This window comes from Lynx rufus, unplaced genomic scaffold (assembly GCF_022079265.1).
Source record: "Lynx rufus isolate CCGP_SWC_20201006 ecotype Redwood Valley unplaced genomic scaffold, mLynRuf1.p SCAF_9, whole genome shotgun sequence".
NCBI lineage: Eukaryota > Metazoa > Chordata > Mammalia > Carnivora > Felidae > Lynx > Lynx rufus.
Genome location: NW_025814897.1, coordinates 77,748,868 through 77,878,356, shown reverse-complemented (window position 1 = coordinate 77,878,356; position 129,489 = coordinate 77,748,868). Strand labels below are relative to the sequence as shown.

General features: G+C 37.9%; 2 protein-coding genes across 2 annotated transcripts in view; both read right to left on the bottom strand.

The window, feature by feature from the left end:
* Nucleotides 1-21,820: 21,820 nt before the first annotated feature.
* On the bottom strand, nt 21,821-106,266 carry ANO5 (anoctamin 5). Its single transcript, XM_047072417.1, is given in 23 exon segments — nt 21,821-22,042; nt 25,008-25,113; nt 26,542-26,720; nt 29,093-29,298; nt 31,539-31,669; nt 35,142-35,239; nt 35,903-36,072; nt 37,772-37,994; nt 39,876-39,950; nt 42,145-42,296; nt 54,862-54,922; nt 55,019-55,124; nt 55,474-55,608; nt 70,261-70,376; nt 73,200-73,313; nt 77,495-77,779; nt 79,072-79,140; nt 82,097-82,210; nt 85,173-85,214; nt 93,163-93,213; nt 96,729-96,775; nt 106,178-106,244; nt 106,246-106,266. Coding segments are annotated over 23 exon segments (2,790 nt in total).
* A 22,620-nt stretch (nt 106,267-128,886) lies between these two features.
* LOC124505996 (proline-rich protein 2-like) overlaps nt 128,887-129,489 on the bottom strand; it is a 42,739-nt gene continuing 42,136 nt past the window's right edge. Inside the window, exon 3 of the mRNA XM_047072026.1 lies at nt 128,887-129,489. This exon is cut by the window's right edge and continues 45 nt beyond it. Coding sequence (XP_046927982.1) covers nt 128,887-129,489 — 603 coding nt within the window.

Genomic DNA, 129,489 nt, shown 5'->3' with positions numbered 1-129,489 from the left:
CGACACGGGGCTCGAACTCACGGACCGTGAGATCATGACCTGAGCCGAAGTCGAACGCTTAACCAACTGAGCCACCCAGGCGCCCCTGTAAGTTTTAAATAAAACAACTTGTAATCTTAAATATAGATTTTAACTACCAAAAATGTATGTGTATAATCATTGATGCAATGTGTTCTTCTTTTTATGTGCATTTTACCCTGTATAATCTACCATTAGAAAGATTTATACATCTTTTCCAGTCCTTTCTTTCTGTACTCAGAGAAAACAATTCTTATTCACTACACATCATTATGTCTTAGGGAAATCCAAGCTTAAAGTAATTGGAGACCAAGTACTGTTAGTCTAATGCCCCAAAAGTATTTCTAATTTTGAATCCCATACTCTAGATCTAGAGTAATGTGATAAATTATAGAAGGGCTTTTAACTCTCTTTAAACTCTCAAAAATATTTTCTTAAAGTAAAAGTGTGATTGTATAAAGGAATATTGGGAGAAATTAGGACAGAAAAGAAATGCAACTTGTAAAGAGAATAAAGGAAATAAGCACTTCAATATAAAGAAGACCAAGGCAGAGATCACCATGACTCAAGATATTTTACAGATAAATAAAGAGATTAAGAGATGAGTGATATGTAACATTCTTAGAGTCTGATGAAATCTTACCTAATTGAAATGTCTTTCTCTCTCTTTGGATCCTATAGGGATCATCAGCTTAGGTTACTGATTCCCTCCCTTTGAATACCATATGTTTGTCATTCTAGATTGTGGAATATTATCTTCCTTCAAGGAAAGCATCTAACATTATTGATATCTTCCACGTGGCTTCAAACATCTAGATATTTTGTTTTTAAATTATTCATGTTTTCTAAGTGACTTAAGCTAGCAGAGGCAGAAGGTAGGGGAATTTCACTCCTAGAATATGTAGAGTGACATTTTCCAAAATAAGGATATGAGTACATAGTTTTTAATAGGACAGAATATTTAAAATACAGAATATTTCAGTGTTGTAAGCATACCCTATCACAAGTTTGGAGAAGTAAAACCAACAGCAATAACAATAGCAACAGAAATACATTGGGGGCTATTTTTCTAAGCTCTGCCCTCTAGTGGTGAAAAAGAAAAAGATTTCTTTGAGTTAAAAAGGCTAACCTAAAGCATGCTGATTTAAATTATTTTAAAATCAGCCGGTAAACATGTCTTAAATAACATTAATAGTATTTGTGTGGGGGTTTTCCCTAGTACAAAGAGTAAAATGGCACCTATTAGCTAGCACTGAAAAATTGTGTCACAACTTAAACAACATTTTTATGTCAGCCTATGGAAATATGGTAATGGTAAAGATACCATTATGCTGTGGTGAGGACGGTGGTGAGTAGATCTTATTGTGTAAAAAGAAGAGGCTACGGTCATTTGCTGACACTTTGGATATCGAGTGCCGATCCCTTTGCTCATTCATTGTGGAGAAACAGAGTCAGAGATCTGATCAAACCACACCTGAAGCCTACTCTCTATGTAGACCAACTTTCCAAAATTTGGAGCCACTGAGTTCCTTTTAATTAATATTTAAGCCAGTTTGAATTGGGGTTTCCATTACTTGTAACTGAGAGAATACAGTTTAAGATTTATCACCTTAAAAGTACTTCATAGATAAATAGATGAATAGGAAAAAAAAAGGATGAATAGATAGATTTGAGGTCTAGAATATAAATTAAAAACACTGGAATGAGAAAGGGGTCATATAAAACTAATTATAGAACAACATATTAGAAAGGCAGAAGAGGGTCGGCTTTAGCTCAAGCGGTTACTTCGCGTGTGGTTACTAGAAAGGCAGAATAGGATAAGACAAAAAAGTCTCGCGTTTCAAGTTAATTCCATTACATTTTTATTCAATATTTCTAAGTTATGATTATGTGCTAGGTCTTTTGCTGGATACCAGGGAAGTGGAAAAGTAATACACAGATCTTGCTCTCAGAGAACTCAGATTTTAATTTAAAAATTTGTGGTTTTTTTCTTATAAATAACCAGGGTAACATTCTTAGAAGTTTAATCAGGCAATGATGTGGTAAGCTGTGGAGGGAAGATGCAGGTAGCATTCTCAGTTCAGAAAACAATATTGCAATAGTGTATCTGGTGAAATATTCTAAAAATTAGTCTTTTTTTTTCCATAGCATGATCCAGCTGTTACTAAAAATAATAGCAGCCGATATTAATACTTTCAGAAGGCTGTTACTATTTTTAGTTTTCTCTTTGTCCTTGTTTTTCTGTTAATTTCCTCTTTTTCACTCTGTTTTAGACTCTTTTAGACTCTTTCCTTAAACAGCTAAGGGCCACCAGTGGTCCACTTGTATCCAAAAGTAAGGCACTGTGGGTATGGGGCTTACCAACTGAGTTCACACAAAAACTCCCCCCTTCAGTTGTGGGTTCTGGATAGCAACAATATGCCTTTTTTCTTGCTTCCATGAGCTTCTCTATATAGGAGTCTTCCAATATTTTTCCTAAAGAAGATTACACATCTGGCAACCAGTATTCTAGAAGCTGAGTAGACAAAGGAGACAGATATAGAGTCTTGTTATTCAGTATGCAAACTTTCATCTTCCTCCTGATTTTTGTAAGACATTTCACCTCAGATCTCAGCTGTGCCTGCCTTCACTGAGGCACAATCCATACTGCAGAGATAAATTTCCATATTCTGAACAGGTGAGGTATATTTGCCTATCTGTACAGGCTGCAGTAGGTCTAAATCCTCTTTATATGGAATTGCAGCAAACCATCTATTTTTAACCCTAGGCCCAAAATCCTGCTTTCAGAGTTACCTGGTCACTCCAATTCCCAAGTTTTTTCCAGGGTTTGCCTCCTGTTGGCTTCCCAGGGAAAGGCGTTTAAACTTCATCTTTCCCCACTATCTGGACCACTTTCCAATTGTCCATCAGCTTTCCATCTTCTAAAATCTTGTTAATATCCCCTAACTATCAGAATTTCATGTTTCCTTCTCCTTCTCCTTGGACACCTTTAAAAAAATGCTTTACTATCATTTCAGAGAAATCCTAGGAAAAAGTGGACATAAGCTATATGTTCAACCATCTAGACTTAAATGGAAATCAGTGTCTATTTTATAGTTTTTAAAAACTCAATTGGAAACTTATGTCTACACAAAAACCTACACATGGATGTTTATTGCAGCGCAATTTATAATTGCCCAAACTTGGATGCAACTGAGATGCCTATAGTGGGTGAATGGATCACCAAACTGTGATACATTCAGACAACAGAGTATTATTCAGAACTTACAAAAGAAATGAACTATCAAGCCGTGAAAAGACATGGGGGCACTTTAAGTGCATATTACTAAGTGAAAGAAGCCAGTCTGGAAAAACCACATGCTGTATGATTCCAATTATATGACATTCTGGAAAAGGCCAAATTATGAAGAGAGTGAAAAGATCAGTGGTTGCCAGGGGTTGTGGGGGGTGCAGGGCAGGGAGGGGAGGGATGAATAGGTGGGTCGTGGAAGATTTTTCAGGCAGTGGAAATATGATACCACACTGATGGATACATGTCATTATACATTTGTCTAAACGTACAGAATGTGCAAGGGCAAGAGTCAACTCTAACATCAACTATAGACTTTGGGTGATTATGAGGTGTCCACGTAGGTCAGTTATAACAAATGCACTCCTCTAGTTGGGGTTGTTGGTATCCGCTGTGGGGAATGGGGGCATACACAAGATCTCTGTATTTTTCCTCAATTTTGCTATGAACCTTAAACTTCTCTTAAAAAAAATAGGTCTTAATTTTTTTTAAAGAGACTATAGTGTAAACCTTGAAGCAGGTCTCATGTTTCTCTTGTTCAGGAATAGAAAAAACATAGCATAGTTATCATGGAAAAAACTCTAATATTTCAACTTATACCATTCTGATAAAGATTAGCTGAATCTTCCCCAGTGAAGCCTGTCTCTCAACCTTCATCTTAACTAATCTCATTCTTGTTCTATATGCACCATGAACACAGTGTAACACAAGTTACATAAGTGCGTTTTTGTCTTAGGGACTATTCACTGGCTTACTATCATATCTTTTTTTAAAATTCTCTTCATTCCTGATCATATCACTACCAAAAGCTATCTTACTTAATTTTCTGCTTACTCTCTGTGTTTTTTTTAGTTCCCTATTACCACTGTAACAAGTGACCATAAGCTTAGTGGCTTACAACAGCACACATTTATTATCTTAGAGATCTGTAGCTGGAAGTCTGACACAGGTTTCACTAAGCCAAACTCAAGGTGTTAGGAGAGCGGCATTCTTCTGGACACTATAGGGGAGAAGGCATTCCTTGTCTTCTCTAGCTTCTGAAAGAAAACATATTAACAAGTTCTGTGGATTTTGACAAGAACATCTTTCAATTGGCCTGTCATAGTATCCACTGGTTCTTTGTTTTGTGTTTTGTTGTACCTTTCTAAGCCAGCTAGAGAAAACTCCTAAATGGCAGAAACTGTGCTTATTTTATTTTCAATTCTATTCCTGGCAACCAAAATACTCCTGCCACAAAGAAGGTCCTCAATAGGTTTTTTTGTTGTTCTTGTTATCCATTGTTTTTAAAAAAAACATGTTTAGTTGGCGAGGATGCGGAGAAAGAGGATCTCTTTTGCATTGTTGGTGGGAATGCAAGCTGGTGCAGCCACTCTGGAAAACAGTATGGAGGTTCCTCAAAAAACTAAAAACAGAACCACCCTACGACCCAGCAATTGCACTACAGGCATTTATTCAAGGGATACAGGAATGCTGTTTCGAAAGGGCACATGCACACCAATGTTTATAGCAGCACTGTCAACAATAGCCAAAGTATGGAAAGACCCCACATGTCCATCGATGGATGGAATGGATAAAGATGTAGTATATATATGAGTAATACACACATATATATATATATATATATATATGAGTAATACTCCATTGTGTATTATGTGTATATATATGTGTATAATATAATATATATATGTGTATATGTGTATATATGTGTGTATAATATATGTGTATAATATAATGTGCATAATATAATAATATATATATTATGTGTATACACACACACACACACACAACGGAGTAATACTCGGCAATCAAAAAGAATGAAATCTTGCCATGTGCAGCTACGTGGATGGAACTAGAGGGTATTATGCTAAATGAAATTAGTCAGAGAAAGACAAATATCATATGACTTCACTCATCTGAGGACTTTAAGATACAAAACAGATGAACACAAGGGAAGGGAAACAAAAATAACACAAAAACAGGGAGGGGGGACAGAATATAAGAGACTCTTAAATATGGAGAACAAACAGAGGGTTACTGGAGGGGTTGGGGAGGGGAGATGGGCTAAATGGGTAAAGGGCATTAAGGAATCTATTCCTGAAACCATTGTTGCACTATATGCTAACTAACTTGGATGTAAATTTAAAACAATAAATAAATAAAGAGAAAGGAAAAAAACAACAGTATTTATATTCAGTCAACCACATTTTTTATTTTTCTGCATTAGAGCCTATGGAAGAACAGCTTAAGACCACACAGTGCTGTCCATATCCATTCAGTGGCCTACAGACCAGTCTCCAATGGCAGGCTGAACACTCCAGTCCTCACCAGGGAACTGCTTGATAGGCACAGAGGGCACCTGGATGCCTTTAGACCTTGGGTTGAATAGCAGTAAACTCAGGAGCTGGAGAAGCACACTCACCCTGAACTTCCTCCTTGGGCATAGCCTTTTTAGCAACAACTTGATCTTCCTTTTCAATCTCTTCAGGATACATGTAGAAGTAGGGATCAGGCATGACCTCCCATGGGTTCTCACAGGGCACTACATGTACTTGGAATTTCCTGGGTCAGCATTCACCACATCAGAACTTCTGTTGTTGCACAGAATGGCATGTCCACATAGTGCAGAGGGTCGTCTATGTTGCATAGAGTGATGTAGACAGGTTGGCATACACATGTCTTTGAGAAGGTGGTGGTCATCCCTGGGATCAGTAACCATCAAGACGACTTATCTCCTGAGAGGCTGCCTAGATCTGGTTTGTGAGGTTCCAGAAGCCAAGCAGCCAACAGTAGAGTGGTGGCGGTAGCAGCAGCAAACTTCAGCCCATCCCCCTGGCCAGTATTCCTGGAGGATGTGACACCAACATCAGCCGGATTTTCAATGGCAACAATGGCATGAGCCATCAGCAGACCTGTTTCCAGGTCCTCTTCAGATTTATGATATAGATACCATCACATCACATCATGAATTTCTTTCCATAGATGTATGGTTATTGGAAGTCAACATTGGTGCCACTGGAGTGGGCTCCTGCTGCAAGAAATTTGAGGACATCTTTCTTCACTCATAAGCTATCTGGGCTCCACACATTGTGAACATTTCCCTTTAAGTGGGGACGGAAACCCAGGACATTGCCATATAGACAGAGTGCTGTTTGGATAGCACAGAAAGATTCAGCCAGTATTTTTGAATAAGTGAGTAAATGGTGTTTGAACTTAGAGTTGTTTTCTGAGGAATGTGAATGGATTCTGCCCTCTCTTATAACATGGCTCCTAAATGGATCCTTGGTCACTATTCTTTCTCGGTCTCCACTCCATTTTTCACACTCCTATGGGACTTACCTGCCTGAAGCAACACTCAGAGCTTTCCACCTGTTTTAGCAAAATCTTTCAGAACTTTAATTTCTTTTAAAAATCATTTCATAGTTCCTCCTGAAATTTGCTCATTAGTCAATAGCTGGTCTGAATCTGCCTTTCCAAACTGATTTCCCACTTTTCCTTTTTAGTGTTCTACACACTCCAACAAATTGAAGCCCGCTATTACCCACAAGAGCCCCACTGCCTGCTCTCCTGGCTATATGCTCACTCCCACTCATTCATAATGCCATTTCCCTTGTCTCCATTCACCAGTTGCCCAGCATGGTTCATCATTCCACACCCAGATCAAATGCATGCTTTTTAATGAAGTTCTTCCTTTCTCCCCTAACTGGAAAGTGAGATCCAGCCCTGTCATTGGAAGAAATGAACAACCTCGGAGAAGGCAATTAAAACTCATCAAGCCTTGGGGTGCCTGGGTGACTCAGTCAGTTAAGCATCCGACTTTGGCTTAGGTCATGATCTCTAACTCTGTGAGATCGAGCCCCACATTGGGCGATCTCGCAGTCTGTGAGTTTGAGCCCCACATCGGGCTCTGTGCTGACAGCTAGGAGCCTGGAACCTGCTTCAGATTTTGTGTCTTCCTCTCTCTCTGCCCCTCCCCCGCTTGCACTCTGTCTCTGTCTCTCAAAAATAAATAAATACTAAAAAAATAAAAAAAAACTCATCAAGCCTCGGTTTCGTTATCTTTCAAATGGAATGAGCTATACCTGCCTTTTGTAAGTGAAATTAAATAATTCATGTAAGCCATCTCTCACAGCACCTGGCACATGAAAGTATTTATTAATATGGTGATGATGATATTGTTGATGATGATGATTTATCGAAAACTCTTATATGAAATGTCATTTTCAACCCTGCAGTCTTTTGAAAATGGAGCTCATATTTGCATTATATGCATTTTCCATAACTCTCACCACACAGGCAAACAGTAGACAAGGTTGAATAAACATATACTCCTAAACTTTATTACTAGGTTCTGCTTGTGGCAAAGGTACTATATTAGTTTCTTAGGGCTGTCATAACAAAGTACCACATACTGAGGGGCTTAAAATTACAGAAATTTATTCTCTTACAGTTTAGGAAGATAGAAGTCCAAATTCAAGGTGTCAACAGGATTGGATCCTTCTGTGAGGGAGAAATCATCTCGTGTCTGTCTCCTAGCTTCTAGTCATTGGTGGCAATCCTTGAACTTTCTTAGCCTGTGGATGGGTCACTCCAATCTCTGCCTCTGTCTTCACAGTGCTTTCTTCTCTATGTCTCTGTGTCCTCTCTTCTCACGAGGACTTTGGTCACTGGATTTAGGGCCTACCCTGAAGTCAGAATGATTCATCTTAAGTCCCAAATAAGGTCACAGTCTGAGGTTCAGGTAGACTTGAATTCAGAGGAGACACTATTCAATCCATGACAAGTATGTTCAAGTCTCATTCTTTTTTATAACAAATTTTAGAACCATGCTGCATTGGCACAGGCCCTGTCCTTTATGGGATATGTGGCTTTGGTTACATTACTTAGCTATGCCAAGTCTCATTTTCTATATAAGTGAAGTGAGGATAATAATAATATCTATATTAAAGAGTTTCTGTGTGAAATAAAATAAAGAATCCTTACAAAGGGCTTAATATAGTCTGGTTGTCATTAATCAATCAATAAATGTTTGCTTCTTATTTTACTGATCTATTCTTTTAGTTTTATAGGGCATGTCTCTGCCTGGAAGGCTCAACCACCTTGCCACTTTCTACCTAACTTCTAAACACTCGTGTCTCAGCTTAAGGTTTACTTCCATGGGGAGGCAACCTCTAACATCCTCAATGGAATTCAATAGCCCTCCTTTTCTCAGACCTTATTACAATCTTATAATGATTGACTATTACAAACAATAGTTGAATGCACTTTAGGGAATTAACATTTGATAGCTGGCTCCCCTTGGAGGTATATGCTCCACAGAGACAAGAACTCTGTCTAGTTTGATAGGGCCTCAGATTGCCTGAGATAAAGATCTGGCCCCTTCACTCTTCCTTCTTGGCCAAGCTCTTCCATCTGCCCAAGTGTTTCCTCACATGAAATGACTTTAACAACATGAATCACCTCAAATAATTGTTGTTGTGAGGTTTCAATGAGATGCTGTATGTAAAACACATAGTTTATATGCTAGGTGCTTAAAAATTGCTAATCAGTATTTTGTTTTTTCAGCTTCTGGCATTTAGTTAAATGAAAGAATGAGCCATGAGCCAAGTTATTCATCAAATCTAGGAATACAATCTGTGCCACAGAATAGTGTGGCAATTCAATAGTTTCCAGTGACCTTGTCTTCGTTAGAGATTTTCTCTAACCAAAGGAGCTAGAAAGCCCAAGGGAAGGGCTGCCTAACATCACTGCCCTCAAATAATTTCCTCTCTTGTAGCCTTCACAATCCCATTTAGAACCAGAATTAAAAAAAAATGTTCAGAGAATCCAATTTCTTTCTAGCCCTAGGGTGGTCTTTTGGAGGTGAAGCAAGGCCTCTGGAAGGGCAGTGAAAACTCAGGGTAAAGCAAGCCTAAAGCCTAGTTCCTTATCAGGTGAAGGGAGGCTGGAGGCAGCAATGCTTTAGAGTAAGGAGGAACAGAAACCCATCAGGACCTTGCAGCTTTTAATGTGCTTCTCTATAGTCTAGGAAAACAACAATGCTGTGTGAACGTAAAAAGGCAGCTTTAAAGTTTTAAATAAGAGTAGTCACTACCCTAAGAAGAAATTAGCCTTTCTCAATGGATATGCCCATTGAAGAGTATGCAGTATTATTTTTGCCTTGCCTTTACAGCAGTGGAGACAATTTAGTGGTACAGCTTTGCCATCAGACTGGCCTGGTTTAAAACTCTGATGGAGGGGCGCCTGGGTGGCGCAGTCGGTTAAGCGTCCGACTTCAGCCAGGTCACGATCTCGCGGTCCGTGAGTTCGAGCCCCGCGTCGGGCTCTGGGCTGATGGCTCAGAGCCTGGAGCCTGTTTCCGATTCTGTGTCTCCCTCTCTCTCTGCCCCTCGCCCGTTCATGCTCTGTCTCTCTCTGTCCCAAAAATAAATAAACGTTGAAAAAAAATTTAAAAAAAAAAAACAAACAAAAAAAAAAAAAAACTCTGATGGAAATGTCACTTTTTTTTTTAAAGTGAGTCATGAATCACACAGGTTTTAAATCTACTTTTTAGGGGCTGACAGTTTGATGGCTGAAGTCATTTATATTTCCTTAAATAGAGGGAGCTGAAACAATGACAATTCTTTTTGTTGAGAAATGTAATTTTAGAACTTGAAGATTGTTTAGTCATTTTCCAACCATTCATTAAAATGTATTTTTATGTTCTGGCTTTAAATGCTATGACCTTTGCTAAATTCAAGTATTAATTTGTTGGCTTTTTTGCATATTCATTAAGTTGTTCTACATACACAATCATGCCACTGACAAATAAATACAGTTTTATTATTTACTTTCCAATCTCTATTTTCTTTATTTCTTTTTGATTGCCTTATACACTGATTAGGATCTTCAGCACAACACTGAATAGAAGTAGATTAAAGCAAAACCCTGGTTTTGTTCCCAAAATTTTTCCCAAGTTTGATGTTAGTGTAGTTTTTTTGTTGATTCCCTTTATCAAGTTGTAAAAATTCTCTTTTGTTACCAGTGTGCCGAGTGTTTTTGTCATGAATACATATTGAATTGTCACTTTTTTCCCCTCCAAAATTTTAAATAACATGATTGCCTGATTTTTCTCCTTTATTATTTAAATGTGACCCATTATTTTAATTAAGTATCGAATATGAAACCAAATTTGCTTTGCCTCTTTGGGATAAACCCCATTTGGTCTAACATCAATTTAAAGATTTTTGTGTTTAGCTTCATGAAGAATATATGCTTGTGCTTTTACTTTCTTGTAATATTGCCTTTTGATTTTGGTATCAGAGTAACGTTGGCCTCATAATGAGTTGGAAGCACACTCTCGTTTAAGTCCTCGGATGGATGGATGGATGGATAGATAGATAGATTAATGATAGATGGATAGATATAGATAGATAGATAGAGAGATGGATGGATAGATACTAGAGATATTAGCCATTATAAAGTCAATAACCAATAATTTAATCATCTGCATCATTTCTGCATCTGTTTCTGTTGACTAGGTTGACTTTTGTTATGGATCATAGTTTCCCACTTCATTACATGTCTGATCATTTTTTATTACATGCTGAGCTTTGTAAATGTTACACTGTTGAATGTCTAGATTCTTCTTTCTTCCTTTATAAAGTGTCTTTGAGATGCAGTTATTATAAATCCATGTGATTCTTTCATGACTTATTTTTAAGCATTGTTAAGTTGGCTTAAGAGTAGCCTATAATCTAGGGCTAATTTAAATCTGTCTCACATGAGACAGCTCTAAGGCATCCTAGGATCTCTACTGATTGCCACAGGTGTTCACAAATTCTTTCCACGCTACACAGAACTCTGCTATCTCTCATGCCAACATGAGCTTTGAGAACTGTTCAGTTTGCAGTTGTCTGGTAATTATTTGCCTGATCTCACACACAATTTTGAAGTTGGCAACAGAATCAGGCGAGTTTCAGTACAGATTTCTGAATCTCTTTCTCCTACATAAATCCTTCATTTCCAGTATTACATCCTACAAATATCAGCCTCCCAAGCTCCCTGGCCCCATCTGTTGCCTCCACTCAATAAGCCAGGCCCTGCTTGGGCTTCCTTTTCCTATTTTTCAGCTGTGTAAGTGCCTCTGGGTGGACAGCCCAAGTGATAGGAGGGTTGTCTCTATTCCTTTCCCTTCTCTCAAGAAGCCCAAGCCAGTGAAGTCTAGTTGTTTACTGTTTGCAGACAAGTCAAGGACCAGTTACTCTGATCTGCCAGAAGCAGAAGTGCACCTCATAGGGTCTTAATTATATGTGAGTATTACACTGGAATTTAATACTCACATGTGTGAGTCTTCTAGCATAAAGTCATGAATGGTGGTGTTGATAATTACTGTTCTCCCTCACCTGCCCACCTTTCAGTTTGCCGTGGCAATAATTCAACGTTTAGCAAATTATTCAGTCATCATATATCCGTGAATGTACTAAAAAGCACCGAACTGTACACTTAAACGAGTTGTATACTATATATTTATGTTTCAATAAAACTGTTTTTTAAAAAAAAACATTTGTCTTCATCGGCAAACCAAGAGCTAAGCTTAGAGGTGTCACCCATAGAGTTCTTCTAGTGCAAAGAAAAAAGTCTCTGTTTGCTATTTTTAAAAATCTTCGACAAGAATGGATTTAGAACTGGGGAAAGGCAAGGTATGACAAGTGGGAAATCTCACTGCTTTGGAGGATCGTGACAAAAGGACGAAATCAGAAGGAGGAAAGCATATAAATCAGACATGAATTTCAATTACCTCTTCCTAGGCTTCGGTCCAGAGAGGAAAATGTATCCTAATAAAGTGAAGGGATGCAAGCAGATGCCGCTGGTACCCCACCCACTGTTCCTCACTCACCTAGAGTTTACCTGCAGCTTCAGTGGACAATTTCCATATTGTTGGCATCGCACCCCCAATGCCTGCATCTCTTTACTTTTTGCGGAATGATTTTCCTAGCTGCGGGAGTGTTCTCGGCTTGCAGAGGCAGGTAGAACTTCATAAGAGTTATTTCTAGAAGTAACCTTTAATCAACGAGCGATGGGAGTTGGTAGAGAAAGACCCCATCTCGTCCCTCCCTCAGTGTAACAATTCTGAGCTTTGTTTTCAACAGTCCCTCTGAGGATTCTCAGTGAGTCTGAACTCTGGTTTCTCATAATGGTAGCCCACTGATAAACATAGGCTTTATCCCCAGTCTTATCATCTCACTCCCTCGAATCACATCCTAAAGACAGTACGTCACCCAAATCCTTATTGCATTCTCTGCAATAAGCAGGGGAACACTGAAAGCAGGAAGTGCTTGCCCTGATAGCCAGTTAGAGTCTCCAGGAGGAAACTAGGAAGTTATATAGTGGACTCTGCCCTAATGTGGACCAGCCCAACATAATAACCAAGAGTGGATGAGCGTGATCAGACAGCTGTCCTCCTCAAGCCTCCCTCATTTGTTACGTATAGTGGATCCTAAGCTGAGAATCTGTGAAGCTGCCATGTAGTGCACCTGGAAGACTGAGGGCACTGTCCAGCAGAGGTTAGTGGGCCCCTGGGCCAGGATCTAGAGGGCACTATGACAGAAACTGAGAGGCAGTTAGCCAGCAAAACCTGAGAGCAAACAGAGCTGGCAAGTGTAAGATAGTTGCTCCTCCTGAGGTGTATTATACAAGCCAATATCACAGGTTTACTTGCCATAGGATGCCACCAGTGCTCCCAGGGGCCAGACCTATGAGGTTTATTTGCCAAAAGACAGTAGAGAGCAGCACACACACTCCAAAATCAGTGTGAGACCAGAGACACTTCTCCCATGCCACATTTCCTTCCAAGAACAAACTGGGACACCATCTTTGCTGTAGAAATAAGAGGGGAAGACAGGCTCCCTGAGAGGCTGAGCATTTTTATCCAGGAATTACTGAGACTCACCTAAAGGTACTGTTTACTTTTTTGGATCCAACTAACTTGGAAACTGGATACTGGTTAAAAATTATATTTCTCCTTGCTACCAGCAGGTGGCGATCAAGCTAAGAGTAATTACGGACAAAAACCATATTCTTGTTGCTTACCTCAGCTTCTAATGTGACTCAAATTGTGAACTCAACTGTATAAAATGAAAATACTGTTTTGTAGAATCTCCATATTAGTTTTAATATAAATACTGTGCTATATCCCATAATGTTAACTCATTTAATCTTTACTAACTACTTTCAGGTTATTTCTAATTTTTGCCTCTCATAAACAGTGAATTATATTATCACATTATATTTCCCAGTGAAAAGAATATACTTGAACTATCAACTTTCGAAAAAATTTCTCTCTCTGCAGTTTACAATTTTTTTGTTTTGTTATTTCTGTACATAAATTTCTAGAGTTAAGTTGCTGGCTGGACAGTTTGTAGTTTGCTGTTTTTGACTGTTAATTGTGAAAATTTTTCAGATATATACCAAAGCAGAAAGAAGAGCTCTCAAAACATGTATGTTCTCACACCTGGCAATCTTGTTTTACTTATATCTCCTCCCATTCAACTTCCCCTCCCCCATCAAGGATTATTTTGAAGGATATAATCATTATGTCATTTCACCCACAAATATTTAGGATATTTCTCTAAAGAATATATATTCTCAAAATTATAGAAATAATATCATTATCATGCCATATCATCCATTTTGAGATGAAAAAGGTTTTCTGAAACTTTTTATTATGAATGGGTATTGGATTTCATCAAATGCTTTTTCTGCATCTATTGATATGATTATGTCATTTTTCTTCATTAGCCTGTTGATCTGAAGTGATGGATTAACTAATTGTTTGTGAAGATTGAACCAGTCTGGCATTCCTGGGACGGGTCCCACTTGGTTGTGGTGTACACAATTTGCATCCTAATTTTCCTACATAATAATGAAGTTGAGCACTTTGCCACGTGTTTATTGGCCACTTGAAGATTCTTTTTATATTGTGTGTGCAAGCCTCTTCACCATTTTCAATAACAGGTTGTCTGTCTTTCTCTTATAAATTTGTAGCAGTTTCCCAAAATATTGTGGATATGTCTTTGTCAGAAATGTATGTTGTAAATATCTTTTCCCATTCCATGGTTACAATTTCAATTTTTTTTATTGATGTATAATATTCATAGAATACAGTGAACAAGTATATACAGCTTAATGAATTCACAGTTATGTATCACCTGTGTAACCACAACTGCAACCACAATTACAACCACAGGTGTACTCTGTATGTACCTGTGTAACCACAACTCGAATGAAAATAGAACACATTTTCAGTAGCACCGGAAGTTTCTTCATGCATCTTCCCAAATGACACCTCCCCCCAAAAGTAACCATTATTCTGAACTTTCTATCACAGGTTCATTTTACCATATTTTTAAACTTTATATACATCAAAAACATGTCCATTAGACATGCAAGTGTGCTCCTTTCGGTTAAGCTTCTTTTAAGCTCTGTGAAATCTAATCAATGATACTGCATTATTTCATTGTTGTTAGTATTCTATTTAATTAATATAGCATAGCTTAATTCTCCATTGCATTGTAGATTTTCAGATTATAGCTAGTTTGGAATACAATGAATAAGGCTGCTGTTGGCATTCTTTACATGTGCTTTGATAGACAGAATTGTTTAAAAATTGTTCAGTCATAGGGTAAGTCATAGCGTAATGCTTATAAGGTTTAATCGCTCATGCTGAACAATTTTCAAAGTGTTGGTAATAATTTTCAGTCCCATCAGCAATAGATGAGAATTCCACTTGCTTGTCTCCTTTCTAACACTTGTATTATCAGTCATTTCATATTTGCCATCAGGTGTGGGTGTACTAGCGTTTCTGGAATTTCTCTTATGACCAACAATGCTGTTCACCTTTCTATAGTTTATTGGTAATTTGGATTTCTTTTGTAAAATGTCTGTTTACAGTGCTTTGCCCACTTTTAAAATAGGGCTGTGTTTTAATTTCATTTACAGAACTTATTTATATATTCTGGGTATGAGTCATTTTGGAACTACTTTCTCTTTATCTGTGGCATATGTTTTCACACTCTTAATGTTGTCTTTTATTGAATAGAATTTCCTAATTTTGAAGAAGTTAATGTGTCTATCATTTCTTTAATGGTTATTGTTTTGCCTAGCCCGAGTCATGAAGATACTCTCCTGAGTTTGGTAATTTGTGATTTCTTTTTTTCTTTATCATTTTTTGCAAGGTAGTTATCAATTTTGTTAGCTTTTTCAAAGAACAGACTTTTGTCTTTGTTAGTTTTCTCTATTGTATGGTTGCTTTCTATTTAACTTTTGTTATTTTCTCTTTCCTCCATTCTTTGGGTTTATGTTGCTTATTTTCTTCCTATATATTTGAGATAGAAACTTAATTGATTTTTATAATTTTGTCTAATGTATGCATTACAATCCATATATTTTTTCTTAAAGCAGTGGTTTAGCTGCCTCCCACAATCATGAAATGTCAATATTTTCATTTAAAAATGTTATCTAATATCCATTGAGTTTTTTTCCCCTCATCCATATGGCATTGAGAACTATGTTGTTTAATTTCCAGATATTTTTAAAATTTCCTCAAGGAGAAAAATCACCACAAAAGCAGGCTTATGTCTCCTAAATACTGATTCTAGAAGGCTGCAAGTCCCCCTCTGCTTTGCAATTTTCTGATATATTCAATTTTTTTTTTAAATATTTTTTTTTTCAACGTTTATTTATTTTTTGGGACAGAGAGAGACAGAGCATGAACGGGGGAGGGGCAGAGAGAGAGGGAGACACAGAATCGGAAACAGGCTCCAGGCTCTGAGCCATCAGCCCAGAGCCCGACGCGGGGCTCGAACTCACGGACCGCGAGATCGTGACCTGGCTGAAGTCGGACGCTTAACCGACTGCGCCACCCAGGCGCCCCTGATATATTCAATTTTTTAAACATCTTACCCAATTTTTCTGGTTGTTCTCAGAGTTTCAATGACTTGAACAAAACCCAGGCTATTATTACTGGAAGTGTAATTTCTTGTTGCTGAATATAAAAGGGGTGAGTCTAACATGTTCCCATTAATAAATGTTTTCTGTTAAGCTTTTCATTAATTTCTCCACTTAAATTCCTTTTCCTTTCTTTTTTGTTTATATTGCCATTCTCTAACTTCTTTGGATGCTTAGCTTATATTCCTTTGTTCTTTTTGAATAGCCAAATGAAGACTATACATTTCCCCTAAAAGCAACCGACAAAACGGGAGCCTGGGTGGCTCAATCCATTAAGCTCATGATTCCTGGATTGGAGGCCTGCTTTGGGTTCTGTGCTGACAGTGCTGAGCCTGCTTTGGATTCTCTTTCTCTCCACCTCTCTGCCCCTCCCCCACTCCCCTGGTGCTCTCTCTCCCTCTCAGAACTAAACTTAAAAAAAAAAAAAAAAAGAATTGGGGCACTTGGGTGGCTCAGTGGGTTAAGTGTCCAACTCTTGATCTTGACTCAAGTCATGATCTCACAGTTCATGAGTTCAAGCCCTGCATCAGGCTCTGTGCTGATGGCTGGAAGCCTGCTTGGGATTCTCTCCTTCTCCCTGGCCCTCCCCTGCTTGTGCATGCTTTTTCACTCTCTCTCAAAATAAATAAATAAACTTAAAAAAAAAAAAAAGAACCCACAAGAAGTATTTAGTGTACTCACAAAATGTGAGCTGCACAGTACTTTTGGTTCCATGTAATTAGAATTGTCTTCTAAAATCAACTTTGATAAATTTTTGGATCCATAGTTATTTGAAAATTTCTTATTTTAATGTCCTTGCATTTGGTCAGATTTTGTAAGAGTTTAGAATGTTCCTGAGAAAAGACTCCTATTCTTAGTTATTGAATACAACATTTTATGAAGGCAAATTGGCTCTATTCTTTAACCACATTGTTCAAATGATCAATAGTTTCATTAATTTTGTAAAATTTTGTTTATATGGTAGTTTTGGTTAAGCTGGAGCTGTATTTCCCAGAAATTTTCTTTTTTTCCTTATGGGGTGTCAGGTTCTATTTGCAAAAGAGGCAAACATAAGTGAAGCAGCAGCTAATTCTCTGTGGAGGTCTTTGCAGCCAGATATAGGAAGGACACACAGACGGGGCTCCAGTTGGGCTTGTCCTCACTCTGTTCCACTTCATTTCCAGATCTTCCTGACCAGCGGTGAAACTTGGTTGCAAACTCACAGAAGTAGCTACACAGAAGCAATGGCCTTCTATAGACTTCTTCATGAGTCTTCCTGCCTAGTCTCATTTCCGCCCTTGAATATCCATATGTGCTCCAGTTTTCCACCTATGGCAGTGTTTCAGGAGAGGTGAATAGTGCCTTTCTCTGACCCTTCAGCCCTTCCAGACCACGACTTCCCAGTTTCTTCCAGTTTCAAAGGCCTATTTTCTATAACAAACCCTTTATTGTACAATATTCATAGTTTTGCTGTCCTGATTAACCCCTGAAAATCTGTTTATTCTTTCAACCTCGAATGTGTCTTTCACATACAGAATGTGATGTATTCATCTCAATCTCTGGCCAGCATGCACTTTTGTTTTCTTGAATATGTTAGTAAAAGCAAATATATCTCTCTCACTCTCTCTTTTTTAAAATTAAATAGAAACTATAAGTCTAGGGCTCTTAGGGTATAAGATTTCAGTTACCTCTGCACACTGCAGAATTAGGACAGTTCTACACATTTGGAAATCCTGAGTTCACATGCCCTGACATACTTCCCTCATGGGTTGAAATGATAAGTTTGAGAGTTAGTATGAAAATGCTTTAGGCTAGGAATTTGGCATTCTTAGGAAATTGTCAATTCTTATACCCACCAAAACATTACTTGGGAGATTTCACCTTTATCACCTCCCAAAGGAGAAAAAAAATAAAGAGACAAAACAAAAAAAGTACCACCTTCTCCAAATTTTCTGGACCATAACAGCCTCTTAGTTTAAGGAATTTGCATCTCTAAATGTGACAAACATGGAATTTTGTGAAGTAATCACTTTATATGTAATGCATCTTAAGGTTTCTAAACAAAAACAAGACTTAAAAATCTCTTAGGGTACTCAAATTCAGAGGAATCATATCAATGTTTTACTGGAAGAATAAATTGAGTTCATGTCAAAGTATTTATTCACTGCATGAGTTTGAATCTCTTGAGATTGATGTACAGGTTACTTAAGAGCAACTTTCCCTGTATACCTCCATTCCCACCTCCTCGGGGGAGGGAAAACAACAGACAAAAGAAAAGAAAAAGGAGTACCCATTTTCTTGGTTAACACCATGGCACAGAATCACTCACAGGAAAGATATGCTAGTCAAATATGGGGGTGGGGGAGCTGAAGCTGGAATCTCATATACTTTGAACTATGCTATTCTTTTTAATATTCTCATGAATTTTTGCTATTCTTTTTAATATTCCCATGAATTTTTACATAATGCTGGAATAGCTGACATACCTGAATTATCATACATAAAGCAGAAGAGTAAAAATCTGTCCAGAAAAAGAATAACATAATAGTTATAGTCAATGACGGTGGCAGACTTCAAAGTCTAGTCAATGGTACTCTGGCAATGCTCTGTTCCCTATTAACATTCTTTGATAACATAATAACTATTGCTAATTAAAAACAACTATTATAGAGAGGTTCTTTCAAAACAAACAGACTCCCCTGTTGAATGAGTGATACAAACTCCTCACCCTCAACTGGAGTCCATCAACAGAGATCCAGGGCTACCCATAGCAGCTGATGCTACACAGGCACTTTGGAATCCCAAGTTTTACTCTTGACACCTAGTAGTTTTCAGCTTGAAACTTCTTTGGCTTTTTTCTCATCCTCACTGAGATGGCTTAGGAGAGACATTCCTCTCACTACCCACAGCTGCACCATGCTGCCTCACTGCGCCTCTCCCCATGGAAGCATGCACAGCTTCATAAGGAGAGAACACTATTTTATCTCCTTCTTCCTCTGTCCCTCCTCTTCATTATCATCTTCTTTGCATCTTCTCCTTGATAAGCTGCTTAATGGCTTAGCTGAGAGAAGAATGTTAAAGCCAAGAGAAATCATGAGATGCAACAAAGATAAGACAGCAGCCCATTTAATTAAGATACTCCCTTCTTGATGGATTCCTCTAAAATAAATGTTTTGAGGTGGATTTTGCTTCTTGTGTGCAAAGACAAAACTGATGAAGGCAAGGATTAGAGATGACATTTGAAAAGAGTTATGTAATTTTTTTGGCTTTTGCACTTAAAATTATTTCAAATAAAATCTCAAGTGTTTCCTGGAACATTTCTGGAAAAAAAGAAAGTTTGGGTTTGACTGGATGATAAAAACATCAGCCATGCTGATAAATCTCAACCTACACTTGGTAGTCTCTAAATTCAGCCCTCCATTAATAACACAATGATTCTACCAATGATTGGAACTATTCACTTGTCTTCAAATGATTTCCTCTCTTGCTAGTTTCTCCATACATTCTAGAAACCTGACACTTGAGTTGATTTTGTTTTAAGATTGCAGTGTACAGATAATTTTACGAGTTTGATTTGTCTTTATTTAACACTCTAGATCTATAAATACTGTTAAGCCATACAAACTAAAACTTATATCCAAGAAACCAATTTCCACACTCTTCCTTATTTTTATTAGCACCTGGAAGAAAGCAATATGTATGAGCTGTGCACAAGGGACAACACTGTAGTAACAAAGAGTTTGATTTCACAAGCCAAAGATACTGCATCTGTGGCTTATTTCATAGTAACATTGACTGGTGTTCTCAAGCAAAAAATAGGTCTCCTCTTCATATGAAATCATTTTTTCAATAATGAGATCATTTTAAATTACACAAAAATGTTTTTTATAAAATATACCCAGTGGATGCCAAATCATTACTGCCAATATTGGGGTAACTGTCTCATGGTTTTATAAAATTCATAATCCTCATTTCTAAATGCTTAGTACTGAACACCAGTTAATACCACCTGCCATATAGTATATTGGCAATTCTACAAAAATGTATTAGGATCAAATAATGAAATACTACCTAAAAAAATCTTGTGATAAAGTTTCTCCTTTTGTATACAATTTAAAAAAACACCATTTTTTTGGAACTGAAGTGTAATTTGAAGCTACGGGCGCAAATAGTATATAACTGAACTGTATCTCTCACTCTATAATGTTAAAAATATGGATGAAGTATTTTTAAGAGAAAGAAGAACAGGTGTACATGTGCCATAGGCCTACATATGAGAGAAATCATTCAATTAATTTTTTCTCACTTAGCTATCAAATCCATCACCCCCTTCTTCCTTGGTTGATCTACTTTTGGTGTTAAACTCCGTGACTAATGTTAAATTGACAATTTCTCTAAAAGAAGCTAACATTTGAGATGTTACATCACATCAGATGAACACCACAACCACTTCTTGTGTGTCAAAGGCATAGGGACAAGGCACTGAGCACTGTATGGAGCAATGAATGCATCAATAGAAAACAGTGTAAACCCATTAAAAGACTTGAGATCGCTTTAAACAGAGAGATCAAATTTCATAAACAACTTGTACCTAACTTATACAAAGAGCTAATGCTCAAACAGGTTTCATGATGCAAAATACACATTGTAGAAGAAAAATGATTTTTGAAAATTCAACGATTTTTTTTAGATCAAGCTCAACAAATTAATCAATATTGTCTTGTGTTTGTTAACTAGTAAGAAGACACATTTACTTCTCTACAATATCTTTCATTTACTTGAAGAACTGAAGCAACCTAACAACTTAATGCTGTTTTCCAGATAACAATCCACATTTGAAATTGCCGTTACCAAAATGTCATCTTTAAAGAACTGAGATGTTAGACTTTTGTTGAAACCCAAATGTCCAGTCTCTTGAAAAATCAATTCTGCATTGACCTGGAAGGGCTATCTGGGATTCTGATGGAAGTTTACCTTATTCAGGATGATTTCAAGAACAAATCCCTGCCATGATATTTACTCAACGCATTTAATAAGTGAGTTTTCTTAAGTTGTTTAATTTGGGGGTTTCATTCACATAGTCGAAGATGGCAGGATATAGATGGCTCAGTAGGCCTCTTCACTTCTTTTCTCCATGTCCCAACATTTTTCTTGATGGGAAGAAGTTATAAAACAACCCAATAGGAGACCATGAAAATGTGCAGATGCACTGGAACATGATGGGATAGCCCAAGTCCAGTGTTTAATTCTAAACTGCAACATCCCATGATTTTCCACTATTCTGATTTGATATGCACTCTTAACAATCATTTCTAGAACTCCAGAAAACAATATCTGCAGAGGGCTCAGTCAATGAAGCAGACAAGTGGTATTCTTCCAACCTCACAAAGTTGGCCTCTGTAAAAGGGTACAGAAAACTCTCAGTTAAAAAAGAAGAAGGAGGAGGAGGAGGCAGGGTGAAAATGACATGTGGCTTCTGGCCTCTGGCCTGAAAACCCACGGAAAATTGTGAAGCCTAACAGGCAACCAGTGGCTTGTTCATTATGTTGATTAGACTGTTGATTTAGCCAGTTGTGTTTTATTTTCCTGAATCAGGACTTCTTTGGCAAGTTCACTTGAATTAGCTCTCAAGTTCTCTTTTAATTTGTTAAGCTCAAAGTCATGGAGAATCTTGATAGTCATTAACTTCTCTCTCTTGATTCTCTCCAGAACATCTTTTGGAACATCAGGAATCATCCAGGCCAACAGAAATTTAACTAAAAACACAACGTGCTGGAGGAAAAATAAAAGAAAATCAAGGACATTAGAATTGTCAAATGTTCAGCAGGAAGTTCTTACAAACCACTTTAATCATTCAATAAACTGTGCTCAACACAGAAGTATGAGGAAAAGGCAAAAGATACGGTCGTTGTCCCAGAACTTTCCCAGAAAGACAAACCTTAAGCAAATGAATATATACTAAAATGTGTAATTATAGACATTTAAGTTGATCATGGTTATTGAATATATTTTTTTCTATGTTCACTCCTGAAAACGCAATACATATTTGTAAAGGAATTTTGAAAAATGGTATAACTCACAAAGACCAAAGGGGGGGGAAAAAAGGAGGAAACAGTAGGAACAGATTCCAGAGATGGAAGAAAGCTGGTGCTTAAACTTGCAATTGGTGATATGGTGATGGTAAAAAGCAAGAAGACAAAAGCCAACTTTATTTTAGATCTTCAATAAATATCAGGAAAGATGGTCTTATGGACTTGGAAAGCATGCATGTGGGTGGAGTTGAAAACAAGAGGATTAGCCAAAATTTGGTATAAGGAGGAGCAGGTGAATTTTCAGGACCTCTCTCCCGCCTTCATCCAGGTACTACTTCTCTCCAACCTCACCCTGGCAGCAGTTGAGTAATTTACTTTCTGTAGAAATCAAAACAGAAAGCTGTGAACTCAGGAGCACCAGAGACACCAGAGAATGGAGAAGTGGCAGCATTCTGAAAACAGGGCAACTAAGTGAAATTCAGTGAATCCTAAGATCCCTAGTCTTCTTCTGTCTTGCTCCGCTCTCAGAATACAGGTAGCCATAAAATAGCTCAACAGAAAAGAGTTCAGAGGATTTTTCTTTGGGGAGGGTAACCAGTCTGTGAAATTAGAATGGTAGATATCAAAATTTTGTAGGCTTCAAATGAAAAGGTCCCCCTCCCTAACTCGTCACCCTATAGTGAAACCCACCAAGTGACATTCTTCTTGTATGCACACAAAGCTTATAATCAGCTTTCATTTATTCACTCTTAAGTATGAGCAGGTTGGCAAGAATCACCCATTATGTAAGAAAGTCTCTAATGTAAAAGAAAAAGTTTGAAACAGACAAATGGGAACTAAGAGGCAACAGAAATAATGAAGGAACAAAAAGAACAGAACAAAAAGACAAAAAATAGGAGACCAACTACTTATAGGAGAGAAATAATAAGAATTTCAAAACAGAAAGCATAACACCTGAGTAACAGAAGTTCCAGAAAGACAGAACAGAGAAAAGAAAGAAAGAATAAAAAATAATAATAATACATACAAGCAAATTTTCTCACCCTGAAGGGTAAGTATGTTTTCAGATTTATAGAGTCCAGCAAAGTGTCCAAAAAAATGAATACTGTCCAGTAACAAGAAGCTGTCTTGTAATGTTTCATAGAAGAGGACTAGTGGGAGAATCCTTAAAGCTTATTGATTTAATAAAAGATCAGAAACAAAGACTGGGGAATTGGAATGCTGACATTGAAGCTGACAGAAAATGGTGCAATGTCTCCAAAAATGTCAGGAATACCCGGGGTGCCTGGGCGGCTCAGTTGGTTAAGCAGCCACCTCTTGGTTTCGGCTCAGTCACAATCATGGTCATGAGATACAGCCCCACGTCAGGCTTCGTGTTGTGAGAGCACAGCCTGCTTGGGATTCTCTCTCTCCCTCTTTCTCTGCACCTCCCATATGTGCGTGCTCTCTCTTTCTCTTTCTCAAATAATCAATAAATTTTTTTTAAAAAGTGTCAGGAATACCTAAATAGAGTTGGTTGAAAATTTTTCAGGGAATTAACTTTCAGTCTTGAATTCTATACCACTTAGTCATCTGTGTGGAAAGAAAAGAAATTTTCAATATTCAAGGTCTCAAAAATTGACCACCCATAATTTTCCTCAGAAAATTACAGAAAAATGTACTTCACCTAAATAAGCTAGTAAACCAAGAATGGGAGAAACATAGACTGCAGATAATGTAGCATATAGCATTCAATACAAGAGAAGGTGAAAAGAAGTCCCAGGATGATGGTGAGTCAGAGATCACCAGATTAAAAACTGGTCATCAGAGCTGGATGATTAAAAACATTAATAAGAATAATAAATAAACAAAACTCAAAAACGAAAAAAAAATACTGGTGCAAGTGACCAGACTGAATGGTGAGCTAAACTGATGATGTAAAATATGGGAATGAAACAGTCATAAAGTCATAAAGAACTGAGAGAAAGAGAAGAAAAACATGGGGAGGGATACACATAAGACTGCTCTCTTTTTTATCATGTAGAATCTGTGTCTGCTTGCATTAGACTTGTGTATTATTAGATTTCACAGCAGAGTGAAAAAGTGCCTCACCTTTATTTCTCTCCCTTATTGGCCTTCACATCTTATGATGTAGAACACTCAATATGTAACTTGCCCAAATCCCCCCTCTGTATTTGTTCTCTTTGAACACACGCCTTATATCCATAACAAGAATGGATAATCCACAAAGGGGGAAACATAATACAGTGGACAGAGCACATGCTTGGGAGTGATATAGCTGGCAATGAAACTCAGCTCCAATATTAGCTGATTATCTTTAAAACCACTGCTAATTCTGCTGAGTCTCAGATTTATTTCTCAAGAGTCACTAATAAAGTCTAACTTACAGGGTTATTATTATAGTGTCTGGAATCACTATATAATAGATACTCAGTAACATCAATGAGTTCTCTGTCCTTTTATCGACCTTGAAAGAAGAGGCCACATTTTTTCTTTTTTTCTTTTATGTCACCTTGATATCTTCAACAATAGTAGGTGAATAATAGGGCAACCCATTGTACTGAAAATATCCCTAAGTTGCTTTTTAGGACAACAAATACTTCCTTCAAAATAATTTCCTGAGATAATTTTTTGCTGAGCAGACACCTTTAGAAACCTGAAGGCAGAAGACAGACTAGCTGGAATGCAAGTTAAGAAAGGCTTACTTCCATAACAATGATGAAAGTCATCTTGGCAGCAAGGACGTGCCAGTACTGCATATTATGAAAATATTTCTGGTCATGATCAGGTGGATATCTGTAATCCCTGTACCTGAAAAACAGAAGTAAATGCCAAAAAAATTAGGTATGATTTCCAATAGAGACCTAGCATAAATTCTTACTATTTCTCTTAAGAGACATTTTTAATTGACTACAAAAGTCAAGTCATAGGAAGATAACTCCTGTTATGAAATGTTTCTTTTTAGCACAGATAAAAATCATGGCCATATGTTACTTGTATCTAGTTTGGTGTAGCAGAAGACACAAGTGAAGCTTCTCACCTGACTTTCAAAGTCAAATTTCTCAAAAGAGTTACCAAAATGATGCTGTCTCTGTTCCCCCTCTTCCTGCTCTTTAATGCAGTTCTATGCACCACTTCCCTGAAATGCATTGTCTCCTATCCTTAAACTGAAGAAACACGCTAATCCTCATCTTTTTTGATCTTTAGACGGTAGGACTTGACATTGTTGACCATTTCTATTTTTTGAAACTCTATTTTCTTTTGGCTTATTTGACACTGCATTGTTTTTGTTTTTCTTACTATTCTTCTGGACTTTTCTTAGTGCTCAACCTTGGGGGCTCATTGTTTTCTACAAAGTTGCTAGAGATTGATGTTCTTCAAAGATTTAGTCCAACTAGGAAGTGGTGAAATCAAGAAAACTGACCCACATCTATGCTCTTAAACAGTATACTATGATTCCTCTATATGCAAATCTAAAATATAACAATGGTTTTGTCTACTGTCCTATCAACATTTTGCTGTTTCTTTGTTGGAATCCCAGATGAAGTAGCTGGCTTAAGGTTTAAGTTAAGTGGGGTGTGTGTGTGTGTGCATGCATGTGTGTATGTATACGTATATATGTATGTATTATATGTATATATTATATACATATATATGTATATGTTATATATATGTATATATATATACATTTATGTCATATATATTTATTATATATAATCTTTAATTCATAGGGTAAAAAGACCCTCACAGTACATGAGACACTGAATGTGGAAATACATTCACAAATCTAATTTCATGCTTCCTACACGGAAGAAACCCTTAAAGTGGGATGGATGGTGAACTTATCATATTATTTCTCCCTTTCTCACTCTCTTTTTAAGGACACATAGTTAAATTCAAGTAGGTTAAATGCATATATAATATGATCATGCTGTATGATCTATAGATACTACATTTTGGGACCAAGATATATTTGTTGGTCAGAAGTCTTTCCAATAAATTTAAAAAATAAGAAACAATTCAGAATTGATATCTTTACCCATGATATTCTTTTACTTTTGGACATTCTACTTTTCCAAACCAGATTCATATGATGAGTGAATTCCAAAATTGACACACTTTACCCAGGATTTTTATTGCCCCAAATAAATCCTTCACATTGTAAGACAGGAAGAAAATGGAGAATTTAAAAAATACATTTAAAAAGCAAAATTAAAAGCTAAGAACGTAAGAAGGAACCTGCAAGTGGTGAAGTCTCGTTTCTCCCAAGGTGCAGTGTGGTTTGGAAAATCAGCTATCAGGAATGTTGACAGGCTGTCATTGACATATCCTTTCATGGGTGCAGTGGCATCCTTTGAGTAGGCATAGTAGTAAACTAAACGGGGAATGATGTCCGAGGTAAATGCAACAATAAAAGCCTAAAGAACAAAGTAAGAGGGAGATTTTGAGCTAGCAATTTCGTTTTAAGAATATCTGATTTGCATATGTCTCAGTTCTATATGGATACAAATGATTAAAATGCCATTACAAATCATGTTAATAAATGAGTCTTTGGCCTAAAACATGAAATAGGCCTTTTAAAGCATATGATTAGTATTCCAAGATTTCACAGCTAGAAAGTGGCTAAGGTGAAAAGTGAACCTAAATGCATCTAGCTTCAAAAACCATGCTCTTTCCACAATGCCTTGTTATTTCTTCCATTTATTTCACAGCATAGTTCTACTGTCCCTAACCAAATTCATTTGGCTGAATCAACTCTGTAAGCTAGGACAGTGTGTGTGCCTGCATCGGTGTGAGTTTGCACACATGTGTGCACTATTGGTGGCTGGTGGGAAGCAAAGGAGAGATAGAAGACCATGTGATGGTAAATTGCCCAAAGTTCAGTGTAATTAATCTTAGTATTTAATTCTATAGGAATGGTATTTTCCCATTCTTACCTAAGCTCTGGAACTCCTGTTTCTTTTAGGTTAGGTAAGCCCATTTAAAACCATCTGGCTCTGCCATCTACATTGTTAGTGTAGATGCTTAAAAAAACTTTAGTTAGTTAGTTAGCTAGTTAGCTAGTTACTTATGTTTATTTATTTTTCAGAGAGAGAGAGAGAGAGAGAGAGAGAGAGAGAGAGAGACAAAGCATAAGTGGAGGGCAAAGAGAGAGGAGACACAGAATCTGAAGCAGGCTCCAGGCTCTGAGCTGTCAGCACAGAGCCTGATGTGGGGCTCGAATTCATGAACCAAGAGATCATGACCTGAGCCCAAGTCTGTCAACTGAGCCACCCAGGTGCCCCTAAAACTTTTAATATTACTTCTATAGCTACTGGTCCATTCAGGTTTCCTACCACTTACTGAATAAACTTTGGCAGTTTTTATTTTCTAAAAAGGTGACAATTTCAAATAGATTTTATAATTTATTTGAATAAAGGCACATATATAATCATTTCACAATTTTCTTACCTGTATCTTATAACTTTTTTCTTGTTTGAGATTGTCAGAGTTTTATATGTCTTTTCAATGAAGCAGCTCTTGATTCACATAGGAATTATATTGCTTTTTTAATTTATTTTCTATTTTGATTATTTCTGATTGCATCTCTATAAACTCTTTCCTATTACTTTTTGTTGATTAGTTTTATGTTTTTCTTTAGTTTCTGAAATTATGTGCTCAGCTTATGCTTTCAAGTCTTCTTTTTTAATAATAAAAGCATTCAGGGGTACCTGGGTGGCTCAGGCAGTTAAGTGTCTGACTCTTGACTTTGGCTCAGGTCATGGTCTCGTGGTTCAAGAGATTGAGCCTGACATTGGGCTGCACACTGACAGCACAGAGTCTGCTTGGGATTCTCTCTTTCTTCCAATCTCTCTCTGCCCCTCCCCTGCTCACACACATATTTTTTCAATCTCTCTCTCTCAAAATAAACTTAAAAAAATAACAAAAGCATTTATTGCTATGAATTTTTCTGTAACTATAGTTTTAGCTAATTCCTATAGGGTTTCATTTTAATTAAGCTCTCTATAATTTTAATTTTGCTTTCATTTTATACAATAAAGCTTACTTGGGAGTGTGAACGTTAGGTAGTTAGATTTTTTTTAAATTATCTTTATTATCGACTTCAATTTTTATAACATTATTATATACAAATAAGTGTTATAAAATTTCTGCTTTGGAGAATTTAGTTTCATTATCATTAAAAAAATGTTTTTAATGTTTATTTATTTTTGAGAGACAGAATACGAATGGGGGAAGGGCAGAGAGAGAAGGAAACAGAATATGAAGCAGGCTCCAGGCTCTGAGCTGTCAGCACAGAGCCCCATGCAGGGCTTGAACTTGCGAACCGTGAGATCATGACCTGAGCTGAAGTTGGAAACAACCGACTGGGCCACACAGGAGCCCCTCATTATCATTTTTTAATAAGTGCTCCATAAGCAAAACACATTAATGTTTTATATTCTCTATTTGTAGTATACAACTCCTCGTATAATTAAGCTTTAATTGTGTTATTCAAATCTTTTATACCATTACATATTTTCTGTCTACTCTGTCACATGCTATGAAACTATATCATGGTATTTTAAGGACAGTGGTTTTAGAATTTTCTTTGTATTTCTAAGAGTTTGCATGTCATAAATTTCTCTATGTTGTTCAGTGCATAAAAGTGTAGGGATGGTTTATCATTATGGACTGTCACCATGATGAAAGCAACATAAATAAATATTGAGTTAAGCATCATTCACATCTCCCCAACCCCAAGAAAACGAAATAAAATACGAAGCCGTCCAACCAAAATGGGTCCACTTACATTAGTTGCAACAGAAAGGACAGCCATTCCATAAAGAATGTCTTGCCAAACACCTATGCTATGAGCTTTAGCAGCTACCGGTCTCCTGTACTGAGTTGTAAGTTTCCAGGCATCTACTCGGATCTCTATAATATTATTCAAGAGAGCAAGAAGAGGAGCCAAAGGAAAAGAGGCCACAAATAATGTGACAAATCCAAACTGGATAACTGTAGGGAAAAAAAAAAAATAGTGAAGTCATTATTATGAAAGAGAAAAAGGGGAACATTCTGCCCAATACCTCTAACTCCCTCCTTTTAGAGGGATCTACACCAGCAAAACCCTCCAGGCCTCTTTCCATCTGCCCACTCCTTCCTCCTCATTGGAAGCCTAGTGACTTGTTTGCTTACTAGAATAGAAAGGAGAAACTGAGCATGTACAACTCAGTTCTGTCCTGGCTGTTTCTTTTGACATCTGCTTCTCTGAAGAAAGCATTTCTTCTTGTCAGATAAGAGATTCTCTTTATTCTTTTTAAACATAGCCTTTTATTTTGGGCTATGTTTATGCCTATGCTGGCCCAGCCTTTACACTGGTATTGGCACATTAGTGGGGTAATCAAGTTTTTCTATCTTGCTAAATCTGTGAGATCAGGGATAAGGACTGATTCATTTATACGCTTCCAAGAGCCAGCATGTGTTGGGTATATAAACATACTCAACTATAATAAGCCTTATGAATGAATACATTATTTAAGGTTGGTTATGGTCCTGATCCTCTATACTATCTTGACATCTTTCTAAATAAATTTTATTCTCTTTTCGCATTAAGACTTAGCATCTATGTAAGTTAGCTTCTCTTCCTATTTTTGTTTGCTTCCAACAACGATTAAGGTACAAGAATCCATTCAACTGGCAGTTTGGGCTTCCCGTGAGTGAAAAATGTAATAAGAGAACAGGAATGGCTTTCCACTAAAGGGAAAAAAAAAAGTCTCTTCCACGAGTCCTCTATTTTTAGATGAATCCCAAGTGTTTCTGAATTTCAACTTTTCTCACAAAAAATTCTCAAAATAATCAGTCTTGCCATTTACTAAATCTACTGAACACCTCTACTGAACTAAGAGACAGAAAATTCAGAGGAAGTGTTATGTAGAAACAGCTTGAATTTTCTGGGTTCAAATCCCAGGTTTTTACCTAAAATCTTTCAGCCCATAACACAAATTAACCTATCCAAATTTCAGTATCCTCTAAAACAAAATGCAGTGAATAATGACTCCTCTGCAGAACGTTTCAAGATTAGGGATAATGTTCATTAAACAACCAGAATAAACTAACTCTTAGCTGTGTCTCAATAAATGGTAGTTAATTTTCTTATGACACCTTGATTTCATTTTTTTAAAATTGCAGTGATAATCCCTAACGCATCTATGCACAAATGCATTTGATACTTACAAATTTAATTAAAAATTACAGCCTCATCACCCCTAAAGCAAGGACTGCCCAATTTTACAGTCAGCTATATGAAACAGACTTCTCTCAATTTGTCTTAAATTTACCTATTTCAATCCAGGTACCATGTGTATGTATCACAGTAGAGAATCAATAACAATTTCAGGTCATTTTTTTCATTCTATCATTATGGGATTAGAGAGTAAGTGAAGAATATTATTCCACCAGAGAAGCAGAGAGGGTAACTTGAGAGGAAACACTCAGAGGTTAGAGTGGGAGAGAGCCAAAGCATAAGAGACTCTTAAAAACTGAGAACAAACCGAGGGCTGATGGGAGGTGGAAGGGACGGGAGGGTGGGTGATGGGTATTGAGGAGGGCACCTGTTGGGATGAACACTGGGTGTTGTAATGGAAACCAATTTGACAATAAACTTCATATATTTAAAAAAAAGAGGGGAAACACTCAAGTAGACTTTATAAGTAGTCCTCAGCAATCATCCTTCCTAAAATTTCACCTCAAAATCTCTTCTCCGTTCAATCCTTAGCATTTTTATGCATTCTTGTATTCAATGTGAGCTTCCCTTGCACAACTCTTTTTAGCCTGCTTCTTTTCAGCCTGAAATAAAGAACTTACCTAAATGTATGTCAGACTCTGGAAACATCTTTCAACTTATTCTCTCTCTGGGCTGTCGGTGTGGCAAACAGGACAGCCATGCAAGCTAATCTGAGATAGGAATTTAAAAGTAATCGATACTTTATGTGGTTCAACAATCTTAATGTTCAGTCGATAGGAAAAACATCTCTACCATTGGTGTTTTGAAATTAAACTTCATTCTGCATTCTATTTGGTAAGGATATAAATACCAAACCAATCTTTTCCATATCCATCCATGTGTCTTTTAACCTACCATTCAATAATTTTTTGGACACCTACCATGTGCAAGGCAGGAAGAAATATAAAGAGCTGGAAAAACACTTACTCTACTCAACCTGACTCTATGTTTCAAGACAGTGGTTAAAAATTACCTGTTTCTAAGTACTCATAGAACAGCCCAAGAGATCCAAAAGTTTCAAGGTCATGATCCTGCTCCCATCGACTGTATAGCTTTTCAGAATTGGTCCGAGCTTTTCGACGTCTCCACCAATTCAGAACCATACTGTTGGAAGTGATAAAAGTAAATACATGATTAGAATTTAAAAGTAAGGGGTCAGAGAATAAGGGGGTTAGATCTAGAAATTGGCAGTAAGACAGGGTAGGTAACTTAAGATCACAGAGCAAGGAGAGATGACTATAGCTAAAGTTGAAATAAAAATCTAGAGTTCTTTTCATAACACATGCTGCGGTCAAAGTTCTTTATTGGGGTGATAAAGAAAATAAGACAACCCTGACTCTCCCCTATGAAAATATATTTACTCAGAGACAGTTCTGTTAAAGAGCATGTAGACAACAGGGTCACCATGGCACCTTTTTTTTTCTATTTAATTTATTAACCTTTATGTTGTCGTGAAGAATGCTCAAGGAAATGAGAAATTGGCTACAAGAGAAAATATATGACAAAGGAAACAAAGAGGCTTATCTAATATGTGAAAATAAATGCAATAATCCCAAACAAAATATTGCCTAACTAAATTCCATATTATTTACAAAATAATGTATTATGATGTTAGATTACTTTAAGGAACAAAAGGGCTTTTTATTAGAAAATCAATCAATGTAATAAGTCACATTAGCAGATTTAAGTAGAAAAAGATGAAATCACATTGACAAATGCAGAAAAATTCATTTGATACATTTCAAGCACCTATTAAAACCTCTATATGACAGAAAAGTAGGAAAAGAAGGAAATTACTTCAATTGGATCAAAAGCATCTACCAAAATCCTGGGGTGAACATCATCCTGAATAAGGGAAAGTCACAGCAAAGGAAACAACTAACAAACCAAAAGACAACCTACTGAATAGGAGAGGATATGCATATGGCTTATCTGATAAAGATATGACAATATCTTTTTTATTTTTAAAAGAGGTGTGAGGTCTACATTGTTTAGCAGCTTCTTCAATGAACTGCTTTTGCACCTTTGTCAAAAATTAAATGGCTACATTTGCATGGATTTATTTCTGCAATCTCTACTCAGTTCCACTGATCCATACATGCATTCCTTCACCAATCTCACCATCTTGATTAATACAGTTTCATAATAAGCCTTAAAATCGAGTGGTGCAATTCTTCCAACTGTATTTTTTATCAGAATTGTTTGGCCTGTTTTAGTTCCTTTGCCCTCTATATCAATTTTAGAATCTGCTTGTCTATAACTATAGAAATTCTGCTGATATTTTGATTGGAATTACAAATCTATATATCAATTTGGGGATAACTGGCGTCATTACTAATTTGAGTCTTCCAATCTGTGAGCACATTTCTCCCCAAATAATTTTTTTTCCACCAGGATCTGTAGTTTTCGGCATATAAATCCCATATATTTTAAAAATTTGTACCAGTTGTTTCATTTTATTTTGGTGCTTACTCTTTCTGTACTGATCGATGATTCTTGCTTCCCATACTTTGATTTTGTGCTCTTTTCTTGCTCAACTACACCTTTCAGTAGTTCTTCCATTGAGGGTCTATAAATGTAAATTCTTGTTTTTACGTCTAAAAGTGTCTTTATTTCACCTGCACTTCATAAAACAGTTAAACTGGTTCTAGAAATCTAAGGTGTGCATTAATTTTACTCCAAATCTTGAAACGACTCTACCGTCCTCTGTATCCAGTGCTATGAGTAAAAAAATCTGTTGTCAGTGTAGATGATACTCTTTTTTCTTCTGGAAGATTTTAAGATTGTTTACCTCTCATGTTCTGGAGTTTCACCATAGCATATCTGGGTGTGAATTTAATTTTATTTATCTTACTTCATACTCCGAATTTGTTTTCATTTCTGAAACTCATGTTTTCCTTCAGTTTTGGAAAATTTTCAGCAATTACCTAGTCAAAGAATTTTTCCCTCCCACCATTTACCCATTCTCTTTTTTCTGGAACTGCTACTAAGTTGATGTGGAAGCCTCCTAATATAGTTTCCTGTCACTTCATTTTTTTAATTTCATTGCCACTCTATTGCCATTTGTATAACGTGGGAGTGTCTCAGTACTATTTTCCAATTCATTAATTCACTCTTCAATTGTGTCCATTCTGCAATTGATGTCACCTATTGTACTCTTTATTTAAAGTACAATTTTTTTTTCATTTATGTATAATTGATTCTTTTTACTGTCAATTTATTCTTGTTTCATTTATATGTTTTTATTTAAATTCTTTCCTGATCCTTCTAAATGACAGTATCACTTCCTTTTATGCTTTTAGGCTTTGCCAGAAGCTTCTAGCTAGAGTAAGTTCACTTTCTAAAACTTGATTTTGTTAGCAGTCTCTGTAGCATTAAATTTTATCATAAGTTATGGAATTTTGGTTTCTGTAGGTTTAATTTTACTTTTTTCTTTTTTCTTTTACTTCCTTGTGTGTCTGTCTCCTTTCCTCTCTGTATTTATTCTCCTCTTGTGTTTGGTTTAGGGGTTATCCCCATTCTGCCCTCCAGATCTCAGTTTACAGCTAGGACTTAAAAGAGCAGCTTAGAGTTATTTCCCTGGGCAATTGGGATGCAGTGCATCAAATACTGTTTGAAAAGATAAGTCTATGTTCTCCCTTTGTCAGCACATGAAATAGAACCCCAGGAGTGCTACAGAACTGTAGGGAGAAGTAGGAGCAGAAGGGGAGGGTGTTTTCAACTTTTTCATAAAGAAGTGAGAATAAACCCAATCCCTAACATCAAGTACAGTTACACTGGCCAAGCCCTAGTCCTAAGTGGGGCACTTTAGTCCACTTGACACTATAGGTGTTAACCTTGGCACTGTCATTTCCTAACTGGGAGACCTGCAAGATTACAGGCTTATGATTCTTTCTCTTTTTATCCATGGAAATTTTCAACTTATATTTGAGATCAACTGTCATTCTGGTTTTCTCTTTTGATAATGTATTCATTATTGCTATGCTTTTGGACTAGGGAGCAATTCCTTCATATACTAAAACTTCATTCATGACCAATTTTTGTGCCTAAGTGTGTCCATGTCACAAAGTTTATTTATTTATTTTGTGGGGGAGGGAGGGAAAAGAGAGAGGGAAAGAGAGAGAGCCCGACATAAGGCTTGAACTCATGAACCATGAAATCATGACCCCAGCAAAAATCAAGAGTGGGACACTTAACTGACTGAGCCACTCAGGTGCCCCTCACATGGATATTTTTAACAGAGTTCAACATTTAGTAATCTTGAGAAATAATATGTGACATACAGAATAATATACAGAGGATACAATATTTAGATTTCCCAATGGAATCTCCACAGGAGAGAGGGATAATACATTTCCCTCAACTTCACTCAAGCAATAAAAATTCATATTTAAAAGCCTGTGTTACCTAAACGCATTACTATTGATTAAAAGTGAGTTTTTGTTGTTGTTGTTGTTGTTGTTGTTGTTGACTTAAGCATTTGCTAACAAAGATACCATGATAATCAAAGAATTCCATCTTCTTCCAGAAGAAAGCTCTTATGGTTATTTAGGAAAAACTTGTAAGTCATACATACGGATAAATGGCTTCTTTAATGTTTCCAAAGATCTGTTTCCCAGTCATTATGATGGTCAACTGGGTCGTCAATTCTATTAGACAGCCTCCAGGATCACACTAGTCAGAGGCAAGAAGAAAAAAGAGTGAATGATGAAAGATAGACTTTTTCAAAAAAAAAAATCTCAAACCAAAAGACTACAATCTAAAGATTTTAATGGGAATGGATATTAAAGGGGTATAAAGAGATATTTAGCTCAACAGTTTCAAGCATGTTCATTAACCAGTTATGAGATAGCTGCATTAGATTCAGATTTCTGGTCTTACTCTTAGAAGATTCTTTATATATTTATATCTGAATCTTTATATTTGGATTGGGGCTGGAAGTTGCTATTTTCTCCATGTGATTTAGATACACAACCACATATGGAAACCACCTACTGGTCTAACTCTGTAACCCATGGTGGAGCCATTTCTGCTATACTTGTGGAACACTATCATTCATTCCTTTGCAGGAAATCTTCAGGAATATAAAACGTACTTATCCCATTTTATAGCTCATATTTACTACTAAACAATAGGTACAATATCACTTCTTGCCCAAAAGGAATTGGAAAGTCTACCAGATAACAGGATTGTGAGACCAATACTCTCTGTGGAGAGAGTTGGTATCTTAGACTTCTCTTAAATCCTGATAAAATCTGAGTTAGTGCTGGACACACAAAAAGTATGTAGTTAATTATTGAGTTACTAAAGCCACAAACCTCTCAAGAGAATTCCTACCTCTTCACTTCTCCACACATTAAACAAATACGTGTATTTTCCGGGATAGCCCACGAACTTCCCTTTAAAGAAAGCTACGTAGAAGCAGGACGAGTAAAAATTTACAAACTGAAACAGGAACATTTTCAAGGTAAGACTGCTCTCATATTCCTGGTAAGTTCGAGGAATTTCTGTTAAGTAATAAAACACCAAGGTTAAATTATGTGCCTTCCTGTTTCTCTTTTAATTCTGTATTCCCTGGTTCAAGTCATATTATTAGTCACATTATTCAGATAACCTGTTGAAATGTGACCCACTCTTCATTCTAACAGACCAATATCAAGATTTATGGTCGGCTTTCTTTTTTTTTTTTTAATTTTTTTTTAACGTTTATTTATTTTTGAGACCGAGAGAGACAGAGCATGAACGGGGAAGGGTCAGAGAGAGAGGGAGACACAGAATCTGAAGCAGGCTCCAGGCTCTGAGCTGTCAACACAGAGCCCAACACAGGGCTCGAACTCACGGACCGTGAGATCATGACCTGGGCCGAAGTCAGACACTTAACCGACTGAGCCACCCAGGCACCCCTTGTGTTCAGCTTTCTATCAGAGACTTTGTATTAATCTAATCACTGGAGAAGCCTAGGAAGCTGTCATTACTTTATTTAGATGGGTAAAATACTTGCCTGGAATCACACAGTCAGAATATGGCATTTAAACCCTTATCAGAATGGCGAGCATAAGCCCCCTTATATATCATATATCCTGAATTCCAAACATAAATATATATATATATAATTCCCTTCACACCACAGAGAAGCATCAGTAGGTGTAAAAGAGTCAGGGAGCATGTTTTTCTGAGCTGATTATCTCCCAACAGGATGAGCTGTTCCAGCCAAATTGATGACAGCTTCAATAATACTGAAATAGTAACACATATTATTCTAAAGACACAGATAATTCCTCTGCATTGCTAAAAAGTCTCTAATATGAACACAAGTAATTTTTCTCACTGAAAACTGATTTTTTAGATGCTTTTTTTTTAAGTGCTATCTGCTAGATATTTTGTTGTTGGTATTAGCAGAAAAAAAAGCAGTAAAATTGAAAAAGAACTACAAATTTGAGGATAGCATTTAATTAAAGTTGCTTCCTAGTGCGTACTCCGGTGCTCGGTGAATACTGTGCTCTTTCTGGTTACTGTTGCACACAGTGATGGTGTCCTGACTTAGAGGAGGGAGCTGAGTGCACAGGGGAAAAGCTGAGGTCTGGAGAGGGGCCTCCGATCTCATTTCTAACTTGCTGGGGGGCAAGACCAGAAAAAACTGTGCTCTGCACTCCTCTTCTGAACTAAATCTCCATTTCACCTATGACGCCTTTAGCATCCCTCATGGTTGTGGGAGAACTTTTAATCATTTAAAAGGAGAATAATCCAGGATCTAAGACACGGCAACTGAAAAGAAAAGCACTACATGTAAGATTTACTCAGGAAAAGCCGACTGTTCTGTTTTTCCTACAATGGTTTTCAAAATCAAATACCTTCTAAAAACCATACACAGGAAATAAAAATAACCTGTGTCTTGAGGAAAGTGAGGATTTTACTTAAAATTCAACTAGCCCCCTCAAGGGAGGATTAAGACAAAAATACTCAAAAAAGATCTACAGAGTCCTAATTCTTCTGTCTAGTTCTTTTTCTTGCTTTCACTACGATGGGCCTAAATATGACTGTTGGGGGATCTGAGTACCAGCCTATGCATCTACCTGTAGAACAAAATTGCTTTAGAACTTTAAGAACTGCCTTAAATATGAACACCCCAGGGCATGATCCACAGTGGATATATACCACTGGCGGGAATACTTTTTCAGTGTTACACAGATGATCTGGCCAGCTTACCCATTTTTGTAATCCACGCAGATATCTTTTCATAAAAGAAATTCAAGATCAAGATGACGATAAAGTTTAAGCAGGATCCACTGAGTGATGTAGTTATCTGGGGAGTGAGGAAACTTTTGACGTGCTTAAAGGATGCTTCGCTTTCCATAAAGCTAGCAAATGTAGCAAAGACTGACAGGCGGTACACAATCACAGCTACCATACAGGCAATGACAAGAGCCATCTGGAAATGGGAAAGAAGGAATTGGTCACTGGGTCTCTGCATCTCTGCAATGTGTACACATCTGAAACATAACTAGTCTCTTCATCTCGTCATGTTAAGGTTAGTGCCTCTGACATGGAAAGCAGACCAAGCCAGGCTCTCTCACAACAGGTGGCAGTAAAAGAACACTGCCAAGGAGAAAGGGCTGGAGATATGACAGTACCTACAGTAGCAGCAGTTGGGGGAGCCTAAAACAGAAAAGTAGCCATTGCTCATCTTTCAGGCTCATCCTCTACCAAGCACTAGAAAACTATCCGGAAGACCAAATCCTGCCCACGGCCTTACTTATTCTTAAATGATTCTTGAGTTAAAAATGTCTTGTTTTGTTTTGTTTTTGCTTTTTTTTTTTAAAGATTATAAGAAAAAACAAAGATGCCAGGGACTATTTGTACAAGGCTCACAAAGCCTAAAATACATCTGGCCCCTTGACAGAAAACATTTGCCAACCTCTGCTCCAAACAGGTGGTGTGAAAACCATGTGCTTTCCCAAGAAGAACACAGTTACAGATTCTATTTCATTACCCCTCAGAGTGTTGCCATCAGTGGTCTGATATGCCTGGTCATTGAGATATTTGTATAGATTCTGCATAAATTTTAAACACTTCCCATATTGGAAAAACAGAAAGATGTAGGGATGCCTTTACCTCAGTGATCGGAAAATTTGATTCTGAAAATTGAGGGACTGAATCAAGTTGAATGAGTACTAGAAATAAAGGTTAGAACAATCTTTCTGAGACCATATTCTATATTATTTCTTTTTTTTTTTTTAACATTTATTTATTTTTGAGACAGAGAGAGACAGAGCATGAACGGGGGAGGGGCAGAGAGAGAGGGAGACACAGAATTGGAAGCAGGCTCCAGGCTCTGAGCCATCAACCCAGAGCCCGACACGGGGCTCGAACCCACGGACCGCGAGATTGTGACCTGAGCTGAAGTTGGACGCTTAACCGACTGAGCCACCCAGGCGCCCCTATATTATTTCTTAAGTAGTGCCCTGAATTGATTATTGCCCCCTCCATTTACTCTATCATTTCTCCTCAGTGACTGTTATATCATCTAAGAAAACATACATTTAAAACAGAAAAATCAATTCCTTTAACTAGAAATGTTAAAATATTATGGGATAATATGCACTGGTAAGGTTAAACTATAGTCTACAGCTGCTAATTATTTATATTTCAACAATGCTAGACTCTCAGGGGGTAACATTTCTTCTTTTCCTAAAGTTAAAGGGCAACTGTAAGAGGGCACAGATTTGGAGAGTGGAGGGCAGGAAATAAATTGTGGTGATGGAGGAATGAATCTATTAGTTCAAAAGCATGGAGAAAACCTGACTCCCTCACAATGGGATATGCTAATTAAATTTTTCAAACAGAAGTAATACTTTCTTCTATTTATTTCAGCAAGAAAATAAATTTCAATAGTATATGCTTTTTGTTTGCATTTTGTGTAGCTATTTTAAGTGCAGACAAAGATAAATTAATGATTAAAACCAAAACACTAACCAAAGAGTCTGCAGATTATAAGTTTGTTATACTGTTGAGGTTTCAAGTTATCACCTAATTAATGAAGTGCTAGGAGAGGGGGAAGGACAGTTTCTGAGATGAAGCCTCGCTGTCTCCCCCCGGCTCTTTTCCCAAGGTTCAATTATTCCCAAGGTTCAATTATGGCACCTCCACATAGATCACACTTTATTTTATATAGAAGCTGTATTCGAGATAAAAGGACTGGGGACGGGGAGGAAGGAGAGAGACTCAAGAGTCACTGCAGATGAAACTGCTAGGATAATCTTCCTACGACTGCACGTCAATGACATGAGAGCAGTTGTAAAAGAATGCTCACCCATAACGTCACCGTAGCTCCTGATAAAAAGTACCATGGAAGGCGACTATATAGAGGCATATAAGGTTCCATCTCCTGTAATTTAGAAGAAATCACAACAATATCAAAATCTACCCACAAAGTTGGGACTCCAAAAAGCAGTCAAAACCACAAAACCCAGTGAAAGTAGAAACCTCCCCCAGAGAATCCGCTACAGCTCATGGGAAGCTACATTCTAGCATTGGTTCCTTCCCTTTAAGTAGAAGCCTTCTACTACTCTTAGTTGACAGATTTTATACATAATATGAGCCACAATGGATACACACTATTTCCTCAGTGTTGAAATGGAGTGATATTCAGGCCTGACAAGTCTGAGGGCTGCTGTTTAATTTGAAATGCTTTAATGATATTACAGTTTTATTCTAACTGAATTCAATCAAACTGCATCGCTCCATAATTGCTATGTATGATATTAAACAGGGTGCCTTCTTTACCCTTAACAGGATTCTGTTTTTCCACACAGTTCATGGGCCCAGTCTTTTCTACCTTCATATTTTTAAGTTATTAATGGAAGATATTAATTATATCAGCTGAAAATTCTCTCCTATATCAAGAGGTAGTTAGATCTTATCCAAAAAAAATACTGCCATGTAGTAAAAGAATAGCTGTCAGCAGAAATCTAAATTTTGTAATCCTATCTAAAGGATAGGATTTTTAGGGAGGATTTTTACATCTTGAGGATTTTTAGGGAAGACTGAATGCAAACAGAACTCAACAGGCAAAATAGCCCTCCAAGTGCTCGACTGAAACCCCGGATGTGTGTGCATGTGTGCATGTAGGTGACTATGTATATGTGTGTGCATGTGTGTCCGATACGTTTGCGTCTGTGTATGCATATTTGTTTGTGCCCATGTGTGTGTCCATGCATACAAATATGTGTTCCCAGTACAGACTCAAATGTGAGGGTTCTGGTTGTACTTAACCGCTGAAGCACTGCAAGTGAGTAAAAAATCCCTTGATTTCAAAACCATTAAAGTGGGTGATTCACAGTGGATCAATCCACACTATTTTTCAGCTGGTTTCAAATGTAAATAAACATTCAGTACATATTGTTTTTATGTCAGTAATTTTAGGCCTGCTTTTAGTTTTTTTACACCATGAAATAGGAACAGATACACTTCATGTCATCAGGACAATGTCTCTTTTAATATATTTTCTTAATGTCATACAGCCATCCAAGTTGTTAATGTATTTTCTGAGGTGTTTTTCCCCTTTGTTCATTTACCCAATTTTTTGCAATGTCTCAATAAAAGTTAATAAGTGTTTTGTGAATGCCTAAACTGTGAAAATAATTTTGAGTATTATACCACAAGAATAGTGTCCTGAACAAAGTAGGAAAATCTACTTTTCTGGTTGTGTTAGAGACATATTGTGTTTTGGGATTGTGTTAGAGACATATTCTATTCACCTTTAACAGCATCAAGCAACGCAGTGATTATAGATTATGGAAAGGTAGGGACGCTAAGAATATGCACCCAGGAGTCTGGTCTTTGAAGGCAAAATACCTTCTATTTTCCCATTAAAAAAAAAAAAAAAAGAATTACCAAGAAGTCAAATTACTCAGTCAGCAACATACAGGTGATTTGCCAGTTAAGGATCCCCAAATCTAGACTTTACTGCCCAAACACTACTGCAATGATCTTCCCATTATGATAAATTGAAAAGGACTAGATGAATAAAATGTGGTCTAATAAAACACTCATAAGTCCACTATCTTATTACAATACTATTTAAATTTTTGCATATTAACTTAGTATCATATCCATGTGTATATATATACCATACATACACACATATACATATATACATGTATATGTACACATATATATATACACATATACATATATATATATATATATGCCCACACAGCAGACACATTATTTTCCATTTTCCTTTTACATCATTTATTACAAACCCATGCTATTTCATGACATGATGCCTTGTATTTGCTGCAAAATAATCTAGTTGCAGGGAGGAACAAGTGTAAATGAATCAAGATTGTCCGCGAATTAATATGAATTGAAGCTGGGTGATGGGTCCATCCTGGGGTTCATTACGCTTGTCTATCTACTTTTTTTTTGTATATATTTGAAATACATATTAGAAACAACTAAAGAAGTTTATAAGATTTATATGTTGGAGAATATTTTAAAGGCAAATTAAAATATGTGTAATTATTTGGGAGGTATGTCCATTGAGATACGCTGCCCATTTCAGTTTCCTAATCTACCTTAGTTACTGCATTTATTTTCCTGTGTTTACACATAGCTTCAAATTCAGGTCTCAGCTGAAGCTGCTGCTGTTCCTCTTCAAAGTCCACCAGGTCCCACTCATATTCCATTCTGGCTTGTCGCTGTTTCCAAAACTCCAAAAACAATGTGACTGTAGGCAAAGAAATGTATATGAACAAATATAATCAAGAGATGGGGAAATCAAGTGAATAAAAAAAAGAACCCGGTGCTTTTCTCTACTTTGAAAAACCATTTTGGTTGAATGATGGCTCTCTGTCACTACTCTAATGACAAAATTATAGAATTACAAATGTTGTCTTAATACTATGTAGAAACACTGAAACAACTCCTATATAAAAATTCAAGTTAATTTCTTAGCAATCCCTGCAAGGAAGAAAAAAATTCAGGCACATTACTCTCTCTTCATTCAGATAATCTGAAAGAATGTTTAAACTTAAACTTTTATTAACACCTAGATTTTGTTTGCATGCTTTTTACTGAAATCATTCAATGTACATATGTATGTATAATTTTAATAAACTTTCAATTGAAGCATAACATATTTACAGAAAAGTACATAAAACACAACTGTACAATTTAAAGAATTTTCACGAAATAAACACTCTCGTGGAATCAGCAACTGTATCAAAAAGTAGAACATGACCAGCACCCCAGAAACACTCCCTTATGACTCTTCTAAGACGTAAGTGTAATATCCTGGCTTCTAATATTATAGGATAGTCTGGCCTGTCTTTGAACTTCACATAAATCGTGTCATACACCATACACAGGTAGTTTTTGTGTTAGGTTTTGTTTTGGTTCAACTTTGCGTGTAAACTCAACCTATATTGCTGTGTGCAGCAAAAGTTCACTTATTTTCATTGCTACATAGTATTGCATTATGTGATAAATCACAATTTTGTTTATTATTGGGTTCATGGACATTTGTGCTACCACCAGGTTTTTTTGCCATTATAGCATTGCTGTGAATATTCTTGCACGTGTCTTTTGGTGGGCATATATCTAAGAATGGAATACTAACACAATATTAACTTATAATTTTATCAACTGTGAAAAATTCAAATTTTAATGTTTTATCTGACTCATTCTCTACCTTTTAAATAATTACAAGGAATTATGAATTCTATCTGTACATTTTTACAGTCTTAATTATATCCTCCCTTAAGTATCCTTATAGTCATCTAACTGATCTCTCTGCTTCCGATATCCCTTTTTTTCAATATAAATATATCCCTGACTACTAAAGAGTTTTATTTGTTTATTTGCTCATGTATACATTCGTTTATGTATTTTTTCCTCATTTAAAAAAAATTATTTTATCGTAAGAACACTTAACCTGATTAACAAATTTTAAGTCCACAATACCTTTATGTTGACTATAGGCACAATGTCATACAGCAGATTTCTAGGGCTTTTTTATCTTACTTAACAGAGACTATATGTCCACTGATTAGTTACTCCCCTTTTCCCTCACCTCCCTTAACTCCCAACAACCTCCATTCCACTCTCTAATTCCATAAATTTGACTATTTTAGATATTTAATGTAAATGGGATCATTAAGGATTTCTCTCTCTGTGACTGGCATGTTACACTGACCATAATGTCTTCAAGGTTCATCCATGTTGTCACATATTGCAGAATTCCCTCCTTTTCAAGGGTGAATTGTATATCATATGTATATATCAACAGTGTGTGTGTGTGTGTGTGTCTGTGTGTGTGTGTGTGTGTGTGTGTGTGTGTGTGTATGGTGTACATATATACCACAGTTTCTTTGTCTATCCATCAATGGACAATTAGGTAGTTTCTACATCTTGCTTATTATGGCTAGTGCTGCAATAAACATAGGAGTGCCAACATCTCAAGATCCTGATTTCAATGATGTGGAATAAATACTCATAAAGTGATATTGCTGGATCATATAGTAGTTCTATTTTTAGTTTTTTTTTGAGGAATTTCCATACTGTTTTCCAGCTGCACCATTTAGCATTCCCACTAACAATGTACAAAAATTCATTAGAATTCTCCACATCCTCACCAGCTCTTGTCTTTTGTTGTTTTGGTATTAGCCATCCTGACAGGTGCAAGATGATATCTTATTGTGGTTTTGATTTACATTTCCCTGGTAACTAGTTACACTAAGAATGTTTTTCATATACCTGTTGGCCATTTATATATATTATTTGGAGAATGTCTATTTGAGTCCTTTGTCCATTTTTAATAAGGTTATTAGGGTTTTCTTTTTGTTTTGTTTTTTGTTTTTTGTTTTTTTGTTTTTTTTTTTTTTTGCTATTGAGTTGCAGGAGTTCCTTATGTATTTTGGACATTAACCACTTAGCAGATAAATGATTTGCAAATATTTTCTGCCATTCCATGGGTTGTCTTTTCACTCTGCTGTTTTCTGTGCTGCAAGAAACTTTTTAGCTGATGTAGTCAAACTTGTTTTTTGTTTTTGTTCTCTGAGCTTTGATGTTATGCCCAGGAAATCAATGCCAAGACCAATGTAATGAAGTTTTCCCTTATATTTTCTTCTAGGAGTTTTATATAGTTTCAGGTTCTACATTTAAGATTTTACACAATGCTGAGGTGATTGAATATAGGATAAAGACTCAATTTCACTCTTTTGCATGTGGATGTCCAGATTTCTCAGCACCATTTGTTGAAGAGATTATTCCTTCCCCATTGTGTATTCTTGGAACTCTTGTTGAAGATTAGTTAACGATACATGTTGATTTCTGAACTTTATTCTGTTCCACTGGTCTGTATATCTGTCTTTATGCCAGTGCCATACTGATTTGATTATTGTTGCTTTGCAATATATTTTGAAATCAAGAAGTCTGATGTCTCCAGCTTTGTTCTTTCTCAAGATTTACCTGGCTATTTCAAGACTTTTGTGATCCCAGGGGCACCTGGGTGGCTCAGTCAGGCAAGCATCTGACTCTTTAATTTCAGCAGGTCGGCCAAGCATCTGACTCTTAATTTTTGCTCAGGTCATGATCTCACAGTTCATGGGATCCATGGGATCCAGCGCCATCCTGCATGCTAACAATACAGAGCCCAACTGTGATTGTCTCTCTCCCTCTCTCTCTGCCCCTCCTCTGTTCTCCCCCTCTTTCCTTCAAAATAAATAGAAACATCTTTAAAAATTAAAAAAGGGGGGTCTCCTGGGTGGCTCAGTTGGATAAGTGTCTGACTTTGGCTTAGGTCATGATCTCGCGGTTCATGAGTTCAAGCCCCACGTCAGGCTCTGTGCTGACAGCTAAGAGCCTGGACCCTGCTTTGGATTCTGTGTCTCCTCCATCTCTGTTCCTCCCCCACTTGCTCTCTCTCTCTCTCTCAAAAATAAATACAGATTAAAAAAATTTAAAAAAAGACTTTTGTCATTTCATGTGAATTTTTTCAGTTGTTTTTCCTATTTCTGGTAAAAAAAAATGCCACTGGGACTTTGATAGAGATCATATTGAATATTTAGGTCACTTTGGGTAGTATAGAAAAATTAATAATATTAAGTCTTCCAATCCATTAGTATGGGATGGCTTAATATATTATTCCTCCAGGGGCACCTGGGTGGCTCAGTCAGTTAGGCATCTGACTTTGGCTCAGGTCATGATATCATGGTTTATGGGTTCAAGCCCCATGTTGGCCTCTGTGCTGACAGCTCAAAGCCTGGAGCCTGCTTCGGATTCTGTGTCTCCCTCTCTCTCTGCTCCTCCCCCACTCACACTCTGTCTCTCTCTCTCTTTCTCTCGAAAATAAACATTAAAAAAATTTATATTATTCTTCCAAATATTTAGAAGTATACTATTGCTTGCTTTGCATTGATTTCAGTTTCCATGGGTTAGTTACATAACTCCAGTCCCCCCAACATGACTCAAATTTCAGGTACCACAGTATATTAACTATGAACTGTTGCATAAAGTACAAATTTTGCTGTTAGTTCCTCAAACCACAAATCACTATATAAATAGCAGACGTGTATCATGATTAGTGACCAATCACATCACTTTAAATGCCGCTGGTGTTTGAACACTGCATATTTGTTAGTCAATTAATGCGCAGACAGCAAAGCATGTCTTTGTGTTTCCTCCTTGCCTTCCACGTGGCATTTTACAAAAATGGGTATTAAAAAATTGAACTGATGAACAAAGATGTAAGTACATCAAACAAATGGAAAATGAAAACAAAACATAAATGGAGTTATGGAAGAATAGAAGACTGAGAATATTGATATTGTTGCCATTTGAGAGACTCTGTACATATACAACCAGAGGAACTTAGCAAAGGCAAATCTGCTGACATAAATGAAGAAAGCAGTTGTGAGGAAGAGGGATGTCCCATAGGAAACGGTGTTGGCAAAAACTTCAGCTTAAAGGAACTCTCGGTGATAGTTCATTACAATGAAAACACAGAGGGTAAGTTAATGCTTACACCAGAATGTTCTATCCTTGGGATACCTTTGCCACCTGTTTTCCCTTTCAAATTCCTATTTTAAAAAATCCAAATCAAATTGCAGGTCTTCTGTAAAAGCTATCTCAATTCCTCTAGTCAAGAAGTAATTCCGTCCTCCTCTGTACTTCTTCAGCACTTAAAATTTAATGACAGTATGTATTAGATTCTGGCCCAATTAGATTGTGACCTTCTTAAAAACATGTTATATTTCACTCATTTATTTATTCATTTTTAAATTTAATATTAACTGAATTTCATGAGGCAGAAAATTTTATTCATTTATTCATTTCTTTACTCATGTATTTGGTAGATACACTGCTACTAGGAGAAAAAAGTTTTAAGAGCACAGTATAATTAAGCAGTCTTTTAATATTCCAATGCTTTCCTGAAGGGGATCTACTTGTATATTTAAAAGCTGCTTCCTGAAGGTCTGGCTTCCAATTAGCCTGAACCAGGTGCTAACTCAGATCCTCCCCTTTGGGATACTGACAGGTCTTAGCATACTCCCAAATACTGGGAGCCACCAAGAACATAGAAGGCGGTGGGGACAATCACAGAGGTTTGAGAAACAACCAACAGTTCACAATGGATTCATCAAAAAGATTCATCTCCTATGCCAGATCACACAGTCATTACTGGAAGAGGTAGCTAATTTATCTAATGTACAGAAATCAATACAGAGAGACAAAGTAAATGAAGAAACACAGGAATATGTTCCAAATAACAGCAACAAAACAAAAAACAAATACATAAATAAGCCTCAGTAACTGACCTTAACGAAAATAAGATAAATGATTTACCTCATAAAAAGTTCAAAATCAGGGCACCTGGGTGGTTCAGTAAGTTAAGCGTCTGACTTCAGCTCAGGTCATGATCTCACAGCTCGTGGGTTCGAGCCCTGCGTTGGGCTCTGTGCCAACAGCTCAGAGCCTGGAGTCTGCTTCAGATTCTGTGTCTCCCTGTCTCTCTCTGCCCCTACCCCTCTTGTGCTCTCTCTCTCTCAAAAATAAAACATTAAAAAAAATTTTTTAGGGGTGCCTGGGTGGCTCAGTTGGTTAAACATCTGACTTTGGCTCAGGTCATGATCTCACAGTTTGTGGGTTCTGGCCCCACGTCAGGCTCTGTGCTGACAGCTCAGAGCCTGGAGCCTGTTTCAGATTTTGTGTTTCCCTCTCTCTCTGCCCCTCCGCTGTTCACGCTCTGTTTCTGTCTCAAGAATAAATAAACATTAAATTTTTTTTTTCTCATTCTCTCTCTCTCTCAAATAAATTAAAACATTAAATAACATTTTTTAAGTTCAAAATAATAGTCATAAAGACATTTACCAAGGGCAGAAGAATGTTGCATGACCAAGGTGAGAATGTACTAGGAGACAGAAAACATACAAAAGTAATAAACACAAATCAGAGAGCTGAAGAATACAATACTGCACTAAAAATTTCAATGGAGATATTCCACAGCAGATTAGATCAAGTGAAGAAAGATAAGCAAAATTGAAGACACAGTATTATACTTCATTTAGAGGAGCAAAAAGATGAGTGAGGTTAGCTTAAGGGACTATGAGACAATATGAAGCTGACCAACATTCACATTAATAGGCTCGCCAAAGAAGAAAACAGTAAGAAAGGGGCAGAAAACTTACGCAAAGATATAGTGGTTGAAAACTTCCCTTACATGGGGAGAAAAATATATCAAATCTGAGAAGCCCAAAGTGTCCCAAAGGAGTCCTAAAAGACTCACACTAAGACACATTATAATTAAATTCTCAAAAGTTATATACAAAAAGAGAATCTTACATGCAGCAACAGAAAAACAACTTGTTACGTACAAGGGACAGCCTCATAAGACTATCAGCAGATTTTCACAGCAGAAACTTTTCCAGGCCAGGGGGACTGGCATGGTACAGTCAAAGTACTGAAGGACAAAAACTGCCAACCAAGAATATTCTACCTGACAAGCTGTCTTTCAGAACTGAAGAACAGATAGTTTTCCAGAATACAAAAGTTAAAGGAGTTCATCACCACTAGGATGGTCTGTCTGGCCTTATAAGAAGTATTAAAGAGACTTCTTTGATATAAAATAAAAGGATGCTAGTTAGCAACATGCAAACATGTGAAAATATAGATGTCACTAGTTAAGGTAAATATACAGTTAAATTCAGAATACTCTAATGTTGTAATGGTAATGGCTAAATCATTATAAAATTAGTATAAAGGTTAAAAGACAAAAGGAGTAAAAATAACTACACAATAACTGGTTAATAGATAAACAAGATAAAAAGATGTAAATTGTGACATCAGAAGCATAAAGCATGGAGGGGAGAGTAAAAATATAGAACCTTAGTATGTATCTGAAGTTAACTCGTCTTAGCTTACCAGAGACTATAAGATGTTTTATAGAAGCCTCATTGTACTCACAAAGCAAAACTTAAAATAGATACACAGACGATAAAAAGAAAGTAATATAAACATATGTTAGAAAAAATTATCAGGAGGACAAGACAGGAAGAAAGAAACAAAGAAATTATAAAATAGCCAGAAAAAAAATTAACAAAATGACAAAAGGAAGTCTACACCTAACAATTATTACTTTAATGTAAATAAGCTAAGTTCTCTAATCAAAAATCTTGGAGTGGCTGAATGAATAAAAAACAAGACCCAACTGTCTGTGAATTGCAGGAGCCTCACTACAGCTTTAAGGACACACATACTGAAAATGAAAGGATGAAAAAATATATGGAAACCAAAAGAAAGCAAGGTTAGTTACATCAGAAAAAAACAGACTTTAGACAAAGGCTGTAATAAGGGGCAAAGAAAATCATTACATAATGATAAAGAGGTCAATCAAGCAACAGGATATAATACTTGTAAATATTTCTGCATCTAACAGCAGAACACATAAAGAAATAATATGAATATTAATAGATTTGAAGACAGAAACAGACAGCAATATAATAATAGTAGGGAGGGGTGCCTCGGTGGCTCAGTCGGTTAAGTGTCTGACTTCAGCTCAGGCCATGACTCAATGGTTCATGGGTTCAAGCCCTGCATCAGGCTCCATGGTGACAGCTCAGAGCTTGGAGCCTGCTTTGAATTCTGTGTCTCCGTCTCTCTCTGCCCCTTTCTCGCTCATGCTCTGTCTCCATCTCTGTCTCTATCTCTCAAAGATAAATAATCATGAAAAAAAATTAAAAAATAATAGCGGGGAAATTCAATAGCCCCACTTTCAACAACGAATAGATTATTCAGACAAAAATCAATAAGGAATCATTCAACTTAAATTACATGTTAGATAAGATAGATTTAACAGAGGCCTACAGCACTTTCCACCCAACAGTGGCAGAATACACATTATTCTCAAGTGTGCATGGAATGCTCCCTAGGAAAGATCAAATGTTAGATCAATGCTTCTGAACAAGCAATGTCTCAAAACGAAATCAAAAGAGAAACAAAAATATCTGGAAAGAAATGAAAATAGAAATATGACATATAAAAACTTATGGGCTGCAGCAACAGAAGTTCTAGGAGGCAAGTTCATAGTAATAAATGCATGTATTAAGTAAGACATAAGAGAAACCTTAAATAAACAACTGAACTTTAGACTACCTGGAATGAGAAAAAAAAAGAACAAAGTAAGCACAAAGCTAGTAGAAAGAAGGAAGTAACAAAGATCAGAGTGCAAATAAATAAAATAGAGACTAACAAGACAATACAAAAGGTCAATGAAACTAAGAGCTGTTTTTCTTCTTCAAAAGATAAACAAATTACATAAGCCTTTAGCTAGACTTACCAAGAAAAAAGAGAGAGGACCCAAATAAATAAAATTAGAAATGAAAGAGAACACATGACAACTGATACCACAGAAATACAAATAATCATAAAAGACTACTATTAACAAGTATACGCCAACAAATTGGGAAAGTAGAAGAAAAAATAAATTCCTATAAACACACAACGTACTGAGGCTGAATCATGAAGAAACAGAAATTCTGAACAAATGACTAGTAAAGATCTTGAATCAGTAATCAAACACCTCCCGACAAAGAAAAATCCAGGAGAAGATGACTTCACTCATGCATTCTACTAAACATTTAAATAATTAATGTCAACCTTTCTCAACTCTTGCCAAAATTATAAGAGAAGGGAAGATTTTCAAAATCATCTTAGGAAGCAGCATTTCTGTGATACCAAAGCCAGGCAAGAAAATTACAAGAAAAGAAATCACAGGCAAATGTCCGTGATGAACACAGATGCAAAAAACCTGAGTAAAATAGCAGCAAATAAAATTCAACAATCCATTAAAAGGTTCATACACCATGACAAAGTAAAATTCATTCCAGGGATACAAGGATGGTCTATATGCACAATCAATGCAGTATATTACATTAATAACAAAAATGATAAAAAAAAACCTTATGATCATCTCACCTGATACAGCAAAAGCACTTGACAGAGTTCTTGATAAAAATTCTCAACAACATGAGTATGGAGGGAATGTACCTCAATATAATAAGAGTCATATGGGACAAGCCCACAGCTAATATCATTCTCAGTGGTGAAAAGCTAAAAGCTTTTCCTGTATGATTAGTAACAAGACAAGGATGCCCATTCTTGCCACTTTTTTTCAAAGATTACTGAAAGTCCTAGCCAGAGCAATCAGCCAAGAAAAAGAAATAAGTGGCATACAATTTGGAAAGAAAAAAATAAAACTGTCTCTATTTGCAGATGGTATTAAATTATGTATAGAAAGTCCTAAAGATTCCACCAAAAACAGAATAAAGGAATTCAGTAAAGTTTGAGGATAAAACTTAATATACAAAAAGTAGTTGTTTCTATACACTAACCACATACTATCAGAAAGAAAAATAAAGAAAACAATCCCATTTCTAATGGAATCAAAAGGAATAAAATATCTAGTAATAAATAGAACTCAGGAAGTGAAAGATATGTACACTGAATACTACAAGATATTGATAAACTCAAGATGACACAAATAAATGGAAAGATATTCCATGCTTACGGACTACAAGAATCATATTGTAAAAATGTCCATACTACCCAAGCAATCTTCAGATTCAATGCAATCCCTATCAAAATTCCAATGACATTTTTCAGGGAAATAGAACAAACAATCCTAAAATTTGTATGGAACCACAAAAGACCTGGAATAGGCAAAGCAGTCTTCAGAAAGAAGAACAAAGCAGTAGGCATCACACTTCCTGATTTCAAAGCTATCATAATTACACTTTATAAACTACATTACAAAGCTATAGTAATCAAAACAAGATGATAGTGGCATAAAAACAGACACATAGACCTACAGATCATAATCAAGAGCTCAGATATAAATCCATGCATGTATGATAAACGAGTATTTCACAGAGGAGCCAAGAATATTCAATGTGGGAAGGATTGTTTCTTCAATAAATGGTTTCGTGAAAACTAGATATTCATTTGCCAAGGAACAAAGCCAAATCCCTGTCTTAGACCATATACCAAAATCAACTCAAAATAGATTACAGACTGATTGAGCCTAAGATCTGAAACCATAAAACTCCCAGAAGAAAACATAGTGGGTAAGTTCCTTGACATTGGTCAAAGCAATGATTTGTTGGATTTAACATAAAGGCTAAGGCAACAAAAGCAAAAATAAACAAGTAGGACTTTGAACAAACTAGACAGCACAGGAAAGGAAACCATTAACAAAATAAAAAGGCAACTTACAGAATGCGAGAAAATATTTGCAAATTATGTATTTGATAAGGGGCTAATATCATTTTTTATATATCTGAAGAAATCATACAACTCAACAGCAAAAAAACAAAAAAACAAAAACAAAACTAATCCGATTAGAAAATGGACACAGTGGGGCACCTGGGTCAGTTAAGCCTCTGACTTCTGCTCAGGTCATGATTGTGGGTTCAAGCCCCATGTGGGGCTCTGTGCTGACAGCTCAGAGCCTGGAACCTGCTTTGGATTCTGTGTCTCCCTCTCTCTCTGCTCCTCCCTTGCTCTCTCTCTCTCTCTCTCAATAATAAATAAACATTAAAAAAATTTTTTTAAGGCAATTCCATTCAGTCATAAATACACACACACACACATATACACACACATTCACATATCTGTTACCCTGGAAGGAGTCTCGTCACTCAGTTTTAAATAAAAATATAGATTTAGGGGCGCCTGGGTGGCGCAGTCGGTTAAGCGTCCGACTTCAGCCAGGTCACGATCTCGCGGTCCGTGAGTTCGAGCCCCGCGTCGGGCTCTGGGCTGATGGCTCAGAGCCTGGAGCCTGTTTCCGATTCTGTGTCTCCCTCTCTCTCTGCCCCTCGCCCGTTCATGCTCTGTCTCTCTCTGTCCCAAAAATAAATAAACGTTGAAAAAAAAATTAAAAAAAAAAATTTAAAAATATAGATTTAAAACTATGTATATCAGTTATGTAAAATTATATTTACACACATGCCCACACACATGGAAGAAAAGATTCTGAAAAACTATGGCCATGATAATGTTTCCATTTCTAGTAACTTTAACATTATTTTCTCCCTGCTTTTATATACTACTTGAGTTTCCTATGATGTGTGTATTTTCATTATGAACAAAAAGTTTAAAAAAATAAAAAGCATTTCTTATCTGCCACTACAAAGCATAGGAAGCATTATTTTCACGTCTCAACCTCTTGAACTAGTGTTATTCCTTTAACCAAGTATGTTTTTTTCTTCACATCTATTCTGCCAACGCATCCTTTGATTCGGCTTAATGATTTATTAGTGGCTGTACTAAAACAAATATCTCTAAAGTTCTGCTTTCCTAGAATTCGGCCATGAGCCTCAAAAACCAAAGGTAAACCAATTCACTACTAACATAAACTTTTCTGAAAGAACCGATGGTAACACCTCCTCAAAATACTTCAAGTGTCTGGGTGTTCCGCATATGGCTGTTTCTCTGTTTGTGATGAAGTATGAGGTTGGTGTTGGTACACCATCTCTCTATGTGCAAACAACCGAAAACCACTATGTTTGCTGTAATTTGTGTACCTCTCATTCACTGCTGATTCCAAGTAATGATCGAGGAAAAATTTGGCAGCTACGTGATAAAGATGTATTTGTACTTAACAACGTCGGGGTTATTAGAGAACTGCTGGTAAGATTTGACTATTCTCTGTTCTTTGAATCGAGGCCACTGTCTTCAGAGCAGAGCAGGCAAGCACAAGTGGTGGAAACCCATAAATCTTCACGCACATCCACAAATTTTGGTGTCTTTTTCCCTGGATTGAGCTACCCTTGCTCCCTTGCCCAGTTTTTAAATACACATATTTGTGATTACTAAATAATTTTTTTAATTGGAAAGAAAAAATCTATTTCTTCCCAGAGTCCCCTGAAATTTGGGACATGTTTTGGAAGTCTTTAGGTTTCCTCCTGCTGAGTTAGTCTTTACGTAAAATATTTTCCTCACTGACAGCAGGAACAAGATGAAAAAAAAAGAAGAAAAAAGATGAAACACTGGGACATTTCCAAAATTAAGGGGAATTCTACTTTATATGGAAGATTTCTAACAAATATAACTGGAAGCTGGAACCAGAATTATACACAGGGAATTTGGACTCAAACATTGATTTAACAGCCCTCAACAGTTGTTGATTCTTGTTCAACTTTGTATCTATGATTCAGTATTTTCCAGCCAGCAAATATTTATGTGTACTCTCTCCTGAATTACATACTTATTGAACTGTTTTTTTTATCATAGCACTGGGAGATGGTGTGAGCTGAATATATATAAAGTTTCAAAAATTATATTATCTCTCAGAGAAATAAACAGATGATGAATAAAGACCTTTTTTGGACCAAAGACCAAGGAATACAGACCACTGATGTAGTGTACTGATGTTAGTTAGCAAACACACAAAGATCCCATGTCACCTTTGGTATATAAGATATGCCATCAGTATATGTTATATGACCATATAACACATAACATGGAGAGAGTTGTTTTGGTTTTTTTTTTTTTTTTCAACGTTTTATTTTATTTTTGGGACAGAGAGAGACAGAGCATGAACGGGGGAGGGGCAGAGAGAGAGGGAGACACAGAATCGGAAACAGGCTCCAGGCTCTGAGCCATCAGCCCAGAGCCTGACGCGGGGCTCGAACTCACGGACCGCGAGATCGTGACCTGGCTGAAGTCGGACGCTTAACCGACTGCGCCACCCAGGCGCCCCGAGAGAATTGTTTTTTATGTGGCCGTTTACTCACCCCAAATTCCCATGAATATTGCAAAGAACACTGTGGACTCGTTATCAAACAAATGCGAGATCTGCAAAAACAATAACATCACAAAGACTATTTAGTATCAAACGCAATACAAAAAGAGAAATCCCAAGTCTTTTCCCATACCACAATACATACATACCTTTGAAGCCAAACACGTAGTATTTAGTCTCCAATAATCACACACTAGATCACAGAGCGGGCACATGATAATCTGCCCTCCAATCTTAGGGTCACAGATTTCAGTGCTGCAGAGGGGACAGCAAAGTGATTTTAAAAGTGATGTGCTTTTAGGTGATAGAACAACAGTTTACACAGCTTCTCAAATATGGCAGAAGGGACAATAAAGCAGCAATCTCTGTAGTAGGTCAAGTCATGCTTTGAGAAACAGAATCTTTAGAGCTGATCATTTATAGATTTTCTGTAAAGCACTAGGTGAGGGCAGCCATTATATTTGGGTTTTTATCAGAAATATCAATTATCTGCTGCCACCAGGAGACACTCTGAAACAAATGCCAGGGAAATAATAAGAGCAGTTGTTTCAGTTAGTATGACATCAAGATGTTTTCTCTGTTTGGGCAATTCAGTTGCACGTACCTGCTTGAGTTATTATCCATTGATAATAAGCCGTAAATGAAACAAGCTAAGCCAACGACAGCCGCAAAGGACAGCATTTCCGTGTAAAATCCAAGAAAGACAAAATACATGCCAATCTTTTCTCCATAATAATCCCTATGAAAGAAGGTAAAAAAATAGTATCAAAGTTTAAGAGAAAGATACAATCCAGAGACCCTTGGTTTTGTATTCAGAAGAGACATGTATTCCTGGCTCCACTGCTTTCTAGCCCTGTCATTTTGGTAGAGTTACTAAACTTTCTGAACTCTGGTTTCCACGTCCTAAAATATAAGACGATGCTTATCCAAAGAAGTGGTGCAAGGACCAAAAGAGTTAACACATATAAATAGGAAGCCAACTGAATGTAAGTTAACTTTTAATTTTGAAATAATAAGTATAAATTTGAAAAGCTTCCAATGTTTCAGGAGACTTTAATGTACTAAAATGTAGAACATTCTGCGATGTAACTTCTAGCAATTAACAAATCAAAATCACATTCCTAATCTGCATGGAGTTTCGCTTTATTTCTCTTTCTAATATAGAAGAAGGTACTCTCACCACATTCATCAAGAGTGGTTATATGTATAAAGCTGCATCTCCCTCTAATTTTGGATCTCTGATAGATGTTTATAGAATTGTGATAGAGGTAGCAAACTAAGGAATTAAAAAGGGCTGCTTAAGAAAAATTCCATAAAGGGGACCCTGGGTGGTTCAGTCGGTTAAGCATCCGACTTTGAGGTCATGATCTCTCAATTCATCAGGTAAAGCCCTGGGTCGGGCTCTGCGCTGAGAGCCTACTTTGGATTCTGTGTCTCCCTCTCTCTCTTTCTCAAAAATAAATAAACATTTAAAAAAAGGTCCATAAAATATGCAATTCAGCTCTTGCTTTACAAAGAGTTGAAAAATTATAGCATTACTTGTCACAAATGTTCAAGTCTTAAACCAAGTTTTGTTCTGTTTTAATTTTAACTTTGCATTTTTTTCCTTCCAAGATTTTACTTAAATTCAAGTTAGTTAAGATATGGTGGAATATTGGTTTCAGGAGTAGAATCCAGTGATGAATCACTTACAGATGATACTCAGTCCCTGTCCCACCAAGTGCCCTTCTTAATGTCCATCATCCACTTAGTCCATCCCTCAACCACCTCCCCTCCAGCAGTCCTGTTTGTTGTCTACATTTAAGAGTCTCTTATGGTTTGCCTCCCTCTCAGTTTTTATCTTACTTTCCCTTCTCTTCCCCTATGTTCATCTGTTCTGTTTCCTAAATAGTATATGAGTGAAATCATATGATATTTATCTTTCTCTGACTGACTTATTTTAAAGTCCCCCTTACAGGAATCTCTTAAGGAAGCAAAGAAGATAGTTTTCTCTGTCTCAGAAAATCACATTAAAAACAAAACAAAACAAAACTGGAGGGCCTGAGTGGCTCAGTTGGTTACGCGTCCAACTTTGGTTCAGGTCATGACCTCACAGTCCGTGAGTTCAAGCCCTACATCAGGCTCAGTGCTGACAGCTCAGAGCCTGGAGCCTGCTTCGGATTCTGTGTCTCCCTCTCTCTCTGCCCCTCCCCTGCTCATGCTATGCCTCTCTGTCTCTCAAAAATGAATAAATGTTAAAAAAAAAAAACAGATTAATCTTCGTAATTCATATAGAGCTCAGGTTACTAAATCTGTGAAGCCTTTCTGCAGTTTCCAAGGTAGGTAGATATGATCCTTTTGGCTTCTAATAGCATGCTGTATATAAATCTATTACATCACTTAATATTAAATTACAACTTCCATGCATGCTCAGAAAAAAGGCAACTAGGAACATAAAGGTACAAACTTAATTTCCTAATATTTAAATATTTTCTCATATTCAATACTAATTTTATTGAACCTCATATTCTTCAGTTTTCAAAATTCCTAATCTCTTCTAATTAAATAGGCATCTTTATGCTTATACCATTTTTCATTATTTTCACTGATTATAAACATTTTGCACTGTTGTTTTCTCTTGTTCTGCTCCTCAAATCACTACAAACTTGAAGTTAAATTATAATCCCATCTTCTTCTCTTGTTAATTTGCCACTCACAACTTCCTTAGCTTCACTTACACTTAGGATACATGAACTCGTTTTTTCTTTTTTCTTTTTGTTTACTGAAAAATATAGCAATTACTGCAATACTGCATAACATCAAACTCTTTTAATAAAGGATAAAAATATTTTATTTTGTGGAATTTACTATTTACCATATCTATTTCCACTTGATGTTTTAAAAATTACAAAACCAATAATTTTTTGAAGTTAAGACATCAATATTACTGCTACAGATTTAACCTAAAATTGTTTGGAAATTCATAAAGAAACTAGTTCAACAACCTATTTTTTTTTTATTTTTTGTTTTTAAAGTTTATTTATTTTTGAGACAGAGAGAGACAGAGCATGAACGGGGGAGGGGCAGAGAGAGAGGGAGACACAGAATCGAAGCAGCCTCCAGACTCTGAGCCATCAGCCCAGAGCCCGACGCGAGACTTGAACTCACGGACCACGAGATCGTGACCTGAGCTGAAGTCGGAGCTTAACCGACTGAGCCACCCAGGCGCCCCACAACAACCTATTTTTAAAGAACTACATTTTTCTTACTTTCAAATATCAAATATCTTACTATCAAATATTTTTTCAAATATTGAAAAAAAAAGGCCTCAAGAACTCTAGACCTTTATTTGTATTAAAAAATTCTTTAAAATTTATAGAAATTTTCAGATGAGGATTTATTATATATGGAGTCATAGAAATTATTTTACTAAACCATGGATTTGGTAAGCTTAACAATCAGATTAACAACTAAACCATCTCCTAAGAGTGTAAAAAAGCAAAAGACATATCTTAGATGTATATTATGGTAAAAATGTACACAGTATTGAAATAACATTTAAGGGGCGCCTGGGTGGCTCAGTCGGTTAAGCATCCGACTTCAGCTCAGGTCATGACCTCACAGTCTGTGAGCTTGAGCCCCGCATCGGGCTCCGCGCTGACAGCTCAGAGCCTGGAGCCTGTTTCCGATTCTGTGTCTCCCTCTCTCTCCGTCCCTCCCCTGCTCACACTCTGTCTCTGTCTCTCTCTCCCAAAAATAAATAAACATTAAAAAAAAATTTGAGGGGCGCCTGGGTGGCACAGTCGGTTAAGCGTCCGACTTCAGCCAGGTCACGATCTCGCGGTCTGTGAGTTCGAGCCCCGTGTCGGGCTCTGGGCTGATGGCTCAGAGCCTGGAGCCTGTTTCCGATTCTTTGTCTCCCTCTCTCTCTGCCCCTCGCCCATTCATGCTCTGTCTCTCTCTGTCCCAAAAATAAAATAAACGTTGAAAAAAAAAATTAAAAAAAAAAATTTGAAATAACATTTAAGATGTTAAATTATCTCACTATTCATAACAAATGAGAGAAATCTAATAACATGAGACACTCTATAAAGACTCAAATATAAAGAGAACTCTTTTTTTAAGTACTTATTTTTAGAAAAATGTGCCTTATATTCACACTTAGGGCATTTCTTAACCTGTTTTACTTAGTAGACTTTGAACACATCTGTGGCCCCATATCATCTAAATAGCACATGACAGGTAGAAGACATTCATTGTGAGATTTTGTGAGAAAGCATTGGTCTAATATTGGATTCCCAAGACTTAGTCTGAGACACAGCAAATAATCAAAAGAATGATGATAAAATTTAACTGAATATAGGCTTGAAGAATGAACAAACAAATGCAAACATTTGATCTAAAGTGATTCATTAAAAAAAAATAAAAATACAGTGATTCATTTTATAGTGAGTTAATGAACATCTGAGACACTTAGCTGTTACATTTAATAGCATTTTAATAGCACCATTGTATTTACTGTAAATATACTTATATTCTAAGCTATTTACTATATAGCTACATATCAAGTATTAAGCCACTCAAAACAGGGGTTATCGAAAGAAAAAATATAGAGAGCTCTTAAATTGGCAAGATAAAATAGGATTGGAGGGCATATAAAAATGAAGACTGGGGGTGCCTCGGTGGCTCTAGTCAGTAAAGCGTATGACCTCAGCTCAGGTCATGATCTCATGGTTTGTGAGTTCAAGCCCCACATCAGGCTCTGTGCTGACAGCTCAGAGCCTGGAGCCCGCTTTGGATCCTGTCTCTCTCCCTCTCTCTACCCCTCCCATGCTCATGTTCTGTCTCTGTCTCTCAATAACAAATAAATGTTACCAAAAAATTAAAATTGAAGACTGATAATCCAATGATAGCAACCTTGGTATTCCCATTTTTTTCTTTGAAAATATAATCTAATATGACAAAATGGTAAGTCCCCAAAAGACAGCAAACCTATTTACAAATATTTCAATATGGAACTTAAGTTTCGTGTAGAGGTAACACGGAATATGTGAAATCCAGAAAATCGGACGCCTAAATTCTAAATCTCTCCCTAGAGGCACCTGGGTGGCTCAGTTGGTTAAGCGTCTGACTCTTGATTTCAGCTCAGGTCATGATCAAGCCTTGCTTTGGGCTCTTCACGGACAGCATGGAGCCTGCTACCCTGCTTGGGATTCTCTCTCTCTCTCTCTCTCCCCCTCCCTCCTTCCTTCTCTTCCCCTCCCCCACTTAAGTGCATGTGCAAGCACTCTCTCAAACTTTTAAATAAATAAATAAATAAATAAATAAGTAAGTAAACAAATAAATAAATAGACAATCTCTTTCTAGCCATCCGAAGTCATTATGCCTTTTTTTTCCCAATCTTCCACATCCAGCCATCTACAAAGTGCAATAAATTTTGCCACAAAAATCTTTTGTTAATCCATAGTCTCCCCTATTTTCTATTAGCAATACCTTGGATATGATTGTCAGTACCTATCACTGAAAATTTGTAATAGCCTCCTTACTTCCCTGACTTCAGTCTTGCATCCCTCTCAACTGTCTCCTTATTTCCAATGCAGTGATGGTTTTAGAGCAAAAAACTGAACCTGCCCTCTTCTTCCTTCAACAGTTTTATCCCTTCTTTTAGCAGTGTCCTGCATGACGTTGCTGATAAACATTCAGTTTCACCTGCTTCTACTCCTACACGAAGAACTAAATGTGCAATATTCCTTCTTAGCCCAGCACTCTGTACTTCTCTCTGTCTGAGACATTCTTACCCCCACTTGCTTACTTAGCAACTTGCTACTTACCTTTCAAGAGGCAGCTCAAGAATCAGTGCTGTGAAATTTTCCCTGAGCTTGTCATAAAAGTGGGTGCTTTTTCCTCTATGCTGTTCTTCCATGAGTATCATTCTGTTATAATTATACGTTTCTGTGTCTTCCTGGGAATATATTCATATTAGGAAACGATGTTCTGATTATCTTTGTAGCCCTACTCTCTTGCTTGATATCCAGTGATGTTTAATAAATGTTCACTCAGGGAATTTGTGTGGAGCACCTGGGTGGCTCAGTCAATTAAGTGTATGACTCTTGATTTCGGTTCAGGTCATGATCTCACAGTTCGTGGGTTCAAGCTCCGTGCTGACGGTACAGAGCCCGCCTGGGATTCTCGCTCTCCCTCTCTCTGCCCCTCTCCTGCTCTCTCTTTCTCAAAAATAGTAACTTGAAAAATTAAAGGAATTTGTGCATTGTAATCATGCATCTATGGACAATTCCTTTCTCTTCTTAAGGATGTTTTTATTTTTATCCTCTTGCTATCAAGTGCCATCAAATCTCTAAAACTTTTCCTAAAAACCATAAAGTCAACAAGGAGAGGAAATAAAACCACACCTGATACAGGCCTTCAGCATCATGACAAAGAACACCATGATCATCAAATTACCTATAGGTAAAAAAATAAACCCATATCCAACAGACCACCTGCCACTTGCTGCCACAAATCTGAAGCACCAAAGAGCAGTGAAGATGATGCTTAGGAAATTCTAATTTTAAAAAAAAAATGTAAAGTAAGGTGGAGACATTAGACAAATACACACAAAATCACTCGCTGGGGGGAAAAAACTAAATCAACACTGAACCTATCTGCGACATGGAAATTCATAGTCCTGGGCAAAAAGAGGGGATCTGAAAATAAGCAACAGTTGTAAGAGTCCGTCTCAGAGAAGCGATATTTGGGGGGAATAATCAGCTATAAAGGGTGGTACTTCTTAAAGCTGTTGCAGTAAAGAGAAAGAAAATAAGAGAGGTAGTTAGGATCCTGTAGAAATGAGGGAAATAGCACATGGTAAGCACATACCATCACCCATAAAAGAAATGCATGGAATAGGAAAGAACTAGGAGAAGAGTGCCCTCTAATGCTAGAAACTCTTTATGTGCGTTAAATATAGACAGACAAAAGCAGACCATAGCCATACAAATCTATGTTACAAAAACTGAAAATGTTAAACAAATAATTTCAGCTAATGAATATTCTCCCAAAAGAACAAAAGAAATAGTGTAATAAAGCACTACAAACTGAATTAAAATGTCCTCAAATAAATATTTGAAGATATAAGAAAATACCAGGAATAGAAAATTAACAGTGGGAGGAAATGGAATAAATAGAGGAAACTCCATAAAGAGAGGAAAAAGTAAAATCATATACTGTAATATCAGAATTGATGCTGAAATTATGAGGTATTCAAGAGAGAGAAGAAAGGGAGGGTTCAGTGAAAATCTAATAAAGGATGATAAGAAAAACAGGAAACCTTTCAAAAGTATGAAAATAACACGCAGAAGTAAACAGAATCTCAGAGAAATTACTTGGTATGAAGACAGGCAAAAAAGACCAAACATACAACGAATTGGAATCCAAAGAAAATTAAAATACTTGAACTAATGTTTTAGAACTATAACCCAAGAACATTTTCCAGAAACACACACACACACAAACACACACAAAAAAACAAAAATAGAAGGTACGCATTAAAGGATCCAGGAGGAACCAGGAAAAACTGACTTAGAATAATCAACTCCAAAACATAACGTGTTAAAACAATCAAACTTTAAAACAAACAAGCAAAAGGGGCGCCTGGGTGGCTCAGTTGGTTGAGCGTCCGACTTCGGCTCAGGTCATGATCTCACGGTTTGTGAGTTCAAGCCCCGCCTCGGGCTCTGTGCTGACAGCTCAGGGCATGGTCGGATTCTGTGTCTCCCTCTCTCCCTGCCCCTCCCCTGCTCACACTCTGTCTCTGTCTCTGTCTCTGTCTCTCTCTCAAGAATAAAGAAACATTAAAAAAAAAAAAAAAGAAACTCTCGAAGCTTCCTAGCAAAATGATAAAGCAATGGACAAGGCCAAAATAATGTTCTACTTATGAGGACACACTGGAAACATTCCACAAGGCAAGGACACCCACTATCCATTACTATTTAAGATGTCCTGGAATTACTAGCCAATGCAACTGAACAAAAGAAAATAACTGGAGACCTAAGAATTGGTAAAGAAAAAGTAAACTCCTTCTACTTAAAAATGACATGGCAGGGTGCCTGGGTGGCTCAATCAGTTAAGTGTCCAAGTATTGATTTTGACTCAGGTCATGATCTCAAGGTTCTGAGATCAAGCCAGAGTCAAGCTCTGAGATGGATGTGAGTGGAGCCTACTTAAGATTCTCTCTTTCCCTCTCCTTCCTCCCCTCCTCCACTCTCACACGTGCTCTCTCTCTCTCTCTCTCTCTCTCTCTCAAAAAAAAAAAAATGACATGGTAATATACCTGGATAACCTTAAAGAATCAATGATAAAACTGGTTCAATGAAAAATTAAGGCATCAGAATATAAAATTATGATGCAAAAATTATAGCATTCAATATATAAATAATAACAAGTTAAAAGATATATTATAAGAGAATACATAAATTTATAAAGCAACAAAAGTATAGAATACTTCAGATTAAATTTAGGAAAGTGTCCTAATGTATACAAAGAAAAGTCTGTAACACTCTTGAAAAACCCAAAAGTAGGTTTGGACAAAGACCTATCTTTTCCTTAACATGGCTTTTCCTTGGTTAGAATGACTGAATTATCACCAAGCTATCAGGCCAGTCTAAGTTAAACTATAAACTTCATGTGATCCCTTATAAATACCAGTGATCTTTTTCTTTTTATTAAGCACTAGACAAGTTGATAATAAAGTTTATATGGAGGAATAAACATGCAGAATATACAAAGAAACACTGAGAGTAAAAGTCATGATGAGGTTTATGAGCCCAAACAGACTTTAAAACATACTCAAAGACACCACATAGTAAAACATACTACAGCCAAAGTGCTATAATTAAAACAGCCTGGTACTGATGCATGAGTAGTTAGCTAGATCAAAGGAATAAAACAGGACATTCATATAAACTCAACTGCATATAGAAATCTAGTATAAGATGAAGGGAGTACCAGGGTGCCTGGGTGGTTCAGTTGGTTAAGCATCCAACTCTTTTTTTTTTTTTTAATGTTATTTATTTTTTGAAAGAGAGACAGAGCACTAGTCAGGGAAGGGCAAAGAGAGAGGAAGACAGAATTCGAAGCAGGCTCCAGACTCTGAGTTGTCAGTATAGAGCCTGACTCGGGGCTCAAACTCACAAGCTGTGAGATCATGACCTGAGCCAAAGTCAGATGCTTGATTTTGGCTCAGGTCATGATCTCATGGTTTGTGAGTACAAGCCCCAAGTCGGGCTCCACGTAGACAACCCAGAGCCTGCTTAGGATCTCTCTCTCCCTCTATCTGCCCCTCCCTCTCTCTCGCTCTCAAAATAAATAATTTTTTTTAAAAGAAACTTGAAGATACGTGGCACCTGGTGACTTAGTTGAGCGTCGGACTTCCACTCAGGTCATGATCTCACAATTCGCGAGTTTGAGCCCGCTGCCATCAGCACAGAGCCTGCTTTGTGTCCTCTGTCCTCCTCTCTCTCTGTGCCCCTCCCCCTCTCACACTCGCTCTCAAAAATAAATCAAACATTAAAAAAAACCTTGAAGATATAGGTCATACCTCAAATTACTGCAACATCAATAAACTTAATAAATGGTTTGGGACAAGTAGATAAAATTAGATATACTCCTCACAAAATATGTAAGAATAAATTTTAAATGGATCAGGAATCTAAACATTGATTAGATTGATTAGATCTAAAATTGAAACTATTCAAGTAAAACAAATGTAGGTGAAATCCTCTATATCTTGAGTGTATAGAAAGGCATTCTGTCTCTAAAAATCCAAATGTAATAAAAATTTTGATAAACTTGACTTCATGAAAAAATGAGAAAATACTTCTACATAGCAAGAACCAAACAAAGTTAAAAAAAAAAACAACCCATAAGCAAAGTCAAAATGCAAATGGAAAACTTGAAGAAAATACTAAGAATACATACTACAGATAAAGGGTAATAAAACCTCAGTATATTAAAAACTTAAAAACATTGAGAAAGAAGGCAAAAATCCTATAGAAAAAATAGACAAAAGATATGAATATACTATTCATTTAAAAAGCTACAAAAATATCCCTTAACATACAAAACGATGTTCAATTGTGTACATAATAAGGGAAGTACAGATTAAAGCTACACTAAAACACTGCTTCTCACCAGTCAGCTGGCAAGAATTAGAAAACTTAATTGTGCACTCTGCACTTCCATATACTGTTGGTGGGAATTCCCAATGGTCCAGTCCCAGTGAAGGGAAATTTGGCGATATGTAACACAACTACATACGCACTTACCCTGCAACCCAACAATCTCATACGTACGGATTTACCCTGAAAACACACTCTCAACAATACAAAATACACAGGTACGTTTTTACTCATGGAAACACTTTGTAATCATGAAATCCGGGAGGCTACCTCAATGTCCAAGTACACATAAGGGTGTACCAGAAAGCTGAAAAATGGATGAGGGTGTCTCAATGAATGCATATGGATTGATCTTCAGACTGTATTAAGTGAAAATAGCAAATTGCTGAAGAGTCTATATAGAATGCCACTTAAAAATGAAAAAGAAAGTTCAGAAAATACATATATCTGCTTCTCTTCATAAAGATAAATCAGAAAATGGAGAAGTTGGCCAGTTATAAGGGATAATAAATACGAAAAGAGGGCAAGGAATGGGATGAAAGGGATCAGGGATAGAGTGCCACTTCCCTGGGTTTTCACTAAAACTGAAAACAAACTGAAATAAATCTTACATGTGAAGTGAGTGGGGTAGAGTTCTGGCGAGGAAAAAGGAGCAATGTTATAAAGACATAGGATCCAGCTCCCAGGGCTCCTGAGGGAAGTTGGGTAAAAGGATGCTAAGTGACAACAATTAAACAAGGAAGGAGTAATACAGTTGGAAACTCACGTTGCAACCAAAACAGTGCATATTGGTTCAGGTGAGAACCGTTCTATATGCTGTGTCTAGGGAGAAATTTTAACGAGTAGCCGAACTTCCCACAGATTGTTTATTACTAAGCAGAGTGAAAACAGTGGAGAAATCAAACAAGATTTGTAGCTGGATAGTCAAAATTCATATAAAAAATGAGGGACTTATTAGAAGCAAGAAAGAAAACAAACTATAGAGTTGAGAAACAGGATCACACTTTGGATGACCAAAGTTGTCATAAACAACCCGGGGCTCCACGGAGCTGAATGTCATCTCAGAAGCTGTTCATAGCTGCTGTTGGTGTCTCTAAAGTCACGGGAGGGGGCCAGTGGGGCTGGGACCCAGGTCTCTGAGAAGGAGGTCCTGGCAGGCTCGTGCTGGAACCTCAGAGCAGGTCAGACGGGGTCGGGTCTGCAAGGGTCGGGAAAACTGTACGTGGCGTGCAGCCTCAGCACCAGGAAGGCACTGCCCCATCCAGGACTAGGAGCGTTGCTGGGGAATCGCTCGCTCACAGGAAGCAAACGGGAAACCCACAAAAAACAACAGAAACAGATCCTTGTTTCCTCCTCCAGTGCTTCCTGCTGGCAGAGTCCCAGTGAGCCAAGTGGCAACGCATACTCGTGATTTTGAGAGTTCCAGCCTCAATTTCATGAAGCAGCTGAGGAACCACAGCTTAAGGACTGGTACACCGTATCAATGAGATCACGTCGCGTTCGTTGACGAATCCACTATTCAACTGCCACTTCCTACCTGTACAACTGCAGGCCTTGGCCCCCCGTCTCCCGCGTCATTTCCTTTCCGGCGTCCCCGGAGTCCCCCAGATATGTCTCACATATACTGGGAATATCTTTGGGGGTCAGCGTCCAACACCGCTTCCAGGCCACTGTGTAAGGACTCCAGCTCCTCCAGGCCAACGGTGCTCATCTCTCCAAGGAGGAATCCACCAAACCCTAGCTCACCCTCTATCCCAGAAAGTTAATCCTTTAAGAGGAGTGGTGTTTCTTTCTTTTTGTTTTTTAATCAAATTGATTGGGGTGCATACACCTAAGCGCATAATTTGGTAAGTTCAGACGCATGCGCTCAGGTAACCACCACCAGAGTCAACACATAGAGCGTTTCCATCATCTCAGATGATGGAACCTAAGGTTCCCTTAGGGTCCTTTGCATCTAACCCTTTCCCCAAACCCCAGATCTGGGCAACCACTACTTTCATTTAGGTCCCTATAGTTTTGTCTCTTCCAGAATGTTTTATAAATGGAAACCTAAGACTATGCAGCCTTCCATGGCCTGCTTCTTTTCCTTAGCGTAATGCTTTTAAGATTCATCCTTTGATGTTGCATCTATCTGTAATTTCTCTCAGAGGAAAAAAAACAAAAAAAACAAAAAACCATTGTATGAATATATGATAATTTGTTTATCCATTTACCCATTGGCAGCCTTTGGTTGTTTCCAGTTTTTTCTTACCATGCATTAATCTGCTATAAACATTCAATCGGTGGTGTTTCTGTGGACATATATGCTCCATTTGTCGTGGGCAAAGACTTAGTAGCGGAATTGCCTGGTCATACACAAAGTGCGTATTTAACTTGATGAGAAAGTGTCAAATTTTTTTATACAGTTGCTACTCCATTTGGCATTCTAGCAGCACTTTGAGTCTTCAAGTTGTTCCACACCCGTCAGCTCTTTTTGTTGCCAATCTTTTAGATTTTAGCTATTATAGTGGGTGGTGTGGTGGTATCTCAATGGCAAACATTTTAACTCTTATTCCTCTAGTGAATACAGATGTTATGCATCTTTTGATGTACTAATTGGCCATCCATAAATATCTTTCTTTGGTGCAGTATCTGTTATAATCTTTTGTCCATTTTTAGAGATTTTGTCTCATTATTGAATTCTAAGAGTTCCTTCAATATTCTAGATGTCCTTTACTGATAGGTGTGTTGCAAGTATTTTCTCCAGTCTGTGGTTTGCCTTTTTATTTTTAGAGCGGTGTCTTTTAGAGAGCAGACATTTTCAATGTTAATTAAATCCAATTTATGAATTTTTAAATTGGGCTTTTTATGTCTTTTGTGAAAAGTCCATGCCTAATCTCAGACCATATGAGTTTTTCTCCTAAATACTCTTCTAGAAGTTTTGTATTTTTAGCCCTTACACTAAGTTCCCTGATCCATTCAAGTTAGTTTAAATTTCTGTATAGGAAAGGATCAAGATTCATGTTTTGCATGTGGCCGACTTCGGCTCAGGTCATGATTTCACTGCTCCTGAGTTCAAGCCCCGTGTTGGGCTCTGGGCTGACAGCTCAGAGCGTGGAGCCTGCTTTGGAATCTGTATCTCCCTCTCTCTCTGCCCCTTTCCCAAACCTGCTCTGTCTCTCTCTCTCTCAAAATTAAATAAACAATAAAAATTTTTTAAATAAATAAATAAAAATATTATTTCACTATTGAATCAGAAAGGGCAGTATAACTTGCTATAAATTATAAGTTATTATAAGAAAATGAAAAACTTAAAAGTTCTTAAATTTCAGCTAGACACTGTCATCTGATTAAATACTTGAGCTTCCACTTTGTTGTAAAAGGAAATTAGCAAGGGCTAACGAAGTATTACAGCTACATTGGCACTGACCCAAGATGTAATGTGTTTGTGTGTATCTAGGGTTATAAATACAAACCTTTGGGGAATACTCATAGCAGAAACACCTGTTGATAGTTTTAAAATGTCAAATGAATACGTATTTTAAATATATTTTGAACACTGTAAAACTATGTAAACCTTCATTCTGATGACTTTGCTTCTTTGAAAATATGCTATGAAAACATCCTCCAAGGGCATAATGTCTGAAAACTGTTCTTAGCAACACGTTTGTAACAGTGAAAAATCTGGGACAACCTGTTTTTCAATTAAAAACCAGATAAATGAATTATGCAAAATTTACAATATGGCACTCTGTGTTCTCTTAAAAAGCATGAGATAGAACTGTATGTATTCACAGGAGGAGTACCAATAATATATTATTTAGTGCAAACACAAAATTGCAGCTGAAAGGTAAATAAAGATGTCATTGTTTTTTCTAAGGAAAAAATATGATTGTGTATGCATTTTATTATGCACATAAAAATAGAACTGAATGGATATACCAAATCAACAGCAGTCACTTCTGCAAAGTTCAATAGAGGTAGAATTTCACTTAAAACTCTGCACATCTTGGGGTGCCTGGGTGGCTCAGTCAATTGAGTATCCGACTCTTGGTTTTGGTTCAGGTCATGATCTCGCAGTTCGTGGGCTTGAGCCCTGCATGGAGCTCTGTGCTGGCAGTGCAGAGCCTGCTTGGGATTTTCTCTCTGCCTCTCTCTCTGAAACTACCCTGCTTATGCTTGCACACATCTGCATGCACGGTCTCTCAAAATTAAACTTTAAAAAAAAAAAAGCTTTGCACATCTGTTTATTATTTGAATTTTTGATAAACGTGTGCTACTTTCATCATTTAAAAAGTGAAATGACCATTATTCAAAACAATTAAAACATCCATTAAATAAAGAGTTCAGACAATGATTTACCAAAAGTACCAGCTTATATATGCTATCTGCCTTTCATTTATTCTTAAAAATTTCCCTTCTTATTTGCCTTAAACAAACCTGTTGAGATAATCGTTCACCTGTTTGGATGTATGCATCCAAATCAGTCTCATAAAAAGGATACTGTGATGTTGTGCAAACACAGTACTACAAATATAAATCACGGAGTAAAAAACAGGGTCTGTAACAACAGGGGTCTAATCTGATCGTTCCTTTACTGAAATCATAGCAGGAGTCTCCTAACATCCTGTATGTATGTAGTATTGTTATGGTGCAAAGCAGGAACTTGCTACTGCAGTCTTCGTGCTTAGCCAATGAAACTGTCTAAAGAATTGAGGTCACAGGACAAACGCCTTCCCAGATCTCTGAGATCTACACATGCACACACACACAGACGTCCATACACAACCTTTCTGCTATCTTCTAAATTCCTGAACTCAGAGAAAAACAGAACAAAACAAAACAAAGCTAATACGTATTAAGCACTAAGTGCTACCCCTGTGCTAAAAAATATACATTATCTCATTTTATTATTAAATAGCCCCATAAGGAAAGCACCACTGTTATTCCCATTTTACTGATGAGCCTCACAGAAGTTAAATAATTTGACCAACTTGGATCTGAACCCAGCCCACCCTACACACCAAGGCCCAACCTCTGAACTACTGAGCTACTTCTGTATGGTGATGAAGCGCATTCCACCGACAGCATTCTGCTCACAAATGAATGACTAAGTGATAGTGTGGGTACAAAACTGGGGACATGTGACATGTGGTGGGTGAAAACAGTGGTGAAAAGAATGGAATATGATACCACTGTGAATAAAAATCACATCATGAAGTTTTAATCCGTTTGACAGTGTTTAATAAGGAACTTACCTAATCAAATCTAAAGGCTGCTCCTTGTAAAAATAGGAAAACCGAGCCCAATTCTGGCAAAGTGTGTACCTCCCGTTGACAGGGTTAGGAGGTTCTGATGGCTTCCAATATTGACCCTACAGATAGTCAAAATGAAAGTACTTGAATGACAAAGCAAAAGATGAGGGTGAAGCAAATAAACACTGTTTTATAGGAAGTTTAGTGAATGAAGCAAATGTTCTCTTTAACTTTTAGATTTGGATTTTCATATCCCATTGATGTGCAATTATCTCCCCAAAACTACAATAAACGATGACACAAGGGATTCATTAAATTCTCACACCCAGTTATTTAGAAATACAAGTTAAAGTCTGAACCTTTGGCTTTCCTCAAGCTGCTCTTTCACGTCGAAAGCCCTTTCTTTACTCAAATTATACTAGAATGGTCACAGCTCAGGGATTAATATAACTACGTAACTGGCTGGGACATTAGAAATAGGCTAACACTTTTACTTCACATATAGAAAAATTAGACCCAAGCAACGTCCAGTGAATGATCCAAAGTCATCCTGCTATGACAGGAATCTCCTCCAGAAAACTCATCTGGTCCTCACTGGCAATCACTGCCATCATTTCCCAGAAAACTTGAAATATGTATCATAAACTTTACACCAAAGAACCTCAGTATTGTTTCATGCCTAAGATTTTCCCCATTGTTACCTACTGAATAGCTTTATTAATACCCCTTCACAACAGAGCAGAATACTAGTGCTGTCTACACATGGCAGTTCAACACCTTCTTTCAACTGCTGGTCCAGACAAATGAACTGCTAGAGACAGCGTGAATGAATATCCAATCTAAATTAAGCACATGTGAAAATCTCTATGTGATAAGATAGAAGATTTTCTATCACGTAGATTCCGTCTTGTTTTCTTCTTCTGTCACTAATCCTACTGAATCTTGAGAAACAAAATAATAAAAAAGGCAGCCTATTTGGGTATCTTGAAAAACCATTCTTTAAAGCACATAAGGGGAAATCTAGCACTAAACTTACATTCAGGATAGAAAACAAAGAAAAAAAAGTAGAATTAATGGTAAGTTACATCTATCTCTAACAGCTAAGGTTTCTAGTAATCATAAAGCACCCTGCTTGCTGGAAGGTTTGATTTATGGATTAAAGTTGCTGCTGACTGAGGATATTAGTTTGGTTTAATGACCTGGTAATAGTAAAAAGAGAATGAATGCCCTAAAAAGAAATAATTCTCAAAATCTTCAAAAGGACTTTTTTTCTGTGAAAACTGACAGAGAATGCATTGTGAAATGTTTTATTAACCGACTATATATCTCTCTCTCTACTAAATGGCCATGGCATTATTTTGAATCTATAATCACCTAGAAATTCTTTTGCCCAAGGGGAAAAAAATGTGTGTACAGGGAGAGGGAGAGTTGGGGAAGGAGGATGATTTCTCTAACACTTAAATTAAATTCACCTGAATTGATACTCCTGTTAAACACTGCCACCCATTTAGGGCACCTGGATGGCTTAGTCAGAGAAGCAGCTGACTTCGGCTCAGGTCATGATCTCATGGTTTGTGGGCTTGGGCCCCATGTCAGGCTCTGTGCTGACAGCTTGGAACCTGGAGCCTGCTTTGGATTCTGTCTCCCTCTCTCTCTGCCCCTCCCCCACTTGCACTTTGTCTCTCTTAAAAATAAACATTAAAATAATAATAATAATAATAATAATAATAAAAACCTGTCACCCATTTAGGAAAATTCTGCTTAATCAGCTTGACAGTTGTTGAAGAGACCCAGTTCATTAAAAGGCATCTCACCTTACAGAGAAATCATTTGTGAAAGGAAGAATCAAATTGATGTAGCAAACTTCACTGTCTTATTTTAACAAATTGCCACAGCCACCCCAATCTTCAGCAATCAGTTTCCAGCTGTCCAGAAGCAAGACCCTCCACCAGCAAGATTACAATTCGCTGAAGGCTCAGATGATGGTTAGCATTTTTAGCAATAAATTATTTTTTTAATTCAGGTATACATTGTTCTTTTTTAGACATAATGCTATTGCACACTTAACAGACTACAGTATTGTGTAAACAATTTTATATATGCAGTGGGAAACCAAAAAACTCATGTCTCAAAAAAACAAGACATGAGGGGCACCTAGGTGGCTCAGTTGGTTAAGCATCCGACTTCGGCTCAGGTCATGATCTCGTGGTCTGTGGGTTTAAGCCCTGCATCAAGCTCTGTGCGGACAGCTCAGAGCCTGGAGCCTGCTTTGGATTCTGTGTCTCCCTCTCTCTCTGCCCCTCCCTCACTCGCACTCAGTCTCTCTCTCACTCTCTCAAAAATAAATAATCATTAAAAAAATTTTTTTAAATAAATAAGAAACATGAAATACACAAATGTTGTTGGAAAAATGGTACCAATGGACTTCTTCAACACAAGGTTGCCACAAACCTTCAATTTGTAAACACACACACACACACACACACACACAAGAAAATGCCTGTCATTAAAATCAATTATGTATCTAATAAATGAACACATTAATGCACATAATTCAAGTCCTTTATGGATTCAAAACTTTATAAATTAGAAAAGATCTGATGGAGATAGAAATTTCCACATATTCTGTAATGTTCTTTTAATAAAACCACTATTTTCAATATGAGTTCTAAAGAAAATTCACACACAAATGTAATATTTTTTTAAAATAAATTTCCATTAAAACCTCAATGTAAAGATGTATAAACTATGTGCTTCAGCATAGCTGTTAAAGTTCTCAGCTTGGAACTAGGGAGTTTGAGGGATTTTCCCAACATGAGAAAGAATTAAGCAACCTGTCTTAAAGAGGAAGCAAAGGGAAGATTCTCTCTCGCAACAAGGCAACCTCTGAATGTGGGAGAGGAAAAATGGATTCAGGATTTCAAAACCAAGCTTATACTTACATCATGGAGTGGATAGGCAGATGAATAGGTATTAGAAGTTAGCAGTCTTTCAATCCCAAACTTTTTCTTCCCATCTTCTACTCCAAAAGGACACCGTGAGAGAATATAATAAACCTATGACGTAATTTGAAGTAAGCATTAGACAACACATTTCTGAACTTTATGCTTTCCACATTTTGTTTCCATCACAATTTAACAATGTCCAACTTTGTCTGAATGTAGACACAGGCTCTAAACCTTCCCTTTGTTGTCTGAAGGAAGATGTAGAAGGTGGGGTGGTGTAGTTTGCACACACAAACTCTGCCCCTCCCCTTCCCCACCACGCATGTGTGCGCTCTGTCTCAAAATAAATAAATAAACATTAAAAACAAAAAGCAAGAGGGGGAGGAAAACTATTGCAAGAGCGATATCTGCAGACATCTGAAAAGTCAGGCAGAAAGGGTCTTTTCATTCATTCATTCATTCATTCGGGAGAGGCAAGGCAGTTTCAGAGAGCATCTTTCTTTGTGTTAAGGCAGGACTGTTACACCTGCCAGTGTCGGCTTGGGTTAAAGGTACATCAAAGGTTAAGGTCCTGTGGGAGCCAAGTTTAATCAAAATTTGGTCAGTTTAGCTAACAAATACTTTGATGGGTCAGTGCAGATAAATAGTTCAGCTAGCCATTTATCCAACAAAGAGCGGGCATGTGGAAGGCCTGTGTCTGACTCTTATTACCACAAACTAATAACAAAAGGGAGAAATTATAAGGCTAGGTGTGAATCTAAATTTCCCTGGAGCCACAAGGGAAAGGGATTTCCTCCATCTCTCTCTTCTTAGAGCATTTCTTTAGAGAACTTATAAATTTTTTCTCCATCCCTTTGAGATTTATATAAATCTGTAAAAATCTACTAGATAAGCCTCTTGACAGTTTTACAATGCAGGAAGGTGTTTCTTAAGTTTTCTAGGACCCATCTCTTCTAAATGTAAACATCAAGAAAGACAGCATCACTACCTCCCTGTCTCTATGGCAGTGTAGCCCGGGCAACTGGCTCCAACTTGTAACTACTCGCTTGCCATAGAGACATGAGAAGCTTAATTTTTTTTCTTGGTATAAAGACAACTAACACAAATGGACATGCCAATGACCAGGAGAATTTAGGATGAACTATGTGGCAAATGGTGCTCTCAAGTCAAATTGGGAGATGGGGGTGGTGGTTATCTATGAATATTCTTTAAGTCATGTGGTGAAGGGCGATCCTTTACAGTTGCCCAGAATGAGAAGAGTGGGCGATTTCTGTAACTGTCCCTGTTTTCCACGACTACAGAACTCAAGTAAAGTTCAACATTGCCAGTATCGATGCAAGAATGGACAAAAAAGATCAAAGCTGCAGAGCACGGCCCAGAAGTAGGCCTATGAATGTATAGATACATGAGTTATGACAAAGGTAAAACTGAAAAATGGTGAAAAGTTGAATGTTTTCAATAATTGTTGCAAACCGATGACCACATATGGTGGGAAAACTGCACCATGCACAAAAATTAATTCCAGGTGGACAGTAGTCCTCAATGGGGAAAGTAAAGTAATACAACTTCAAAAAAATAATATAGGAAATTAACTTCATGGTCTTGGTGGTAGTTAAAGATTAAGAGCATGATTCATAAAGTAAAGGTTTGAGAAATTGGACTACATTAAAATTAAAAACATCTGTTGAGCAAAAGAAACCATTAGAAAAAGGAAGCAAGAAGTAGGAAAAGATCAGTAAACATATATAATGAACAAAGGGCTCATAAAAGGAATATATAAACAATTCCTACCAATCAACAAGTAAAGAAAAGACCTAATTGAAAAACAGACAAAAGACTTTAGCAGGGACTTCATAAAAGCGCATATCTAAATAAGCAATAAACATATACAAAGAGAATCAATCAATCCCATTTATATCAGTGAAAGGCAAATTAAAACCATAATGACGGAGGTGCCTGGGTAGCTCGGTTGAGCGTCGACTTTTGATGTCAGCTCAGGTAATGATCTCAGGGACATGAGATTGAGCACAGCATTGGGTTCTGCACTGAGTGTGGATGGAGCCTGCTTAAGATTCTCTCTCCCTCTGTTCCTCTCCCCCACTCACATGCTCGCTCGCTCTCTCTCAACAAAACAAAACAAAACAACCATCATGACACATACACAAATAAATTTCAAAACCAAGTAATGAAAACGAATGCACAATAACTCATATAAGAGCTAAATTAATCACACAAATAAATGTTAAGCCAAAGAAGCCATACTCAAAAAAGAATATATACGGCATGATTCCGTTTTTGTGAAGTGTAAAAACAGTGTAATCTTTGCTGTTGGAAGTTAAAGCCCACCTCTACTGAGGATGATGGAATAGTGATTGGAAGGAGGCAGCAGGGTCTCTGGGAGGCTAGCAAAGTCTTCTCCTTGATATGGTTGGTGGTTACATGGCCGTGTTTGTTTTGTGTTGTTTCAGTGTGCTGTATATTTATGACTTGTGGGCCTATCTCTATTCATGTTATGCTACAATTACAAAAGAAAGAAAAAGAAAGCTTTGTAAATACTAGTGTCAAGAATGCTATGGAGCACTGAGCACTCCATCTGTTGTTACTAGGACCCTAAATTAGTACATCTTTCTGCCAAGAGTGATAGTGTAACATAAATATTTTTTAATGTTTATCTTTTTTATTTTGAGAGAGAGAGAGAGAGAGAGAGTGAGCGAGCAGGGGAAGGGCAGAGAGAGGAAGGGAGAGAATCCCAAGTAGGCTCCTTGCTGTCAACACAGAGCCTAATGCAGGGCTTTGATCCCATAAACCATGAGATTGTGACTTGAGCTGAAATCAAGAGTCATATGCTTAACTGACTGAGCCACCCAGGCGCCCCATGTAATATAAAATTTTAAATTATTAAATTATTAAAATTGTTGTGTTTTAATGTTGAATTAATCTAAGGTATTGGCACTCTTTACACAGAAGCAGTAAAAATAAATGGATACTAGTATTTCTATACTTAATCTAGTTCCTAATTTGGTCTGGTTCGCCGGCCTTTTGGTAGCTACTTTTTAACGTAGTAAGTCTATCTAAAGTACTTTACAATTTGCAGAGTGCTTCACACACATTCTTTCATTTGGTTTTGACAGAAATGCCAGTGTTGACCATCATTATCTCTGTTTTAAGAGAGGTTGTTTTATTTAGAGAGCAGCAGAGTTATGACTTGAAACCAGGTCTTCTGATTCCATGTCATAGGCTCTTTACTCCCTTTTTAGAGATTGCCCCTTAGGTTGTAGTTGTGGTGGTGGTGGTGGGTTTTTATTGCTGGGAAGAAAAGGGAGAACATTTTTAGTTTGTAGGTTCATATTTTTATATGCAAATTCTAGGCATTGTATTGTATGTAATATTCCTGTCTGTGAATTTAAAAAAAAAAAAAGAGAAACTAGAAAAAATGATGATTTCAAAATCCTTAGTCACTGAAGAGTGCTGAACCTAAAAGAAATAAGTCTCAAGTTGGGAAAGGCAGTAAGTGATCATTAAGACCCTGTGATCACATTAGTAGGCAACAGGGAGGAGGGTCAGAGCAAAAAGGAACATTACTTTTTTCCCCCGCTCAAGTCAGGTCAATAATAATAATAACACCTAACACTTACTGAGCACCTAGTATATTCCAGGTATCGAAGCCTTTCATACCTTAACTCATTTAATTTTCTAGGCAAACCTAGACTTTATTCCTATCTTAACATGAAGAAGCAGTGACTCAGAAAGCATGATTCTTTACAGAGAGGCTCTTCATAGGAAACTTAAAGGTCTTATTGACTACAAATGGGGAGGAAATATTATCCATGATTGAAAATGGTTTTAAATGAAAGGAAAAAGTTTTGAGGTTTCTCAAATGCTATCGATATACAAAGAAATTTTAAAATTCCATTTCCATTTGGAATGACCAATATTCCTCCTGCTATGCACTGAATTTATAAAACCACTCTAAGATTATAAAACCATTTTGCAAAGAACCAATAAAACCGAAGCCCTGGCTCTTCGTTAAGAACTTTTCCCGATATTGCACAAAGCATCCGTCTTGACTGTGCCCACACTGTCACCCTTTCACGTGTAAACAACAGTTTGAGAAGTCGGTAGGTGAACAGGTTTAAGCAGTCCAGGTGGACCTTCAAACCTGCTCAATAGCACCCAGTACTTATCAAAATGTATGCACAAACCCAGTGCAGACATAGCATTGATGTATACTAGCACGTGCAGATACACAAGTCTCACTTGAAGGGATGTGCTCAAAGGTCTTCTCTACCTACAATTCTGTTTCTTGATGAGGACGGAAAGAAGCTTGATTTGTCTTCAATGAGGAAGAGTTCCTGCCGATGTCTGGTGAATTGGGCAGTGAAATATTCAGGATGAGGGTGCTTCACATTCTTTGGGAGCTTCAGAGGCTCAAGCATACAGCTGAATGGGATATTCTCAGGCAGAGGAATATCGCTCTCCTTAATAGGCATCTTGATTCCCAACACTTCAGCATAAGTAACTAGGACCTCCCAAGGGGCATGGATCTTGACAAAATACGTCTTTCCATCTTCAGAGTTCTGTAGAAAAAGAAGGCAAAGATAACAGGAAGCATATCGATTTACTTGTTACCGAACTGAGTACAGACACAAAGTTTTATGACAACTCGAAAAAATCACAGATGTCACAGCACTTTCAATTTATTGAAACTTTTCAGCAAAATTTTCAGAGGAACAAATGCTCAAAACGTGTATCTGTATTATTACACTTACATATGTGTATGTATGTATATGTATACATGGGGTGTGTGTGTGTGTGAGTGTGTGTGTGCGCATGTGGGTGATAGAGACAAACAAAGAATATTTTTAACAATAAAATTCAGGGGGTGCCTGGATGGCTCAGTTGGTTAAGCGTCCAACTTTAGCTCCAGTCATGATCTCACAGTTCGTGAGTTCAGGCCCCACATTGGGCTCTGTGCTGACAGTGTGGAGCCTGTTTTGGATTCTCTCTCTCCCTCTCTCTCTGCCCTTCCCCTGCTTGTGCACACTCTCTTGTTCTCCCTCCTGCTCTTTCTCAAAATAATAATAATAATAATAATAAGCTTAAAAAAATTAAAAAAACATTTTGAAGGAAATTCTAGAAAACCAATAGATGGCAAGACATTAAAAATAAATAAGTAAAAGAATTTGCCATATTCATGAGCAAAGAAAGTTGTCTTGGCTTAAGTAGTGGGTATGCAGATGATGGCCAGGTTAACTAGTTAGAGTGCCAGATTACAGACAGCCTTCAAAATGAGAGATATGATTCTCAGGATCCACATAAGAGTGAAAACATATGGTATCTGTCTTTCTCTGCATGACTTATTTCACTTAGCATAACACTCTCCAGACCATGGGAGAGGGGAAGGAAAAAAAAAAGTTAGAGAGGGAGGGAGCCAAACTATAAGAGACTCTTAAAAAATGAGAATAAACTGAGGGTTGATGAGGGGGTGGGAGGGAGGGGAGGGTGGGTGATGGGCATTGAGGAGGGCACCTGTTGGGATGAGCACTGGGTGTTGTATGGAAACCAATTTGACAATAAATTTCATATTAAAAAAAATGAGAGATATGAAACAAGAACCGTATCTTCACTTTCTTTGTATCCTGAATGGAATTATGTCTATTTTTTTCAGTGTCTGCTCATTGTCTTATATTCATATCCTTGACCTACTTCTTTACCAGGAAGACCATATGCCCTACCATCCAGATAACAGTAGCCAAAAAAACTATTGTATTGCTCTCAAACACAAAGTCTATTTGGTCAAAGGCCGTAACAGAAGAAAACAATTGCTTAAAACACCAAGACTCTGGTACAAATTAACAGCTACACTTACCCTTTTGTCTTCAATTTCCAACTCAAGACCTGTTTTTCTGAGATTTTGTTCAAATTCTTTTCTCCTTTCCTATGGGAAAAAAAAAAAAACTGGTAGAATTATGCAGAACACTTTTATTTGCCCCGTGATAAACAGACTCGTTATTCCAGATGGTGCTCTGCCCCTCCCATGCTTGTATATAAAAGTCCTTTATACATTACCCCCATCTCAGCACCATGTCCTGCTTTTCGTCTGTACTAAAATTCACAATATAACTATAAAAATCCAAAATATTTAGGAATAATTTCCAGGAAATGTGCAGGACTGCTATCTGAAAGTATGTATAGAACTTTACTAAATAACAGTTTAAAAAACTAGATAAATAGAGAGACCTGTCATGCCCTTGGTCGGAAAGACTCGGTATTAGAAACACATCAACACTCTTAAAAAGAAAGGATATATTTAATTCAAATTTAAGCCAAAGTATCATTGTGAGTTTTTATTTTGATTTTATCTTTTGAGAGAGAGAGAGGAGAGAGAGAGAGTGAGTGTGTGAGCAGGGGAAAGGGGCAGAGGAAGAAGAGAGAGAGAGAGAGAGAGAGAGAGAGAGAGAGAGAGAGAGAGAATCCCAAGCAGACCCCATGCTCAGCGTGGAGTCCGACACAGGGCTTGATCTCACAACTATTGAGATCATGACCTGAGCCGAAATCAAGAGTAGGCCGCTCAACCGTCTAAGCCACCCACATGCCCCTCATTATAACTTTCTAATGCTGAAGAAAAGAATAGCTTCACTTAGAAAAAAAAATAAATTAATTAATTTAATTAAATTAGATTAAGTTAAAACAATCATTACTTGTGGGCTTTAAAAGAATGCATTGATTGTTGAAATTTTTTTTTTGGCTTTCATTATTACCTAAGTCTGAAGAATTTTATAGTAAATGAAATTTTAAAAGACTTTATTATGGTATTATAGAATGCCTATCTTCAAATGGATAGGTCTACCTTGATATATCTTAAAGTTTACAAGAAAGAGTAAAAGATAATTTAAGGTGTTTTTCCCCTACTTCCAAAGTTTGCCACATATGAGCACAGGCCTATGACAGTGGTACAGATATTCCTTTCATAATTGCCCTTCTTTCACATTACCAGAGGGAGGCAGACTGCAAACTTCCAGAAAACCAAAAAAAAAAAAAAAAAGGACTTAGGCATTCAAATTACTGTTATCTCTTATCAGAACTGAGAAAGTGAACCACTCTTTTCATTATAGTAACAAATGCTTTTGCAAGTAACATGACTGCCAAAACTGAAGAGCTAATAGGATTACTAGGTGATGGGTCATTAAACACTACTTTTATGATACATCACTGTAATTTGGGGATATAACTCAGGTGTCTAAAAAAGATTAAAACTGCATAAACGATATGCAGTTCTTTCTATTCCAATCTACTCATTTATCTGAACAAGCTTAATTGACACAGCCATAAAAAAACAAGAGAGGGGTATAGTTGAACCTGAACCACATCATTCTATGAAAAACTCTAATTCATTCAAAAATATTTTTGCAGTTATCAATAATGACAAGTTCTAGGGAAGTGAATGGCTGAGCAAGAAACTAAGATAAATGGAAAGGGGAGTTCAAGGAAGAGAGCCAGGATGCTAGAATAGTCACTGGGGCGCCTGGGTGGCTCAGTCAGCTAAGCGTCTGACTTCGGCTCAGGTCATGAACTTGCTTTTGTGAGTTCAAGCCCCACATCGGCTCTGTGCTGACAGCTCAGAACCTGGAAACTGCTTCAGAATCTGCATCTCCCTCTCTGCTCCTCCCCTTCTCGTGCTCTCTCTCTCTCTCTCTCTCTCAAAAATAAACACAGATTTTAAAAAAATTTTTGTAAATAAAATAGTCATTGATGTATGAATTGCAATAATCAATAATTTAAGGAGTATTGGTGAAGAGAATGATAATGAACCAAGGGCTCAAACTGTTGAGAAATGAAAGGAAGACCCAGGGACACATTAATGACAGCAGTAAAGCAGGGCAATAATTAATGTGAGAAGAATAAAAGCTCAGGAATTTTAGGGATGAGGTAGGGAGAGCTGCCTGTAATCAACAATGAGATATAAGAAGGGCGGAGCAGGCATTTGCCCATCTCCAGAAAAAGGCAACCATCACCTGAGAGGACACTTGGAGAATGCAGGGAACTCAATGAAGAGCCCAGTTACAGGCGGACATTCAGAGAAAAAGAAAATGATGACAACTGAGTGAATTTCAGGGGCTTGATGGAAGGGTTTCCAGGGAAAGTGTGGAAGAGAGGGACAGGGTTTTATGGGGATAATATCTGTTGTTCTTTTATTTTTATTTTATATGACATTTATTTCCTAGGTAAGTATGTTAGTAAATGTGTGTGTACACACTTACACATATGGATTAATGTATTAATTCATTATTTCAAATATAATTATTTCTTGAGCATCCACTATGCTGAAACCACACTGTTTTTAGGCATTTGGGTACACAGCAGTGAACAGGACAAAGTCCTTGGTCTCATGAACTTAATTTAGGGTGTTGGACACACAGCAAACAAGTTAAACAACATATACACAAGTTCAGAAAGTGATGGGTTATAATGAAAAGAAAACAGGATAAGGAATAGAGCACAATGCGGAGGACATTTCAGATGGCCTGGATTAGCCATACATTTTCAAAGTGAAAATAAATATTATATTCAGACACACACCTCAAATTTTGGAGGTCACGTTTAATATTGTGGAGCTATGTAAACAATATACATACTCCCAGTCACTTGGGAGAAGAAAAAGAAGGTAGTGTTCAAGATGTCCAAAAAAAAACCCCCAAAAAACAAATTGACTTTACACATCCAATCCAATCCATTATTAGGCCTGTTTTCTAATCTTCTCCCTCAGTCTTAGCTTTCAATAACACTTCAGAGGCCTCTGACCTCTACAGCTTAATTCAATGGGAACAACCCTGATGAACTACAGGAAGTGTTTCTTTTAAGGATTCCCAGTTTCTCTTCCCTTAAGTACTTACCGCCTTGGGGTCTGCTTCTTTCTTTAAATCATCAACATAGGAGAGCACAAAATCAATTTGCCTAATCCCATCTCGGAAGAAGATAGAATCTTTGCTTTGTTCATCTTTTTTAAACTGTAGGAGACAGAAATGACACAACTTTCCAGTTTTATTTTCAAATGGCAAAAACATGAAACAAATTAGCTGACATTTGGTCTAATTTGTTTCAATCCTGAATTGATGGGTAAAAGACAAATAGCCAGAGTTTTCACCAACAGAAGATTATGCTCATTTTGGAAAGTGAACTTCCATAGGGAAGATATATACATACACCAGGAAGGCTCAAGATGAAGGTAAGCATTTAACTACATGCACACACAACAAAAATGGTGCAATTATACCAATATATAAAATGAACACATGGATACATGGATCCCAAAATGCATATTCGGAAACAGACTTGTTAGCTTCATTAAATAACATGCCAATGAGTCGGACAAACAATTCATGTTCACACAACTGCTTTGGGGTGGAATTAATTACCGACCAATTAATGAATCTCATTCTAAGAAAATTAACTTATGACTAATGCTTCTCTGTTTTCATAAAATTGCCACTTTCTAATTCAACTTCTGAAGGGTTAAAGTAAAATCAAAGTGCAGTTAAAAATCAGAAAGCAGATAGCTTGCCAGCTGGGTTTACTGCACGTAAATGCTCATGCAGATCTCCTTTCAATTCTGATCCCTACGTGAGCCCGAGACCATCTTTGGGTAAAATCGGATGTTATCAATTCTCTCAGTGGAATAGTCAAACTGACAAATTCAGCATTCACATGTTGTATATTTCATTAATTCCTTTCCTTTCAGAACTACAAAAACACTAGAGAGCTTTAGAAGAAGAGATTTCACGTTTGACTGATGTGGCCTTCCTCAGAGTTTATATGTAATGTGTAATACGTAATATTTCAAATAGCCCAGATATATCTAATACTTAGACTGACGCAAACAGATAATGTAGTGGATGTTAGTGATCTCTCTAACCCTGTGACGCAGTTATAACTTAACACTGGCAACTTTCCAATTGCTTCCGCTAACCTGTGAATGGAGAACGGGATGTTTTGTTTTTGTAACTGCTATTTGTGTTAGTTTATGAGTTTCTGTTATGGTATTCTATGCTGTTTTTCACCCAACTCAAGCCAGGGAGACTTCCCCTAAAAAAGAATTAATCTTCTGTTGATATGATATATACAACAGTCATGTATAATAAGACAAAAATCTCATGTTTGAAGTGTGTTCTATGAAAAATAGAACTGTATTTTATCTATGTGAAGGCATAGCTGGTATGTTTCAGGAAGAAGTAGCTCCTAATGCACAGAAAGAAACGAGTGGGAAAATGAGCAAAAAAACAAAACACATCCAGGGAGTCTAGACAGTAAATATAGAAAATAGCAATTCAAATACTATGTCTGAGTTCTCTGCATCTAACCAAAATATGCATAATCATCTCCTTTTGCCTAAAACAAAGTAAAAGAACCTGAGAAAACTCAAACTATTTTCCTGTTACCCCTTGATTTACAACTCACTACAAAAAGAAAAAGGAAACAAAATTAAAAAAAGTCATTTGAGCTCTTGTAAATCATCATAATATTAACATAGTTTATGAAATTCACCAAAACTCATGGACTTGGGGCAGGAAATAAAAGACTAATTAGACTAAATATAATCAAAGCAAAAAATTAGAGGTAAAAATCCTAATAATCCCTTTGCTCTCAAAGCAAAATCTGTGACAGCCAAAATTTGCATGGTTTTTTAAGTAGGCTCACAGCCCAGAGATCAAGGGTTGCATGTTCCATCCACTGTGGCATCCAGGTGCCCCTGGGAGAGATTATTTTTAAAACAATATACATTTACAAGTGTTCTTATTGTTTGGGCAAACTAAATCTAAGTCCACAAAGAGAAGTTCTGATGACAGAAGTCATGCACATTGAAGTCAACAAAAAATCACATGCAGAGTATTTGACTCTTAGAGAGTAAACAAAGTAACCCCCAAAACAATTAGTTTTCTCAGTGTTCAGTCAAAATGGGTATATATACTTCTGAAAGCCAGATGCTACCTAGGAAAACCCAAACTTCTCTCATTATGCTGTGTCCTAATATAAAGAGTAAATTGCTTAAAAATATGGAGAAATTGGCTTCCCTGGGTGGCTCAGTCAGTTAAGTATCCAACTTCAGCTCAGGTCATGATCTCATGGTTCATGAGTTTGAGCCCCACATTAGGCTCTCTGCTGTCAGCTCAGAGCCCACTTCCTAAATTCTTTCCCCCACCCTCTCCGCCCCTACCCCGCTCTCTCTCCCTCTCAAAAATAAACAAACATTTTAAAACAGATGGAGAAATCACTGGTAACCTTGTAGATCACCATGACGTACCTGTCTTAGTACTGTTAACAAAAAACTGATTGAAGCAAATGAGGGGAGAAAAACTTGATAACTCTGTTACATATAACTGAAGGCTATTAAAAAACATCATTCTTTTGTTTTGCTCAAGGCATGACATAAAGATAACATTTTGCCATGTGTGTATGTGTCTGTGTTTATGTTTGATTTGCTCTTAGAAATTCCAGTGTATAATGGGTGAACATCTGGGTGGATTTTCTTTGAATGAGGTAGTTATTCTGAGGTTCATAGTCCAGGATTCCCACTGGGAGTTCATAAATTCTAAAACTGTAGGTAAATTGTCTGTATATGTATGTATATGTATGTAATATATATGTGTGTTTATATGCAAATATAAAAAATATATTATATATCAAATATATATATTACATATATGTAATATATATGTATACACAGCAAATATATATAATATATATAAATTATATGTATATAGACACACATATACATTTTTTAGAAAGAGCATCTACAGCTTTAATCCGATCCAAACAGAATTAAGAATCACCATTCTAAAATCTCAATTGCCTGGAGGCTGGGAATCAGTGACAAAGTCCCCACAAATCAATAGTATACACTGGAATAAAAAGGACTGGGGCTACTACTGCAGCCATCCAAAGCGTAAGCAGCAGCATTCAGCGCTTTTTTACCAAAAGACGTCGCTTCAGGAACAAATTGTATCGCTTTGCAGACTGTGAAACAATCAACAGAAAGTTAGCAAATCCTGCCAGAGTAAAGAAGAGATTTCCAAAAAAACAGACACACAAAGACACAAATCTTCAGTATGATTACTCAGGTGTGTGTGTGTGTGTGTGTGTGTGTGTGTGTGTGTGTGATATTTACAGTTGCAGGGTGGGAGAAGCTGGCAAGAAGGAAAGAAGAACGAATATAGGAAGAAAACAATGAAGAATAAAGGAAAGGGGAATAAAAGAGACTTCAAAGTAAATTCCCTAAGTTCTTTATACTGTAACGTTAAGTGGAACTGAATTAAGGAAGAAAGGAGAGAGAAAAAAATAATGAAGGAAAACATGAGAAAAAGGGAAATGTAAAGTAAAATATGTAATCAGTTAAGTATGCCCATATATATCAGGAGAAGAAAATTACTACTAAAATTACTACAATTATACTGTATGGTATAGAAGGTTCACCTAATAGCAGACAATATTTCACAGCCTCCCAAAATACTGGGGGAAGGAAAGGGGAGCTCATTCAGTTAAATGCTAAGCTGTCTTCAATCTTCAGTTACGGTGACCATTATTTTTAAGACACCAAGGCAAGTACTGAAAAACATCTGGGAAAATCAATAATATTTGAAAGAAAACCAAATAATGCCACAAAAAGGCAAGTACTGTGTGTATTTTATACTATAATGAAATGATAAATAACCTAATAAAATTATTAATTAAAAGTTTTAGTTCCTGTCATGGAAAGTTTTGCTGAACCTGTTGTTTTCATAAAATAAGCTAGAGCCCTAAGCAGTGGTGACTACTGGATGAAAAATCCCTGCTCCATAACCTGAGAACCTACTCTGCATAGACGAGTTAATACTGCTGTTGCTTAGAGCAAACAGACACAAGATGGATGTTGGTCATTGCGTAAAGTGTATTTTACACTGTATTTTTCTCCTGGGCTGAAATTTTTCATCTTAGCACTTTGATTTTCCTGGAATCTTTCATGAGGTCCACAAGTTACTGTTATTCTCAGATGTTTTTCCTCAGTTCATTACAGAATCATTAAGGGAAAGGAAAGAGTTATACACTAAGGGGCCAAGAAGGTCCACATTATGACTTTCATGGGTTCTGTCTGGCCTATTTGCTTTCTGTGTGCTCCTTTCTCCATTAAATTGTTTTTATCAATTTAAAAAGAAAGAAATGAATATATATATTCACACACACACACACTATTATACTTATGGGGTGGTTTTTTTTGTTTCTTTAATTTTGATTTTAAAAGAAATTAAAATTAAAACACTTCCATGGGCTTCAAAAAGTATCCTTGGTCCTAGAAGGCACTGTGCTTACTGTGCCTAAAGAATAAGTTGGCCATAGGGTCATGAATTAACTAGATACCATATATTCAAGAGCTATTAAGAGTGCAGGGTTAAAAAGTTACTTAGATGAGTGCTAAAAAGCCTTCTGTAATCAATACATCTAATATCAAGTTAGTTTGCAGCTTTCCAAAATCATATGATATCTTCATGATATAAAAGCCAATGCGGTCAGGGTGCCTGGGTGGCTCAGTTGGTTAAGTGTCTGACTCTTGGTTTCAGCTCAGGTCATGATTTCCCAGTTTGTGAGTCTGAGCCTCGCGTTGGGCTCTGCGCTGACAGTATGCAGAACTGATCCTCTCTCTCTTCTCTGTCCCTCCCCCTCCTCGATAAATAAACTTTAAAAAAATATTTGAAAAACAAAAAAACCAATGGGATCAATATCAGCAGCTAGTCATCACGTGCTAAATTGTTTGCTTTTTATTAAAATATGGATAACACCTGGGGTGCCTGGGTGGCTCAGTCAGTTAAGCAGCCAGCTCAGTTTTAGCTCAGGTCATGGTCTCACAGTTCATGAGTTCAAGCCCCGCATTGGGTTCGGTACTAATTGTGCAGAGGCTGCTTGGGATTCTCTCTCTCACTGTCTTTGCCCCTTCTTGCACTCTCTCTCTCTCTCTCCCTCAAAATAAATTTAAAAAAAATAACATAAATAAATAAATAAATAAACATAAATAAAATGTGGGCAACACTGAAAGTAATGAATAGGTATTTTTATAATCATTACTATTTCCTTGTTATCTTAGTAACTATTTGGTGTATTTATTTCTGGTTTTCTCTAAGCACTGACTGAATTTTTTTAGTATAGTAAATCATTAATTTTAATATACATTTTCTTGCCTTTTTCATAATACTACAATATTAAAATAAATTTTCATATATTATAAACTTTTCGTAAAAACAGTTTCCTCCATGTAATTTCAACTCATTAAATGTAAACTAATTTTGGAGTGCCTGAGTGGTTCAGTCAGTTGAGCATCCGACTTCGGCTCAGGTCATGATCTCATGGTCTGTGAGTTCGAGCCCCGTGTCAGGCTCTGTGCTGACAGCTCAGAGCCTGGAGCCGTCTTCAGATTCTGTGTCTCCCTCTCTCTCTGCCCCTCCCCCGCACATACTCTGTCTCTCTCTGTCAAAACTAAATAAACATTAAAAATTTTTTTTAATTATTTGTAAGAAGACACTTTAGAGTCCTTTCTCTAGGAAGAGAGTTGATCACCTATATTATTATGCCACATAGTAGGGGATGTCAATAGCATCTTCCTCTCATTATACATAATTTGTATCACACATCTGTAGTCCTCTTTATGTATTTCTTTCTTCTCGTACTCCTCCTTGGCCATTTTTGAATATCATCAACAGACCAGCCACTGACCAATATGCACACTACTTAGTGTGCTAGAGAGGGCAGCACTTCTGAGATTGCTGGCTCCAGCTCCCGTCTCAGCTACTAGATCATTGGTGAGACAGCAGGGTGGGGTGGGGGGGGAATCCAATATCATAGACATTTCTAGAATATATATTGTAAGAGATGAAAATCAATATAATTCATGGAGTTGTAATACCACAAGCCATTCAATGCTGTGAATTTCTAAGCAAGAAAAAGTCCAGTTGCTCTCGAGACTTCGATTTCACATTAAAAACCACATTAACCCTCGATGTTAAGGATGTAGATACTCAATCTACAAACTGTAAAACTTGCTTACTGAGTGGACCCTACAGAAGTCCTAAATTTAAACAAAACCACAGCAATTAAACAGTAGCTAGCATATCTTGATTTCTTTGTGCCAAATACTGTGTACTCATATCTTTAATGTTATCAGGTAGATCCTGTTAATTATCAGCAAAAAGTACTAAAGACATACAACTGGCTAAGTACACAAAAGGCTGGCTAGTAAGTGCTGTGCAACCTTGAAGCCAGCAACCATAAAATAATAAAAGCAATAAAAGTCAACTACCAGCAATTTCTTAAGACACTGGTAAAATACACCTTCTTGAAAAATATGTTTGTCTCAATCTTCAATGAATGTTGAGCTTCTATTGCATTTTAATATTCTAGATGTAAGTTTCAATTTAGCAAATGGAAGTTAATTTGGAAAATCCCCAGTTATACGTAACCACATCTGGATAAGATTGCTTGGAGTGCGTTTCATATTCCCAGCCTCTGTGGTCTACATATTCCTATGTTTAAACTATAGCTTCAAAATAAACAAAAACAGCCATGTAAAACTTTCCTATTTTTCTAGTTTAAAGTAGCAGATGGATTAATCAGACACAGAAATATTTGTAAATACCTGCAGTGGACCTTAAGGATGTACAGTGAAAAACACCAAGCTTTAAGACTGTTCCTTGAAGACCAGGCACATAGAAATCACAGAGAAACAACTAGTTATGCAGCAAAAAATTTAAGGAAATGGATATTTGCACATAGAGAATCCAATTTATGAGAACACTAGGAAAAACGACAAAAGATGACAGTCTTACATGGCCAGGAAAAAATCAAAATTTCAATGTCTGAATTTCTCAGTCAGTTTCACCAAGGAGTAGACACTCCCTTCTACAGTAATGGGATAAATAATGTCACTGTTCACTCTCATATAGTCATTTTCTTTGTTTTTAGTTTTGCTTTTAGTTTTGGGGGGTTTTTCTGAGAAAAACTTTGGAAGTTTTTACCAAACATAATAGAATTTAAAATATGTTAAGATATTTTTAAATAAATGAAAAGTAAAGTCACAGACTGGGAGAAAATATTTGCAATGAAAACAGCTGACAAGGGTCTCACATTCAGACCTTGACTTTTAAAAATACACAAAGATTTGAACAGATAGTTTACAGAAGAAGATATATGAATGGCCAACAAGCCCAAGAAAGGATGTGTAACATCATCATTTATCAGGGAAATGAGAATTGAAATCACGAGATACCACTACCTTCCATTAGATTACTAAATTTGAGGGTGGAGAGGGTTCCAGTGAGGGTAGAGAGAAGTAGAACTCTCATACATTACTGGTAGGAAAGAAAAATGGTAGAACCACTCTCCAAAATAGTTCAGTCGTCTCATATAAGGTTATACATATGCTTTCATATGATCCAGAAATTTTACTCTTAGCAAATTAACCAAGATTAATTAAAATATACATCTATTCAAACTATATTATGTCTTACATGTATGTTCATAACAGCTTTACTTATAATGGTCCCCAATCAGAAAACAACATAAATATCCATCAACAGGTGAATCGATAAACAAATTTTGGCATATCCATACATTGGAATACTATTTAGCAATAAAGCAAAATAAATCAAAGAAAAAAACTATAGATGTGTTCAACAAGATTCAATATATCAGTATCATTTAAGCTCTGGATGCATCTTAGCAACATTATGCTAAACAAAAGAAGCCAGACACAAAATAGCCTATAGAGTCTGATTCCATTCACATACTACTTTAGAAACAAATAAAAAACAAATCATCGGTTGCCCAGAACAGAGGTGAAACAGCAGGTAATAGAAATCTGTATCTTGACTGTTGTGGTTTGTTAAAACTCATCAAACCATACACTTAAAATAGTGCATTTCATTGTATGTAATGTATAAAAATAAAGATAATAATTTTTTAAAAAGTGTTTGGCTTGAACAACTAGAAGGTTGGACTGTGTGGAGCTGGAATATGAAACACTTCACCAGGGAGATTTTTTTTATGAGAAAGAAAAAAATTACATTTCAGACACAGTAATCTTGAAACATCTTTTGATATCCAAGTGCATATGATGGGAAAGCACTTGGATATTTCAGTCTTAAGTTCAGGAGAGATGTCTATTGAGAAACTTAAATTTGAGAGTTTACAGTGTATCAATGGTATTTAAAGCCAGGATAGCAAATTAAATGTCTGAGCCCTGGAGTAACCATATATAAATATATACATTGACTAATTATAAATATTATGCCATATTTATACTGACTGGTTCTGGTCCATTTATTCAAAGGTAGCTTCTGCACCATATAAGTTGTCAAATATCTGTAATACCATTCCTGAGGTTAAAGACCCAGACCCCTTCAGAACCTGTGAATGGCATGTATACTGTTTCTAAAGCATGCCCCTAGTGTGACTTTCTAATTCCATCCATCCCTCATTAAACTCTGAATACTTATTAAATTATACCCCCAAGCACAGATGGTATTTGCTTTGGGACAAGTTTTATTAGGTATGGCTTTTCCAATTTTTCTGAATTTCTGAATTTTCCTATTTAATGGCTTTAGGGTCCTTCTAGTATCTTCTAGCAATTCAGCTAGCCTCTTAGCTAGCCACTCAATCAAATCCACTGTTGACCACTTTATTTCAAATAAAATGTAAAATTATGTTAATTCTTCTATATTTATAGAATCATTAATAGTGTAAAAGAAAACACGTACTCTGCTGGATATTTTTGGTTCATCCCAGCAGATGCTCTCTTTAGCTCTCTACCTGGCTTTTTCTTGTGAGGATGGCTGGTATAGATATGAAAGAGCTCCCCAGACCTCTAGTTTCCCAAATATGATTAGAGAGAAGGAAGAGAGTGAGTGACTTCCTTCTGGAGGCCAGATTCAGGAAGGCTGTATCCCTCCACTGAAGGTCATTGAGCCTCTCAAGGTCTTCAGTACATGATGCTCTCTTTCTATTCCCTCAGTTCTATAGATGACAACAGACTCATGGTTACTAGATGTATACGTAGCAGGATTCTTCAGCACCCCATATTTATAAGTTTTTCATTAAGCTCTCCCCAAACTATCCTACTCTGAAAATGGCCAATAGGGCCCTGATTGAAACAAATTGTTCTTTTGTGACACATCTGTGACATTAAAAGAAAATTTCCCTGGAGAAATAGTTGATTCCAGGACTGATGCAGGGAAAGTATAAAATGAGCTGAGAGCACCTTGCAGTGCTAAAATAAAAAGTTTATTTAAGAAAGAAGCTTACTGTTTAATTTTAACAACCTATTGCTTAACCAAAGACAATGTCATCATAAAAAAAGAAATATCATAAATCACTTTAAAATCATTTGGAATCTCAAATTTTAATTACTAGCATATGACATAATTGGGAAAGTATTTGCAACTCATATCTCAGGCAAGGGGATAACAATAAATATGTAAACATCTCCAAAAAAACAAAAGAAAAAAAACTAACAGTTTGACAAGAAAACAGATACGATAAATAGATTTATCTGTTTACCCAGAAAAATAAATTAAAATGACCACCAACATAGGAAAAGGTGAATATCTCACTCATTGAGAGAAATACAAATTTAAACCACACTAAGATATATGGCAAACTGAAAGAGCTCCCAACAGCCACTAGCTATCTTACTATCAGATGGGCAAAAATTTAAGCTCAAGACAACATGCTGTTGATGAGGCTGTAGGCAAATAGGTATTCTCCTACACTTGTTAGAAATGCAAAACAGAGGGGAATTTGGCTATCTATGGCAAAATAACACATGCATTTATTCTTTAATACCAAAATCCTAGCTATAAAAATAGCACTGGCCAAAATATTGTTAGACTGATTCCCTAGGTATATATGACAACAATATTTGTAATAACAAAAGATTAAAAACAACTCAAATATACATCAATAAAGGGACTGAATGAATACACCATGCTAAACACCCACAATATAATATTATGCAACATACAAATGAATGGGAATAAAATCTATGTACAATATCGCATGAACTCTGGGTTATGTTTTTAAATCCTGAAAACCAAGGAACAGACCAGTACATATAGTATGATGCCTTTAGTGTAAACAAGCAGGAGGAATATAAATTTACACATGTATCTTTATACACACACCACACACACACCCCCCCACACACACACGGAAAAGCAAAGGACACCTTTTAATGTTTTAAACTTTGACATCATATCTTTCACATGATCAAAAAAAAGAAAACCTAACAAAGTTTCAATTATTTCAATTGGTCAGCCCACAACCTTCATTCTGAAAGATTAAAGATCAGTATGCTAGCAAAAAGCAAAATATCACCTATGTTAAAATTGTCAGCGTAAGAATATAACTCTATTTTCCCATGTTCCCAAACAGCATCTTTTTTTTTTTTACTAAGAAATTAGTGAAAAATTTTAAATCCCTTTACTGACCGCTTAGTTGATATTCAAATTTGATTTTTAAACAAACTATACTTCATGATTATTCTTAGGCATGTACTTACAGGTAAAAGAAATGAGGTATGAAGAGAGAATACTGAACTAGAATTCAGAAACTCAAGTTCTAGCCCAGGATCTGCCTCTTAAACATATGGATAATTTTAATCAAGTCATTAAACCTCTCAGACCCTTCACTTTTCCTCATTTGTAAGACTGAGAAATTAAAATGCAAGCAAATGGCCATGCTTTGTCATTCTCATTAATATGTCTTATGTTACTTTTTTTCCCCATAAGAAACTGTTTTTTTTTCCAAAGTAATTGACCCTCAAATTTCATATATGAGGACCTGAAAAACAACTGTAACCTGGGAAACAGAGCATCTCCATCTTTGACTACAAAATAATACCCCATTTGTGTCCATGCAAGAAAGTATAGTATCGATTGATGCTTACCGCTGGTTCTTCACTGATGAGAAAGCTGGTCTCTCTGCTGCTCAGGGACTGCTAACAGTACCATGGGGAAGATATAATGCCATTAGTAATAATGCAAGTGGGGAGCATATAACTTTCAACAACAAAAATCCTAGGTTCTCAATATACAAATACTAAACCTGCAATTCAGAGGACTTATAAAACATATGAAAGTGAACGCAAAACTGTGGATATATATGTGTATACATGTGCATGTGTGTTCATGCTCACGTGTGCTTGCATGTGTGTGTGTGTGTGTGTGTGTGTGTGTGTGTGTGTGTGTGCGTGTGTGTATGGAGAGAGACAGCCTGAGAGAGAATGAAATTTTTGGAGGTAGTTTTATCAAATCATAAAAAAAAAAATCTGAGATGCAAGAAATGGTTAAGAACTACTACATACAGAGAAATAACAAGGTATACCACTGTTTTAATGATACGGAGCCCTGAACAGGACCACAATGAAAGGTAGAATCAATTGGCTATTTTAGGCCTTTCAGCATTTGTTTGGAATTATTAAAGTGAATACTTTAGGAAATGCAACACCAGAATTTCTAAGGATCTGTACTTACAACCCAAGAGAAAAGCCATGCATGGATATAAAGACACACAAAACACCTGTAATTAAAGCAATAGCGATGCCTCCCTTGGCATATGGTGGATTTTAAATCCTCATGTTCCACGACAGATTGCACACCATAGCACGTGCTCCTGAGACCGCTCCCCATCACTTCTCAGCAGTCTCTAGTGATTGGTAGAGCAGGGTGGCCTGGAGAGGCAGTAGCCAGCAAAAATGACCTGAAACTCATGTCTAGACTGAGAATTTATTTACCTGGCTCTTAGAAAATCACAAACAGCATCTCATTTATACCCAGGTGATGTTGGGCAGACCAGTTCTGAAAACAGGAGATATAAAGTACTATCGACATAGTTTTGAAAAATAACTGGATTTTGCTGTTTATTTTTTTAATTTCTTTTAATGTTCATTAATTTTTGAAGGAGAGAGAGACAGAGCATGAATGGGGGCGGGGGGGAGGGAAGGCGGGCAGAGAGAGAGGGAGACACAGAATCCAAAGCAGGACCCAGGCTCTGAGCTGTCAGCACAGAACCCAACGTGGGGCGCAAACTCACAAGCTGTGAGATCATGACCTGAGCTGAAGTTGGACGTCCAGCTGACTGAGCCACCCAGGCTCCCCTTGCTGTTTCTTTATAATGCCACAGATATAGGATGTGCAAATATTTTCTCCAGGTCTATAGCTTGTCTGCTCCTCTTAACAGGATCTTTCGCAGATCAAAAGTTCTTAAATTTTAAAAAGTCCAATTTATCAATTTTTCTTTTATGGATCATGCTTTTGTGTCATGTCTAATAACTCTTCACTAAGACCTACTTTCCAAAGGTTTTCTCCTATGTTTTTCTTCAAAAAGTTTTGGGCACCTAGGTGGCTCAGTCAGTTAAGCTTCCGACTCAGGCTCAGGTCATGATCTTGCAGTTTGTGAGCTTGAGCCCCGCCATCAGGCTCTGTGCCGACAGTTCAGAGCCTGGGTCCCGCTTCAGATTCTGTGTCTCCCTGTCTCTCTGCCCTCCCTCACCTGCACTCTGTCTCTCTCTTTCTCTTAAAAATAAATTCTCCTAAAATTGAATCAATTCCCCTTTCACTTGTTGCTTTCCAAGAAAAGTAAAGTTTATATAGAATCAGAACTAAAAATTAAAACATATGGTATTTCTAAAATACTATAACTTAAAGTTAATTGAATACATTTCTCAGTGTGTCAAGCCAAACGTAAAGCCTTAAAAATTTAAGCAAAATTGTTTCAAATGAAGACCTATCCAAGGTTGAAGGCATGGAAGCAATATCATTGCTTTTTAAATGTGCAAAGGGAAGGACACCCAGGTGGCTCAATTGGTTAAGCGTCCGGTTTCAGCTCAGGTCATAATCTCGTGGCTCATGAGTTTGAGCCCCACATCGGGCTCTGTGCTGACAGCTCAGAGCCTGGAGCCTGCTTTGGATTCTGTGTCTCCCTCTCTCTCTGACCCTCCCCTGCTCACTCGCTCTCTCTCGAAAATAAATAAACATTTAAAAAAATGTGCAAAGGGTTAGGGAATAGAACAAATATGACTTGATGAAATTGTTTTTCTCTTATAGAAGTTTAGAGTATATATAAATATGAAAGACACATAGAGAAGCAAAGAATATGAACCGTAGTTGAAGTTAACTTGAGCAATACATATAGAGATCTGTGAGGAGTATATTACTATTAGGTCGATGTGAACAAAATGAAAATGACAACGTTTTATCATTTAAACTGAATCAGTCAATCTCATACAATAACTTTCTTCCGTCTACTCCAAAGACACACAAACTTTAATTTTTCACGTTGTTTTTTACACAGTTACCTTGATTCACTTATTCATTTAATGAATACATACTCTGTACCACATTATATCACTCTAGTTGTGGAGATTCTGCTTTATGACAGTGGTTTTCAAACTTTAGGAGCAATAAAAATCACCTGGGGTGTTATTTTTAAATCATGACTCCATAACCTTATTCCCCAACAATGCGATTAAGTGTGTAAGGTTGGGCCCAGGAGTCTGCATTTTTAAGAAATTTTTAATGTAATTGTCATCCAGGCAGTCTACAAATTGCATTGTAAAAATTACTGGACTAAATGATTTTCATTGCCCCCTTGGTTCTCATAGTCTATTTCTCTCAGCATTTTGATCACAGGTTTTAAAGGAATCCAAGAACTTCTGGGAATCTTAAGCAACCAGCTTACCCAGCCAGTCTATCCAGCCAGCTAGGACTAGCCAACCTATTCTGGTGGGTTGTGTTTCCCAGGGTGGGAATTTCGGTCATTCCTAAAAAACTAATTTTAAAGAATTTTTTTCTATCCGGCTGGTCACCTGTAACCTGATTCAAGGAAATCTACCTCCGTGACTAGTGTTGTGTCACCTGGAGCCCTATCAGAAAGATTATTTGATCCAAAATATCTTTAGAATGCTTACTCTCTGTATACAAGAAATCTAAAATTTTAGTAACTTTTACTAAATAAGGCCTTTAGTTAAGAGAATTTTTTTATTTTTATAAGTTGTATTTAATTTTATTATTTATTATTTCATTTAATATATTTTGTTGAGTTGAGTCACTTGAAGTAATAAGTACTCATCACATACTAGTAATGGTAACATCAAAGACTGTCACATATCCTCCCTGCATCATCCTCTAGCAAAGTTTTGAGCCCAATACTATTCTCTTGCACAGCAAGACTCAGCATATCTGAGTTTGTTCATAGGGAGCCTCAAAACAAATTCATACTTCTATTTGCTCCCTTATCATACCTAGCAAGATAGAATATTAAATCTGCATGAAACTTGGAATTTGTTTTCTTTACCAAAAACATGAATACATCAGAAGACAAAATAAAGTTAATAGAGTATGAGTAAATAACTGAAGTACAAAGACCTAAGTATTCATACAAAGTACATTCCTAACCTTGTCTCAATTTTTTGTGCTGACTTATAGGAAACTAATACATATACATTTGACTTACCTCATTCATTCCGAAAATATATTCTGCTTCTCTATTGGATATTCTCTCTAAATTAAATAAGAAAGAAAAAAAAAACATGTCAGAATGGCCAATTGATCAGAACAGGTTAAAAGTCTGCATGAGGAGAAAATAGAAATTCTAAAATGAAACCAAAAATTCAAAGAAAAAATACGGGAAGGTCTTAGATGCCCTTCCTGGAGCTAAGTTGTTCAAAATAGCTGCCAGTGGAAGTCAGCACCAAAAACTGTCTATGATGTAGGGGAAAAGCAAATACTGATGTGTAGGATATAATCTCCCCCACTAAGAAATAAAATTAACCCTGACAAATGCAGTTATTAATCCATAGCCATGAAACTGCAGAGAGGAAGACATCCAAGAGGGATATCCATGGTTACATCTTAGTTCTCACTGTGTGAGATTTAATATTCTGTCAGCATGTTTTCTTGGAACTGAACCAAACTGTCTGCAAGGAAAGCACTAACAAACAGGCACTACCAGTTCTAAATAGGCCAAATTACTTTCCTCACACACAAGCATCTCCGTGATAGCTATCTGTTGAGTCATTTGGACTAAAATACATCTTCAAATAAGTTTCTGACACTACAAAAAGTTAAACATAGAAGATTCTTATTCTCCATTGCCTCCGACATGGAAAAACACTGAGAAATATTTCTCCAGTCAAAAACTTCCCATATAAAAACATTTCTTTGGAGAAAATCACAGTGGGAGTGAAATAAAGGACCATCCACAGTAATTGTAATTTTAGGAAATGTTAGAACATATGCTGAAAATATACAAAATATAAACCTGCCATTCATATAGCTTTTTCTTTTCCTTTCTTTTTTCCTTTCTTTCTTTATTCCTTCCTTCCTTTCTTTTTTGCTGTTCTTTCCCCACTTTTTTTATTGTGGTAAAATACACATAACATAAACTTGACCATCCTAACCATTTTTAAGTGCACAGTTGAAAGGTATTAAATACAGTCATAATATTGAGCAAACATCACCACCATCTATCTCCAGAACTCTTACGTCTCATAAAGCTGAAGCACAATACTCATTAACTCCTCATTCTCCTCTCCTCCAGTCTGAGGCAACCACCATTCTACTTTGTGTCTCTATAATTTTTGACTCCTGTATGTACCTCATATAAGTGGAATCATACAGTGTTTGTCATTGTGTGAGTGGCTTACTTCACATAGCATAATGTCTTCAAGGTTCATCAGTATTGTACCATATGTCCTACTTTTTAAGGCTGCATAATATTCTGTTGTACATGTATACATGTATACATTATATTTATCCATTCATATGTTAATGAACACTTGGGTTACTTTCACATTTTAGCTACTGTGAATTATGCTGCTATCAATATGGCTATAAAAATATCTCTTCAAGACCCTCCTTTCAACTATTTGGGGTATATACCTAAAAGTGGAATTGCTGGACCATCTGGTAATTCTATTTTTAATTTTCTGAGGCACTGCCATATTGTTTTCCACAGCAGCTATACCATTATACACTCTCACCAACAGTGCACAAGGATTCCAATTACTCCACATCCTCACCAACTCTTGGTGTTTGGGGTTTTTGACAGTAGCCATTTTAATGGGTTTGAGGTGGTATCTCATTTTAGTTTTGACTTGCATTTACCCAATGATTATGTTGTTGAACATCTTTTCAGCTTCTTATTGGTCATTTTTATATCTTCTTAGAGAAATGTCTATCCAAGTCCCTTGCCCATTTTTTAATCAGATTTTTTTTTTTATTGTTGAGTTTTGGGAGTTCTCTAAATATGCTGGATCACATATATGATTTGGAAACATTTTATCCCATTCTGTGGTTTGCCTTTTAACTCTGTTTATGTTGCTTTTGATGTACATTTTTAAATATTCATGAGGTCATTTTGTCTACTTTTATTGTTTTACATGTGTATTTGGTGTCATATCCAAGGAACCACTGCCAAATCTAACATCATGAACTTGTTGCTCTGTGTTTTCTTCTAAGAAGTTGATAATTTCAGGTCTTACATTTAGGTCTTTGATCCATTTTGAGTTAATTTTTGTATATGGTGGTAGGTAAGGGTCCGATTTCATTCTTTTGGCATGTGGGTATCCAAATTTCCCAGCACCATTTGTCGAAAAGACTGTCCTTTCCCCCATTGAATGGTCTTGGTGCCCTTGTAAAGAAGTCACTTGACCATATATGTGAAGGTTTATTTCTGGACTCTCTCTTCTATTCCATTGGTTTATATGTCTGTCTCCATTCCAGTACTCCACGGTGTCAATTACTGCAGCTTTGTAATAAGTTTTGAAATCAGGAAGTGTAAGTCCTCAGCTTGGTTCTTCTGTTTTAAGATTGATCATCTATTCAGCAGTCCTTCAAGAGTTCATATGAATTTTAGGATGGGTTTTTTCTATTTCTGCAAAAAACATCATTGGAATTTTGATAGAGACTGCATTGAATCTATACATCACTTTGGATAGTATGGAGATCTTAACAGTATTAAGTCTTCCAATCTGTAAACATGGGGTATGTTTTCATTTAAATGTTGTTTTTTTATTTTTTTTCAGCCATGTTTTGTAGTTTTATTTGTACAAGTCTTTCACATCCTTGGCTAATTTTTAAAGATCTTATTCTTTATTTTTAAGTTTTATCTTAATTCCAGTTAGTTAACCTACGGTGTTATATTAGTTTCAGGTATACAATATAGTAATTCAACAGTTCTATACATCACCCAGCGCTCATCACAATAAGCGCACTCCTAGATTAAAGACCTAAGTGTGAGACATGAAACCATAAAAATCCTAGAAGAGAACACAGGCAGTAACTTGCTTGACATTAGCCATAGCAACCTTTTTCTAGATATGTCTCTTATTCTATAAATAGAATTGTTTTCTCAATTTCCTTTCAGAGTGTTCATTGTTAGTGTGCAAAAATGCAACTGGTTTTCGTGTACTGACTTCGTATTCTACTTTAATGAATGCATTTATAGATTCTAAAAGTTTTTTTTACTGGAATTTTTAGGTTTTCCTACATAAAAGATCATATCATCTGTTAATAAAGATATTTAATTCTTGTTTTCCAATGGGGATGCCTTTTATTTCTTTTTCTTGCCCAAGTAGTTTGGCTAGAACTCCCAGTATTATTATTTTTTTTTTTTTTTACTGTTAAAAGTCTGTTTACTTTTTAATAGAAGGGGTAAAAGTGGATATCCTTGGTAAATAACAATAGCCATAACTCATATAAATAAAAGTTATTTGAGGTTCTTAATAATTGTTTAAAGTATAGAGAAGTCCTGAGATAAAAAAAAAAAAAAAAGTTCGAGAAGTACCACCTTACATATAAACAATAGAAACACATGCATTATGGGGATGTACAAGAGTGTTCATAAAAGTATTGCTGGGAATAACCAGGAAACCGAAATCATCTCAAATACCCACAAACAGTAAAATGGATACATACAATGTAGTATAATAATACCACATATTATACTTAGCAACAAAGTTAAATGAATTTCAATTACATGCAAAAATGTGGATAAATCTCCAAAGAATATTATTTACCAAAAACAAAACAAAAACAAGAAGAAACTTGAATACTTCACTTACATAAAGTTAATTATGCAAAACCAAAATATGTTACTTAGGAATCGATACTTAAAGATAGTTACTGTTTGGAGATAATTCTCCTTTGGTCTCTCACGTTTCTGTACATCTTGCAAGTGAGACACTGACTGAAAGTCTTTTCAAGGATCTTGGTTGTGTGAACACCCTTGGAAGATCTTGAGTCTCCTTCTGTAGCAAAGGGCAGGTTTGCACACAGTCTAGGAATATCAGAGTAATGTCTTCCTCCAGAGCAAATGGAAGGCATAATTGCTGACCAATATAAAAGACTCAAGTTCCTTAAGTTCAGATTGCTCTCCTGTATTGCAAGCCACCACACACACAGGTATTATCTGGCCCTCTTTGCATTGAGTTGTGGCGACTTGGGTTCAAGAAACGGGCACAAATACTGCCACTCTGGCTGGCTACTGTTAATGCTGTGAGTAATACACTGTCCTTTGTCTTTGATCTATGTATCTTATGTCTTCTACCAGTATCCATGAAACTGTAAAAGGATATTCTGTTAACTACCAAGTACAGTAAAATCTCAGACCTTTTGCAGTTCTTGATATTGATCATTAATATAACAATGATAATAATGTGATAATGGTTAACATTTATTGATTCTCTATTGTTAAGAAGTTTGCAGTACTGTAGTGGAAGCAGACCAAAGCTTGAGATAAATGCTATAAACAGAGCTGGGGGTGGGGAAGTTTAGATATGAAGAAATCAGAAAATCTCTCTGAGGCAAGTAATACATATACTGAGATCTGAAAGTTGAGGGCACTCAATCCATGTGAGAATACACAAAGGCTGTAAGACAGGAACAGTTTTGAGGTGTTCAAAGAAATGAAAGCCAAGCTAGAGATGAGAAGGTAAATGGCAGAGTGACATGACATGATGTTGGAGAGGGATGGAGCGGGGGATAGTTTGTGGAAGACTTTGTATACCCGTTTTTGTTTTTGTTTTTTCTTTCCTAAATGAAACAGCAAGCCACAAAAAAGCTTTTAAGTCAGTTTTACATTTACATTTTATGAAAAGCACTGGTCCCTCAGTGAAGAATGAGCTAAAAGGGAAGTGGTGGGGGGCAGGGAGGGGGGTGCCTGGTTGGCTCAACAGGTTAAGTGTCCAACTCTTGATTTCAGCAAAAAAGGATCTCACAGTTCATGGGTTCAAGCCCAGTGTCAGGCTCTGAGCTCACTGAACACAGCCTGCTTCGGATCCTCTGTCTCCCTCTTTCTCGCCCTTCCTGGCGCTCGCTCGCTCTCTCTCTCTCTCTCTCTCTCTCTCAAAAATAAATAAACATTAGAAAAAAAATAGGAACCAAAGAAGAAAGAAAGGAAGAGGGAATGGAGCAAAGAGACATCAGGAGGCTGTGGCAGTGAACCACAAGGGAGATCTGGCTGTCTGGACTGCAGTGGGGGCAGTGCTTGTGAAGGAATGTCCATGGATTACTGACATCTGTGTAAACGTTTGAAATAAACTGCTGTCAAATTTCAGATGTGCAAGTTGAGGGACAAAGACTGAGTGAGAACTCTCCTAGGCTTGAGCAATTTGGGAAGATCCTATGTAAAAAAATAGGTAGGATTACTAATGGTGGGCAAATACAGGAGAGGCTACCACTGGCTGTCCTCAAGTATCCTTTCTCCTCCTTCCTCTTTACTAACAAAACCCTAATTAGGTGAAGTGATGTGCTCCAGCAAAAAACCAAAACACAAAACAAAACAAAAACAAAACCAAAACAAAACAAAAACAAAAACACATTTCCCAGCCTTCCTTGCAACTGGAGAATAAAACATAAATTGAAAGCTTTCAAGTGTCATATAAATGGCATTGATGTCTATGTCATCAGGTTTGTGCAAGCATTTCAATGAGACAATTCATGTAAATGCTTCATGCAGCACTGAGGTCAGTCAATGTTAGTTATTTTTGATGATATTGTTGTTAGGATATATTCTATTGTTAATTTTCAAAACTTAAATTCTTTGAGGGGCACCTGGGAGGGCTCAGTCGGTTAAGCATCAGGCTCTTGGTTTCGGCTTGGGTTATGATCTCATGGTTCAGGAGTTCGAGCCCTGCATCAGGCTCCACACTGACAGTGCAGAGCCTGCTTGGGATTCTCTCTCTCTCTGCCTTTCTCCTGCTCAGTCTCTCTCTCTCTTTCTCTCTCTCTCTCTCTTTCTCTTTCTCAAAATAAATAAATAAACTTTAGAATTTTTTTAAACCTAAATTCTTTGAGATAAATTTGAAAGTGTCAGAATAAAGATGAAAGAATTTATTTTGTATTCAGATCTTTTTGTTGCAGGATCTGCGATTAAAAACTGGAATAGTGGGGCGCCTGGATGGCTCAGTTGGTTAAGTGTCTGACTTTGGCTCATGTCATGATCTTGCAGTTCATGAGTTCGAGCCCCACGTCAGACCATGCTGACAGCTCAGAGCCTGGAAACTGCTTTGGAGTCTGTGTCTCCCTCTCTCTGCCCCTCCCCTGCTTGCACTATGTCTCTCTTTCCCTTTCTCTCTCTCTCAAAGATAAATAAATGTTAAAAAATTAAAAAAAAAGAATTGTTAAAAGAAAGTTAATAGTCATCTTAAGCAAAGCAAAACTACGGCTAATAGCTGTATTACTCAACTTTTCTGAGTGCAGGCTTTCTCATCTAAAAGACTATAAATAGAAGTAAAAATTACTTGAAAAATATAAAACATGGTCCAGTACCATCATCAAAGTGTTTTACCCATGAATACTGTCCACATTTACAACTCAAAACTGCACAATGTTGCAACCATCTCACTGGAATGTTGAATGTGAAGAAAACCAATCTTGCAAAGTCTTATAATGAGTACATAAAGAATAGGATTCTAAGGAATACACGCTTTATCTCTCAATGTATGGTACTTGAACGCTGACTTAGGGGAGGCTTTTATTTTCTTGAGAACAAAAACAGTCATTATGCTGAAGAACTGTTCCAAGTACGGGGTGAAGATGTGCACGCCTCAAGCTAGGATTATAGAGTATTTTATAATTCTGGTTTTGGAAAAACTGTAAGCACTAACCCTTCCTTCCCCTAATTATTTTTCCTGCATGTAGCTTAAAGAACATGTAGCATTGAAAGAACATTTGCAAATTGCTATCGGAGTTTGATGCAGTGTGTTTATTTGAGAATGTGGAAAGGGAAAAAATAGTTCCTCCATATTATCTCCTATCCCTACTAGTTCTTTCTTACTCTCTTCCCTTTCAACTTGCTGCCTCCTTTCCCTAGAACTAACAACTGTTTTCTTCCTTGGCTAACTACTGTTTCTTTTTCACACTGTATCACTTCTGACACCTTCCTTTCAATGTTGACCAGAAACCTCCTCATCAGCCTCCTACGTTAGCGTCCTGCTTTCATACCATCCTGAATAATGAAGCCCTCTCTGGGTCCCCAGCCCAAGAATATCACCCTTCAGGAGAGGGCAAGGGCCCTCCCTCCCCACCTCCACTGCGGAGCACCAGGGTGGGACACACTTTGTAAATTCTATCCTTTTCTGAAAAGCAGAAAGATTTAGAAAAAATAGATGTATTTCCTCACACACTATGCTCCCCTTCACACATAGTGCTCACTAGCTCTCTCTCTCTGACACACACGTGCACAATCAGATGCTTGCACATGTCAGAGATATAGACAAACTGTCACACTCGGTCACAGAGTATGAGGCTGGCATCGCTACACATAATCACCAAACTTCTGTCAAAGCAGAAACGTATCTGAGGAGGCAAGATTTGAAGCCAACAACTTTAACGGCTTCTTGTCATTCCTCCAGCATCCTCTAAGCCCCATGGAAATGACTATACTCTTTCTGTGCACTAGAAACCAGAGATAGGAAGGGTTTAATACTGACTGCTATGGAGATCATAAAATGCAAGCTAAAACTAAAGCCAGCCCAAAGACTGAGCTTTGAGTTTTCAACTGAAAGCAAGTTGCTAAGAATATATACTCCAACAAACCCTGAGCCCAAAAATAGCTCTTGCATTTACCAGATGATCTTCTCAGTTTACACCCCTTCCAGCAGCATAAAATAAAATACATGCAATCAAATAAATATCCACATTCCCAAAGGAAGGGTGGTTTAGTTAAATACAATGCTTAATGCAGTTGTAAAGATTCAAGACACTTTTCTTTCAACTGTAAAAGTGCCTTTTCCAATGTTAAACCCTTAAAGTGTCATTTCCCATGCTGAATGAGTCATAAATCAGCCTAAGAATGAATACTTCAAATCAAGACTTCCTTACAATGTCAACCAGTCAATAGTTCAACTTCAGCACTGATATTTTACTAGCAGTGTTTGTTTACATAATTATTTAAACATTCTGCTACACTTTGCCTTTACAATTTCCTTTTAAAAATCACTAGATAGTGGGAAAAGAGCTAACTGGAGAAGATTGCTTATGTGTTCAATATTGAAGAAAATAAATTGAGAAAACCTAACAAATCCTAGGAATACCTTGTTAACTATTACGTCTAAAAGGTAAAATGTTAGTATTCTCTCTCTGGGGAAAAAAAAATCTCATCACATATAACTCAGCCATTTAACTTTCTCCTATTTACTCTTCAAAGACGATTTAGGAAATACATTAATAAGCAAGATCCAGGCTTACCTGTATCAGTAAATTTACTCAAAGAAATCCATTTATATTTTAAAACACGAAATTGAAAGTAGCTCCTAAAAATGGATGCTGTGGAACCCAGTCATTTTCAGCCTCCTTCAACCAACCCTTCAGTTTTTGTAACTGTATCATTAAACTCCAGGAAGAAACATATATTTAGGATATTTAGAATGGCTTCTGAAAACCCCTTGGATTGCTGATGTTAAAAAATACCCCCTCCAGAAGACATGAATAGACACTTTTCCAAAGAAGACATCCAGATGGCTAATAGACACAAGAAAAGATGCTCAACGTCACTCATCATCAGGGAAATACAAATCAAAGCCACAATGAGATACCACCTCACACCGGTCAGAGTGGCTAAAATGAACAAATCAGGAGACTATGGATGCTGGAGAGGATGTGGAGAAACGGGAACCCTCTTGCACTGTTGGTTGGAATGCAAACTGGTACACCCACTCTGGAAAACAGTATGGAGGTTCCTCAAAAAATTAAAAATAGAACTACCCTATGACCCAGCAGTAGCACTGCTAGGCATTTACCCAAGGGATACAGGAGTGCTGATTCATAGGGGCACATGTACCCTAATGTTTATAGCAGCACTTTCAACAATAGCCAAATTATGGAAAGGGCCTAAATGTCCATCAACTGACGAATGGATAAAGATGTGGTATATATATACAATGGAATACTACTTGGCAATGAGAAAGAATGAAATCCTGCCATTGGTAGCAACATGAATGGAACTGGAAGGTATTATGCTGAGTGAAATAAGTCAGTCAGAGGACAGATATCATATGTTTTCACTCATATTGTGGATCTTGAGAAGCTTAACAGAAGACCGTGGGGGGTGGGGGAGGGAAACTAGTTACGAACAGAGAGGGAGGGAGACAAACCACAAGAGACTCTTAAATACAGAGAACAAACTGAGGGTGGATGGGGGAGGGGAAGAGGGGAAAATGGGTGATGGGCATGGAGGAGGGCACCTGTTGGGATGAGCATTGGGTGTTGTATGTAAGCCAATTTGATAATACATTATATTTTAAAAATACACTGTCATTTTAATGCACTTTTCATACAACTACAGTAATAACACAGGTCTCAGTAACGGGCAGTAAAACCAACACAGCAAAACAACTGACATATTGAAAAAACATTTAGAAAACTAAGAGTCCTCTGAGTAGCCTCAGGCTTTACTCTCACCAGTACCCCGCTCCTCCCCTGTTTGGATGCTGGATCTATGAACAAATCGGGAACGGGAACTTGGGCTGGGATGTGGTCAACACCCTCATCCATCAGATACATGGTGTTCCATATCAACCTCCTTTCTGCTACCTAGGCCCAAAACAGAGGCAAAGCTTCAATCACAGTAAGAGGGAATATAGACAAGTTATAAAGGTCTTTGCCAAGTAAAGGGAAAACAAATTAGCTTGGGAAAAGTTCTAAAATCTTCCTGAGATAGGGGCACCTGGGTGGCTCAGTCGGTTGACCGTCCGACTTCGGCCCAGGTCATGATCTCACAGTCTGTGGGTTCAAGCCCTACATCAGGCTCTGTGCTGACATCTCAGAGCCTGGAGCCTACTTCGGATTCTGTGTCTCCCTCTCTCTCTCTGCCCCTCCCCCACCCATGTTCTGTCTGTCTCTCTCTCTCTCTCTCTCTCTCTGTCAAAAATAAATAAACATTAAAAATTTTTTTTAATCTTCCTTAGATGGACTCAAGCTGCAATCTGACCTCATGGCTGAAGTTATACTAATTTAACTATACATTCTAGTAAGCAGAATTATCCTGCGGCTAAATTAGATCACACTTCTAATATCTGAAAAAGAATAATGGTCAATGTCTGTAATGCTGCACTGGTAGATTTTTTTTTCTTCATTATGCACAGAAAGTTACATACTCCACATTTTTCCTTCCTCTCTTCCCTCAATGAGAAATACTATTTCTGTACCTTCTCATAACTCTACTTTAGAAGGACTGATTATAAAGAATTACTGAATGTTTCAAGTGGAAAAAAATCTATTAAGACCTTCAGATTATTGAAATTACAACTGAAAAGTAATTCTCGGCAACGGAGGAAACCATTAAGTATAGAAAAGGGCTTTTAATTTTAGACACCTAAAAGTCATTTCACTTTGTACACTGAACCACTCATTTTCACTAACAAATAAATTCACTGTATCATTTAGCAGAGCCATTAGGCAAAGTTTAAAGTTTTCAATAGTCATATTTCCTTCTACCTTCAATTGTTTTTTAAGAAAGGGGGAATTGCTTTAAGTGACACCATCAAGAACAGGGAAAGGCAACTCACAGAATGGGAGAAAATATTTGCAAATCATATATACAGAATATGTAAAGAACTCTTACAACGCAATAATAAGACAAATGATTTAACTTTTAAAATGAGCAAAGGACTTAAATGTGTATTTCACCAAAGAAGATATACGAATGGCCAATAAGCCGTGGGAAAGATATTTGATTGGGAAATCACTGGGAAAATGCAAGTCAAAACCACACAGATACCACTTCCAACCACTAGATGGCTATAAATAAAAAAGATAGACAACAAATGTTAGCGAAGATGTAGAGACACTGCAACATCTACATATTGTTGGTTGCGATATAAAATGCCACAGACACGTGGAAAACAGTTTGGCAGTTTCTCAAAAGTGTTTAATATAAAGCTGCCATATGATCATGTAATTCCATTCCTAGGGATATACCCAAGAAAAACGAAAAGCCGTTCATACAAAAATCTGTACATGGATGTTCAGAGCAGCATTATTCGTGGCAGTGAAAACTGGCAACAACCCATATGTCCACCAATTGATGACTGGATGAAATGTGGTTTATCTTTAACAATGGAGTATTAGGTGGCAATCAAAAGGAAGCATGCGAATTACAACACGGATGAACTTCAAAAACGTTACGGTAAGAGAAAGAAGACAGTTGCCAAAGACCACATATTGTAGGAGTCAGTTTACAGGAAGTTTCCAGAATAGGTACATCTGCAGAGTAAATACATTAGTAACTGCCTAGAGCTAAGGGTAGGCAATGGGGGTGTGACTGCTAAGGTTTCTATTTTATGGTGATGAAAATTACATCGTGGTGATGATTGCAAAACTCTGTAAATACACTAAAAGGCACTGAATTGCACACTTTAAACGGGTGACATGGTATCTAAAGTGTACCTCAATAAAGCTGTTTAGAAGAGAGAGGAGGATGCAGTAACGCGTTGCATTTCCTAGCGCCTCTCAAGACTGGATCATAAGACTACTTAGACCTTTTATCGCCTAAAAACACTGTTGCCATGTTTAAATCTAATACCACACAAGACATGAAAACAGAGTGTCGCGGAGAGAACTGAGTATCGCTGAGAGTCCTGGAGATAGTCCCAGAAACATACGTGCATTCTCAGGAACATGTGTGTACCAAAACAGACCCACAGAACATAGGTCTGTGCAACGGCCTTGGCAAACAATGAACAGACATTTCTCCACGGAACTAAAGATTGCATGAAAGCTGGTGAAACAGCAGCGTTCCCAGGTGCACCAGAATCCCAAGCTGATCGATCTTAGAGCCTGGCGCTCGCATAATTAACAGGGATCTCAAAGCTTGGCCAGTAATCGGCAAATGGAGAGAGGCAGAGGGACTCAGGGGCCAGCTCCCCCACCCATGGCACCGCCGTCACGCACCCCAAGCTGCGGCTCTCCGTGGGAGTCCGAGACCGGAGCGCCTCAGCGCACGCGGCCAGCGCGCTCGCCTCGCTCCCTGCATTAGTCAACCGCTCGGCGGCGCACACAGGAGCGAGGAGGGCGGCCTCAGAACCGCAGGGGTCACAGGACACAGGTCCCCGGCTCGCGCGAGTAGCAGAGGAAACACAGCGCGCCGTCACCCAGCCACCCGCCGGGGCAGGGGCTGTTCATCTTGCAGCCCCTGTCTCGCGCAGAGCACGCCACCCCGAGAACGTCCCCGGGATCCAGGCCGCAGGGCCGCCAACGTCCCCCGGGGTCCCCGCGCCCGGGCCCGCCCTCCCCCCGCGCCACCGAGTCCGCCGGCTCCTACCTTCCTCCTGCACCATTTCCAGGACGTCTGGGTCGCCCATCTGCGCCAGCTCGTTAATGACACTGACCGAGGTGTGGCAGAGCGAGGACCACTGCGACTGGCGGCGAGGTTTGGGGGAGAGGCTGATTTGGATGGTGGGCGGCCGTCGTCGCTGCTCCGACAACCAGCAGGGACAGGCTTCGCTCGTCTCCCCCTTCAAGACCACGTTCTTCTGGGTCTCCGCCTGCCTCCGCTCCGGCAGGAGGTTGGGCTTCTTCTCCAGCCGGTACTTACTCTCAACCTGCTTCGTGCGCTTGGCCCTGCGCTTCACCTTCCTCTCCCGGTGGCGCTCCCGGGAGCCCTCCCAGTACCCTCCCCGGAGCGTGCCGGACCCCGGGGCGCCCTGGCTCCCCGCCTGCTGCCGAGCCTCGCTTCTACTCCTGCTCTTCCCGGCCGGCCCCTCCCCGTCGGTCTGGTCCTGCTCTCCCCGCCCCTCTCCGCCCCTCCCGCCCTCCAGACCCGCCGCCACCCCTCCCTCGGGGGCCGCCCTTTCCCCGCCCCCTGGCCCTGCGGGCTCCCAGCCCGCCCGCCCCTCTTCCCTCCGGCCGCCGGGTACCCCCGGCTCCGGCTCCGGCTCCGCCGCCTCCTCGGGGCCCGCCGCCTCCCGGCTCTCCCGGCCGCTCAGCCCCATCAACAGGTCTTGCTGGTCCCATTCCACCCGGTTGTCCCCAGCCCGAGGCGGCTGGCCTTCCCCCGCTGTCTCCTCCCCTCTCTCCAAACCCTCCTCCTCTGATCTCCGCCGAGCGGTCTGGTCCTCGTCCATCTGCCTAGCCTTCCGCCTTCCGCGGGTGGCACTCGGACGGAACCCCCTCCCAGTTGGGGAGTTATTTTTTGTCGGGTGAGAAAAAGCCCCCCTTCCTTAAGGCGACCCCTGCTTTAAGGCCGGCGCGTGGGCGTGTCTCCGAGGTTCCTGCAGCCTCCCCGTCCTGCCTCTGCCACCTGCCGCGGGGTCTCAGCTTTTCTCCTGACCGGGCCTCCCTCCTGGGCGCCGAACCGGATCTCTCTCTAACAAATCTGGGACAACTCATACATTTTTGGCCTGAGTTCGAATTCAAGCAATGCCTCTTAAAAGTTGGATGGCATTGGGCGAGTTTCTATAAGCTTTAGGTGCCTCGTCTTAAAAATGAGAACACAGCACCCACCACCCAGGGGTGTAGTGAGTATAGAGTGATGGCATACTGCACTAAAATCTCGCTGCTCTCAGAGAACTCACCCATATTACGTTGAGCCCTGCCTCTAAGTGTCCCTTAGTGCCTTGAGCAGAGTGAACGGTCCCACTCTTCACAGGCTCCTCTGAACTGGTTCTGTGTTGTTGAGACCCTTCCAACCGCCAGCTCCCCAACGTTGGGAGAAGAGGTCAATTACTAAGATGGGGGAACAGATGAATGACAGTGTACTGAGGGTGAAGCAGTGGTCTGAGCTGAAGGCCTTGATGGTGCTCAGGAGGTAGTGACTGAGTTTGGGGCAGGGATGCAGTGATTTAAGAATAAGGAGATGACCAGGGAAGACTTGACCTTTCTTCATTTTTATGCCATTCTTTCTTTTCCCCTTTCTATTGACATTTTGGAACTAAGAATTACCTTTTTCAGATGAGTAAACAGGCCTAGAAAATATTTTGGTGAAGGTCATGGTTAACTGTGGAACTAAAAACTGTCTTCTTTTTCTCCTTTTCTTTCTTTCTTCCTTCCTTCCTTCCTTCCTTCCTTCCTTCCTTCCTCCTTCCTTCCTTTCTTTCCTTTTCTTTCTTCCTCCTTTCCTTCCTCCTTTCCTTCCTTCTTTCCTTCCTTCTTTCCTTCCTTCTTTCCTTCCTTCTTTCCTTCCTTCCTTCCCTCCTTCCTTCCTTCCTTCCTTCCTTCCTCCTTCCTTCCTTTCTTTCCTTTTCTTTCTTCCTCCTTTCCTTCCTCCTTTCCTTCCTTCTTTCCTTCCTTCTTTCCTTCCTTCTTTCCTTCCTTCCTTCCTTCCTTCCTTCCTTCCTTCCTTCCTTCCTTCCTAGAGATCTCTATACCTTGCTATCTGTTCCCTATTTAAACTTCTAGGAGTACATCAGTGCTGGTCAAGCAATTTGAGACTGTAGGCAATTCCTTACTTGATATGCTTTGGAACTGTGTTTGAAATGTGAATGTATGTAAGTCAAGCGATAGTCTTAAATGTGATTAAAATAAATCACTAGTTGTGATACAGTGTTTGGTTTTTCCGATTGAATATTAATCATTGTTTGATTCTAATAAGCTGTTTACAACATGATTTGTTTCATGTTCTTCCTGTATACCAGAACTCTGGTAGGTACTGTGGATATGTCATTGAACAGATGACTACAATCTTTGTTTTACATAGATTAAACAAAAATACATGCAATAAAATTATTTTTCTATAATTTTATAAAATCATGTTTTATATTCCTTGGTTCTGTACCATATTGGAAGTGACATATATGAGCAGACATTTAATGTTGATGATTTTGCACAAAAGTAAATGGAATTTTTGATGGTATATTTGCTGATATTTTATCAACTTTCTGTAAACTTTGTTACCAAAAAGTTGAAGGCTTCTTTTGTTCCTTTGTAAACGTCTGTATCTTACCCACAACTCTTGGAGCTCTTAAGGAATTTTCTCTGTATTCTTATCACTGAAATACTTTATGTTGCTTATCCATTTACAGTTTTAAGATCTGTTTATTCTACATTGCTACATCCTGCATCTTTCAACAGAATCATCGACGATACATTTCCAGAATTATTTTCTGAATAATGAATACATGTTCTTCTAATGTAATTGAATATACAGTTAAGTATTGAGATAAAAAATTTATCTTAAAAAAAAAAACACTCTTTTTTTAGCCTTCCAAATGAGTTCTCCCTTTGTTTCAAGATTATTTGGACTTTGCCTCAATGTTACTACAATCATCTGGTAGTGCCTTTATTAAAAAAAAAAATTGCCCTTTGTTGATGAGCATTAAGGAGTGCACTTGTCATGATGATTAAAATAAAAATTTTTAAACATTGCCTTATGTTTCCTAGACTAAGGGTGGTATGCAAAAGTATTTAAATAATAATAGGAACATAGCTATAATGATATAAATGGTGACACTTTGAAAATCAAACTGTAAACTGGCAGATTGAAATAATTGCCAATTGAGAAGTAAAAGTATGAATGTGCTATGGGAAAGACACTTTAGGGGCACCTGGGTGGCTCAGTCGGGTGCGATTCCAACTCTGGATTTTGGCTCTGGTCATGACCCCAGGACAGAGCCTCAAATTGGGCTCAGTGCTGAGTCTGGAGCCTGCTTGGGATCCTCTCTTTTTCCTCCCTCTGCCACTCATCCCAGCTCGTGCTCTCTCTCTCACTCTCTGAAATAATAAAAAAAAAAAAGGGAAGACACTTAAGGAGTGTCAGTATATAATGTGTGAAAGCCTGAGCTGTATGGAAGTTAAATGTATACACTTGAGCAACACCTGCATGTGAGTAATGTTTTATTCTAGCAACCTGATTGAGTAGATGGATCTAACTCTGAAGAGGACAAGTTCATGAGCTAGATTCTGGAGGCCAGAAGGGCCTTGAGAAGTCATCTGATGAACCCTCCACCCTCTATCCTCCTGGTATTCAAAGAAAGGACATGGGACCTCCAGTCAATATTCCAGATCAGTTGGCTTTCTTGATTTCTCCTCATATCAAGGCTCTATCTCCTAGCATTAGTTTCCTCCTTTGGGGTCTAATAGGCATTTATTATTTTTTAACCCCTAAAAATTTCATTCACTCCATTTTCAGGTGACCCTGGAATGATGTGGGAGTTAGGGACACTGACCCCTGCACAGTCAAAAATCTGCATATAATTTTTGACTCCCCAGAACTTAACTACTGATAGCCTACTGTTGACCAGAAGCCTGGTGATGACATAAACATTATTTTTTGTATGATTACACTAAAGTAAGCTAGACAAAAGTTTGTTAAAATCATAAGGAAGAGAAAATGCATCTATAGTACTATACTGTATTTATAAAAAGATTACCGTGCAAAAGTAGATCAAACTCTTGGGGTTCAAGGATCAACTATTTTTAACATCACTACAATCCTCAAAAAATCCACACCATGCTTTAAGGTGTGGAGCTTTGAACCAGGAATCAAAAGACATACATTCCATCCTTGTCTTTGTCCCTTGATAAGCTGAACACCACAATGACCTTGAACAGATGACTTTGCTTTGTTGAGCCACAGATTTCCCCATCTGTGAATATTAAGGCTCTTACCTGTTCTGCCCATCTCTCAAAGTTGTTGTGAAAGTCAAACAAATCAAAAGCATGAAAGAAGTTTGGAATCAATAAAAGAGTAACAAACAGGAGAAAGTTTTATTGACTGGCAGAGGTAAAGTCCTAGATTTACTAGTAGGTAGGAATAGTAGTGGGTGTTGTTTTTCCTCCACAAAATGCAGCTTCAACCATGTGTTTGGAATTTGCAGGTACTTTCTGATTCCATACAGATTCCTCATTCACTACTCCCTGGTTTCAAAAGACAGGCTGTGTGTCTTTAGTTGCAAAATTTATCTCTCTGCATCCTGACTTTTTTTTTCTTTCTTTTTTCTTTCTTTTTTTTTTTTTTAGGTGCTGGACCTTTACAATAAGCTCTAGTTCTGTCTACTGGCTTACCATCTCATAGTCTTCCCTCTTCTAAAAACAAACAAACAAACAAACAAACAAAAAACCTCACTCAAAGGCTGGCACCTGGAACCACTGTGGTCATCAAACACTGATTTAATACTTGGCACTCATGGACATGTTGATAATTACCAAGATAAATGCCTAGGATAGCGTGTCAACTCTGCCCTGTTACTAGGGAAATGGCGTTGGTTCCCAGACTATACGGATCATGGGGCACTGTCTCAGCAAAGGATAAATAAGGAACAAGGGTGTGTTACTCTCTCCTATGCCTGCTTAGGATGGCACCTAAGTTAGAAATGACACTCCACCACTTGCAATCTGCCAATGGCTTCTATCACATAGAAGGGAAAATTGAAATGTCTTTCTTGTCAGACATTTCTATGATTTGGGTCTGGGTAAATCTATTATTTCCCACCTCTCCCATTATGCTCCAGCTATGCTGTCTTGTTGCTATTCCTCAAACACAAAAAGCACTTATCCTTTACTTCCCTCAAGCACTTTGCCCATGCTAGTCCCCCCGCCCCCCCATAAAGATCTTCACACAGATGCTTAATGGCTAACTCTCTTACATCATTCAGTTTCTACGTAAATGTCACTTCCTGGGAAAGAATTTTGCTGACCACCCTAAGACAATAACCTCACATCACTCTACTCACCTTGTGTTACTTTTCTTCATAGCATTTATCTCTTTCTGACTCTAAATTTATTCGCTCGTGCGCATTTACTTGTGTATAAGATCTACATAGAAGCTCAGGTTTTCCTGGTTCTTCACTGTGGTTTCTGTGGTGCTTAGAATGGTGCCTGACACAGAAAGACTCTCAAGAAATATTTCTTGAATGAATGATACAAACAAGGTTTATCACCAAATTTCCTATCTTTTAGTCCAGGCAGTACCTAACTCCCCCAATGCCCCATGCTTTCTAGCAGCTGGGAAAATAATCTAATTCTGAAAAAAAAAAAAAACTATAAAACTTCTATAAACAGTTTTAATAAAAAGCTAAAGAAGCTGGTAGAATCAGCAGAGATACAGACAGTAAATCAGGACTTCATCTCACCATCTGAGCACCAATCTCTTGGCTTCTCTTGGAACACAGATGCTGGATCTTTGGCAAACAACGGCAGCAAATAGCAAGTCAAGAGCCACTGATGCTTCAGTGCTACTGTCTTCCTGTATCAACAGTGTCCTTTAGAATTTTTTTTAATATTTATTTATGTTGGGGAGAGCACAGGTGGGGGAGGGGCAGAGAGAAGGGGACAGAGGATCTGAAGCAGGCTGTGCACTGACAGGCTGACAGCAGTGAGCCCCATGTGGGGCTCAAACTCACAAACTGTGAGACCATGACCTGAGCTGAAGTTGGACTCTCAACAGACTGAGCCACCCAGGTGCCCCAACAAGTGTCCTTTAGTGTAAAGTAATCACATTTTCTTGTTTAAATGGCAGGTGTTTAGTATTGCTATTTGTCTTTGGCATATACGTAAATAGGGAATAAACAATGAATGGTCTACACTGGCTGCATCAAATAAGAATCTGTTTCTTGGGCCTTGAGTGGATATACCTATATTACCATAGTTCTCATTCATCTTTCACAGATAAAGTTTTCCATCAGTGAGTCTATGTTCACTAACTCTATATTCTCTGTACCATCACATCCTTTTTTGAACCTTATTATAGCACTGAAGCGTCATCACACTACCCTTAGAGATTATCTTTACTGCTGTGTATCAGTCATTATATCAAGTGCCTCCTTCCAAATCCTTCCATTGGTTCTCAGGACCTATGCCATTCCGAGTCTCCATAATTCTCACTGTCCCACTCCAAAAGTGCACATTAGTCAGACTGTTTTGGATCTGGCAGACCCATCCCAGGTTTGAATGCTCCCTCAGACCCCTGGTAGCTGCACAACCGTGAGCTAGTGGCTTTACCTTGTTAAACCTTAATTCCTTCATCTACATCATGGAAACAGTTGTATCTACCAAATGGTGTGGTTATAAAGTCCTTGGCACACAGGAGGCGTTAAATTAAATTAAAGGAAGTTTTCATCTTCCTTTAGTACACTCAATGATTTCCTTGGTTCTTTCATTTCTTTCAGCAAAATGTCCCTTTTATTCCCATTTACTGTTTTTCTCCACTAACTATCCTTCTTTAAGACTCTTTCTTGGGGCGCCTGGGTGGCTCAGTCGGTTGAATGCCCAACTTCGGCTCAGGTCATGGTCTCACAGTTCATGGGTTCAAGCCCCGCATCAGGCTCTGTGCTGACACCTCGGAGCCTGGAGCCTGCTTTGGATTCTGTGTCTCCCTCTCTCTGGCCCTCCCCTGCTCATGCTCTGTCTCACTCTCTGTCTCAAAACTAAATAAACATTAAAAAAAAAAAAGACTTGGGGCGCCTGGGTGGCGCAGTCGGTTAAGCGTCCGACTTCAGCCAGGTCACGATCTCGCGGTCCGTGAGTTCGAGCCCCGCGTCGGGCTCTGGGCTGATGGCTCAGAGCCTGGAGCCTGTTTCCGATTCTGTGTCTCCCTCTCTCTCTGCCCCTCCCCCGTTCATGCTCTGTCTCTCTCTGTCCCAAAAATAAATAAACGTTGAAAAAAAAATTAAAAAAAAAAAGACTCTTTCTCAAATATCCAGCTCCACACTTACTTCTCATTGAAAAATTCTAAATTTCTCATGAAATTTATGTCACTTGAATGTTCTAACATTACCTTAATTTGAACAAATCAATCTTCCTTCAGACTAGTTCAACTCCAGCTCTCCCACTTATTTCAAAGTTATTAGGGTTACCTCAAGCTACTGATTATAATAGCTAGGTAGGTACTATTACTATATATTATATACATTATATACTATATTAATTATATAGTACTATGTATTATACTATATATTATTACTATATATTGTTACTATATATTATACTATATAATAGCTAGGTAGGTACTATTATTACTATAGGTAGGTACTTATTATCAGATATCTCTTGTGTGTGTTGCACATCTTCTTGGTTCACCCTTTCTCTTAAAATCAACTTTATTGGGGTGTAATTTATAATAATTATGATTATACTAATAATGGAGTTCACCAATTTTAAGTGTGCAATTAGATAGATTTTGTGACATGTATATAAATACCACTTTCACCACATAGAACATTTCCCAAAACTATTGCATGCATTTGTAGTCAGTCCCCTTGCCCCACCCCCTGACCCCTGGCAATCACTGATATTCTATCACTAGTATTGGGGCTTACTTTCTTTCCATTCCAGTTTGTACTATTACAATTACTTGTCCACGTGTATAATTTGAAAGGATCTTGCCTCAACTCCCCTGAGGATCTCTTGCTTTCTGCCCTAGGGTCTCTCTACCATGACGAGGTGGGGTTGGTATATGTGACCACTCTGCTACTCTGACACGTGTGCAAACCTTTAAGGAGGAAGTTAGCACAACAGGAGATGGCTCTGACAATAGGGTTATTGCCATTCTTTGATGGGGCAATTCTGGGATGCATTTAACCTAGCTCTTCAAGGGTATAACAGAAGGACCATTCCCCATTTGCCCTTGGATCTGCTCCTCCTTCCTTTCCATGTTTGACACTTCCCAGTATTCCCTCCTTCCCACTCCACTTCCTTAAAATCACTTCCCAAAATAATTTTTCTGTGCAGAAGTCTTACCTCAGGTTACTAGGGGAAACCCACACTAAGGTAGAATCATTTTTTGTAACCCTATTTTTTAAAGCATTTAGGAAATTGAGGAAAGAGGGGGGGGGAGGGAGGGAGGAAAAAAGGAAGAAAGTAACTGCCCAGAATTGCATGGCTGTTAAAATACATAGCAAAAGCTTAGATCCAGAACAGCCTGACTCCACATTTCATGCTTAATCACTATATTGCTTTTCAAGGTAGAAACTAAAATTAGCTTTGATTCTGCCCAATATGTTTATGATGTATATCTAAATTACCAGTGTTCTGTCATTTCTTCTTTTAAAATGCCTCACTCATCAGTTATTCACAATGCTTTCATCTAGTTGGAAACCGCAATGGGTAATTTCTTACTGCTATCACTTTACAGCCTCCCTCTTAGATGCCTATGACAGCCTGATAGGTGATTTTCTTCCTTGCCATCACGCAATATTATTTACAGATAAGTGTATTGGCTTTGGGGGTTGATAGCACTGATTCAAATCTTAATTCTCTCAGTTCTTAACTATGATATTTGGTGAGGCTTTTTCCATTTCTAAGCCTCAGTTCCCTTATTTATAAAATGGAGAAAGTAATTCCTAACTTACAGGGTTGTTTGGTGCAATAATATAATAATTCATATGTTTTCATTTGTTTAAATATTAAACTATAGCATGCCATATCCATTTTATCACATTTGCTATTATTGTTGTTAAGCTGATTTTAAGTGGTAGAGTCCTGAAGAAGCTAGAGCCTTTTATTGTTAAATGTTTATTCATTCCTTTTGTGTGTGTGTGTGTGTGTGTGTGTGTGTGTGTGTGAAAGGATTTATTTTTACTAGTCTATATACTTCTACTAATCTATGAAGCAAGCCCAAAGATTTCTGGACTTTGAAATCAAGTGCATGATGCATAAAAATGTCAATATAAATATTGCTGGAAGCAATGGAAGGAACTCTTAAGACCCAGTGGACTCACATATTGATCAAAGTGCTCCATTATGTGGCATTCAGATGATCTTTTGTGCTGTGGCAATGAAATAAAAGCTTCTGAGAAATAGTAGGTTCCCATTAAAAGATGACTTAATGCTTGGATTCAAATATGCTTTAGCCAATTTGTAGTCCCTAAAATATATTATAGTCAGTACCAAAATTTTAAGAAGTCCTTAAAACTGGGGTTAAATAGAAAACTAAACTCGATTGAAATACAGGAGCTTCAAGTTAGTCAAAGTGTACAATTACGTATGCTAAAATTGGTCAGGCCTTTTATAAGATATGTTCATGAAAACACAGTCTATTTTCAAAGTATCTAATTTGGTTACAATTTCAACCACGAGTACAAAGAAAATGTGATTAAAGAGTTTCACTGCCTCAGTGGTTACATCTGGGGTTTTATCTACCTTATTAAATCCTCCTTCATGTTCTCCACCCAGTGGCTACATGGTTTCCACTAGTAGCATAAAAGCATCAAGAATATACTTGACTCTCCCCAAATCATGAGCATACTTGCAACTGAACCCACTGTGGTTTGTAATTTCATGTTTAAGAGAAAGTATAAGGAGAAAGTTTGTAATCACATTCTTTATTTAGTTCTCCCAAGCTGGATACTTATTTGTAGTTGCAAAGTCACAGGGAAAAAAAAAATGAGCCCACCAGACTTAATTACAAAGTTGCTTTACATTAAGGGGATGGTTCTAATTTGAATTGCCAGAAAGGTCAGTCTTCAGAAACAAAGAAATGGGAGCCCATAAAATAAAAACAGGTCTGCTTCAAAAATTAATATACACTCCACTGAGGTCAGAGAAGTCCCTACAGTTGGACCCCAGGACAGAGTCTAAAGAACCACAACTTGTCCAGGTAAGGAGAGTGTTAGCTGAAAGAGAAAAGAACTGACGGGAACCCCAAGCATATTTTACGTCTGTGATGATCTAATTATTTGTTGACTATTCGTTCCTTCATTACTCCATGAGAACATGTACCATATCTGTTTTACTCATCACTGCATCCACCAGAGGCTATAGGACAGGGCTTAATATAAGAATATTCAGGGATAGATAGCCAGATGAATTTCTTCTTCATTGTTTTTCTCTCTGCTAGTTTCTTTGGTGATTGTCTTCTCTCCCCAACTAGGTTGTAGTCATCTGAGAGCAGAGACCACACCTTAGATCCCTCCAAAATCCTTCCCAATAGTGTTTCATTCAAATTGGTGTCAATACCTACGGATTAAGCTGTCAAGCTGTCAATCTGAGAAAGTAAAAGATAGGGAAGCAAGAGTGGTAGCAAGGAGTTGTCATGATTTCTGCATAGCATACCTTTAAGCACACATTGAATTACATGAAATTCCCAAATGTGTCCATTTTGACATAAAAATTCCATATTCATTTCCTATAGTTCCTTCTAACTACTGAAGAATGAGTTATAAGAGTTGAGAAACCAAGAAAAATCATGACATTTTGGGTGGGCAAAATGAACTTTAAATCATAATTCTGCTACTTACTAGCTTTATAATCTTGCACAAACTTCTAATTCTTGTTGGAGCTCAGTTTCCTCAGTTATGAAATGGGCATAATGCCTTTTTTTGAAGAGTTATAGAGATTAGATGAGCCGAGAACTCTAAAATCTCTAGCCTGTTACAGATGCTCAGTAAAAATAGTTCCATTTCCCAATATTCTTGTGCAAGTATCTTAACATCTCCTTTTCCCAATGTGTTTATCTACAAAACAAGCAGAAAAAGAAGGAAATTAAGTATGGCTCAGAGCTCATGCTCAGAACTATACTATGTTATAGTCTTCATAATGGCATTAAAGTCAAATTGCATAAAAATTAATAATCCTTCAGACAAGTCTAAAAGACATGAAAAAAAAGGTGTGTGTGTGTGTGTGTGAGAGAGAGAGAGAGAGAGAGAGAGAGAGAGAGAGAGCAGAGAAAGAGAGAGAGGGTGGAGGGAGAAAATGATTACAGATGCCTGTGTCTGGTTCAGGTCACCTATTTTTTCCTTCTCAATGCATGAATGAATGATTAGTATGTGTCACACTTCATAAATCTCCAGGTGCCTTCCCTTCATTTGTTAGGAGCTTGAAATGTTTATCTTCGAGTCAGAGTTTGCAAGTCTGCTCACACTATGAGTTCAGTTGTTTTGAATAATAGAAAGTTAATAGTACAAGAATATGTATCATTTTCTTCACATTTAGGGATATTCTTCTTAGTCATTTTAATGCACTGATTTCAATTCTATCTCTGGCACTGTTCTAAGGACTTTACATATATTAAGTCATTTAATCTTTTTAGCAACCTCGTATAACAGAGGCTATCCTCCCTCTTTTTCTGACGAGGAAACTGAGGCACAGAGGGTTTTTAATAACTTGCGCAAAGTCACAGAGCCCATAACTGGCGGAAACAGAATTCTCATGGAGGTGAATAGACTCCAGCAATCTCACTCTCAGTCTCTGCTCTATTCTGCCTCCTAATGGGTTATTAATTTTGTACATTACAACTGAAAACTCTTACTACCCAGCAGATGTGTTGTAGGTGAAAGCAATTACCAATCAATGTTATGGAGATGCCCCTGGGTGATGTGCTGACAAAGATAACTCTCTAACTGCATCTAAATGCACCATTAAAGTTTCATTTATATGAATCATAAGCTATGCCCTTTAAGATGGATGAGAACCTAAGGCTGGGCACAGGAGGAGAGAAGGAGAGAAATGAATCCTGGGGCATTGGAAAGCTGCAGAAAGGTCAGGACTGGATTTGGTGACTCAGTAACAGGAAGGCAGAGGGGACAGAAAGGGACTTCCCTGTTAGGTTAAACTATCACAACTGTGAGCTCACTACCATGAGTCCCTGTTTGTGAATGAGCAAACTAAACGACTGAGAGTTTAAGGTCTTACCCATGGTCACATAGCTGGTAAGCATCAGAGCATGGACTGAAAGTCATGTCTGACTGACAGCGTATTTATGTGCCATTTCCTCCATTACCCTGTGTACCTTCTAGGGAAAGGGAGACTAGTGGGGAGAGGTGTATCCAGAGTCCTACAAAGGGGAAGTGGAAGGGGTTGGAGATGAATAAGCCTCTTTCTAATTTCCTAAGATTGCCCTGTTTTGGCTTTTTATTTATATTCTTTTATTATAAATTTATGTCAACTTGTTATCATCTCTACTTAACTTGAAAGGACTTTATTGATTGGCTGTGATGTATAAAGTACGGTGCTTGCTGCTGTGTATTTTTGTGGTTGGCGGTGTCGGTAGAATGGAGCGATAAATATTTTACCTTCTAAACCTTCAGGGAACTTAGGATCTAGTTAGAGAAATAATATGCACATTTTGTCCAGGATACAGCCCAAATTTCTGAGCCCAGCAGAAAAGGGTCTTCCCAACTGGACCATAGCCTTCCTTAGTGACCTTAAAACTCTCTCCTTCTCCTCATCTCGACCTCATTCCAAGGTCTTCCACGTACTCACCATGCAGGTTCTTGCCTCTGTGCCTTGGTAACTACAGTTTCCTGGAATGTGTCTCTCATCTCTGGGTACTCCCCTTTCTCCTAGCAGATACTGATGGCGTTATGCCTAAGGAACAGTCACATGACCTAGACTTTGCCAGTCAGACACTCCTATTTGATTCTTTGGCTCTTGTGCAAACGGCACAAAAATAAAAGATCTGAACTCATCCAACCATGGTGGCAGGTAGGACCTCACAGAGGGACCATGCTCAGGTACGTGATGTGGCAGCAGCAAATCGAGGACGGCCGGGTATCCTGCCTAGACCATTTCTACCATAAGATGGTTATTGCCTCTCCTGTTCCTGGGCCCTTTGAAATGGCTTTGATTTCTGTCTCTTTCCCAAGTCCAGCCCTCTTGAGATATGTTGAATCTCTGAGCCCTGACAGTCTTTTGCCAAGTCTCCTTCTGTGGTTGCAGCCAAAACCAGCCAATTGTCCTCAAATTGCAAAAACTGTACCTCTCAAGCGTTTTCTGATATTGTGGATCCAAATTAAACATTCTCTTCTTTGTGAAATATGCCACTTACTACATGAGAACATTGAAAAATACAGGTAACTAATCTGAAAGAATATTATTCTTTAAGTATATAGTAAAGTGCATAGTAAGTCCTTTAACAGAACCAGGAAGGAGTAAACTCAGGACTTAACTAATTAAAAGTTTATGTAACAAGTGATCTTCCAAGGTTTTCTACCATATGTCTTTCTCTCCTTTTTTTCTCTCCCTCTTTTCTCTCCTCCCTCATTCTTTCAACAAATGTCACTGAGCATCTTCATTGTTGATTGGCATTATTCTGGGTTCTGGTGACACAAAAGTGGCCAAGACAAATAAGGTCCCTATTCTAAAGAAACTTCTGTGTCTGGGGAGAAAGAAATAAACAGGTAAACAATTTTAAATGATTATTTCAAAGGGTTATAGGAACAGGAACAGAATAATGTTATCAAGAATTATTAGATTGGGTGTGTGGGGGAAGTTACTTTGTTTGTAATTTATACAGGAATATCTAGGAAACCTTCTTTGGGAAGACGATACTTAAGCTGAGGCCCAAATCATGAAAAGAAGCTAATCTTACAAAGAATTAAAGAAGAGTAATCTAGGTAGAAAAAGTAGTATACACAAAGGCCCTGTGACATGTTCAAGTCCAGCCAAAGAGATCAAAGTGAAGGAAACCCAGCAAGTAAGATGTGGATGTTAGAAGAAGGGTAAGGAGGGGGTAGTAAGGGTTATTTCATTACGACATAATGGGTCACCAAAATAGTTAAATTTTATTCTTTCACTTTTGATGGAATTTCCTCCCTCACCCCTCCATTCTATTTCTCTGAATTTCAACTTCCTGATTAGGAAAGATCTAATTGAATATTACTCATCATCTTAGTTGCTTGTATTAATCAAGTGTTCACTCCTGTGACAGATAACCCTCAAAATCTCTCTAACTTAATACTGAATGGAAGAGAAGTGTATTTCTTACTCCATTAAATTCCAAACTAGTGTCCCTGATCAGTGTTTATTTAATCATTCATGAATCTAGATTAATAAAAGATTCACCATCATTAACATATAGCTTTCAAGTTTGCCATGATATCCAGACTGGGGGTTGGTTAGGGAATTTGGGGAAAGAATGTGTGATCTCATGAGAGGTTGGATGGGCCAGCTGGAAGAGATACGAAGCACTTTTGCTCATGTCCCTTTGGGCAGAATTGAATTACCAAACTGCAAAGCAAAGTGGAAAATGTAGCCTTGATGGTGCCCAGGAATAAAGAGAAATAGTTCAATCAATCACAGCCTGTGTCGTGAATTGCCCGAGGCTGCCTTTCTTGGTAGGTATCAGTGGAGCACAGTGTAATTGGCAAGCATTTTGGGGCTTCTTACTCCATACAGATGGGAGGTGAGTAAAGACAGAATGTATGTTAAAAAATGAAATTCAAGTAAATAGGATTTTTTTTCCTGGAAAATGAAAAACACTAATGTTTTGGTCATGCAAACTATAGAAAATAAAGCTGGACAAAATGTTCTCACCTGATTGAGATCAGCAGAAAATACAGTGACTTTCAGAGGAAGGAACACTTCATTTGGCAGGGCAGTGTGGTGGGTTGAATAGTTTCTTCTCAAAGATATGTTCAAGCCCTTACCCTTGGTACCTGTGAATGTGAACTTATTTGAAAATAGGGTCTTTGTAGAAGTAACTAAGTTGATTACTACGGGATGAGGTCATCCTGGACTTAGAGTTCCCTCTACATGGAAACATGGAGTAAAAGGAAAGTAAATGCCCACCTTAAAATTGCCCCAGTCAGTACTTGCAATGTACCCCCACACTCCTTTGCCCAGCAAAGCATCTTCCTTCCCCCTTTTCAGGCATCTTTAATGAGCATGTAAAACATGCTCAGAATTCGGTCTTTCAGCTCAGCCTCAGCCAGCAAACTGCTGTGGAGCATTTGCCGTGTCTTGCTCAGGTTTCCCTTGTCAAAACCCAGGATTTCACAGCTGCTTGGAGGAACCTCAGCATGCCTGTGATAATACACGCAATCAGTCAAGCTTGAGCTCCTCATGCTCCGGGAGGTCAAAGTAGGGTATTTGTAGGAAAGGGAGGGGACAGATGCTCCCTTCAATTTCCTGGTGACTGAGTCCCATCGCAGCATTGGAAGTTCCTAGACTCTCACCAGATCCCTCACAAAAGGGGTCCATCACGCTCAGGTCCTAACTTCTCTCTTTCCCAGAAGCTCTCACATGACCCAAGGCGTTTGTTGGGCAGCAAACCTCATTTCATTGCCTCTGCTCTTTCCATCTCTTCCTTTGTCTTGGCACCTGTTTCTAAAAAAAGAGTTAAAAAAAAAAAAGGAAATAAACTTTGTTCCTTTAGCCAAAGCAAAAGCCCCACCATGTATAACAACTTAAGTAAAAAGAACCCTTGGCAAAAGAGAGGAATATCGCCTAACTATGCACAGCTCCGCTCCAGGTAACAGCCTCACTGCATAAGGAAAAAGAGAAGGAAAGGAGGTGATTGTTGGTATAGAGCAAATTGAGGTTGTCAGAGGCAAACAGCTTCTCTCCCGTGGCTGAGCCTATTCTGCTGAGGAGCCAGCAGAGACTTTGAACTTGTATTCCAGGTTCTGTGTGACTCTTTACTATTTCAAACACCCACCTAGGGGAAGAAGTTCACTCCTCCAAGTCTTGGTGGGATATTCGTTGATGAGAAGTTTATAAGGTGTTGCTTCCAGGCTTTGGTTCAATTCAACCACAGGATTTGGGTTGAGAACGGAAAGGATGGGATTTGGTGGTCCATTAGCCCTGTGTAAAAGGTCTCAGGAAAAGTGCCAACATCCATTTAGATCCATTGTGTACGCGTAGAAGCTAAAAGCAGGCCTAATAGAAGAGGTGCCAGTTGCAGCTAAGGAAAGAAGCCAAGAACAATAACAGAAAAGAAGGAGAATGATTATGTTTGAGGAATGAGTTCTGAGTCAGAAAAGAGAACAGGAAGGGAAATTAAGTGTGATATGTCAAAGATATATAGATGATATTGTATTTGTTTGCTAGGGTTGCCATAGCAAAATACCACTAATGGAGTGGCTTAACAGAAATTTATTTTCTCAAAGTTCCAGAGTCTGGAAGTCCAAGATCAAGGTGTCAGAAGTTCCCATTTAGTTCAGTTCAGTTTCTCCTGAGGTTTGTGAATGATCATCTTTTCTCTGTATCCTGACATGGTCTCCCCTCTGTGATGTGTCTCTTTGTGTCTCCAGATTTCTTCTTTTTTATTTTATTTTTTTTTCAACGTTTATTCATTTTTGGGACAGAGAGAGACAGAGCATGAACGGGGGAGGAGCAGAGAGAGAGAGGGAGACACAGAATCGGAGACAGGCTCCAGACTCTGAGCCATCAGCCCATCAACCCGATCTCGGACCGCGAGATCGTGACCTGGCTGAAGTCGGACACTTAACCGACTGCGCCACCCAGGCGCCCCTAGATTTCTTCTTTTTTAAAGGATACTAATAATAATGGATTAGGGCCCATTTTATTGATCTCATTTTAACTTAATTCTTTTTTTAAGTTTAAGTATTTATTTTAAGGGGGGTGGGGGGGCACAGAAAGGGAGAGACAGAATCCCAAGCAGTCTCCAGGAGCTGTTAGCACAGAGCCCCATGATGCAGGCTTGAACTCACAAACCATGAGATCATCACCTCAGCCGAGATCAAGAGTCAGATGCTCAACCGACTGAGCCACCCAGGCACCCCAATTATTTCTTTAAATAAATACCTTACCTCTAAACTTAATTATCCCCCCCCAAAACCCCACCTCCAAATACAGTCACATTAGAGATTAGAGCTTCAACATATGAACAGCTATCCATCCAGCCCATGGCAAGAACACAGGCATCTTGACTAGCCTGGATGGCTTTGTGATCTCAGTCACCTGCAAACATTACTGGATCCTTAGTGGTCGCCATCAATAAGTACTCTCTCCCTCAATTCCCCTGACCTGGGCAGATGCATCATTATTCCAAGTTGCTTATAGTTCATTTCCTTAGCCCCCAGGAATCCATTGGCTATATCCAGCTTCTTGCAGCTAGGGCTCATCTGCACTTTTAGATAGCTTTGCAGGCGAGGACCTAGGATAACCCACATACTGTCCCTTGCTCCTGCATAGTTTATACCCGGTTCATGGGCAACTCTTTCCCTTCCCTTCCTTCAATAAAGTCTGAGAGTTCATACCTATCCCAATGTAACTAGCTCCTTGTAGGCGGTCTGCTGTCATAGACTATGGTGGTATTCTCAGACATAAATTTTTCTCAAGTTTTCTCAATTTCAGAAACACAGTTTAATTCTTACGAGTGATCCTATAAATATTACCCTGCCTTGATAAGCTTCAGGTAAAGGTTTATCCAACGCCTGGAGTAACCAGGAGTGAGGACTCACAGTGTAGAAACAACTCTAAGGACATCTCTTTGCCAGTTCTTCTGCCTACTTTCCAATCCCTCTAAATTTTTGATTTGGTTGAGATTTTCAAGAGTCAGTTACAATTTCACATCTATTTTATTTTGGGATCCTGGTCAAATCACACATATGCTTACCCAAATAGAGTCAGTGTATGTGAGAGGGAGAAAGAGGAGTGTACTAAAACTGTTGAAAACAATGGAGGTAGAAATAGACAGATAAGGATAAATAAGGAAGAGGAAAGAAGGGAAGGAGGATTGGGGGGAGAAAGAGAAAGAGAAATATGTTAAAAATATTAATGTGTTTATGCTGGAGTGGTGAGAAAGATAATTTAAGTTTTGCCCTCCAAACATTTTGCTTTTTCCAAATAGTTTATATTGATCCTTAAAATAGACTTTTTATTGTAAAATAGTTTTAGATTTACAGAAGAATTGCAAAGGCAGTAGGGAGAGTTCCCATATACACCACAACCAGTTTTACTTATTAACACCGCACAATAATATAGTACAATTGTTACATTAATGAGCCAAAGTTAATATACTGTCATTAACTAAAGTTCATACCTGTTTAAGTTTCCCTATTTTTTACCTAATGCCCTATTTCTGTTCCAGGATCCCACCCAGACTTTAGTAGGTCGTGTCTCCATAGACTCCTTTGGCCGTGATATTTTCTCATTCATTCCTTATTTCTGATGGCTTTGACAGTTTTGAAGAATACTGGCCAGATATTTTGTAGAATGTCACTCAACTGGGATTTGTCTGGTGTTCTTCTCATGATTAGACATTATTTGAGCAGGAAGACCAGAGGTAAAGGGCCACTTTCCTCCCATCATATCAAGGGTAAGTACTATCAACATGGCTTATCACTAGTGATGTTAACCTTGGTTAATTGGATGACACAGTGTTTGGTTTTATCTCCTTTTCATACTTTGGAAGGAAGTCACTTTTTTATCTCCTTTTCATTCTTTGGAAGGAAGTCACAATGTACAGCCCACACTAAGAGAGTAAAGAGTTATGCGCTACCTCCTTCAGGACAAAATAACTACATAAATTATTTGGAATTCTACATGGAAGACTTATCTCTTGTTCCCTGTTTACTTATTCAATCATTTACTTGTATCAGTATGGGCTCATTGATATTTATTTTGTACTTTGGGTTATATGATGCTTTTCATCCTCAAAAATAGACATTGTAAAAATGAAAATATTTCTAAATTGGCATTGCATGGAAATGCATCAACAAACCATAAGTACCTTCAATTTAACTTTTTCAAGTAAGGCAACCTTAATCAAATGTAATTATATTTGAAAAAAATAAATTTTCAAATAACATAACCGTATGAGGAGGATAAAAGGACTAAACAAATAACATTTAAAAACATTTTTAAAACTCAGATAACTTTTGAACTATATCTGTATTCTAAAGACGAAAAGAACTGTAAACTAAGCTTTCATTCTACTTGATAGATTTCACAGCAGTATGCGCATAGCAAATCTGATACTACTTTCTGTGTATTGCAGTATTGAGTGAATGAGTAAAGGCGCTGATGATGTTTGGAGCTAGGGTTTTCCCTGTTAGAGAAGGAAGATACAAATATGGAAGAGAGGAAGGCTAGAAAGAACCCTGTACTTTTAGACTGGAATTTTCCATGGATGAGACAGGAAAAGTACAAGATGACTTGGGAACATTCTGTGGTGCCACAAAGTAAGGAAGTGCTGAAAAAAAAAAAAAAAGCTGGTGGGGGCATGTCAGTAGGACAAAAGGCTCTCCTGAAGGAAGCCTTTTTTTTTTTTTTTTTTTTTGTAAAGTCAGCCACCTGGGGCCTCCCAAAGGACCAGTGTCCCCGCACCCTTAACACTAACCCTGACGCGACAGCATTCACTTGGCAGACTTTATTTTTTGGGGAAAAACAAAAACCATGTACCTCTTGGGTTGGAAAGGACCCACTGACAACAGGGCAAACGCGTGTGAGCAATAAATATGCTTGTACATTCAAGTATGTGGGGGCCCGAGGGGGGCCCGTGTTCTGGCATCTGACCCCCCCACCCCGGGCTCCCACCCACACCTTTCAGAGCATCAGAGCCCAGGGCCCCCAGGCCGTACTGCGGGGTGGGGGTCCGGCCGCCTCCCCTGCCAGGAGGGCCTCTGAGAAAGATGGAGGGAGCCCAGCTGGGGCACTGCCTGAGGAGGACATGGCCACCTCACGCCCCGGGGGCCGCGGGGCTGTGGGGGGGGGGGGGGCGGGGGGCTCTCCAGAAGTGCTAGTGGCGGGCCAAGGCAGGGGCCTTTCCTGCGCAATCCCGTGGGTGGGCTTGGCTGTGTGGGGGCTGGGCCCTCCCCATAGAAGGCAGTGATGTCACCTTCCCAGCTTGGGGCGCAGCGAGGGCTGGGTGCCCAGGGTTGGGCCGAGCTGAACCCCCCCAGCTTTCGCCGCCGGCCCCCAGCCCTGCCGCGGTCCCTGTCCTGGCCTCGCTGCTCTGTCCCTGGGCCTCGGAGCTTGGAGTTGAGGGGTGTCACAGCCCGTCCCCACCCATCCACTGCCCCTGCCTGCTCAAGACTGGGTGCCGGCTGGGGCTGGGGGGCTGAAATGCCAGGACCTGGTGGCTCTGTGTGGGGGCACCTGGCCTGCCTCCGCTGCTGTGTCAGGTTCCAGGCTGAGACCACCTCGCACCTTCTCCA